This window comes from Balearica regulorum, chromosome 6, assembly GCF_011004875.1.
Source record: "Balearica regulorum gibbericeps isolate bBalReg1 chromosome 6, bBalReg1.pri, whole genome shotgun sequence".
NCBI lineage: Eukaryota > Metazoa > Chordata > Aves > Gruiformes > Gruidae > Balearica > Balearica regulorum.
The window spans coordinates 24,386,311-24,530,489 of record NC_046189.1 but is presented as its reverse complement, the minus strand read 5'-3'; the positions used below and the strand labels follow the sequence as shown (position 1 = coordinate 24,530,489).

General features: G+C 38.9%; 3 protein-coding genes across 8 annotated transcripts; all 3 read left to right on the top strand.

Annotated features, from left to right (window-relative positions):
• Positions 1-16,266: 16,266 nt before the first annotated feature.
• On the top strand, positions 16,267-43,923 carry TANK (TRAF family member associated NFKB activator). 5 transcript variants are annotated; one of them, XM_075756828.1, is made up of 12 exons: positions 16,267-16,410; positions 17,104-17,237; positions 21,079-21,225; positions 24,466-24,574; positions 25,428-25,540; positions 27,627-27,758; positions 32,070-32,249; positions 33,477-33,553; positions 35,700-35,818; positions 37,438-38,018; positions 38,976-39,056; positions 42,383-42,515. In XM_075756828.1, exons 3-11 carry the CDS (start codon positions 21,127-21,129, stop codon positions 39,033-39,035), a joined length of 1,470 nt encoding a protein of 489 aa, XP_075612943.1. In that variant the 5' UTR covers positions 16,267-16,410; positions 17,104-17,237; positions 21,079-21,126; the 3' UTR covers positions 39,036-39,056; positions 42,383-42,515. The 5 variants fall into 5 exon arrangements, with proteins under 5 accessions (XP_075612943.1, XP_075612942.1, XP_075612944.1 ...); XM_075756827.1 differs by lacking the exon at positions 38,976-39,056 and having other exon boundaries at positions 42,383-43,923; XM_075756829.1 differs by lacking the exons at positions 27,627-27,758; positions 38,976-39,056 and having other exon boundaries at positions 42,383-43,923.
• A 32,025-nt stretch (positions 43,924-75,948) lies between these two features.
• On the top strand, positions 75,949-124,543 carry PSMD14 (proteasome 26S subunit, non-ATPase 14). The gene is made up of 12 exons (XM_075756826.1): positions 75,949-76,065; positions 81,236-81,326; positions 84,279-84,330; positions 99,105-99,176; positions 99,494-99,613; positions 100,744-100,814; positions 101,776-101,926; positions 114,583-114,690; positions 118,076-118,150; positions 120,442-120,567; positions 121,869-121,931; positions 124,121-124,543. Exons 3-12 carry the CDS (start codon positions 84,283-84,285, stop codon positions 124,217-124,219), a joined length of 933 nt encoding a protein of 310 aa, XP_075612941.1. The 5' UTR covers positions 75,949-76,065; positions 81,236-81,326; positions 84,279-84,282; the 3' UTR covers positions 124,220-124,543.
• Positions 124,544-128,566: 4,023 nt separating this feature from the next.
• TBR1 (T-box brain transcription factor 1) lies at positions 128,567-136,411 on the top strand. Of its 2 annotated transcripts, XM_075756825.1 has the most exons (7): positions 128,567-129,538; positions 129,946-130,100; positions 130,413-130,534; positions 130,889-131,047; positions 131,905-131,966; positions 134,073-134,190; positions 134,296-136,411. In XM_075756825.1, the coding sequence occupies exons 1-7, from the start codon at positions 128,847-128,849 to the stop codon at positions 134,914-134,916; spliced, it is 1,929 nt and encodes a 642-aa protein (XP_075612940.1). In that variant the 5' UTR covers positions 128,567-128,846; the 3' UTR covers positions 134,917-136,411. The 2 variants fall into 2 exon arrangements, with proteins under 2 accessions (XP_075612940.1, XP_075612939.1); XM_075756824.1 differs by having other exon boundaries at positions 134,073-136,411.
• The last annotated feature ends 7,768 nt before the right edge of the window (positions 136,412-144,179 follow it).

Sequence of the window (144,179 nt, the reverse complement as noted above, 5' to 3'; positions counted from 1 at the left end):
AAATGTCAAAATATAAAATGATATGATGAGTTGCTGTATTGAGGAAAAATTGTAAATTGACATGTAGAATTCTCTCTACCGTATAATTCATATTTAACAGATGAATCTGAGGCTTAGTGAGTGTAAAGGAAATGTTTTCAAAAGCACCTTAATTAGTCAGCAAGAGATTGCACATAGCAGACAAACTTATTGTACAATAAATTTATAACATCATTATCACCTATCCTGTGAAGTCAATTGTTCTAGCTTGGACACTTATTTACAGCACTATTTTGATGAGGAGTCTTTTGAGTAGGCTTACTGGTACAGGGGAAAAAGACCTGAGCAAACCAGAAAGCCACCTGCCTGAAGGTTTCCCTGCCAGTACCAAAGGTGCAGGCCAGATGATAGTGATGATGGGGGAACTTGGTAAAAAATATCTATTTTTGAGAGGGCCAAAAAGTCAATGACAAATAGTGAACAGAACGTTCAGAATGTTTTAACTTCCTTGTGAATTGGACCTTTCTTTCAGCGTCCTCAGGAGAAGTTCTCATCATCAATATTGGTACACTGGGCATAGGCAAAGAAAGCAGAGAATGTAGCAAGCATCGAGACAGACTATGGTACAATGCAGGGATTATTCTCATCTACTGTTCCATATTAAATTACAAGAGTAGAACAGAAGAAGCAAAGAGAAATAGAGAACTTCCATGTTAGTTGTGGGGAAGTGAAATCTGTGCACATTTCTGTGTGCTAGAAATGTTTAGGATGTATTTATACTGGAAATCATAAAGCTGTCAAGCCTGTGTTAGATCGGCAAGCAAACAGACACCTAATTAGAGTCAGGTAATTCTTGGTTCTCCTAACTGGAAGAAGCATTTTAATGAGACAGTTAGAAACTATTATATAAACAAATGGCACTAGATTGTACACAGATATGATAAACAGTGATGCTATAAGCCAAGGCTCCTCTTTGGAGTGGCTGCAAATTTTAAAAAGGCCAAAACAAGGGCCAGCAAAGTGCAGGACAGACACGTGCTAGACCTTAGAAGGGAGTCAAGGCAGCTACTTTAGGAAGCAGGAGTAACTGAGAAGTCAGACACAGAAATTGTTAGCAAAGAACTGTCTGTTATTGTTTATTCGTAAAGTATTCACTGAAAAAAAGACTTCGTATTACCTGACCAGAAAACAAAACTAAGAACCCCAAAACATTTTCAACCACTGATTAACTCATTCATGTAACAACCAGTCATATAAGGTCTCAAATGCTTGCTCACTGCTTGGGCCAGGGAGCAATAGTAAAGCCTGTTGGTAAGAACTACATAGTTGTGAGAAGTCTAGAATACCAGTTCAAAGAATTTAAAAGAAAACATTCATTTAAGATGTCATGAAGCTCAATAATATGAAATTCACCATAAAGCACCTTAGCAAGCCCAAGGCTGTCTTAGCTCTGAAGAAAAACCACACAGACTATTGCCAAAAGAAAGGAAAGCTAAACTGCTCTACCTATCCATGGTTGATGAAAAAGAGGAATGCAGGAAAGGAGACAAAGTAAACCAGGGTCTACCACCTTTAAGTAGAAGGAAAAATAGAACTCTCTTTAAACCAAAAGAGAACCTGCTCTCTCTCGTTGCTAGCTCTGCTTTGTAAATATTAAGCCAAATTCCAAAATTAAATTGTATAATTTTGTTCTAGACCAGGCAAATTATTTACAAGGAGTTGAATCCATAGTTCCAAGGGCAAGTTATATCCAAGCTGGTGCCCAACTAGTAGTCCTCAATTTGTAGCCCCTGGCTATCAATATTCTGTGGAAGAGACTCAGTGTGGAAGTCAGATGCTGTGTGGAGACATTTTCACAGGAATTTTTGCAGGAAGAAGTATGATAGAAAGAAAATCAAGACCCCAAACCTATTTACTTAAATGCAATAATAAAGACTTGTGAAAACCTATGGTTTAGAACAAATCATCCTCTCTCTTTAGAAATTACAAGTTTATAAATACTTTGTTCCTATACTTTGGGTAGGAATATGGGTCTGTAATTCACCAGATCCTCCTCCTTTCCTTTTCAGAAGATGGGCACAATATTTGTCTTTTTGCTAGTCATCAGGAACTTTCCCTAATCATCAAAACTTTTCAAAAGATTTTTAGAGACGCCTTACACCGACAACAACCAACTCCTTTAGCACCACCAGATAAATCCCATCTGTCCCATGGACCTACATATGCCCAGTTTACTCGAGCTGATTCTGATCAATGATCCACTGTGGACTGTAACTTTCTCCCCCAAACTTTGCTGCTAGGAACAGAGACCTGAGAGCAGACCTTGCCAATAAAGACAGAAACAAAGAAAGCGCTGGTGTCAGCCTTCATCCTCGTTCTTAGATTTCTTGCCTTATTCATCAAGGGGCAATGTTTTCCCAGGTCTTCCTTCTGCTGCCAGTATACCCACACAAGTTTTTTCTGCTTCCTCTTTTTTTTTTTTTTTTTTTTTTTTTTTCACATCCCTTTCAATTTCAGCTCTAGCTCAGCTCTGGTCTTCCTAATTCCATCCTTGCAAACCCAAGCAACGCTTCAATATTCTTCCTTGATAGTCTGTCCATGCTCACATCTCCTATACACTTTCTTTTTGTGCTTGAGTTGCCAAAAGCAAGTTATGGGATTGTGAATGGGTAGGAATGATCTGTGAAATTACAAATGGACAAGAGAAAATCCAAGTTAGAAGACCATATTGATGCAAAATCTGATTAATTTGAGAATACCTTCTACAGAGAAAGCTTACAGGGCTCTATGTTATTCCTTACCATTAAATAACTCTGGGTTTCATGTGAAGTTCGCCACTGCTTCAGTGATCTGACACAGTCTTGAAATCCATTAGATAACTTAAGAAAGTTATTTGGAAAACTACAAACCTGAAATTTTGTGAGCAATCAAGGACCACCATCTGTAATGTTCTGTTCAAAGTATGTTATAAGAAAAAAAGCTGTTGAGGTCAAATCTCTATCATTTTGATATTCAAAAACATACAGTGAACCCCAATGCCAAACAAATAAATCATGCTGGTTTATTATATATACGTATTAAAAAAATTAAAATGAAGGTCATAAGAGGACAGTATTTTTAATAATTTCCCAAAACACCTTTTGTATTTGACAGCATTTCAAATCTTTTAGTGCTTTTGTATTCTACAGTAACCTATTTTTATTCTTTGTATTATTTATGTAGCTGCTAGCTGAGACATGTTTACTAGCAACGTATGCATGTTCATCTTCAAGCGTTAGCAAGAGAAAAGTTAAAAATAATAGGAAAATGGTACCTGCAGCACAGATGGGAAAAATCCCAAAAGAGCTGGATAAGCTTCAGGTAAATGCCATATTTTTTAATTAAAAAAAAAAAAGTTCAAGTCAGTTCTTGTTTTCTCAGAAGCAGTTCAATCGGTCTTAGCCAAGCTGTTTGTTGGGTTGGTTTTTTTAACATTACCCTAATGCCAAACACATTCAGATGTCAAAATGAAATAGGGGTGGAGATAAGGAAGATAAATAAATCTGATAAAATAAATAAATCTGGTAATATAATCATTGTATATTCATTACCCTTGCTGCCAGGCTGACATTTGCAGGGCCTTCAGACAGCCAAAGAATGTAGATAGATGTTTGCTTTCAAGTCAATTTGTTTTGAAAACTTAAAGGTTTAAACAACAAGAACAACAATTTGGTTAAAAATCCAATCTAGTATATTTTGAATGCTGAGTGGATTTAAAGATTCAGAACATCACGCGGAATGTTGTGGAGGGGGTGAGATCAGACAGTGAAAAATTTGCACGACAGTGAAAAGGTAAGGATGGCCGGAGAGGTAACTGGCACTATGCAGAATAGAACCCAAGTAGTCTTCTCTTTTACCTTCTGTCACTGCTAGAATTTGCTTCAAGACTCTTCTCTTTTAATTTTCCATAATCCAGTGTCCTTTGTTATTCTTACAGTCATGAGCGAGCCTGCATCTTCGCAAGTAGGATTTGTCTTTTTACAACTGCAGCTGCTCTTTAGAAAGACCTCAAAGCTGTCAACAGTCATGACTCCTTCCAGGTTGCTAGTTGAAAAATCAGATTCATCATCTAAGTACACATGATCTCGCCACATTTATCTCAGCCTGTACCTATGAATCCCTTGTTACAGCAATGTTTTCTTTGTCTCATCATTTTTGTTCCTCTTTCATCATCTCTTAAAAGGCAGGTGAATTCCTGCTTTCCATACTACTTTTTCTGCTACTTTTCCACTTCATTTATTTTTCTACTGAAGTATTAAGGCAGCAAAAGAAGAAAATTTTCTTGTTTCCTTATCTCAAGCACCTGGGAAGCTTCTTTATGCTGCCAGTTTATGGGGCTGCCATTTGTCATGCCAGAAAACATATGCTAGAAATATATGCAAGCCATTGAGAAAAGTCATGGTGGCCATAGAAGTCAAAGGCTGGGAGGTTTCTGAGGTATAAAAAGCAGAACTGGAAGGAGTGGCTGAGTTAGAGAGAGTTGGTGGAGTCTGGGCAAAGGCAGAGCAAAAACTGAGAAACTCTTACAAGCCATGCAGAAGCAGCAGAGGATGAAGATGGGAGGATCTAGAAGGAATGGAAACAATTAAGGGGAAGAAAGAACAAACAGAAAGATCAATGCATGCTGAAAGGCAGACAACGTCTGGCTGAACAAAAGGAAGCTTACCTAGCATTCCTCAGTTTTGTTGGCAAAAAATTCCCAATATACAGGACCATTCCTAAGATGCTTTGCATATTAACTGGCTGCTAAATGTAGGAATAGGAGTGAAAGCTGTATTTACAATGTAACAGAACACTACTATTATAGATGAAATAATTGGTGTCTGACATCTCTCCATAATTAACCTTTTTCATTATACCGTATACCCATCTTAGCCTCTTGTCAACTGTTTTTTTCCTGTAGTGTAAGACAGTACACTCTCGTTTCTTTTAATATAAAAGAGGCCAAGAGATTCATTATCGCTGTTTATTATCATTATTCCTAATGATATAATGAGGTATTACCCATGGCATTATACTGTATGTCTGCTCAAGTAGACTGGGATTTGCAACAAGGTCCTGTTTAGACATTGAATGAACCCAATAGTCATGTTTAATAAGTCTTATGTTCTGTCAGAAAAAGCAGCTTATTACTAATGAGATGTATTACACTATTCAATACTCAAGTAAAACTGTATTTCTCAAGTATGCATGCCTAGGGCACAAATCTGACAAACACTTAGGGAAGCAAAATGCTGTCCAAAGAGACAGTGATTAATAAAGAAAGACCAGTTGGGGGGAGGTTGTTTCCATGTTCTAAAATACTGGCTTTGCTATACTTATTTCTTGGAGAGAATCCAGTGTGAGAGAACAGTGTAAGTATGCTAGGAAGAGCTTCAGGGAACCGAGGAATACTCACAGGGTCTCTGCCTACTGGCTGAAACGCCGGCACCTTATATGGCTATGTTGCTGGAAGCAAGAAGAAAGATTTGCTCAGTTACTAAAGTGATGCCTGGGCATCTTCAGTTTCTTTAGTTGGGGCTGAAGCATGAATAAGAATTGTGGTGAGCTAGCATTACATTTTGCATTACATTTACATAAGATTGTAGCCTGGCTGCACACTGTGGACATGGCCTTTACATGGCCACAAAACACTTTTCACAAGCTACACTATGGGAAAAAAACCATAAATGTTTTCATCTTTTGCTGGGCTGCTAGTGGTAAAACCTAAAACCTGATACATCTATAATGAGCTTACTCAACTTTCTCACACCTTGGAACAGTCACATCTACAGAACCGATGGTACCCAGTGCTAAGTCACAATCACCTAGTCTTTCCTTGCTTACTTCCATGTAGGTAGACGTTTCTGTGCAAGAATGTCCTTATTGATTCAAAGACTCCAACAGCAACTAGGAGTGGATGCCTAGGGAAGCAATTTCTATGCGCAGAAGATTCTCTGAGTAGTTTACTTCACCCTTCCTACTTCTGTTCCATTTTATTTAAAGCTCACCTCAACACACCTGCCAGGTGGCCAGAAAACACAGAAAAGCCCACACCACAGAGGAGTCAGAATACAGCAGAAATGTTTGGGGAGAAATACCCAGTTGGTGTAATTATAGATAATATTTATTTTCAAATTACTTCCATGTAAAAGCAAAAATTCCTACAGAATTTAAGAGAAATGGATTTTTGTTATACATTCCATAGCAGTTACAAAAAAATTAACAAAGGTGGGAAAATGCTATAAACTCTATTAAATTATATGAACATACAGAATTCTTTCCTACTGAATACCTCTTCAGCAAATTCTACAAAAATTGTCCACAAAGGTTTGTAACTTCATATTTTTATCCTATGTTTAGGTTTCTCCTTGAGATTGTCCTTTTTTTTTTTTTTTTGTTATTTATGATCAGTATGATGGTATTCACCGATGATTGAAATATTTTTATTGATATGATAAGGATTTTAAAAATAAAATAATTAAACCATGCAGTAATCTTAAAATGGCTGGCATTCCATTTGGTACAATGGAAAAGAAACATAGTGATTATGTTTTTGCAATACAATTGATGTATTCAAATAGAAGGTTTATTATTTAGTAGACAATATATTGTCTTTAAGTGGCTTTATAGTGGAAAAATAGGCAAGAAAGGCAATACAGTGATACTTGATGCAGTCTGGTATTGCCCAGATATAAGGAGGAGCTGGCCTTTGGAATAATGAGTAGGGAAAGCAGCCTGGGCAGAGCATAAACTACCAGGGAAACAGTAAGGAACAGGTTGTGCCTATTTGTGCTGCTTTTTATTGTTCCCGAATAATGAATGTTAATTGAGAGGAAGTGCCATTACATATTTTATGACGCTCTGGGTACATGCTCTGAAATCCCATGAGGCCTGGTTTAAATTCAAATTAATCCTAAACTACGCTTAATTAGCATTTCTGTAGTTGATTTTGCTTCTTCTGTTGTAAGGAAGAATATGATATCTTACAGTTTTGCTGTTTTCAAATGTTAAAATATATGATGGAGGTGAAGAAGTGATTTGGTAGCTGAATGACTTCCTGGCAGGAGAGAATCTGACAGGATGGCATTTTACTAATTAAGAAGAGTGCTGGACTAGCCAGATGGGAAAAATACATACTGAAACTTTTTTCTTTCTTTCTTTCTTTTTTTTTTCCCCAAGACAATGTAGAAATAAACAAGAACAATGAAGGGCATGCAAAGAAGGACTGGTAAGTAAAGCAATTTGCTAGCATAAAATAAACCTACACAAATCAGATAGTTACCAAATAATCCTGCTTTAACTGGATCAAAGATTAGGCAGGAATAAGGAGCCACTGATGTGAGCAAGACATTTCTGTGCTTCGGACCCACCTCTAACAGAAATGTACAGTGTGACTTCTGGCAAATCGGTCAGGACTAGATCTATACAGACATTTTAAGTGCCTAAATCCAGCATGAAGAATCATTTTAATCCTCAAAAAAAAAAAAAAAAACCATCAAGGAGTTTAATAGATTTTCCATGTCCTTTAGAAAAAGAGGAGACACAAACCGCCCCGATGCTAGGAACAAAACAAGAAATGTGCTTTAAAAAATCCCAACATGCTAAATAACAGTGAGAAATTTTTTAACTACCTTAAGCTCAATAAAGTTTCTACTTTCTATGCTCTAAGTTAAATTACTGAGGAGTGTAAAAGAATAATGCATCAATGTAAAAAAGATGGCAAAATAAGAAATGTCAAGGCACAAAATGGAGTAAATGGCGAGGCAGTAAAAAGGTATATTCTGGTAATACATCTGTAGCAAGACAAAGCAAAAGGAAAGAGAAATCTGCTGCTCCGTGAGAGAAATGAGAATTAGAAATAGTATTGAAAAGGCTGATACTTTTTTATATTTCTTCACTAGAAGGGTCAACCTCAATCAGCTGGCTAAAATAATTTTTATCAGTGACAAGGGAAGAGAATACAGGCTAGAACAATAACTGAGATAAAATATTTTCAAACCAGCTGGGCTTGAAGAAATTCCTCTCAGAATACTTAGAGAACAGAATAAAGACATTTCGGAACCATTAGCAATTATATTTGAGAACTTGTGGAGAACAGATGAGCTTCTAAAAGAATGAAAAAGGACAGACGTCATGTTTATCTTTAAGAGGAGAGAAGAAACCAGGGATTTACTGTTCTGCTTTACTTTCATTCTGAGAAAAGTACTGGAGCAAATAATTGAACAAGTTTGTTTAAAAGCTTTTATCCTGTTTTAAGGATATAAAACAGTCAGCATGTATTTGTTGAAAACTACGGTGGAAAATCTCAGCTGGAGCATATTGTCCAGTTTGTTCATTGTACCTTGTGGAAAGTGTGGTTCAACTGAAGAATAATTAGAGATTTAGAAAAAAAATCTGTAAGAAAGAACAGAAGGTCCCTCGGGAGGCTGTGAAATCTTTATCACCAATATAGATCTTCAAAACAGGCAAACATATGTTAGAAATGGTTTAGGTAAAGCTGATGCTGCCTTTGGCAAGGATGGTATCTTCAGAGGGCTGGTTCTAGGCACCAGTAAAATAGAAAATCAGTCAGTAAAGCCGATTGTCAAAAGCAGCAAAGTGGGAATAACCTACTGCCTACCGTGCCATAAAACATGCAAACATTGTTAGAATGGAGGCTGCAACCCAAAGATTGCTGTAGCCATGAGACTGGAGAATTATATATATAATCTCTGTGATCTGCCCTAATTAGTCCATGCAAAAATGATTTTCTATCTCCAAGAGAGATGACTAGAAAGGATTCAGGACCACAGAGAATTACCCAGAGACAGCAGCTCTACTTAAAGCATTGCTTTTCAGCAAGCCCCATATTCTGTGTAGGAAAGAACTTATGTACTGGAGGCTGTAGCAGCCTCCATGAAGCCACCGGTACCATCACCCTAAATTCTTTTTGTGATTCTTGACTTTAGCTCCTCTACTATCTGTCAGGAAAGCAGGAGTAGATAGGTTGGAAGATACAAATGTATCAGGGGTTGGACTGATAGAACAATACTTTATCAGCCCATTGCCTCTGAAGAATTTGGAGAAGAAATTTAAGATCACTTCTTAGTGGTCCAGGCCATAATGTAGGTCAAATCTTCTAAAAGAGGGCTTTAGAGACGGCTGTCAATTTGGTTGTACTTCAGAGTACGGATGGAAAGGTAAAGCCGAGCACCAGGGAAGGAGGGCCTTTGGTACTTCATTTTCTTATTCCCAAATAACCCAACATCTATCACTTTTATCTTTCCTGGGTTTATTCCCCTTATCAAGAGTTGCCTTTCTTTAATGTTCTTTTTGCCTGATCTCCCTTTTGTCATCTAAAATGCAGTTGTTACTCACTGCTGCAGGGAATGATTTTTCAGTTCTGTGTAGAATTCTCCCATTTGATTTAATACACAATAAACTGGTTGCAGTGCAATTTAAGAGCACTGGCAGGTATGTGGTAACACAATAGCAATGGTCAAAACCCAGTCAGATAAGTGTGTTTCCAAATGGTACAGATAGATAGAAAATAATGTGAGCAAAATGCCACTTAGAACATTTAAGTCTAGACCCTCAATGTGTATCTACTGAAGGGAATTAGTAATTAATACAGACAAATTAATGTACAATAGCTTTATAATAGTGTAGCAGTTTTGAGTTATCCATACTTATTCAGATCTCTGATACAAGCCAAAATTCTCTTACATCTTTTGCTTCCAGGAAGCCAACAATAAATGGATACAATGCTAGAAGAGCAGGTGTGTTTTCACTTGGAGGAAGCAGCTATGGATATGAAAATGACTTAGCAGCTGGTGAATAAGAAGACTGAAGCTGTGCCAGACGAAGTAAGTGAGCGTGTGTGTGTGTGTGTGCGCGCGCGTTTTGCCACTAATTATGCAGAAAGGCCCAAACCCATTGATCATGTGTTTCTCTCCCTGCTTTACCAGGAATAAATCTTAAACTGTGACAACTCTTTCAGAAAGTCAGAGTTATTACCAGTGATGCATTTTCTGTATTAGAACTGAGAACACACAATGAATTATCCTTTTTTTTTCCTTTATCTTTTTGTACACATATCCTTGTTTACAGCATGGCAAGAACAAATATCATTTGCAAGAAGCTGGTCTGCATTTTTGTTTATCATTTAGTCCTCTTAGCTTCACAGACAATGAGGCTGTATTCAGCCAAGCACAGTGTCAATACACTGTAAGCCACTACCCAGCACATAGCTTCAAGCTTTCTCTTCTTGAATTTGGGAAAGATTTACCATAAAATTCAGCAGGCAGCGCTGCTGATTTATCTTTGGCGCATGTAGATATCAAGAAATTTTAGTTAAAACTTGAGCAGCCTGACTGCTCAATGACTGCTCAAATCTTTTTGATTTACTTGGTTATAGAACTTCACTGCAATGGTACATTGTAAGATTTACAGAAACACTCATCTGAGCATCTTATTTTGTCTTACACACTGTAATTAGTCAGGCTTAGACCCACCAAACTCTCATAGGATGACTATGAGTAAGAATCAAGCAAAGCACTCTGTTGAAGTCACAAAGCCATCTTTTCATTTATAAAACAATTTAAAAATTAACATGAGGAGCTCTAACAACCATATCAACAAGAAAAAGACTGCAGAGATGAATCATTCCAAATATTTTTTCACTGTGCAGAGAAACAGAGCTATTTATTTTCAAATTCCATGATAGTATACAATCAAATAATGTTGAAAGGAAGCATACCAATTCCATGTGTCAAGGAAGTTATATTTTCAGTTGTTCTATCATCTTTTAAAAATAATTAAGGGGCATTTGAGCTTTCCTTGAATTGAAACAGAATGAAAGCATTTGACTAGCTTTCCCTATAAATTTTACTTTAGGAGGAAACCTGGGAAGTTTATTCTATCGTACAGTTTTCAGCTACGACATTAACTGGTGTATATGAAGACCCAGTTCAAAACTCCCACACTAAATAAACTGCATTAAATGGTCAGATGCTGTCACCAGCTAAAGAATGGAAAAAATCTCTAATTACTATTTTTTTTGAGGCCTTTTTCTCAAGATCTGTTTACAATCCATCAATCAAGAAGGTTGCCTTGTTATGTATTTACATAGACATATCTTCTGTCAAGCTTTGCATGCAGTTAGAATGATTACTAACAATGAAAGCCATGATATTATGTTGGTCATCACAATTTAACTGTAAACACAGCCAAACTACACATAGCGTCTTTTCAGAAACCAGATAAAATTCACTGATTATCCTTAATAAACCTGCTCAAAGCTTTTATCTTTCAAATGGATATTCTAAAATAATAAGAAATCATTTGGAATGCATGTCCCAAGATCTTTTGGAGCTTCTGTTCCCTATCCTTCTACAGTATCCTGTCCTTTACAGGAGATTGTTTAATGCAGAGAAATTCCTATACATTTGTATCAGCATGAAGTCATTAGCATAAGAACATATGCCACATTGGTTCAGACCCATCTTCTCTTCAGCAGTGGCTCGAAATCAATGCCCTGGGAAGAATAAGAACAGGGCAAGCATATGTAATACTTCCTCAGAGTCTTCTCCCAGCTGCCAGCTATTTTCAGGTCAGAGAACTTCCTGAGATTGATGCTGCCTGTCTCTTTAGTTTCCCTCAGTGAATATTTCAAGTATTTACTTGTCCAAACTCCCCTTGAACACATCCAAAATTTTCACATCCTGAACAGTTTTGACAAGAAGTTCCATAGGTATACTAACACCAGTCCATTAACTCAATGACTTTGCATCAACACATTTCTCTTCCTTTCCCCCAAACTTTGGAATTTTATGAGACTACAGATACAAAAATAATACCACAGAATCTGTGATCTTGCTGCACTACATAGCTCCCCTTTTTGCAGAAGAGGAAAAGAGGTCATAAGATCCCAGAAATGGAATGTATTATTTCAAATACATCTCTTCTTTGACTTCTTCCACTCTAACTCCACACTGACAGCCTAAATAAAGGCTTGGGATCAAACAACATTCAACAAATAGTGCAAAGGCTCTTTATATCAATCATGTTTTCTTAAATTAGATACTGACTATAATGTAGCTCTATCTAAATCAGCCACCAAGATTTACTGAATTTTAACAAGGAACAGAGGGAGAAGGCCTATGTAATGTCATTGGTATCGAAATATCTCACTTCTTCACACTGACAGGTCTAAGGAATTAATGCTTATGTGTAAAATCTCCTGAATACTTGTCTCTATGGCAAAAAGGCACTGATGCTAGAGAAAACAGATTTTCCAAGGTAAGTATTTTCCCTCCGTAGTTATACAGAAACTCAGTTTCACTACACAGTGGTTTGGGGGGAAGGGAGAAAGACACAAGAAGGATAAAACTTAAACAGAGTTTAAGGGTCTGCATAATTAAGTCCGGTTGGAATTTAACGAAGAATCAGTGGATTGGCTATTCTCTAAGAAGTATTTCACCCTCCATCTTGTTGCACACCATCTATATGTAACACAGGATGCATTCTATATAGATGAACAGCATTAGTTTTCCAAAGCTGTTGCTATTTTCTATTGGTGTCATTATCATCACTGGCTTTTTCTTCACAACATGTTAAAAAGTATATATTATATTTGGTACAATAGTTGCTATGCACGTTAACTGTTCCCAAGCATGCAGGGTTGCCTGTTTGCGCACTGCTCCCTTTTCATGCAAGGTAATCTTTTCCCAGGGTAGTGAGCCTCCAGAAATCATTGACATCACTTACAGAAATAAGGAATGTCGCATTGGGTCCAAAGCCAGTTTGCAGGCTGTTTCTGCTAAAGTCTGCTTCAGAGAACGACTGTCTGCTTGCAGTCACATTTAAGGAAGTTCTTCAGTTGGGTATTTCTCAGTGGAAGTTCCCAGCTAATATTAGTCATAAGCAGTACTGAAGTACAGAACCGCATTTCATAATCCTGCTGACACTCCTCCCAGGCACCATAAAAATTGCCTATACTGTTACTAACGAGATGAGTAAAGAAACTCCAAACCTTTGGTTTCTACACTTTGTAAAGACAATGAGTAAATAATGCTTATCAACTTCAGCATTCAGATATATAGAAAAAGTACAAGCTTCATAATTGTACTAACACTACTTTTATGTTGCTTATAGTGCACCAAGTCTGTATGTCTTTAATTAAATATTCTTCAGTTAGGTTCTGGAACCCAGGTTTTGTCTGTTACAACCTATAGGCAAAATATGTACCTTATTGGCATTCAATATACAAAGATTTCCACAGGCTCATCAACAGCTCTTGCTGTTGGAAAAAATTAAAAAGTTTCAGTCTCACCTTCCTTCTTACTATGGAATGACAACATTCAGTCTAAATTAATCCACAATTCTCCTTTTCTGTCCAGGAAAGGCATTTCAAGACCAAAATACACTTTTTATTTTGTTAAAATAACAACAACAAGCTATTGAAAGAACGGAGAAACACCACAGAGTAGCACAGACTCTTTCAGCACCCAGCACCATGCCACATGTTCCTTTGGGACCACCGTTTAAAAGTTCTGGAAAAGGTTTAAACATCTGACGTGAGCCACCTAGTGTCTAAACGAATGGCTACATTAAGAAATTGAAAGAAACATTTTAACCTCTTTCTGACAGCTTGTACAAGCCAATTTGTATTTACAAGCTTAAAATTGTACAGAAGAATCAGATGTAAATCTTTACTGAATTACAGCCTTTTGGCAATTGCCGCACCACAAACCTGCCTTAAGAGCAATTTAAACCACGAGCACACTGTTAACACAGTAGTAAAGGCTAAGTAAAATTCCTGTTAAAATACCATTTCGGAAAGCAATGTCAAACAGTAAACTGTATACAGACGATGTGAGGTATGTAAATAGACTTGACTCACTCAGAGCAAACTTTCAAATTTTCACTCTGAAAAAGTATCAACTTGCTAATTCCTCCCCCCCCACAAAAAAAAAAAAAGTTTCTAAGTATAATTAGTCAAAATAAGACTCTGAGTCTGAAGACAAAGTGAAATAAAATAACAGACATGAACCTCTTCACCACCACTCCCAAACTCTAGATAAGTGGTTTGCAACTGCTTTTAAGATTAGTAAATTCCTAAACTGTTAAATAATTTTTAACTATACTGATATACATTTGTTCTTTCCAGTTATCTTGTGAAGACTACATATAGGAAAGCAATTCTGCCTTAACAATGACAGAAAAATGTGAAATATTGATGTAGAACAGAAATATGGAAAGTCATTACTGGAATAGCTGTAGAGAAGGAAATACAGACTGAAGAGGAGGAAGCAGAAAAACAGAAAGAGAAAAAGAAAGCAAGATGAGGAAGAAAAGGACAAAAAACAATTGACTGTAAAGCAGAAGCCACTCTAAAAGATCAAAGTTAGAGATCAAGTTAGCTACACAATATAGGTTTTATATTATTTTTACAGGTATTTTTCTTTTTCTTCTATTTAACAATTTATAGGTTGGAAATTTAACAATTTTAGAAGGCTGGAAGTCTCCCAGAATGTCAAGATGGGTTACTGTAAAGCTTGAAACATACATCTTATTGTATCTGGGGACAAAATGTAGTAAAGAAAAAAACCACTAAATAATGAAGATGGAGGAAAGACCAGCTTCTTTTGTGCTTTATTGTGAAAGAATATTACCGATAAAGTACTAAAAGAATAATGCATGTGATTTGAAAAGTCATGTTTGTAGATGGTTGTCAGTTTTGCTTTGTCAGATTTGAGACACTCACAGCAAATTTACATTAAGTACATTTCTCAAATTTAATAAACAAACTTTTGTTTGCTATAACAACTAACGTGCAATGATAGTGTTTCAGAGGTGGTATATATGTTATGGCTCTATTCCAATTCAGGTAGCCATAATCTTAGTTGATACATGTTTATCATCAGATAACACCTGCGTGTGCTTTTCTGCGTATTATCTCTTTTTAAATATAGCATCAGTTAAATTATATTTAGATACATTGATCTGAACTTAAGAATTGCAAGTTTTATTTCAGTTACTGAGATATCCATCACCATTTTAAGTGCAGAACTATTTGGCAAGACTGAATAAAAATAAAAAATGTAGAAATTAAAAAAGAAACAACAGCTTCTTTTGACCTTTTTTTTTAAGAAAAAAATCCAAACCCTGGTTGAATGAAACCTTAACTTGGATGTCTCAAACACTCTCTCTCTGAAAAAGGAAACTGAATTCCCCTTTCTTGGAAACGTGCTAACAGAGCAAACCCCCTCTGAACCTGAATAGTTCATTAGAACCTCACCTGAAGTTCTTAAAATTGGCTAACCAGAAGGCATAGTTATTGTCCTGTAAATCTCTTTAGTCTTAGTACAGGCCAAAACAGACCAAAGAGTGTTTAAGGACTTAGCAGGAAAGGTAAATTATAATAGAAATATCCTTCAAAAGAGTTACAGAGAACAAGGCCCAGCTACTCTCCCTGTGGCTGTGTTTGAGCTCAGTCCCGGGGCTGCACACACCCGGGGTAGGTAAGGTCATAGTTGAAATGCAAGTTCTGATCTGTGAGCGGGCAAAGGGAAAAGTTCTGCCCCAGCAGAAGCAGCACCACAGCCTGGCTGCGTGGATATGTTCACTGGGGTTCAGAGACAGCTGAGCCTAATTCAAAATCTGTAATGCTTCTCTGCCGCTAGCTCTATTACTGTACCCTGTGCATGTAAGAAATGCCCCATTTTGTCCCATCAACTCCCACCCTCCTACACACCTTCAGGAAAAAACTTGGACTCATACACATGACCTAAAGAGAGATGGGCTTGTAGCAGTACCAAAATTAAAAATGTGTATTTCCATTATATTCTTATTTATAAAATTCATTGCCTGCATGAATTAAATGCAGGGGAAAAAATGCCATCTTAGTAACCTACAAAAGTGAAAGACCCTTTAGACAGAAAGTACTCTGGGGATAATTATGTTACAAATACAAGTACTGTTATTTACAAATCACGCTGAATCCTGAAAAGACTCGAATAGGAAGGGACCTGTGGAAGTCAGGGGCAGCACAGACTCTGCTTGAGGGGGGTGCCTGGCTGCAGCCACACAGAAAAGGCCCCGTACGACAGATGGAGAAGAGCCGAAAGACGCTCATCCTTGCGTGGGGTCGGAGAGGGCAGCTTTGCGCTCCCATGGCGCCGAGCGGCGCCGGGGAAGGCTCCTAAGTGCCTAAGCGGCCAGCCCGGCGCTGCCCCCGCCTGGTAGCGGGGCCCGTCTGCTCCGGCGGCCGCTGCCCCGACCCGACCGGCGGAGCGGGCAACGGCACGGCACCCCGTCACAGGGCGGGGAGAGGCACAACAGGAAGTCAGTTCTGGTTCCTGGGTTAAGGTGCTCAGGCAAGAGCGAGCGCCCTGTGCCGGGAGCGGCCGTGGGCTCCGTGAGGCGCTCGTAAGTCTGAGTAGCTTTTAAAACCGCTCCTGTCCCTTCCGCGGGGAGCAGCGGCCGCCCGGCCCCAGGGGCCGGGGTGCGGGCCGTGGCGCCGGGCTCCCCGGCCGCCCCTTGCCCTCGGCCGCTCTGCACTTCCGCCCTCCGCTCCTCAGGACGCCGGTTCCCCCTTCGGCGCCGCTTTACCGGGCTGCGACAGCAGAGCAGGGGGCGTGTGGTTTGGGCGCAGAGGCGCTGTCGGTGTCTGGGGAAGGGCCGAGGCGGGTGCCACCGCCCCCCGCCGCTCGGGGTGGGGGGGGGGGGGGGGGGGGGGGGGGGGGGGGCGTGGGAGCGAGGGCGGCGGGCGGAGGAGCAGAAAGAGGTCTGTTATTCCAGGGACAGTAACAGCGGGGGGGGGGTGTGTGGGGGGGTGTACAACCCCAGCTCTCCAGTAATCGCTGTCTCTTTCCCTGAGCGCAGCGGGGCTGTCCGCGCTCCGGGTTGTAACGCTGGTGTGGCATGAGGGGCTCCTGCTGGGTTTCCCACTCTCGCTGCAGTCGGGCAAAGCAGGAATTTTGTCCGTTAGACACACACCACGCACCCCCCCCCCCCCCCCAAAAAAAAAAAGACACAACCTCACCAAAAACCACGACCAAAACAAACCCAAAACGAAAGTGCAGTGAGCGCTCAGCCTCTCACAAATTATTACCTCAACAGGTTTCCAGTTTCCAAGATGCTGGCAGTGTAACTTACAAAATATTTCCATTGAAGAAGCTGTTTTGAAAGCAGAAATATGTAGAGAAGTACTTGCTTCTGGATGGCATCTATGTTCTCATATGAAGCTATGAGAGGTAGGCATGTATATTATGAATGAATGTGTATATGCACATGATTAGCTAAAACCTTGTCTTTTCAGAATTGAAGGTCTTTTCTGAGGCACTGTGAAAACTCAAAATGTGCCTCTTCAGTGATCTGTGGAGCTGGGATTTCAGGATGTATGCAGCAGTATGGTGCTAATCTTTGTGTTGGGGTTTTTTTGGCATTTGACTCATAGAAAAATCATATTACTGCTTTTTTCCCCACATATATCAGCAAAATGTTTCTCATTTAAAGCAAGTATTTTAAGAGCATTTGCAGGTTTCATTGGGTTTGTTTACTTAAAAGTTTGTCTTACAACATTTGCTGTACTCAGTTGTTTTCCAGTGTTCAAGTCTTTACTCAAAGATTAAATTCTAGTTCTCATTGCCATAGCTCCAGCAAGACAACACTCAGGTACTCATATTTGCAGGACCCCCTCATCAGACAAACTCTAGAGCTAATCTCTTTCTCTAATTCTGTCTCTGTTAGAATGCACCATTTTGTATTGCTGCTTCTGTTCTGAGTACATATTGCTGTTAGTAATTGTGGAAGTCTTAAGGATCTAATGAATATCTAGAATGTCAGTTGCTAAAGGTCAGGGTTGTCCACTTTGGGCTGAATATGTGCCAGTTGCTGTATGGATACAGCATACCTAAGCCTGATTAAAATAGTGGGGATATTTGTTTTGGAGGTTGGTTGGGTTTTTTATTATTATTATTTTAGGGTTGTTGGGGTTGTTTTTTTCCTCCTAACTGGATGTAGGGAGAAGAGTAAATGACAAGGAACAGTTGGCAAATTCCCTGATAAATATTGATGCCTGTGGAGGAGAAGCAGAAAAAGGAGCCAGTTTTTCTAACTGCAAGGAGTTCTGGATATGAGATAGATAACATAAGAAGCAGTTATTTATTCCAGCAGCAGGCAATTCAGGGTGTGACTATAGAGTAGTTTAATCCAATCTAAATCTAGACTGCTGCAGTCCTGCCCACGACTAGTCTCATGTTCCCACTGCCTCCTTGTCTTGGTAGTAATGCTCCAGCAGCCTCGCAGTGAGCTAGCTCCAGTTTTAATTTTGGGGTTGTTTTTTCAGGGGGTTTGTTGTCTTTTTGAGGAAGCAGGGAGCTACTTTGGCATGCTCAACTGTGTAGCATAAAAATTTTAATACCATTAAAAGTGGCAAAAATACATGGCCAGAGATGGGGGAAGGCAGGAGTATCCTTCATGTGGCAGTGCAGACTTACATCACTGTTACATAACCATGACTTCAAGTTACACGTTTGAAGCCGATGTTGCCATTGAACACAGGAGTTCTGTCTGCCTTTTGCTCATGTTTTCTGCTCCTGTGCTGGCTTCCTTGCATTAGCATGCCATTTGAAGTGGTCTGCGGAGCTGATCTGCGTTAAAACTAACACAGTAAAAACACCTTTAGTGTTTAGTTTTGAGCAGGATTGGTTTACTGATATGGTTTGCCGTAAGGCTGCTTGTGCTAGAAGAAGGGGAAGGGTGAGGTGGAAGCAGAAATGAGTGTCTAGGGTATGGGGGAATAAAGGGCCAATTCTTCTACTTACAGTTCCATCTTAAAGTGTCACTAGTAATGACTTTTATTGCCCCTTTCTTGCTGCATGGAGTCTGGATTTTAGGGAGCTACCAGTAAATTAGCTACCGTTCTCCTTATTTTTCCCTACCAAGTAGAAAATCAGGAGCAGTGCTACAATTCTGCATGTTGGATCAATTACTTTTGGTACCAGCAGTCCAGGTAAGAGCAGAACTCTTTGTTAAAACTCCCAGTCTTGGTCAATCAGTGAGTAAAACGCTGGAAGTTAGGTATAAATTTTAAATACTGTTTTTCAAAATGAGATTTGAATTTGTATGAATGAAATTAATGCCTTTGTTTTCTATGAACTGTGAGTCATATGGAGCTGAACCCCATTCCCTCTATTGGAAGCTGAACATAGTCTTAAATCCCATTGCACTCATTTTTTTAAGTTACCTTTTATATGTACAGGACATTGCCATTTACTAGGTAAATTGTTACAAGTGTCTCTGGAGAATTCCAGAAAAGTACAAAATCAACATTGGTGCAAACTCTGGAAGTTTTTAAAGAGTGTGAGAGCACACTTTCAATCACTTTCAGCCATAACAATACCCTTCTGCAGTTTAGTACCCGCCCTGCAGTCAGCTGTAATATCTGATTTTCTGCATTGAACTACATAAAACAGTCCTTCATTTGAAACTGAAAAAAGCCTACCCATTTATTTAAAGATTTGCCCCAGGAATTAGAATGAATATTCCAGTTAGTGGAGGGATACTCTTTGGGGAGGAAGGGGGTGGATGAAGTAGCCTGTGTCACTAACAGTGCTTTGAGAGTGTGCGTGGACCTGAAATGATAAACTACTGAACTGGTGTTGAGGAAAAAAGGGGGGGGTAACAAACACATCTTTCATATGAAACAATGTAAGCATTTTACACAAAAATTATAAACTTGGATTTCAGTAATACTTGTTATATCAAAGGATCCCTAAACGATTCCAAGCTGTTAAAGAATTCACTTTGCCACTGTTAAAGTACAGCAGTGCCGGAGTTGAGGTACAGTTGCTTTTGCAATACACACACATCATTAAAATAAAGTTTGCAGGACAAAAAGGTGCGACATCCATACAGTAGTCTGTAGCACCTTCTAGGAAATTCAAAACACATTTCTGTATTCAGGCTCTATGATATGGAAAATACTCAAGAGCAAGAAAACATGATCAAAAGCTTCAAGCTGCAATCCTTAGAATTTTGACCAGGGTCCAAGACAAGTTATCCTCATACTCTTCTTAGATGGCTTATCCTCTTCTGACTGCAACACTTTGCTTCATAGTATCTGTGGTTTATGCATAATCACAGAAGATAGTGGTTGCCCATACTGTGTGCTGTGAGGTAACCATGCTTTAACTATCAGGAGAGATGTGAATTACTGATTTTTTTTTTTTTTTTCTTCTTATAGCTGGTACTTTGGGATTGGGGTTTTCTTGAGACTTTATTAACCTGTCTTCTACTGTACTTACATTATGATAAATTGTGATCTTAACATTCATGTCATATATTACTATAGAAGCAAAGGACCTGTGTTTGCAAAGTTCACTCTGTTTTGAAACTGAAGTCTGTGACATTTTAATAGAGTTGTAGTCTTACGTGTCAAGGCTTATGAGGTATAGTTTCAGGAATTGTTACTGAAATAGTTTACAAAGTGTAAAAAGTTGATAGTGTGGTGTGAAAAGGTGAGTCTTGCTAATTCTTACTGGTTGGTATTACTGATTTTTAGGTAACAGATGTTTTAATTCACCTCATAACGTTGCTTGTGTTGCCATTTTCAAATATGTCATAGAATAGGATAGGTCCATGTGACCTAATGTTATTGAGCTTTTGTCTTTTTATTGCTGAATGCCAAAAGCTGAGTTTGGTTTGGTTTTTAATGCTATTTGTTATTTCACAATTGAGAAAACATTAAACTGTTGGAACTGTCGTAAAATCAGGTAACTGGTGATCTGTACCAATTTTAAGTCTTAGTCCTCAAACACTGTAACTACACGTAAATTTACACATCCTGTACATCCAGAATTTGATTCAGAGTTAACCTGCTTTTATTTGGCTTTTGTTTAAACCTACCTGTAGGCATAAGATTAAATGTTGAGGTGAGCAGAGCTATAATTCAAAGTATTATGTGACTTAATGCTCAAACATACTGCACATATTACTTGAATTTGATATTCATACAAGTCATGTTATATATGTTTTTAATTACATACTCCTGTTTCTTAGCATTCTCTCTTTTTCCTTCTGATTACTTTTCAGGTCTGTTAACTTGACCATCTTTTCAGTGATGAAACAACGTTGGGAATTATGGACAAAAACATTGGGGAGCAGCTTAACAAAGCTTATGAAGCCTATCGACAAGCATGCATGGATAGGGACCATGCTGTGAAAGAACTACAGCAAAAAGTATGTGTTGGGTTCTGAATTGCATCTTTAAAGCCATCCTTCCCATGGAGGACTGTGGTGCATGTACATTTCAGTTTCGCTTTAGCTGTGCGCACTTTAGTGTATCTGTTGAAGTTGGAAATTGCTGTTATGAAACCAGGTTAGTACACTGCAGCATAACTCATTAGGCTGTGAACATAGTAGGTGGGTTTCAGATTTTTGACCTTTAATTTTTTTGTAGTTTTAAAGGCGAGGAAAGTGTTGTCTGTTTCGGAGGATTAATGAAGTCTTTTAATGTAAACAGCAAAAATGTATATAAAATTTACCTAGCTTTAATGAAGTACTTTTTGAAATTTAATTTGCTTTATTAAAAATTATGTTTTAAATTACTAATGTAAATAGCTTAAATTAAATAATTTTTCTGTTAGTAGGAAGATACACTATATGAATTGCTAGTTTACTTGATGTAAAGGTCAAAGACTTAACAGCTTGCACAGTGCTTAATATATTAGGACAACAAAGTTTGTGTGTTGAAACATTTACAGCAAACAACCTGAAAATTATTAGAATTAGTATTGTGGGTTTTTTTAAAAAGAATAATCTGTACAATTATTCTTTGATTATGAACAGAAAGATTCTGGAGGCATTCCGACCAGGAAGGAGCACCTTTGAATTTTTACTTAGTCTGTTGTAGAATACATTCCTTCAGACAAAACTCTTCTAGGACTTCTCGTCATGTATGCCAGCATATTGCAAAGCTAGCAGTTTGGGGCTTTGTCATACTAATTTTATCGTGCATATTCCGCCCAGCAATGGAACCTCCGTTACAGGAAGACTTGAATGTTTTTGATGCTACAGGACTTTCTGATACTTCCATAGAACTGGTAGGCTGGGACTTTGTTCAGGGGAAGGTGAACCATGCTCGGTGTCAAGTTATGGAAGCAGTAGTAGAACTCAGAGGAGGGAAAGGTCTACCAGAGAATATTCTGATATCTGGGCACAATCTTGCCATCCCTTTGCATGGCAAAATAAACTAGCCGAGGCACTGCAGAACAGGCATCAAGTCAGTCATGTGTGCAATCATCCACTGTGCAGTCTATCTCCATTCATAATCTGTTGCAGCAGTGCTGGTGCAAGTCTGTAGTGTTTTCTGTTCTTAACAAGCCAAGCACAAGTAGTGTGTCAATACATTTTGCACTGAAATTGCAACTAACTTAACAAAAGGCAACATATTTTAGAATGATTGGGTATCTTTTAAATTCTGTCTTTTATGATGAACAATTAATTATTTGAAGGAAAACCAGTCACATTAATACTCCTGGGTCATCAACAGTACACGAAAGAAACTTCTGCCTAAGAAACAAGACGTCAAGTACAAGGTCAGATAGCCCTTATAAAGTCTATGGAAGAAAACCAGAGAAGTGTGTGAGGTCATCAGCATTAAGGAAGCTAAATGCTTGCAAGATTTGTCTCTGCATTTTCTCTGGTTCAGAAATTAAAAATTAAAGTCTTTCATAAAGGATTACTACCAGTTCAAATCTTTGTCCTAATCAAACTCAGTAGTTGGATTTCATGACTTCAAAAGAGAACAAAAGTATTTTTTCAAGAAGAGTTGACACAATAATTAGTTGAGAGGGTTTTTTGTTTGTGTTGTTTTTCAGGGTTTTTAAGCAAACTCCTGGTTTTTGAATGACCTTTGTACAGTGCTTTACTCTAGTAACTTCCTCTGTTCATTGTGTGGCCTTCACACATTGTTGGATTGTCCACCATTCTGTTGTTAACAGTTTACTACTTAAGTTACCGATAGGCCACTTGTTTTGCCAGTCTCTAGAGCTGGGAGCCATGTCAAGCACACAGAAGCCAGAGTCATCTCGGCCAGATGGTGTTTGATACAGATGGATGGTTGGTTGTCATGCAGATCTTCTAGTTGGTAACTTGTTGCTGCCATCTGACTCAAGGAATAATTTGTGCACACTGGCTGTCAAAAGCATCTTCTCTTCTGTCTGTTTTAGCTGTCATGTCTGTGCTCTGTACAGAAGTGTTGACAAGACATTGCTGTTGTACATTTTCAATTTGGTTCTCAGTGATTTTTCTGCTTCATGAGGTCTCTTAGAGCTGCTGGAGTGTACTGCTCTTTGATCACTTTTTTGTTGTTGTTGTTGTTTTTTTTTTTAATAAACTCTCATAGTACAGCTACTACCTGGTCTTTTAAAATAAATTTTGCTTGTAGATTTTTTCCTGCTTGCTCTACAGACGAACACATTGGGCAGTAAGGGGGTGTGGAATTTAACTGTCATTGACGTTTGAGAATTAGATAGCAGTATGGATAAACTATGAATAGACGTGAAAACACTGCCTAGTCTTGTTCCAGGTCATGACATGTTCAGTAATAGACATATTCTTAATTTCAGAAAAATTTAGTGCATTCCTATAAGTTTCCTTGCTGGGACTTAACAAGTTTTCTTGCTTGTTTTTAGCACTACTGTAACTGCAACATTAGGCATGTGCTAATGAAAGAATAGTTTTTGAATATCAGCATCTTCCTGCCACCTGACCATTTGTTCAATTAACTGGCTGTCTAACAATATTTATACACTTTGGTGAAATGTGAGTAGTCTTACTAGGCTCTGTATAGCCTGTTTATAGCATGAGATGGAGCACGGCTAGATGAAAAATGGGGCTGTTTCCTTGCCTCCACCCTCACCCCATTTTCTAGGTTAGAAAAACAAGTCTGCTACACTCAAAGGAACAGACAAAACTCTGTTCACAGGCAATTAAAGTTATTGAAGAAATATCTGTTGTATCTGAATAAGCAATGTTGTTGTTTTCCATTTAAAAGCTATATTTTTGAAAGCCTGTATTTATATCATTTATTTGTTAGAAAACATAGGGGAAGAAAACTGCATCTTTCTATGGATAAACTAACTGACCAGCATTCTGAAGAATACTAAAATTCTAATTTTAAACCTGATCTGTTCTATTGCTGTGAATGAAGAATCCTATACTTAAAAGTTATTCTGTTCTTTACAACTGCCACAGTTGAAACAGTTACTGAAAATCAGGATTTATTTCCTATAATACCTTTTCTAATCAGGGCAGTCTCAAAAAAATGGACTTGCCAAAGGTGACTGTAGTTGGGTTTTCACACAGAGGTCCACAACTACAATTATCTTTAAAAATCAGAGCTGCTTTTTATATGCCAAATAGGACACCCCTAGTCAAAACAGAATAAGATTAATGCTAATTAAATTATATTTGCAGACAGAAAGCTACATGCAGCAAATACGTGAACAGCAGGAAAAGATAGAGCTTCAAAACAGCATTATTGCAAAACTGAAATCGCAGTTAGCTGCTCTGAATGCTAATAGAGGTATGTACTCCAGTTTGCACATTTTTTTCTTTTTATGCCGTGTTGCATTGATGAATAGTTCTGACTTTGTTGCTTCAGTTTTTACAATACACATCTCTCAAAGCAGTATCATACTTTTCTGTGAACGTGAGAGTTAACACGAATGTGCAGTTTCAAAATCTATTTATAAAATGCAACACTTCTGAGGTCTCTCTTTATCCTCTTCAAGAAATGGTGAGATTTTCTTTAGATGTAGAACCTGCTAACACTGAAGCCAATAAAAGTTATGAAAATATGGGTTCAAATCATTCACTAGAATTAAAACCAAAATTGTTACATATTAATTTTACAATTATCTGTTAATAAGTTTAACTCAGGTTGTTTGTTCTAGATGTGAGTGCTATTGTTACATGTCTTTTATATTAGGTGAGTCTTATGATGCTAATCTTATTGGATAACCAAAGCTTTATAAGCAGGTAATTCTCTTTCAAATCAAATAGTCATTGATGGATAATTTTCCACTGTTTTTTGACTGTATTACACAAATAAGAGAAAAGAGTCAAAGTAACCATGTGTTAATCTGCCATGCTCATTAAATATTTATTCACACTAGCCTAACACTCCTGGTTTTCATAAATACTAGCAAAGTGGTTCGCTTTTATTTTTAAGAGTACATGTATATTTTTTTTATTGCTGGTTTAGTCTTGCATTATCTCTAAGCACAGAATTGGGCTTCTCTTGCTTGTTTAATATGAAGGCTTGCTCAAAGAAAATAAAGAAGTTAATATAAGCCTGGCTTCTTTTAATTTTGATTGTACTTAGAAGGTGGCTGGGGAAAAATTGCAGTGACAATCAGCTGCTTGTTTTTTTTAAGGTAATGTACATCCCTACATTCTGATGCATGAAGATATTGAAACCTCCAACTTATGTTTCAGCCAGCTCTCTGAAAAACTGAACGTAGCAAAGCGAAGAGAAAAAGTCTTAAAGGTATGGTCGCCTGCAGTATGTCTAACATAAGATCACATTTGTGCTGTGATTATACTATAAGAACCTAAAGAGATAAGTGAGACTCTTACTGGTGCCTTTGAACTGCACTTCTTATACAAGACCCTCACCTGAAGTGCATGAGTGTTGTGCTGCTGCGGTCTACCTAGGTGAACTAAGCATCTGTCTTGGATCCTTCCCAGTGCAATCACTGGCCATCAAGCTCCCTAGAATAGTTTTGATCACAAAGTAGGAATTTGCTTATTTATTTCTTAACCTGCCAAAAACAGTGGTCAGGAAGGCACTTTCTCTTTCTCTCACAAGAGCTTTTCACATTACAACCAGTCTGTGTATTTTTGCAAGAAATGGAGAATCTCTACTCAAAAAGCAGAGTGGAAAGTGAACTATCCATTGCTCTGGAGACACTGATGATTTGTTTGAATTTTTTCAAATAGCCAGTTTTAATATGATATCTCTTCTGCCCCTCTTCACTGAAGTAACACTGAGATTTTCTCTACAGCCTGTTGAGAGTAACAGGAATAAGAGTAAAGCAATAGTGCAGAACAGATGGGAAATGCCTTGAATGGATTTTGCATTGAGCAAAGACGGTGACAGAGATGTACAAAGTTGCATTGTTCTTATCCTAAGTCATTCTACTGTATTTTTGAGAACTGTCTTGTAACATAAAAACTCTTATTTTTTAATATGAATCTCCATAGCAGGGACCATGTAAGGGTCATAAAAAGACCTTTATATGAAATCAGGCATTGGATTTAAAAAGAATTAATTTCAGGATTTGTTTCCTAAACCTGAGCTATGAACTAATTAATTATGCTAAATTCACAGAAATGCATTTTTAAAATCAGAAATACTAATATCAGAATAATTTCATTGAATTACTGATGCTTGCTTAATTGTCTTGAAGGAATCTCATTTGAGACTAAGCTTTTGCCAACAGTTTAAACGTACTGGTACCAAACTTTTATATACACTGCTTTTTTATTTAAAAAAAGTCTTTATATAATTTTCTACACTAGAATCTGTAATCACAAGATGTCATTTCTTTCCTGATCTTTGCATTTATTTGGAGTACAACACAGCTGAAGGGTTAATTCTTTGATGGAACATCTTTGCATGTTTTTGCATTTCTGTTATGGTTGCACATGGAGACCTGATCAAGTCTAATATTTTATAGTCTTATTTCTGAATGCTTGCTGAATGACAGTAGTTTTAAGTAACATGGTCATATAATGAGTAGTAGAAAGAAAGTTGTTTTATCTGCTCTTCTCATGGGGAGACACTGAGAAATTATGTGATCTATACAGATTACAGGCAACGCATGAGACACTGAAATCATTATTTCAGGGGCTATTTTCTTAATGGAGTGTAAGTTATTTGGCTTTATCTGCATTTTTTTGTGTGGTCAATTATTGCAGTTACCTCTCAGCAATAGGTAGCTCATCTGGATTTTGCTTCATCTGTGCCATGAACAGAAATACTTCTAATGTAACTCCATGCAGAATGAACTACAGTCTGTCTGCGTTTAAACCCAGGCGCAGTGCTATACAAATAAGGTCTTTTCAGAGGGGATCAGTAGAGACCTAAACCCATGCAAAGTTGGGTTGACCCAGCCTACTCTATGGTCCTGTTGTTGGGAATGTGGTAGCTCTTTTACTCGAAGCATTGAGGGCATGGAGATTGAGGAAAACATGTTTGACTGGAAGAAAGCTGGCTTCTGCAGAGGCACATCAATATCTTTGCACCATCCTTCCGATATAAGGAGGACTCTAATATTTGGTGTTGTGCGTAGTAAGCTTCCACTAACCTGGCAAGAGTGATACAAAGGTGTCCAGACAGCACAGCAGAGGTACACATGCTTCTGTGAGCTCTGGCTGTGTCTTGGGCTGACTATGAGTGGAGATACATAGCAGTCTCTGTACACAAGTCCTCATTTTATTGAATAAACTCAGGGGAGGAGAAGCATATAACCCCAACTTCCTGTTGAAGATAATGGAAAATTAATTCTATTGTGATAAATGCTTTCTAGGCTTTTATGGCAGCTGCCAATTTTTGCATTTTTTAAATGTAGGCAAAGGAGCTGATTCTTCACAGGATAGGTAGTCAACCAGTGGGACTTCCTGCTTCAAGGGAAAATTGGACAGCTTCGTGGAAGAGAAATCTCTTGAGAGTTAATAAATACATAGAAACTCTTACTAAGAAGGTCTGTGAATTTATTAAAGGATGTGTCATGAATGCCTCCTGTTTTCTTGTACTATTCCCTAGACATCATATTTTGACATCTGTTAGACCAAAAATCCATCATCCTGACACTGACCCAGTATAGTTGTGTTGTATCTAATTCAATAAAGTATTGGCTTTTTCAGCTATTGAAATTTGGAAACACAAATATTCTATTTGAAAGCCTATATTTTTCTAATAATATTCAATCTGCATTCTGCTCTAAACCAAATAAATTATGTCTACAGCCATTGTCCTCTACTGCATTAACTGCTTTATTCTACTTCTAGACCAAAAATTCCAGACTTGCAAAATGTGCAGTTCCAGATAATAAATTATGATTATGGTCTTTAAGTTAAAATGTTGCTGTTTCTTCCTGTCTGTCTTGAAACTCCCATCAATACCTGTGAAACTGGTTTTTCCTAAGTCAAATGGGATTTCCCTGTGGACTATATACTGTCCTCCAGTAAAGTTAATAGAAGTCCTGGATTGATTGTAATAGGTGCATGGTTAGAGCTTAAATTTCAGAGGTTTAACATGAGGGAGGGGTTAGCTTTTCTGTGTTTTCTAGTAGATGGCCATATTTGTGTATTTTACCTGCTGTTGTCAAATTCTGTTGCCAGTGTATCATAAAATGTTGTGAGTGCTGCAGCAGTCTTCTAGAGTTGCGTGTTCTGGTCAATACCAGCTTCTCTAGTATCGCTTTGTTTCCTATCTTTGACACAAAGAAAGCTGTACTGCATGATTTCATGCTAACTGACAATTTTACGCATTTAGCTGTTCTTTGCTGCTGGTATGATGTATGCAGTAGGATTAGTTAGGCCCTGCTACCTGATATAAGAAATTCTGGTATCAATAGCCTTTTTTCTTATTGCTTCATCTGTTTAAGCTATCTCAACTGTAACTTTTAACTCTTTATTATTGGGTAAATATTCCCTGAAACCATTATAGTAGTTCATCGCTTGAATAGTATTTTTCCTTGAAACCACCTGACAGTTTGTTTATTCTAGGAAGCCACTGAAACAGGCCATTATAGCACACTTCAGGGAAAAATATAAGGACCTGCCTTTGCAGCAGTACAGTCTGGGGACTGACTGGCTGTACAGCAGGTCTGCTGGAAAGGAGCTGGGGTCTTGTTAGACAGCAAGCTGAACAAGAGCCAGCAGTGTGTCTTGGCAGAAAAGAAGGGCAACAGCTTCCTGAGCTGTATTAACAGGGGCACAGCTAACACTCGCTTCCCTGAGTTTATCTCCCTCTATTCAGCATTCATTGGACTGTATCTAAAATACTACATCCAATTTGGGGACTTTCAGTACAGGAAAGACATTGATAAACTAGAGTAAGTTCAGCAGAGGCCCCACTGAAATTGGGGGCTTGAGTGCATACCCCCGTGAGAAGAAGCTGCAGAAACTGGACTTCTCCAGCCCAGAGAAGAGATGGCTTCAGGGGAAGCTAATAGCTTTTTCAATACTTGCTTTGAGGTTATCAGGCAGATGGAGCCAGGCTTTTAATGGTGACGCATGGCAAGAGAATGAGACGCAATGGGCAGTTTAAACCTGAAAGGTTCAGACTGGACATAGGGGAAAACTTTTCACCATGAGGACAGCCAGGCATTGGAAAAGGTTGCCCGGAGAGGTTGTGCAGTCTCCATCCTTGGGGTATTCAAGACCAAACTGAGTAATCTGATCAGACATTGTAACTGACCCTGCTTTGATTAGGAGCTAGAGAACCCCTGAAGTCCCTTCCAATTTGAATTATCCTCTGATCCTATAAAGCCTCTCAAAAGAAAAGTTATTGATCTGTTCATAATACAGATGTAACCTCTTTGCTGGCTGCTAATACCAGGTCCGTTGTGTGGCCAAGTACTTAACTGAGCCAGTATGATCTGTGTGACATACTTACTTGTCATGGCATTAGCTTTATAAAGTTCAGCCAGTTTATAAATGTTACCTCGTTGTTGCAAACACCCAAACTCAGTCAGTATTAGAAACTGTAAGATCATCAAGCTGTGAAGGGCTGTACTATTGAAAGATTCCAAAAGGATTCTTTTGCTGGGTTGTTGGGGTTTTTTGGTTGATTGTTTGGTTTTCCCATCTGCTTCCCTGGATTCTTATCTACTATGATGTGTACAGATTCCACAGTAGAAGAGTATAGAAAGTGTTTCATGGTCTCTCCTAGGACTATACATATATTCCCCACACCACCTGCCAGAAGTGCAAAGCATGGAGGAAGGATTAGCATTAAGGAAGTCAGCAACACCTAAAGCAGAAATACCTTGTCAATTTAAAAGTTGAAAGAATGGGATAGAAACATCCCATCTTTAGACAATGTTTTGGATGCACTGAGCAGAAGAGGCTTAATCTGGATCCCTGAGATACCACCCAAGCCCAGAGTTGCATTGAAGCTCTTACCATAGATTTATTATTCAAAGTCACAATTGAAACGAAAGAAAAACAACAGTGTCTTCAAAGCTGGTTTTCTGTGTTTTTTTATCCAGCTAGTGTAACTTTTTGAGGCTAAACTGTTATGTCAGCTGCATATACACACATCCATGCTTAACCACCGGGTGTCTCTGTAGACCTGCTCTGGACCCATTCCTACATGGCTGTCATTTTCTACTACAGTAGCACCTACCTACCTAATCTCTAAATGTACAACCTCACCCTATTTAGGTCCCATTTGTAAATAAAACAAATGTTCTTGAAAAAGCACTTCTTTCTTTCTTTCCTCTTCACGTTGCCCCACCTGTCTACAGATGATCTCATTGCATTTCACATACATTACATCTTGCAGAATTAACCCTTTGGGCTTACTTCTCTTGCAGAGACAGACATGAGGCTTCAGGCCACTTTTTCTGACACTTGATACAGTTCAAGATCAGTGTTTCTATAGATTTCATAAACTGACAACTATAAAGTTTTTATAGTCAAAGTTTTTAACCATAGGTTGTTTCTTGAAAATTATCCAAGGACTATCTTTGTGCATATTAAAGAAAATGTTCATTATAGTCTTCTTCATTCTGCCAAAAAGCCCACATACATAAAAATTCTATTAATTACTAGATGGATAGTTAAAGTGGGGCCAGCTACTGCTTTTTATTTCACAGATCTTTATAGCATTGCAATATTTGCAGTGTAATCCCAGTTATACATACAAACTGGGGGACAAGAGGCTGGCAAGCAGCCTCACAGAAAGTGATCTGGGGGGCTGGGTTGACAGCAAGTTGAATGCGAGCCAACAGCATGCCCTGGCAGCTAAAACCGCCAACCGTGTCCTGAGGTGCATCAAGCACAGCACAGCTAGCCAGCTGAGGGAGGTGATTGTCCCACTCTACACTGCACTGGTGCGGCCCCACCTCAAGTACTGTGTGCAGCTTTGGATGCCTCAGTAGAAGGACATCAAACTATTAGAGTGTGTCCAGAGGAGGGTGACCAAGATGGTGAAAGGCTTTGAGGGCAAGAATTATGAGCAGCAGCTGAAGTCACTTGGTCTGTTCGGCTTAGAGAAGAGAAGGCTGAGGTGTGACCTCATTGCAGTCTACACCTTCCTCAAGGGGGGCAGCAGAGTGGGAGGTGCTGATCTCCTCTCTCTGGTGACCAGTGATAGGACATGAGGAAATTGAATGAAGCTGCGTCAGGGGAAGTTCAGATTGGACATTAGGAAAAGGTTCTTCATGGAGAGGGTGGTTGGTCACTGGAACAGGCTCCCCAGGGAAGTGGTCACAGCACCAAGCCCTTCAGAGTTCAGGGAGCATCTGGACAATGCTCTTAGTCATATGGTTTAGTTTTAGGTAGTCCTGCAAGGAGCAGGGAGTTGGACTTGATGATCCTTATGGGTCCCTTTCAACTTTAGATATTCTGTGATCCTATGATTCTGTGATTCTACTCTTGGGTTTGCTACATTAAGGTAGCTGCAGAATATCACCTTCTTCAGATTTATTTAAGATTGATTGAAATTAATGAAATATTATTTTTATATATATTATTTTAAAATGTTCATGTAAATGATACAGTAAGTGAACCAAGAGAGTGTCTTTATTTTTTATGAACACTAATATGACTTTCATAAATTCAAAACATACAGTTGTTTTGAGTAACCATCTATGATGAGTTACATCTATGTGTAGTGGTAGAAGGCCTTTACTAGGAGTTTAAAATTAATACTGTAATAAATAAGACTGACCGTAACTTACATTGCAAAAGCTTAATTTAGCTGATTCCAGACTGCTGAATAGTGATATTCCACAAGCCTCAATTCTATTAATTGTACTGGTGTTTCTAAAATTATTTTTTAGGAACAGTTAGAAAGTGAGAGCATGAAGGTGAAGCAACTTGAGGACAAAAACAATCAAAAGGAAAGAAAGTTTATATCTATTATTTCCAACAAAGACAACAAAATAAGAACTCTGGAAAGCAAATTGAAAGAATTAAATGAAGCACAGAAGGGTATGCAGATGCCAGCATACAAAAGGGAGGTAAGATAAGCAACCAAGTAGAGAGAAAATAAAAACCCAACCATTTGTAAATTATTACTTCTTTCAAACATGTTTATACTAATTATTCTAGGAAACTATTTCAGCATTACATAATTATTAGGAAATTGTTAAAGTATATAAAGCACATTGGGAACACCAGTTGGTTCGGTTTTGTGTTACTTATGTCGTTAAAATTTTAATATTTGTGAAAACTCCAGATTAGCATTTCTGTTTTATAATTTTCAGCTGGAACTTTTCACCAAGATTGACTTTATTTCGTCACTTCTGTGCCACCCTATTTTTGTTATAGAATAGCATCCAGAGTGCTATTCTGTCCTTGTGGGATAGCTAGATTGCAGTCATCGATGTGAATCTAACCATGTAAACCTATTTTAGCTAGCTAATTTAAAGTGAATGTAGGTAAGGGTAGGAGCACATAAGTTGTTGCTATTAGACTTCCCAAGCATTGCGTAACTTAAACAGCAAGCATTTGTTGCTAGGTATGAGGCAGCTCAAATGCGTCTAGAGGAGCTGCAGTTGCACTTCAGTGCAAGGTAAGACAAACCTGTAGGCTATGGGTCTGTGATTATAAACAGTCTATCATTGAAGTCAGCTGATTTGGCAGACATATGATCAAGTTCTGTGTCTGATTTGGAGCACGTATAAACCACCCAGGCCATCTGGTAATGTAGATCTAGTGAAACTGCAGCTTAATGACTGGTTATTATAAAAACTTTCCTTAATGCCTGGCAGATTTAAAACTATGTAATACTAGAGTGAACCACAAGGTGGTAGTCAAAGTTAATAACTTCTTAAAAACCTGCTAGAACTCTTGACATACTAGCTTGTGATATGTTCATTGAAAAATTCAGTGAATAAATTGATTTTTAAGAGCTAAAATAGCTGGATACTTCACTAACAAGCTTATACACAATACATGATCTTACCTTATACATGACTGAAACAGAATCACAGTCAAGCCATATTCTTAGAACCAGTTTCCTTTCAAGGTACTATGAGCAGAGGAATGCCACACTGAGTTGCTAAGTTAAACTAAAAATAGGAATTCATATAAACAGTAAAAAATTGGTTTTGTCATTTTGTGAATGTTTTGAGAGCTTCCAGAAGGGCTAGGTGAAGGATCCCGTGACATATTTATTCTTATCAGAGTGAAGATCAAAATTAATATGCTAACCTGTGATCAATATTTTTGTATTTTACTTCAAGGTGAAAAGTAAGAAAGTTGTTCCAGATAAGCCTGAATCATCTCTAGAGATCTCTGGTATTTCTCCTATGCCTGAAAGGTAAATAGTTTTGCAGCATTATTAAAATTGCTTTTAATTGTCTTTTCTGCTATTAAATAAGACTATCTATTTTCCACTTTTCTACACAGTACCTTAAAAAATGGATGGGGGACAGGGAGCAACAGAGGTCAAAGAGCTGGTGTGGGAAGGTAATAAAGCCAGCAACTATGTGGAATCATAGCTGGGGCTTTACAAGTATGTAGGGATAAGTTAGGAGGAATAAAAATAGCCACTTGGTTCAGCAGGAGGTTAAACTCTGTGGGAAACTGCAGTGGATGTTACTGCTGGGTTTTGGGTAAGCATTCACTCCCTTGCATTAACTCTCTTCAGAACAGGAATGTACAACCATAATGGATTAACTGATGGCAGCACAGCAGAGAAGCCTGCTGCGCTGCCAGGAGGAGGTCTGATAGTCAGCATGAAGAAATAATTCTTGGCCTGATCCATCCTAAATGAGAGAGTTTGAAACCAGGTTTATGTGTAAGCTGAAGCTATGACCGAGGGACTAAAAGCACTATATTTCCTAAGCAAGTATTCCCTCTTCTGCCAGTGTTTTGGGAAAAACATTGACCAAAGCTTTAGGTTTGCATTTTTCACGGGACAGACAATAATACTACTTTTAACAATTTTGCTGAGGTCAAGTAGAAGATTCTCTAGGGTGAGGCTAGCATGGTATTAGGGAAAAGTATCATAAATTCCTGCTGTCTTATCTCTTGCCTAGGCATCTGCTTTTGGCCACTCTCAGACATGGGCTAGGTGAACTACGTGGGTCTTTAGTCTGACTCACTACTGCTTTATGACAAGAAAGAGAGGAAATAAGACTGTGATGTGATAAAGACTTTTTTGTCTTTACTGGTTTATATCTAACAAATGAAAAACCTTTACCTGTCTTCTGTCTCCCTCCTCTCAAATAGCTCCCTTACTTTACTGTTTTCTTGGAAAGAGGTATGTGACTGGTAAGATTATTGGTAATCTTACACTAGTAAGATTATAGTATCACAAATGTCTAGCAAATTAAGATTAATTCATCTAGTCATATGTGTATTTTCAAGCTCCAATTAGAAACTTGTGTTAAGAGTCTTTTTTAATTTCTTATTTATCAAACCACCTAAAAAATGGTCAGGATGTAAGTGTTAACAGTAGCAACTTCAACTCCTTCTGTATTTTTTTTTCAAATGAGATACAAATAGACATTTGTGTCTTCAAAAAGAGAAGCACAGCAGAAGTAGGAACATAGCTCGTGACACTCCTGATTGCTATATGAATAAGCAATAAAAAGGAAAACAATTCACTAAAGAAAAATCCCCTTTTGAGCTCTTTTGATACAAAGATGCAAAAAAGAACACAAATCCAGTTTGTCACCAAGTTCATTTTTTCATCCGTGAAATTCATTTTATAAAATCCATGATACTGTGCTTAGAAATAGAAATTACTCAGTAAGTTCATCAAAATTTCACAATGGAATTTTATGGATGCATCACTAACTGAAGAACGTAGTGCCTTTGGGCAAATAAAACTCACACCAACACGAAGAACTGTTCTCACCATTCTCAGTGCAGATAACTAAATATCTGATGTCCATATGATACTCTGGAAAAAATATAATTTTAAAAATGCAAGTGATGTGGTATTGTATAAAGCAGGAGGAGTGAGTTCACGAACCCCTCTCCAAAATGTCAGGTAGAGAAAGAAGGAGCGGTAACAAATGCTTGTGTGTTTCTTCTCCTGCAAAGTCTGAAGCACACAGAAAACAATGGACAACAAATGTTCACAGCAGCAGCATCTTATTCTCCCGAGAATGAGATGGAAACAGTACCCTTGTGAAAGATAAGCTGTTCCACAAAATACCTGAGGGAACTCAAAGAAATGTAAAGGCTGGATTTTTGGGGGGGGCGTCTTTGCAGGGTCAGGCCCTAAGCTCAAATGTATGTGATAGGACTAAACAGCTCTTTGACAACATTTTCTTTTCCCTTTCTGCTTGCTTTTACTGAAGAGAACAAAAATATGTATACATATGTTGAGGAACAAAGTATCCAAGAAAAGTAGCTTACACTATTGTTTTTTTCTGGTTTGTGGGTGTGACTAGATGAAAGGTCACAACAAGCTGAATTGGTTGACTCTTTAATTTACCATTTTGATCTTCCAGGGAGAATCTGGAGACTATTTTCCAGGACATGAAAGAAGAGTGTCACCGAATATGTATGCTAGCCAGAGAACAAACAGACCAACTGAGTAAATTTAAGATAAAGCCAGAACCTGAAACTGGTAATATCATACTTAAGCTCTTATTGTGATTCAACTGTTTGAAAGCTTTGCTTTATATTTGAAAATACTGTAAATTACACATATATAGAAGTACTTCCACTGTTTACCATCTGCCTTTTTCAAGTCTGTTCACATGGTGCTCAGTATTTCACCAAGAAAACGCACCGCCAGTTTTGGCATTCTATGATGAATGCTCCAAATCACATGCTATAAAAGACAGTCATCACATCAATGGCTCTTGTAATTGTTTTGTCCCTTGGAGTGAGAGGCAGGCACTTACTACATGTGATATCCCATCATACTGTGTGAATGACAGCACTTGCTTGCTTTTAATTTAGCTGTCAGTTGAAAAGATGTCTGTTATGAATGTCTCTAGCCCCATATCTGTTAGAGGAAAACTGCTGGACTGAGGAGAGTCAGAGGACTTATTTTCTAGACTTCCTTGTGCAGACTTTTGAATACTGTTTTGTTATATGGGACAAGAGCTTAATCTTCCTGAAAACAAAAAAAGCCTTGATTTATGTTGCAACTGTAAGAGATCCTGAATGTCCAGTTCTGCTAATGCTTACATTTAATACAATATGAGCTACTATGGGTATTCCCTACTAACTTTTCTTAATAGTAGGATCAGACTCTTAAGTGATTTCAAAAAACACCTGCCAAACCTACATGGTTGAAGCAAAAGATGCTGAGTTTAGCACTTGCTTCTGATTTAGGTTATACCATTATTGAAGTTTTGTTACATGAAGTGCTAATGTTTAGCTTGTGGCTTCAAATTGCTATGTCTGAACTGTATTGTTATATTCTGATTATACACTACTAAACTATTATTTGGGGGTGGGAATTTTGGGGGATGAGTGCTTGGCTTATTTCAGAATGGAATGAGTTTGAGTGCCTAACTCAACTGTGCGAAAAGCTATACATGATACAGATTTAATCTGCTTGATTTCTGTTACTCCTGTGGCCCACATTGCTACAATATCTGAGTGATGTCAGAAGGCTGCTGTACAATAAATGTATACTGAAGTTATTCTCTCATCTGAGTAGGAGTAACCATGTATATTATTACCATTTTTGTTAATAAAGTGCCAAGAATGAAGGGGGGATTCTTAAAACAAAGGGAAAATATGGTCTCACTTCTGAATAGTTATTCAGTTTAAATATTTACCTAATTTGGAAACCAATGGGACTTTGGTACCTGAATACCTTCTAAAATCGTGCTCATGGCGCTTAGTGTGTTCTTGGCACCATGTGAAATGGTTTTGGTTCCAGCTTCTATTTCTGCCAGAACACTTCAGTAAATATATGCAAGTATGTGTTAAGAGTATGGGACAACATAATTTTCAATAAAATGAAAATGTTTATAGCCATAAATCAAAAAGAAATAGAGTTATTGGAACAGAATTATTTCATTTTATTTCTTTTCTGATAGTTTTTGTGTCAGAGCTGATGTTTGTGAAAGAGAACTACGCCTCAAACTGATTTCAAAGAGAAAAAATAAAGGTTAAAAAGCCAAAAAGGAAGATCAAAAACCTCTCAGGAAAAATACCCCAACACCACACCTTTAATAACTATACTTCAGTGGACTATTTAATGTTTTCTTCATTCTTTCTTCACAGAAATTCAGTTTTCCATGCCGATACAGTGTACTGATAAAACTGATGAACAAGCAGAAGAGCTTTTTAAGCCTCGGGTTATAAAGGATATAAATAGAGGTGCATCATGCATCACATCTATCACACCAAGAGGAGTGGGCCAAGATGAGGACAACAACTCTGTAGAATCACTTTCTAAATTTAATGTCAAGTTTCCACCTACAGACAATGACTCTGCTTTCTTGCAGAGCACTCAGGAAAAACCAACAGTTCCTTGTACTGGTATAGCTGAAAACATGCTTCAAGATCATAATTTTAACCTGGAGCACAGAGACCGTGCTGTTAACCCCAGTAAATTGGAACCTAACTCATTTGAAGCTCATGGAGTCGATCTTATGACCTCAGCTTTACAAAGCTTAACTCCTGTTGACAAAACAAACCCCCCAAATCATGCAAACATGCCCATAGAAAATATCCATGACAAAACATGTTTAAAAACAACAGACACTGGTTTCACGTTTGTACCTAAGCACACAAACCAGGGTGTACCTGAAGTAATGTTTTCTTCAGAAGTTGCGGGGACAACCGTCAGAGGTCCTCATCAGGTATCTTTCTATAAATACTGTATATTTCAAAAAATGGTAATGGTTTGGGCAATCACTTTGCAAAGATCTTTGAGACAGGATTAATATATTCTATGAAATATCTCATCAGTCTTTTTTTAAGACAATATCTCTTGTCAGTTCTTTCTGATACTGAAGTATGCGTGCAAGGCACTTTTCCAGTGAAAGGGCAGGAATTTAAGCAGATGTAAGCACTGCATATGCTTGCACAAATTTCAGTTCATTTAGATATTAATTGCCTCTATATCTATTTCAAAGCTGTCATTAATCGTAAGTTGCCCCCTAGATTGCTTTCTTTCTACCCTTGATCTCAGTTGAATAGGGCACATAATTGTTTTAATTGTTTTTAATGTACAGCAGAGAATTTGACAAATAGACTAATTAAAAAGCTGAACAGATAAGTACTTCACTGTAGAAAAATGATCTGCTTTTTATCTTGATCTGAGGTATAAACAGCACCCTATTCCTCCCCTCTAAGAGAACTTAAATTTTTTTCCTCATAGTTTAAGCAGTCAAGGAGGAAAGCTTTTTTTTTTTTTTTCCAAATGAAGGGAAGTTCACTAAAATACTTTATTTTAGGTTTATGTAGATACTTTGGCCTTGAATTTCAGTTATAGTTACTTGAAGTCAATGGGAGCTTCTGAAAGCAAGACCCAGTTGCTGTAATGCAAAAAATATATCAGCAGGTTCTGACAATCACATCTCTGAATACTTTGCTGCTTTTGTGTAACATCCTGTCTCAACTGAAATTGCTGGCAAAATTATTATGAACCTTTACAGACTGATTTTTGTATATTTCTGTGGCTTTTCTCACACCTTGTGAGAGAACAGCTTTTCAAAAATAAGCAGATAGTGATATTTAGGAATTCTGTGAGGGTGTCTTTGGCATATTTTTACTATTTACATTGATGTGGTTTTGTGTTCTTTGCTAATGACAAGGTACGTGCAGCAGAAGAGCTTTACCTCTCAATTTGGCCACTGCATGACATGCAAAACTAGCATTTGGAAAGTGTTTGAAAGGTTTGATGTTTTCTTCTCCTAAAATGTACCCAGTCTGGTTTAATTTTCTATTGCAAACCAGTTTGGGATAAAAAGTTTAAACATGGAAAGTTTGCTGTTCTTCATCATTGTATTTGAAACTATAAGCCTGACTTTTCAAAATGTATTTTAAATATCTATTTGTACTGTAGGAGATCTCAATTCTATACCAACTTACTAGTCACAGTTTTTATTGTGCTTTATTATTCATTGGATCCTCAGTTAAAGTTGTGACTGAGTTAAACAAATTAAACCATTTATTTTATCACTGGGAGAATTCCTGTGGAGCTGTGAAGCATTCACTCCATTGCTTGTTACTATCCTTTTTTTCTGTATTCCCTCTCCAGCTTGTTCTTTTACTAGTTAGTCTGTGTATTCATTTTTCAATAGATGGCACCCTGCATTGTATATTACAGCAAGTGAAACAGCTGGTATGTGATTATAAATTGGTAGGGCAGTATGCAGCTTAAAAAGTAGAGAAGAATTGCGGTTGAATAGCAATATGCCTTTGGTTTGATCATTGGAATTTCTGCAAAATAAGGAGATTAATTTGGAGCCATTTAAAATGTAAATTATCTACTTTGTGGAGAAAATGTAATAATGCTAACACTTGAGAAAAAGAAAGGCAATGGTGAATTGTTTCAGTATTTGTAAGTCGTATCGACAATAGCACTGTAGAATATACAGGACATGGATTAAAATGTTCTGTCTTATCCTGAAGATTGTTTGAAACAACCCAATATTATTTTAGTAACCATTAAATATACATCTGTGTATATCAATATATTTAAACATCCTTTATTCAGCTGCCTTCAAAAGAGGTTTTTAAGTATTTTTCCCAGTGAATTGGACTCAGCTTTAGAGTTTTTTCTGACTCTTAACCGTGCTAGAGATTTGATTCACAGATAACATACATATGTAGATTAAAACACTAATGTTTTTTAAAAGTTACTTGCATACATGCCCTTTTGACTGTATTAACCTTAGCAAAATTTATGCATAAACTTGTTCTCAGTATTTTTACCACCTTTCTAAGGGGTAGCTACACTGCTTACAGCTTCCATCATCCCTGCCACTGGTGAAGCTCCAATAGGGAGGAATTATATACCTGATTTTTTTTTTTCCTAGTGTAGATAAAACTTTCAAGTATTTACTACATATGTTAACTTATAAAATGGAAAACCCCATAAATGCAATAGATTTGGCAACAGTAAGTTCTTGGAACTGCTCTCAGTTGCTGTAATAAATTTAGCTCTTTCCTTCTATGTGGATACTAAATGTGAAAACTCAGTACTGTTTTCTTAGGATGTAACTTTTTAAAAAAAAACTATGTGACTGAAAAGAGCAGCAGATTAAAATAAACATGGATATTAGTGGACCTAGGATTTTACAGACTACATTTAAGTGAGACTTGCATATAGATGCATGTGTTTATCGGTATTCACAGTTTGAGGGGGTTGTTTCCACAAAAAATATTTCAAAGAATGTTCGTTATTTTAAAAGCAAATCAATAGCTTATTGATCTCAATCTAAATATTCATGTTTTTGAAATGGCACATCTGCTTAAATATATCCCAATTCTGAAAAGCATATTAAGCACATGCTTAACACTCAAAGAAAGAAATGTTAAGTGCCTGCTTCAGTGGGTTGCTGGATGAGTACCTCCCCTTGTTGTGCTTCCAGGATTAGAATTCTATGTCCTTTGTGTGGTTTTTACAATACTATTTTATCTTTCTTTTTAAATGGTGCTTTACGTCATAAGATATTAGAAACAAGTGATTCTAAACACATTTCTGTAAGGATGTTTAAGTGTGTCAGTGTCTAGATAGATTTAATATGCAATTTACACCAGCAACATACAATAAGTAGACTCTTTGAGCTGAAAAAAGTGGTGTGATTGCACTTAATTACTAATTAGTCAATTTAATTATATGGATTGCTGACCATAATGAAAGACAGTAAATCTGCTATTGCTATTTGATAAGCTAAACACTGTTTAAGTGGGGAATGGACAGGAAATTGACTCCGAGAAGTTTAGCTGGTTTAAAAACAAGAATTAACCACTATGAAAGCTAGGTTAGTTGTACAGTGGGTTACCATGGGAGGAACAAAAAATAGATTCTAACTATTTGCCATGATGAAATCTGAATAAGAGATGAAAATTAATGATAGCAAGACGTTTAAAACTTCTAAAGAAACTACTTTCTAAAGTATTCTTGCTTGCCTTTCCATGTGTGAGCGAAGCAAGAGAGAAGAAAACGGAGCCAAAAAAACTGTAGGGTGCTCTCCTCTTCTAGGTTCCATCCCCACACAGAGCTCATACCAGCTTGCTGCCATTCTGTCTACTTTGCAGTCACAGCAATATGCATTCACTTTTCAATTTACTCAAAACCTTATCGTCCAGGTCATATAACACAAACATATGTATTTTATCTTGTGTTGCTAATACTAAGGTAATACAACTTAATTTTTAACTTTACTTTGAAAACTGATAGAAGATGTTTTGATTGCAAGTTGACATGATGCTAAATAATTAGTGTACACTCTGACTTAAAGTGTGTATCAGGCTGAAGTCCCTTGAACTCCAATGTCAGGTAAACGGACTTGCTGGCTTTAAACTAACTAGCTCAGGGACCAAGAGCAGTACAGCTGCTGAACCAAATTTAGCATAGTTTACAGAATTGCCTGAACGCATGGATAGCTATTCAAATGGTCCCGTTGAGTTTGATCCTGTCATGGCATAAGGAATCCCGAACCAGATTATTGGAGACACATTTACACTAAAAGGCAGTCGGAGCAAATAAGTAATTTAAGCAATATGACATTGCTCTAGTCATTTTGTAAGTAAACTGAAAACTAGTTATGTGTCAATAAGAATAGAAATAAAATATGATTCATACGAACTCTGTACGAGAAACACTTTATTCTAAGGTAAAAATGTGTTTTCTCATTTCTGTTAAATGGCTATTATGTACTATGACTTCTACAGTAAAATACTGAAATGCAAAGTTACAGAAAAGCTTTAATATTTATCAGACTGATATTACAGTCTTTTGCTCATAGCAGTATCTATCATTAATAGATAGCAAGGCATTCTACCTGTTTGCAAGGATAGTATGTTTATAGAACTTTTAAAAAAAACGAAGTCCTATCTTGCTTTTCTTAAATGCGAACTCTAGTTAATGTCTCTGGCCAGGCAGGTGTAAAGGACACCTAGTTTAAAGAGGCAGGTATTTTTTAATATAAATCACAGCATAATGTAAACTACATTGTAAACCACAGCAATAATCATTTTCTGTTTCTTTTAGCTCATTTGGCAGCCTCGAGACAATGAGTTGCTGGCACAAGCTTATACAGCCTCTGAACTGAATCAGTGTGGAATATGTGAATTCTGTCAAGAAGTTTTCCCACCATCTATAACATCTAAGGAAGATTTTCTTCGGCATCTGAATTCCCACTTTAAAGTACAGTCTTAATGTATGAGAATTCAATGGATCACTGTTTTTGCATACATTTGTGGGGTTTTTATTCAATAGATATGCTAAGAATTTAAGAATTAAGACTTTTTGTAACAAGAACTCATGACTGAAATTATGTGTCAGATAAGCACATTTTAATTGTCCTTTGACGAGGCAAAATGAAACTGTAAGTCACTAGTACTGTAATTGCATTATTGCTTGTTATGCTTCAATATTACCTTTGAGAGTGATGTTAAACAGCTTTTTTTTTTTTTTTCCAATTAATCATTGCCTGAATAGGCCCAAAGTCATGATTATATTTATGAGTGTAGACTTGCAGGATTAATGCTTTAATCTGGCTGGGGAAATTGGAGTAATGCTAGGATTTTTTTTTCTCAATATCCAGTGATGTGATTATGTTCACCTTGAAGTAAACAGGAAGAGAAGCAGGGTCTCATTTTTCACTTCTGTTATAAAATTCCCAGATTTAATTTACAATAGTGAACATCTTAATTCAAATTCTAGTAAAATCATCACAGTAACTGAATGCCAGGTGTGCCAAAATTAGGATAGGCTTGCTCACTGGTAACATAAATGAATGGTTGACTTTCCTAGATGAATTGTTTACTAGAGAGAATAAGCAAACACACCACATAAATGACCCTTTTGCCAAAATGTAACAGTAGCAATTTTATGGATATCTGTTACATGTTATGAAAAATAACTATTTTGTGCATGTACCTTTCTAGCATTAATAATTAATAAAAATACTTTCATGGAACAAGGTTATATTAGTATGAAGGATAGAGTAAGAAAAGGTCAAACTTTCCCTAAAACTAAGAATACCAAAGATTATTTACCTTTTCGTCTGGTCTGCTATGAAGGATTACTCAAGTCTGTTACAGCTTAGAAAGGAAAGGGGAAAACCTAATTACCCAAATCTCAGTGACTTCATTTTTAACCTGAATATGCTTAGTGGCTTTCTCAATGGCATTTAAATTTGTGTTTAGTTGAAACATTGCATTCTGATAAACTTTGCACATTTTCTGGATTTATTGGGATCAAATTAAAAAGTGAGGGTTTTTTACGAAGTAATTTAAATTAAATGATAAAGGGTGACTTGCAGCTTTTTGCATCTGAACCGAATATAGGTTTTAGTCCTGATATTTGATAATTAGCATTAATGTTTTCATAGCAGCAAAGCACAACAGTTTCTCTTTTTAAAGATTTGTTCGCAGGTGACCAATTTCTGGAAGAATTAACACCTGCTTAATTTTTAGAAATTTATTTTTCTGCAATTATTTTCTCTATTTTAAACATCTCATGTTTGTGACTGGCTGTCAACAGAGTGTACTGTAATAAACAGCAGTGTACAGTGCATGTATGCTACATGACCTGGAGAAAAAGTTTGTTACTATTACCAGCTCTAAACCCCGCCGGTACCCAGCGCTGAGAAGGAGACGTTCATCCCTGGACTCGCCGTACGGCGTGTGAAGTACCTCCCCGGGGAGCACGGCTGGGGGTGGTTCCTGGGAGAGGCAGAAGTTCCAGGATTGGGAGGAAGGAAGGGGATTCGCTTATCTCCAGCCAGCCCGATGCAAAACCGACTTGTCCTCTCAACCGTGAAATTCGAGCTCAGGAGCTCACGTTATTAAGAGCTGAACAAACTGCGAATCACCTTTAAAGAAAATAAAGTCATCTGTCCCCCGTTCCCCCCCTCCCCTACATGCACGGAGTCGTTTTCCCCCTGAGCTCTTCTGCTGGCAGGGAAGGGAGCCCTGCGCCGAGCCCCAGTCCCCGCGCTGGGCCGCGCTGCTTTGTTGCTGGAGGCAGCCTGGCACCCCCGCTCCGCCTGCGGAGCTGCGGCCTCCCCTGCAGCCGGGGCAGAGCGGGCAAGGCGGGGGCGGAGAAAATGGGGGGCGCACGGTTGTCCAAAGCTTCGTCCACCAGCAGAACCCATCCATCTCCCGCTATGAGAGCTCCTGCCCAGTGCGGCGTCTTAGCAAGCTGTTTAATTTTGTGTGCTTATAACTATTGGTGCCTAAGGGCGTCCAGATAGGCTCACCGATCAGACCACTGCGAGGGGCAGCAGTCTGGTTTTAAAATAAATAAATAAATCTCACGCTAAGCTGTTGTGAGTGACTTGAAGTGGGAGGCGAGTGCGGTCCCCGAGTGGGCCCCACTCATACAGCTTTCCTGGAGGAGGCTGCTGCTGCCAGCAGGGACATCTGCTTTATTACACTCACCAGAGGAGGCTCAGTATTCCTCCCCTCCGCTCCCCCTTCCACACGAGCTCAGCTCAGCAGAGGAGGTTGAATCCAAATAGGAAGTGGGATTTCAATACTAATACTAATACTAATAATTCTGGAAGAAGGAAGTGGAACTTGAGAGGAAAGCAAGCAGCAGGCTCGTGCCAAGGTGTACTACCAAATTCCTCCCCTACCAGGGGGAGCCCCGGGGCTGAAGCTGCTTTCCAGGCTCCCGCCGGGATTCGCTTGTCCTGCTGCCCCGCGCTGACGGTACGTGGCGTGAACCCCCATGCTTACAGCCAGTTATTCGCGGGAATTCTAGTTCTGACTTGAAAGCGAGGGAGCAAACAGCTCCCCTTTCGATTTGGGAGGTTTCTGAGGGGCATGCTGTGGTGTTACGGCTGCCTCAGCCTGGTGCAAGGGTTCAGTGCCGGCGGCCGGGTAGAACACATGTAGCTCCTCTGTCTCTCCGGCTAACTCGACAGCTGCTCGTAGCTCCAGTAATTAGACTGTCAGTGCTTGTTAGAGGAGAGAGAAACGCTCCTATGACAGATTCCACGAGTCCTCTGTTTTTTAAGATCTCACAGAAATCACCAGAGCATTAACTGAGATCTCTTATTTCTCTGGAATCAGAAGGGAAGAAGTTCCCTCTGCCATCTCGCACTCCAATCAGAGCTCTCTTCCGACTCCCATGAAACACAGTGAATTCACTCTAAAAGGCTCCGGAGAAGTTACCTTCCTTCCCTGCCTACCCGGGAGGAAGAGAGAGCTTCCTGGCCATGTGAACTTACTTTTAAAATCCCTTCCTCATATTGCTGAATTTAACTAAACGGATAACTCAATAGAAATGCAGTCTTTTCTCCATTAACTGAGCGGAGGAGTAACTCCACACACGATCCTTCCCCATCCGAGATAATGGTAATTCAGAGGACGCTCAGGAGAGGCTGTTCCCCCGTTACGAACAAAAGCACTGGAGGATCAAGCCGAAATGCTTCTACCCCCACCCATGGTTCACTCAGCAGATGAGACTCAGAGGAGGCGATTTCTTTTCCTCCCTACCGTACATTCCCCTTTCCCCCGCAATCATACAAGGTTAACTCAACAGAGGAGTCTCAATCCAAATGGCAACTGGGATTGCATTTAAAAAAAAAAAAAAAAACCACCACTGAAGGAAGGGGGAGAAAAAAAATCAGAAATAGGGAAAGAAAAGAGAAAAAGCAGCAGGCTGATTACGAGGTGTCAAAACTGCCAGGAGCAAGAAGGTGATAGCAATCAGGGGTGAGAAGAGTGCGCCATTCGTGCGGGGCAGCTAATTATCCGTCTCATTTGAGAAGAGCAGCATTCGAGGCAGCAGCGTTCGCCTGCTGAACGGTGACAGATTGGCGCGGAGGAGAGGGGAGGTGTTAAAACAATGGAGCCGGGCTTGCGAGCGCTGCTGCATGCTAATCAGCCCGGCCTCCTTCCTTCCTTCCTTCCTTCCTTCCCTCCCTCCCTCCCTCCGCCTGCCTGCCGCGATCCCTCCTTCTCGCTGGCCGCATGGCAAGCTCAACACAATCAGGCCCCTCCGCAGCAGACAGCACCACACCTGCCATAGGTGGTAACCCAGAGAGAGTCCCGGTGGGACCGCGCGGCGGGGCGGGCAGCACCCCAGGGATCTGGCAGGCTGGCGGCTATCAGTGGTAGATTTTAGAACTCGCCCTTGGTGCCCAGGCTTCCAGGAGCCCGTCAGTATGCGTCCCCGCAAGGGGCAGAGGCGAGGAGCTCTTTGTACAAGTCCTGTGGGTTCTTTACGCTGACATTCTGGCTCCCCCTTCCCCGCAAGAGGACAGACGATAGCCGGCAGCGCGGCAGTGTTCCCTAATAAGAGACAACCTACCGCCGAAGACCCAGACCAGGCCCGCAAAGGTGAGGGAAATGCAGGGCTGTGCCAACTACTCATGGACGCCAGGGGTTCCGTTGCCCCCTTATCTCTGCAGAGTCACTAGACTCCGGAATGCTAAACATGTTGTAACCAAGTTGTACAGCCTCTCTTCCGCCGCTGCCTTTTGCCTCTCGGATTGCTTGGCCTCGCAAGCCTGAATGACCGCACGTACCCAGTTTGCACCCTGTGAGGAGGTACAAAAAGGGCTGGCCTTCCCTCGGACCAAGAACAACCGTTCCCATTTACAAACAGTGCAACAGGGTCTGCAGCGAGCGAGAAATGCTTTGCGTGGGATCACTCTGGCCCTAGCTTTCCCAGAAAGCCCACACTCCAGGGCACTCGCAGGGCAAAGCCTAGCACAGGAGCGTTAGCAGCCCAGCTACAGCAAGTGCTCCACTCTGCCAGGGAGAAGCAGAGGAATGAGCGTTGGAATGTTTACTCTCCAATATTTCTCAGTTTCCATTCCATCCTGCCCTGAAAGATTTCTGATTACTATACACTTCAAAATAGTATTTATTACAGATTTACATAATCTGTATGTTTTATGTTAAGAGAATAACACATTGATGCTGTACTACTGAAAGGAGTTAATCTAAACTATGTAGTGTCTGCTATAACAGAGTTCCAACTAAAACATATCCTTGTTTCCTGGCACTGACGAGTAACACATATCCAGAAGGACACTGCCCAGCACGTTAGGTAAGCTGCCAGGTGAAGCCATTGCTCAGCTCCTGAACCTTCACTAGGATCAGCACTCGGCAAAATTAAATGATATGCATCTCTGTGTAACCTCCCATTTAATTTAACACGTATTATTTCAAATAGCATGTGCCTGTTTTACGACAGGATTCATGTGGGTAAGCAAACACTGGAAGGGATTAAACTGTTTTAGGCCTGAGGTAAGCAGCATGATAACTCAGGTTGAATGCTATTTAAAATAGATTTGAGTGCATGTATGGCTAGGCGGTAGTAATAGCGTTTAAATTTTGTTATTCTAAGTCTGTCATTGAGTGTACTTGATGAGATTGTCCATGAGCATACAGATGGTGAGATTTTCATGCTTCTGTGGCATGCTGACATCTCAGGCTGTAAAAATAAATTCCCAGATCGCTGCAATACCTAAGAAGTAGAAAAAATGCAGTCCACCTTAATGCTCAACATTCGAGTGCTTTATGTTTTAAGAGATTTTATAACACTAGATATACAAGCTTGTGCAAATCGGGAATATTGATTTAATGGATTTACAATATAAAGCAAAATTCAAGATAACCTCCGTGCCCCCTTTTTTAAGGAGATTATTTTTTCTGTCTGCTGAATTTAGAGATATGGGGGATGGAGACAAAAACTTGCCTTTCCTTCTTATTAGCTGTAATTTTTTTTTTTTTTTTTAACTGTGTAAAGGATGAAAGGAGGAACTGGCTTTCCATTAGGTCAAGTTTACTTTACATTAAAAGATTCTTGGATTGTTTATTCATTTCACATCATTTTGCAAACTAGTAACAAATTATTATGTCTATTTTGATGATTTATGCTACACTGAAAAGGTATTTGTGTGAAAGACGAATGCTGAGATACCTTCTCGACTATAATAATCACTTTTTTCCCTGCCTAAGAAGCCATAGTGTGGACTGATCCATGCATCAGCCTGTTCAGCCTGGAAACCAGCACTGATATTGCTCATAAATAGCTGGGGTAGGGCACCCCTATTGGTTAATGTCTGGCCGCAGACAAGGTGCTGTGCTTATCAAGGTCCCTGAGCTGACCGAATTAAGAATTTTTAATAGATACACGTAGCAGGGTGATATGGTGAAAATGAGCTAAAAGAAAAACATTTTGCAGCGACAAATACATACTTTAAAAAGGGTTAAAATATTCAATTGGTGACAAAATAACTACTTGTAAAAACGTGTGTATTTTCATTATCCTTAATTTGCCATTCAAAACAAGTTTTTCTTAATAAGCTCTATTGTTTCTATCTGTTTTGTGAAATGTAATACGTGTGAGACAGAAAGCAGACTCGGAATGTGAATGAGTTGTTTTTCTTTCTTTCTTTCTTTCTTTCTTTCTTTCTTTCTTTCTTTCTTTCTTTCTTTCTATCCTTTTTAAAAATACGACTTTATTCATATTCACAGGCATCTTTAAGTTGAGAAAAGGATTAATGGAAGTGGCATGGCATTCCTGAGGTCATGATCTGAAAAGATGAAACACGAAATCTTATCATCTGCTAGTCTTTTCCTATATCTTATTTCTGTGCAATATAAAAGTCTCCCATAAGCAAAACACTCTGTGGTTAATAGTTATGTTTTCGCTCTCAGCAATGACACAAGCTTTGTCAGGTTTTCGCTGTTTGCATAGTTCATTAAAATACTTTAATAAATGACTCGTTGTTTTTAAAAATCACCACACTATCACCCTAGTAAAAACATCTATATCCTCCAAATCCTGCAGTGTCAAAAAGTATAGTCTCTCAGGGCAAAAGGTTGCACAGCCTTCATAAAGGTTTCCCATCTGTCATCAAGCGCGACATCAAGCCCTCTAGGTACTGTGAAAAACGATTTTCTCCGGAATTCTCCAGCCCAAAGATGCCATCCTCTTAATTACAAGCATTTGAGATCAGGAACGCCACTGAATTCTCTGGAGATTCACAGAAGATATGCAAAAATAATCTTTTCTCTTGCTTGCCTGCCAGGGCTTCTGTACCTGCCCACAAGCTAGTCGGCTCATTTGCTAGGTAATGATGGATGAACCAAGGCAGCCCGCACAGCTGCACTGCCACCCCTCCTGGCATTACTGATATGCTGCCATTGAAGTTGCTTCTTTATAATTGACCGTCAGCAAAGGAGTGACAAATAATGGTCTATTTATTTTTTTATTGATTATCTGCCCTTCTCGCCATCACAAGGCTCCCGTACACGGGTTACTCACGTACATGGGATAACGGAATGAAACAAGTCGTTGAGATCGCGGACTGTGAGACTGTCAGAACATCTGCTTACAACAGGTGCCCTGAAAAACCACATAGACTATTCCTGGGGTCAGTGTGCGTGCAAAAGAGTGCACGTACTGACGGGGTGTGGAGTCGAGTCTTTGCGTGACAAGACCGTGCCTGCACAGCAGAAACTGAGCCTCCGGTCGGGCGAGAATCCTATCTACAAATGTCCATTAGCACTTTTTCCAGGGGTGACAACCAGGTGAAAGGCCATCCGACCCATCAATTTATCAACAGTCGGGAGTTCGGGGTTTCTGTTGGGTTAAAGGGATTACGGTAGCTGTAGGAGGAGGTACAGAATGTGAAGTAAGCAGGAGAAAAATATCATTGTAGTCTTACGCAAGTTCTCTTCCAGTACGGAACCATACCAACGGAACTATCTGGCTTGAGTGATACCGTTCAAAGCGCACATAGACCTGGTGATGGATACGTCTGGAGAGCCTCTGAGAGTGTTGTCAATTCGAGCAGTGTGGACTACGTTTTTAATATGTGGAGACATGTACATAACTCTGGCCATAAGGGTGGGGGCGTAAAAAAGCCACGTCCAAGCTCAATAGGAGCACGGGAGAGAAACCTCGGGCTTCATGCCATCCGAGATGTGAAAGCCCACGGACACTCAGCAGCCAAAATCGCATACACTCATTTTTTTTAATAGAGTTCTCATCCATGTGTCCATTTAACTGCAGTTGATACAGATCAAATAAGCTTGTTTCTTACAGATTCCCAGTTGCCCCGAGTGATACAAGACAGTAGCAACAGGAGTATCCCTAATTAGAACGGATTCATCTGATTTCTTTATTCAGGGAGTTTAGTGTCCCTAAGTATTCAAAGAGTGATAAAAGCCTTCCAGAATAAAGTCGCCAGGTTTAGTCCTCCTTCTGCCTAGGGAACACGAACAACAGGTTTCCTTCTACCATTAAAACTTTGTATCATTTCTGAAATCTCCTTCAGCATACAATTCCTTGCATTTCTCCGAAGTTTTTATTTCATCTAATTTTGTGTATATACACATACACATGCATTTCAGGCAAGACAAATCTGAGAAGAATACGTATCTGAAAAGTAATACGAAATAGTCTATCAGTTGGTCATGAAAAGCTTTCTACACCTTAGCAAGGTTTTAAGAATCGTCATTTTAAAATTTACTTTGTGTAATGATAACTTAGCATTATATGCCATGATTGCAATTCCAACTATTTGAAGACACGTGTAGTAATCCGTGAATGCCTCTTCTAAGAGAACAAAGTACCGTAAGCTTTACAAATTCTTTTAAAGTTAGTTTAGTTTTACATGTGGTGTGGTTTTGGGGTTTTTGGGGGGTTTTGTTGTTTTTGTTGTTGGCTTTTTTTTTTTTTCCCCAATTATTTAAACGCGTGCGTGTTGCTTTTTCATATAAGTCTTACCGACCTAGGCACAAAAGAGGCAATATAAGCCATACCCGTATAGAGAACCCGATGCTATATACCTTGTGCGCTCGAAGTTTTACTCAAAGCTCTGTCGTGGCGGGCGTGTACGGGGATCGACAGTCAAGTGTGAAAAAAGACCAATATAGATGTTATTACCAGAGAGCCTGTAGTCATGCATTCCAGATCACAAGCCCATTCAAATGTAATGGGCGTAACTGCAGTAAGCGTTTATAACCTAGCCTTGCTTTTTATTTCATCAGGAATGCCAAGAAATGCCCGCCCGGCCCGAAGACGCTGCAAACACCTGAAGAAAAGACAGTCCCTTCAGCCTTTTTCGACCCCACCGTCGATGGATGCAAGACCTGGAACGTGATGCGATTCTCAGAACTGTCAAACCGCTTATGGACTTCAAGGGAATCGCATGGCCAACAAATCCAGCTTCACTTTGATTTTAGTCAGTCTATCAAAGAGAAGAGATTACCGGAATGGCAGAACAGCAATTACCTAGCCCTTTGCGTGAGGGTAACAAGATTATAAGGATGATAAGACTCCCACAGCATTTCGGAAGGTCCATATTTCCCACTGGGCCTAAGTGACTTTTCCATTAAAGGGTGAAGAAAATGGCTATTATAAGAAAATGCCGGTGAAGAAAATGTTACTATATAACAGGCTGGTTGCATCTTTTGATAAAGAGTTTTTCGGAAATGACACCGAGAGTGGACTTACTGGCTTGCTGTCCTCAAAAACAGTCCCTTTCCTTTTGTGATGTTTCCAACAAGAAGCTAAGAGGGCATTAACTTTCTTTTAAAGAAAAAGTTCGTGGCGTGGGTGGGTGTGTTTATGTTGGGAGGGGAAGTTTCTTTCTTTAAAAATAAAATTGTTCCTTGGACTTTTTTTTTTTTCCCCCTTTTACACCAAGGCTAAAGGGACACGTCCCTTCCTTTGTCTTCGGAAGAAATGGCAGAAAGTTCGAATCTTCTCGCTTTCTCTTCCCAAAATAAACGCCTTGTTACGATTAGATGTGTGGTGCCCTAAAAAAAAAAAAAAAAAAAAAAAAAAAGAGCAACAGCTTCCAGGTCCAAGCATGCACAAAAACCCCGTTCAAAATCTTTTTGAAGAAACAGACTAATCTCAACCTTTCTATTTAGAGTAGCAAAGCTGCAGTAAAATACCGTTAAACTGGGATCTTAACGTTTTATTCGGTGGCATTTTCTCAGGTTAAGTGTTTCGCGATGATGAAATGCTGTGAGCAATAACGCAACTCCCATAGGGACCCGTGCCTGAGAGCGCTGGTGATTAGTTGAGCTGCCATGTCTAGTGTACCAGGGGCTGGGATGTACACTGGACTGACTTTACCGTCTTATTTAAATGTGATGATTTTCTCATTTGTTGCATTGTTTGTATTAATACGAATATCTTGTTATGTTTGTTTTGTCTCCTGGGAGCCAATAAAGCTGTGAAGTTTTTCTTTACACCAAATGCAGCTCTACGGGCGATCAATCAATGGGTAGTTTTTGGATAATCTGCGAGAGTGAGAAATCTAATAAAGCAAGCAACTAAAAAAGGAAAACAAAGTCTATTTTCTGTTAGGTTAGCTACGTCAGAAGTCAGGCTTTCCACCATGCCTTTATAAGACATTTAAACAGCTACATTTAACTACCAGGGCAGCACCTCGCTAAATTAACTCGCTGGCCTATAAAGGAAAAAGTTTAGACATCGTGACCTCGGCAGCAATGTGGGTGACTTTTACAATTAAATTTACTTTGACACTTGCATTTCTCCCCACCTCCTTCTCCGCAGTGATATATGAAAACACACTAAGGCGAAATAGAACCAATCATGAAGTGAGAGAACAAATAAGTGAAATTTTTAAATTACTATTGCTTTGCTATACCAGGTATAATGTTAAGAAATAGGTAGACAAAGACGATATAGTTAGCTTCTAGGTCGCAACAAGGTCCATAGGAAATCGCGCCATTTAATTTCAAGGCAGCAGTTCTCTTATCACAACAAAATGAGTTATAAACAGATCAAAATAACAATCTGAATTATCTAGCATTAGTGGCTGAACTGAACAGCCCCAGATTACGTGATGAATTGTTAAATTGCAGTAGCATTGTTTTGGAATTGCTAATTAAAAAATAAGTAAACCCCCATGACTCTGGATATGACAACTGAAAATACCCACAAATTATTTAATAAATGAAGCGTCTAACAACTCTAACACTTCCTGCTCGCCTTGTTAATAAATGTAATTTGAGGTAGATTTAAAAAATCTCCCATCTAAACAGTGAATTCATTACGCGACGTTCAGATCTCCAGATGCCTATGGACTCCTCGGAATTAGGTGTTAAATAGACAAAAGTGAACCAAACTGCCTTTAAAAGCACAGCATGACCATGTAATTCTTTTTCCAGTTTGTGGTAAAAAATGATGAAACTTCTTTCCAAGTAGCTATCACCCAGATTTAGTGTGAAAAGTAGTGTAATTGTAATTCACGCCATCAGGGTCTATCACTGATAGACTATCAGCTGTTCTGTAGTTAGGAAGGCTTTCTTTTCAAATAGGAAAGCTGCCAAGTGCTCTGTGATACCTCCAGCAAGCTTATCGGATGGGAGATCGGAGCCAAAACAGCAGCTGCACACATATGCAAATTGGCAATTAATAGTATAACATTCTGGGGAGGATTTTTTTTTAATATAGGAAAGTATATCGGAGCTACCTTAATATTAACCTTAACAGTGACAGGGAACTTCCTGCCTGAGCGGCCAAAGAATAATTACCCTCTGGAGAGACTTTCACTCTATTACTTTCTTCCTTCACACAAAGATCAAAGCTTTGTTGTCCTGCCGAGTTTGTCTCCATCATGAAAGTTAACTTCAGGCGATAAAAAAAAGGGGATACCTTGTAGCTTCAGCTCTCGAAAGTAGGGAATCGTGGCAATTCGCGCTTCCCTCCGCCTCCTCTCCCCCCAAAATGAGAAAAAAAAAATTGTTTTATAATTTTGTTTTAGTTTAGGATGCTTATCCCGTTCCCTGAAAAGACGTTGTGTGCTACGTGGAACTCTTAGGACTGTGCATTTGTTATGGATACTCTAATCAGCGACAAAGTAATTGAAAGGATTAGTTTTATGTATTTTCCCCAGCCTGCTGCAGCAAACCAGCTTGCTTTATTTAGCCCAGCATGTATGAATACAAGACTCCCAATTAATGCAGTTGCTTGCTTTACTCAGAACATTGCCTTTCAAAGGATCCTCACATGATCTTTTTCTTGTAATAGCAGGCTGGAGCTGGAAAGGCTTTACAAGGCTGCTGCATTTCACACCAGCCCGTCCCCAGCGCTTTCCCCAATGTCTGTCTGTCTCTTCTAGGACAGGCGTGGGGTGATTAGCTAATGTTTTCTATAATCTGTGAATCCTTAATAGTCTTATTTTCACGAATAAAGATCTCAGCGTGTTTAGGATTAGGAAGAAAAAGCGGATTCACTACGAAGGCAGGGCAGGAAGTTTGCTCCTCTCCGGGGGCAGGTGCCTCAGGAAGGCATTTGCGTGGCACTGCTTGTGCTGTAGCCCGCCGTGCGGCGGGAGCTTCCCTGGGACCACCGCCGCTTCTGCCGGCTTTTCCCGCTGTCACTTACACTCTCATACTAATCCTTTCCCATTTTATTACTCAGTAATTGCATTTTTATTTGAAACACCTTTGTGTTCCTATACTCGAGTCATATTTCGGTTCCAAACAGAGGCTGTTTCGGGACGTGATGCAGACGAGTAGCGAGGTGTCACCCTCCGACGCCGCTCGAATCCGCCGGCAGCGCGCAGCAGCGCAGCGCAGAGCGGTGCAGCCCGCACCAGCCTACCGCCGCACCGGCGGGCAGCCCCGGCGGGCGAACCAGCCCTGCGTTTCCGAACAGCATCTGCTACCACGCAAGCCAAGGATTTTTCTGCATTACTCCATCCTCATTCACGCAATAGCCTTAAATCTGACTGCCCCTCTCCTCTACCTTCAAACAAGGCTTTCTCTACCCAGGTCTAACGGCGGCTTTCTAAGTAGCAACCGATAATTCAAAGAAAATATATTTTAGATTTGGAACATAATTCTTCACCGTCATCAAACCAATATCGCACACAAGTTACAGAAAAGTGGGGATATAAACAGATCCATACGTTCTGCTTTTCAGCTGGAACTAGAATATATATACATTTATCTTCACAGTTCCTTAAAAAGCCAGATCTTTGAGAGGGGCAATTTATCTTGAAATACCAGGGTCCCAAAGGCAGAATGATATGAATCCTCACCTAAAGTCGACTACAACTAAAGGAAGACTAGCTTGACCAAAATATTAATTCGACACAGGAAAATCTGTTTGTAGGATATACCACAAGTAGTATTTACATTCAGAGGAGTTCCCCATCTCCATGTTTGTCTGGATTATTATTTGCGATGCCTTTTTTCAGATTGCAAACACTTTTTCAACACCTTTGTTGATCCACTCTTCTATTTTTTCCAGTGTTTCATAAACACGTAGAACGTAACCGTTCTTTAAAAATGTTGTAATTTAAGTGTTGTAAAGTTTCATATTATTTACCCAAGTCAGTATCACAGTGTTTATATAAAATATCATAGGATCTGATAATTTCTCCCATTAAAGAATTTGTTTTTCGAGTTTTAATTTGGATAAAGAATGGCCTTCAAGCCTCCTCATGAATATATCTACATGTGTATATATAAATAAAATATTTTGCCTCCACACAACTCCTTTGCTTCTTCTGTTCTAATGATGACATAAGTCTCCTTAATAACCTAAGTTTAAAGAACAGGCTTAGATAATATTGAACATATAATCTCAAACAATGTAAGGCACAATCTAACAAAAATAATTCTGATGTTTACAGTTTTATGCAAATCAACTGTATCCAGGAAATTCAGAACAAAAATAGTAGGATTATTTTCATGATTAAGGAGAATAGGGTTTGGGCCTTAATCCTCAGTTCCCTTAATTAAAACTACATACCAGAAAACATGCGGTGCTATATAACTGCACACACTGCTTGGAGAGTTCTGTGACATCTGGAGATGTAGAACATAATCTCTCTCAATTTTGGGTATGGTTTCCATATAATTGTTACATAGAAACCTTTGCATCAGGTATAGGTATATATACAACTGTGCAAATAGTATATTCTTCTTTTTTCTTTTTTTTTTTCCTATTATGCTACTTAGACATTTTAATGTGTTCACTCATCCCGCTTTAGAAGATAACGTGGTGTTGTTTTTTTAAATTCTCTTCAGAGAAAATAAGGAAAAAAGGGGGTTTAGGTGTTTCTGGCCTATCTCCTAACAATTTTTAAATCTGTTGGTAAAGTTCAACCAAGTGTGACTGAGAAAAATATATTAAGATATTGATTTTTAAAAAAAAAATTGTTATGAATAAGAATAAACCTGTTAATACTAGGGAAAAAAGCACAAAGAAGCCAATCATTGTTTCCTCTATTTGGCAGCAGTTGGTTGACCAAAAAAAAAAAATCTACATGAGCCTCTGGACCAGTTTCACCATATGATATCTGTTACCTAGCTGGCAGGCCAGAACTCCAAACTGGGGGTTATGAGAAAAGCCAGAAATATTTGGGGATGTCCCATTAAAGGAACAGAGGATGTCTTGGCGGTTTTAAGATATAGAGGCAATCTAAGCATTTCTTGGGATACTGAGGGGATGGGAGTAGAGTCAAGTAAACGATATAGGGGGATATAGGAAACAGAACTATAATACATCAATTCTAATGTGAAGTGAACAGCTTTACACTTTGAGTAGTCTATTTCCTTATTGGACTCTTCTCCATCGTCCTGAGACAACAGATCAGAATGATAAATCACTCACAGTGAATTTCAGAACATTGTCAGTCAATCCAGTACCAATTTTTGTGTCGTAGAAAGCAATCCTTCAACTTTTACAGCAATACATTGGGGCAGAAGATAATTGGATGTAGTTTTACAAATACATTCTCCTGACATTACTAAAGAGAAGCTGTGAACAGCGAAGGTTGAAGAAAACAAGTCAGTTAAATGTGATGGTAATAGAAGAGTCATAGTGCCAGTAGGCTACCTATGTTGGTTATTACCATTTGATTAATGAAAACAATTAAAGGCTTTGTTTCCATCCTTTTGTTTTCCTTACAGTATTTAAGCATTTTAGTGATATGGAGTCTTCCAATGTTAAAAGGTGATGCTATATTGTTGGATTTGAAGGATGTGATTCAAACATTGTAGATCAAATTGCTTATGAAAGTTCAAAATAAAAAGAAGGGAGAATTCCAGAAGAGAAGAGCCACAAGAATGTCTAGAATATTGCCTCCTTGGAAGACTGAGTTGCTCCTCAGTGAGAGAGAGTCAACTTCAGAATTGGATTTTTCTTGAGAAAGAAAGGAAGAACTATACAGGAAAGTAGTATAAGCTGGGACTGAATCAATATTCCTAGGTAATATCTGCAAAACCTTAACAACCCTGGCTAATCCGTGGCTATTCCAGCAACTGTAGCCATTCCACTGGAGATGTTTTTGAAAAAGTGAAGAGATCACAGCGGAGGTTGATAACTTCCATATCCACGAGCTGGAGAAAGCAACGTGCCTATGGATATAAACTACTACAGAAAAAAAAGTCTTGTTCTGAATAGTACATAAATTAGATTACATTAAAAAAAATTAATTCACTTGGTTTAAAGAAGCAATTTACAATATTATTCACTTATACAGAACATTTTCAGCAATAATTCTGAGAAAATTTTGAATATATAATTCAATATATAAACCCACATCATCCATACATAACTGACAATGAATCATCTCTTGAAGAGTAGAATATGGAAAATGAGGTAAAGGCATAATAAACATACAATATTTAGTAACTGAAAGGCAGAGACAATATTGTATTAGTTTTAGGACTGCTACTGTATGTCTCTGTCAGATTTAAAGGGACAGTTCCCTAGACAGTACGAATAAAAAGGCCTATAAACATTTAATCTCAAGGAGACTTGAACTGATGGGGAAAGGTCACAATAGGAAAAAACCCCACTTTTGTATGATCTGCAATGATCTGCTGGTGAGATGTTCACAATATATTGCTCACCAAGAAACTGAGCCCAAGAATTATTAAGTTTTTTGGTGAATAACTTTGAATAATTAATCCTTCTGAGAAAATCACAATCTGTTCACCAAGAGTTCATGAAAAAAACAAGGTGAATAATTCATTATGAATTATTTGACCAGTTTTAGCAATGAGATTCTAAATCTGTCTTCTTATGGATATTAACCTCATTAGTACTATTTAGATACAACGCTTCAAGATAATTATAATGATGCAATACTGCACATCTAATATGACACAATTTAAGCTACTGAGTTTCTTTTTATAAATACTTTGGAAATAAGTCTTTATTTACTATATTTTTAAAAGGCTCTGTGTATCACTTTAGAAATACTGGTAGTCTTGGAATAATTAATGCAATAAGAGGACATTCTTACATAAGAAGAAAGCCTTGACGGCAGACAGATCTAAATGTTTAAAATCTGCTGGGCTCTACTGCTATAACACATAGCTGAGTGACCAATTTTGTAGTAAGATGTTGTCGCTCATGAATTTTAGGGAATTTGAGAGTTATGGCTAATCCTGCACTAAGAAACAGAGCTTCCATGGATGTGAAAGAAATCAAGTTCAGATTCCCATTCTTAAATATTTACAAAACATTCATTATAATAATTACAAAACAATTATTATAAACCAATTATTACGCAATAATTTAATAACTGAATGTTACAAGATTAATTTCAAACTGTTTCAACATGCCACATTTAAACTGCATTTAACTCATTACTACACTATTTCTGTTTAAATATAAACATGACATTGTTTTAAATCAAAAGCTAACATATTCTGTCAATCCCTAAGCAACAATAGCCAATTATCCAATTTCATTAGTTAAAGTTGCAGTTTCATGACACTTTGAACTGCTCTACATCAGAGCTGCTAGTATGCTTTCTGCCAAGTGTTTCTGCCTACTCCCTTGCATCAGCAGTAGTGTTTGGATGACGCTGTCCCCCCGGCTGCCTTCCCACAGAGGTGAGTTGTTTCATGGCAGAATACTATTCAGGGTGCAGCTTGACAATACAACTAGGCTGGTCTAAAAACAAGTCCTTATCAAAAGATTATCTTGCTTCTCTTTTGTCCCTGAACCTGGCTGCATGTCTCCCTGGCATAGGTATTGATCTGACCCCATAGGGAAGCCAAAGAGACAGAAAACCAATCGTATAAAATATACTTCTCTGGGTTAGTAGCAGGCCATTGAGCTACAAGAGATTCGGTTTAAAGTCAGATGAATGAAGGTACCAGTGAAAATGCTGGAGAAGAGCACAGCAAAGAGAGCTCAAGGGAAAGCAGTGGTAACATATGGACAAAAGTAGGGTTTGCAGCAATCAACATTTAGATTGGCTTCAGCTTCAGTGGAACCACAGCCTTGGATTTACTGTAAATAAGATCTAATTCTGAAGGAACTTCCTCAAAACAAACATAAGGCAAGTCATTCCATACTCCTCCCCCAACAAAAAAAAAAACAACTAGCACATCAATTACATTGATAGTAATAGTAATTCACTTAATCTAATGTATTATCAGCCACTTGGCATACCACATGTGAGTGTACCAGTTGATTACACTTGATGTTGAACTGAGTTTTACCTATGCAAACTTAATCTGATCCTTCAAAGAATATTTAAAAAACATTTAATTGTAAATGTAATGCCATGCATTTTAAAGTGGTTTACTGTTCACTATTTGCAAATATACATCACATTACTTTGAAATGTCATTAAAAGCCTTTTAAAAGAATAGCTCTTGCAGAAGAAGTTTTCCAGCTAAATAATTCTGAAAGTAATCCTCTATCAGGTGCTATGCTGTTAAAATCAGTTTATACATTATGAAACTACTTACTATATACTATTCATGCATTTGTGAATATTTTCAGTATTACTTCTAAATTTGAATATAAAATCTGAAATTATGTAAAGAGATATAACTTCAAACCAGTTTTCTTCTATGTACTGCTTTAAAACATATACAATATATACACAGTAAATATGAAAGACAATCCACAGTTTCAAATTATACTAATAATTATTTCTATGAATACATAAAGCTAAACTGTCATAGTAGCATGTTGGCAGAAGGCAAAAGTGTGTACAGGTGGGTTTTGGCTACATGGATCCTATTCACACCAATCGTTCAATTTCATACCAGCTCTAGGAATTTTCTTCTTATTAGTAGTTCAGTATTAGGTTTTTTATTTTTTGTGCATTTGAAACTGAAATTAAAGAGTGACTGATCTCTGCCAACTCCCTCAGCTGTGGCATTCAGAAATACAATCTTCCAAATTTTATTTTTTTCTGCTCTGTATTAAAGAACTGGTATTAAAAAATATAAAGCTGTAGCTTTATATCACTAATAGCTATACAGCTATAGTTACTACTGCAGCTTACTATTTTTACTGGTTAGTCTAATGTTCATTCGTATGACACCATAATAGTTCTGTAAGAATTCTATAAGAAAAAAGTTATGAAGCCACAAATCAGAAGATTATGGATTGGATGGACAAGATTTCATAGAAACACAACATTTTAGAGTAAAATGTAGTAAAAAAGCTACTAGTAGAAAAGATGCATATGGGAGAAACATTAGCAAGATTCACATTCATCACTTCTTATTAACTAGTTTTCTCTAAACAAATCTCTTACAACTACACTTCTTTGCAGAACTGATGGGTTGCTTGGTGGATGTCTGTTGCTCTGCCCTACCAGAGAAGAACCTTTTTATCTTAAGGCTAGGTAAGTCTTTGAAAAGTTAGTTCTTTCTTGCTGTTGGATGGGTTCCTTGGCCATGAATAGAGATCAAAGTGAGATGAAAGGTCCACAGAAATAAGGAGCAAGCCTAGATGGATGCAAGTCACCCCTAAAATGGGGCACATCTTGTTGCCTATCAGTGCGAAAGAAAGGGGATATAAATTTCAAAAATATGACAGACAAGAACCTTGCTAAAACCATTTATTTAGATGAGAGTGTGAGATGGGACTTCCCACCAACTACCAACTCATTCTACTACAGCTTTAGTTTGCTAAGCTTTCAGCAGTTTGCTCTCATGATTTTACTGAAAATCTGTGTGATGGATTACACTGAGAATCTCAGCTTCCATTAAATCAAATCAAAACATGATTTTTCACACAAATAACTTAAAGCTTACTTGTAAAAAATATCCGTGATTTAATAGCACAAATATGACAGCAGTAAGAAGGAAAATGTATCCCTTTGTGGCACTTTCTCTAATCTCTCTCTGATATTCTATGAACTACGTAAAGGTGCAGATGAAAATATCTTGGTTTCAGACTTACTTAATTGCATTAAGCAGCCTGATCTTGATTTTTAGTAAAGCTTTGTGGTATCTTTTCAGATCTTGTGGCTGAATTACAGTATTCTGAATATTATTGTTCCAAAAGGATCACAATAATTATAAGGATAAGCAATTATTATATTTAGCCTCTTCTAGTTAATGATTCCAAATGCTCAAAATATATACATATCAAATTTCCTTTAAGTCCTTTAAGTGCAGGCAAACAGCCTTCTTCACTCTATTTAACCAGACATGTACTAAGAACTAAGATGTTATGTAATTTCCGTAAAGTGTAGACAGTTCACAACAATGCCTATGGGTTGGGGTTTTTTTGAGTCCTGTGCTCCCTCTAACATATAGAATTTTTTAAAAAAGGATCAGATAAATATGGGCAATACGTGCTAAGTAATCAAACTTGTAACTAATAAAATGCACTTACAATTTTTAAGGAAAAAATATTATGTCTGCATTTTATTATTTTAAAGGTTATTTATTTTTAATTAATTTATAAAGCAGCTATTTTAGTATCTATAATCTGATTTATTTTGCAGTGCTTTAAAATGTCTGCTATGGAACTAAGAACAACATATAGCATTTAAAGGAGTAAGCTAAGAAATGCTGTTAACACAACATGCTAATATGATAGCAGGACTGAAAATTAGGACATGCTGCTCTCACCCTAGGAGAAGCTATCAGACTAGTTAGATTTTAGAGGGAAGCTATTTTCCTTCTGAAGACAGCAGCCTCCTTTTGTTCATGCCTCTGTTCTGTTCCTTAAAGCCATGGCTTGATCATGCATTCCAGTGTTCTGTTCTCTCAAAATAGCAATGTATCTCTTCTTTCAGCAATAGTCCTCTTTCTTCTTCCTCTTCTTGGAAAAGGTAAGATAAAATGGCTACAAATGGTCAGTAAGGAACTTAATCAACTTCAGATAGCTACAAATATGAGATTTCCATAAAGATTAATGGCAACAGCTGATCTGAGCAGCAAAACCAAGTCTTCTCCAGATAAAAGCTTTGTTCAGGCACTCCAGCTTTAGTTAAATAATACTATTTAATTGATAAAAAAAGAATAGAGACTTGAAGGCATATTTAAATTAAGCAACAGATAACATGAGGTTCTTAGAGATATCTAATTAAATACATTTAATTTCTTCAGTCTACCCATCAAGTGCTCTTTATACCGTAAGAGTTTATATTCAAATATGTATCTTAGATTCTCCAAATTTAAAGATATTCACTTCTCTCTCAACGTATTATTTTTAACAACTTTGTTAGTATTTAGTTTAATATCACACAAGATGATTTGCTAGATAGTTCAGCAAAGAATTCCATAGAAGGTAAAAACTGTGAGATCATTCTTGCTCGCCCTGAACTCGTGCAAGCAGAACTGCCTGCAATATAGTTTATAATTGTCTAGTTTAAGTATGTCAAGTATTAGTGCTTTCATCCATCTTCTTTCAAGACCGAATACATAGTTTAACGAAACTAGGCCCTACTCTTTCAAAACAACTAAACATTTCAGTTTGAAAAGCAGCTACTGTGCAAGCAGATGACTTAAAAATACAAGGAAATTCTGGATCCATAATTCACCCTCCACCTTCCGACCCCACCAACCGCCATATTAGTGTGCCCCCACCAAAATACCAGCTTGTGTTTACAGTTTCGTTTCTCCTGATGGTGGATGGGCGCGTGTACACGCACTCGCTCTATGTGCACTCAATAGGATCATGATCTGGAGAGCTGAAAATGTAAACACAAGCTGGTATTGTGGTGTGACTAGCGGTTTGTGGTTTCTTTGTTTGAATATTTCAGAAATGGCACACTGGCCAGAACTAAAGAGGAGAAAAGCAGAGCTGCTATTTATATGAAAATTTGATGGTTCCAATATTCACGTTTCAGGTAGATAAAAAGGGCTACACAACTGGAATCTATCGTTCAATACTTTATTTTTTACATAGTCGACTACACTTCAGTGCAGGTATTCTGTTTTCAGGTATAAATAAAATATACTTTGCCCTTGATTTCACATAATGAGGAGTACCTTGCTTGTTTAGATGCCCATTGAGCAATTTTTTACAGATTAGGATTGCTCTATTCATCCAAAGGTGTCCATAACCATGTGACTAAAGTAGGGAATATGGTTAAGCATTCACAGAATTAGCTCATTTTAGGTGACTATAGCTCATTCTGGATCATGAAGCTGGCCATTTTCCGTATTCAAGTTTAAACATGGATTCATATGTGGACCAAACATCCCAGGCAGAGCTACAAAATGGCATATCCATATAGTTATAAGAGCACAAGCTTAAATTGGTGTCATTTGAGAAATATTTTTTTCTTTTTGCTTCACTGCCAGTAAATGAAGCAGAATGACTCTACGAAAAGACCATGAGTCCAAAACCTTATCCTTTTTTTCCTAAGTATATCAGCCAGTCTTAATAAAAACTCTTAATATAAGCATTGTTTTGCTACTATTCTGAACACGGGAGGAAGGAGAGGGGAGGACTGAAATTCAGTTTATAAAATACTGGGTTATATCCTGTTATATTATCATATTATACTTTGAAACTTTTTTTCTTAATAAGCTCATCAAAAGTAGATAGTTGAAGTAAGGTATTTAATTTTTTTTCAATCATTTATTTTAATCAGAGTTGCAGACTGGTTCTAACACCACATACTATACATGCTCATCACTGCAAATTTAAACAACAGCTGAAAGTACGATTTAAGAAAATATTGAAAAAAGCAGAGTAGTCTTCTCAAAACAGTGAAAAAAGTCCAGAAATTCTATTGATATTAACGCAACAACTCTTTATTCAAGAAAGAGGGACAGTTCTGCAACAAATACCAGTGTTCCATAACAGCAGTATTATTCTTATAGTAACTCACAGCTCATGAAAAGAGCATCTAGTTTATAAATACTTACCAGTTCCATTTGATTGAAACATATCTGTCACATAAAACGCAGGAAATTCTTTCTTAAAGTATGGAGCATTACCTTACACACAAAATCATACAATAATACCACTCATTTTTCTCTTCAAACACTTTTCATATGTATTTTAGAAACATTTGATCACTTTACACAAACTGCACAACTGCAATGCCATCATAAGGTAGAACATCTTGCTCCTTTTTAATGCATTACTCTATATAAGCACCCTCACAAAGACAGCTTGTGAGCATTTCACAAATTATAATAATGGAACCACCTACATGTATATCAGTGCTGACAGATCTGGATCATCTTATTTTCACCTGCAGTAAGTTCAGACTCAGCTGAAAACTAAATTATACAATGAACAGCTTTGTTGTAGGAATATGCATGGCCTTATTTTCCACCAAAATTTGCAGAACAAACACATGCAGCTAGTATGGATATTTAATATCAATTGTAATAAATACTAATGATCTTGCGAACTAACTTTTCTTTTATCCAAATAAAAGATAAAGTTCATTACTTCATTTTTTTACATACTGCACTATAGAGAAATGGTTTTGTCTATACTGAGGTACACCTGTTCAATAGCCATTATCTGCAGTAATTTAACGTACAAAAAGGAAAACGTATCCAAAAAGACCTTAGTGCTGTTAGCTGATACTACTAATAACATTTCCATTGACTGCAGTATCATGAATTAGATGAACAATTAACTAAAGGAGAATTTAGCATTCAGCTATTACAAAAAATACCATAGAATTCTGATGACTATTTGTAGTCAGGACCTTTACTATACGCTGTTCTTAAAGGTAGTGGCAGTTCTGGTCTAAAATAAGAGGACTGCCAACTGAGCTGATAATGCCACTCTGAATTTCTGAGCTTTAAAGACCAATATAGACCAATAAGACCAAATACTGGCCTTATACCTTGGGCATTGTAGAACAGTTTATGCCAGGATGGCTTGAGTCATATAGAACATATTTGTAACTCTTAAAAGGAAAAGAACACATTATTCACAGTATTTCCTTGTGTTCGAAGACCTATATTAACCATTTTTTCTAAAGAAATATAAACATATACTCCATGCAAACATGAAATAAATGTGTGCTATACCACATAATAATACGTGCCTTCCCCTCCTACTGGAATCAGTCAATGTAAAATAAAATAAACCCACCATTCTTTAGTAAGCTTTATGAAACAGCTTATTTAGCACTCTTAGCTTCTTCTACAAAAAAAGCACCCTGCTTATTCAACTGGCAAAATGACAAAGACCTCAAAAGGCAATAGATCTCTATGCCCAAATTTAGGCAGAGTGGATTTTTCCTCCTTAAAAATACCACTTCATTCAAAATATATAAGGTATAGCCGCTTTCTCTGTCATAAGAAAGACTTCATATTATTTAAGGTTTTTTTCTATTTGTATAATAAAAAGTAATGCTAGAAGCAAGATGGAACAAAACCTATCTACATTATAACAGCACATAATTATAATAACACTTGAGTAAGAAAAACCTTACTCCATTCTTGACATGAATGTAATCCACATCAGTCATGTATATCTGAAGCTAGTTTTAAATTACAAGGGAAGTATCAAAACTAGCTAGAATTTTACTGATAAGCAGTGTAGAAAATTGAACAAATTTTCAGGAAATGAAGAGCCAAAAGAAGTACCATAAAATTAAAAGGTCATGTTAATATCATAAATAGCTCACCAACTTTAAGGTTGTTCAAAAACTAACTGCAATATCAAAAGTGTTTTCAAATAATTAGAAGCATGATTACTTTTCATACAATGGGCAGCCTATTCTTACGCTTCAAAACAGTAAGGGTGGTTTGCATTTACAAATGTCTTTGTTACTTAAGTATTTGTGTGTGTAACAGTACCAGTCACACAAAAGTACAGATCTAGATTGGACAACATCCACACTATCAACATGATAAAAAGTTACAGTAGCTTCAAATTGTTTTCCCAAAAACTAAAACTAGAAAACATTTCTTTTAAAATTGTGTCCTGTGCAGAGGGTCAGAAGACATGGTTTCAAAGACCTGGGGTCTATACCCAATTATGATGCTTACCTGAACAGATTATATGGTAGTCTACATGTGATGACCGCTACCGGGGATTATTTTTCTGTTACTAACTTGAGAAACAAAACCATGAAAGATTGTATAGAGAAAATCTGAATGAACTGATTTTGAAAGTTTTTCCATGGAATGGAGATCCTTAAGGTTACTGTTTATGTATACCATTAAGAATACATTTTGCTATCTTCCATTACAAAAGAACTAAGCTAGTTTACCTACCACTCATATAAAGAATATTAACTATTCGTGTATTACTACTATTACAAAATCCTAGATCTATTACCAAGAACAAAGTCAATGGGTAAAGTACAGCACAAAATTTGACCTTTAAAAATATTTGTAAAGTTTCTTATTTTCAAGAGAGAGAGACATATTTTGCTGAGTGGTTAATGAATTCAGACAGTGACCATTTGACCTGGGTTTTTGAAAGTAATTAGCAGCTCTGGTTACCTGAAAGATGGAGCTAAGATGAGCAGGCAGTTTTAAATCAGCATGTTTCTAATTAAAAATGATGTTATTTACAGTCACTCAATAGAAGTTGTAAGCATCTGTGCTCATAAAGAAATATGCAACAAAGGATTGATGATTTTTTTAGAGGCTATCCACAGTTGTTGAAAACAGCAAGTGAAGGATGTTGAATATAAAAGGTAATTGTCAGCTAGATGAGATTATCGCTCTCGCTTAAACTCATTTTTCAAGTAACCTGGAAATATGTCATTTACTTAATTTCTATATCCAAGTTTTGTGGAGAAGGGAAACTTCTTCCCAATACTGAGCATAAAACTAAGCTGGAAGGAGCAAATAATTATATTATCCTGTTGGACAAATACTGAGAAGGATACTATGGAAAGGCCAATGAGAGGGAGTTTTAAGTATACCAACATCAGTCAAAAATCCGAAGGTCCTAAAATACACAAAAATATAACTGTAAGGGTCTGATGCCATGAGGTAGTTTCTAGGGACTATAATTACTGTAAGAAAAAGATTCTTGAGACTAACAATTGCATTTATTCCACCCAAAATTCCCTATTGCACACATGCCATATGAATCATCATACTATATTTCAGATATTTTGAACATTGTAATTTCACGACCTATATATGAAAACTACTCAAAGACTCCAAAGCATTTTTAAAGCACTGATGTTAACTTTGTGATCTGCAGACTATGGAAAAATAGTGTCTGTGGACTAACTCTCAGTTCTTAAACTCTGCTTCTAAAGCAATCTGTGAAAGGCAATTCAGAACAACAAGTTTACATATGTCAGTATAATCAACATGTATGACATATCTAAAGTCCACTGAAATTTTTTATGACTTCACAAGTCAAAAGAGATTGAAAACTACTGCCATATACTGATAGAAATAGTTTGTTGAAATAAAACAAGAGCCAAAGCGAACTTTAAGGTTTGGGCTAGTATCAACAAAGTTTGAATATTAACAAAACTAGGTAGCAGATACTGAAGTCTTTTCTCGGGCTTCAGCAACTGGCCATTTACATCTGCGCATGAAGTTCTCTGGGCTATTAAACCAGTTACAGTGGCTTAATCGGGTAGATAGAAAAATCCGTGGCCTCAACACAAGTTAAGATGTTTCTCCAGTATATTAATTCAAATCCATTATCTTAAAAAAGGCTCCAAAGCACAATTATATATTGTGTATTGTATCACACTTTAACAACCCAGCAACTCAGATACCAGCAATAGAATAATTTTTAAAACTTAATGAATATCCATTTTTCATTATCTGTTTTCAATATTTTTATTTAATTACAACAAGCTTTTGTATTTACTTTTGCTTCAAACATTCTGCTTATCTGTGTGATACTTTGCTTATCTGGATTTAGACTCATTTTTATCAGTAAAACAAAATAGAATCATTTAGACAATGCTGTGACAACTATCACTTTAATAGCAAGAATTAACAAGGGAGTCCTATTTACTCTTTTTTAGCAGAGTAACTAAATCTGAAATAATATAATAAGATAAAGTTTACATTTAATTAGACTATTCACAGAACAGATCAATTATGCCTTAAGTACCTGATACCGAGAGTTGCCTCATCAGTTCTCAGGAACTCAAAAGACAAATCTGCAAATATTTTTATAAAAAATAGTATGTGCACGTGTAATATTTGCATTTACCTTCTCTTCAAGTCTTACTGTTTGATTATCTTAGCAAACAATTATCTGAAATGTATCACATTTTTCACATCCTACCTTTGCAGACAAAAGTCTTAGGTTCAATTTGTGCTTGGACTGAACTCTGGACCTGGCACAAGATAGGAAAAAAAAAAAAAGTGCCTAGTAGTTCAAGCTAAAAGAAGCAGGACTCCCTAAATTAAGAAAAAAATCTGGAGGCATATGAAGGAAAAAAAAAAAAAGAAAAAAAAGCTGAAATTAGAAATCTGGGCAGTATTAAGAGTTTCTTCAGATAATTTCTACAATGGAGATTCAAACTGCCACCACATGGTCCCAAATATTTAGGTTTCCAAATACCAACTGTTACAACATATAATTAAAGACAGGTTATAGCCTTTAATCAACTGAATCAAGATAGTGAGATGAGATAAATTGCTACTGTATTCATTTATGGCACACAGCCAGTAACTAAAATAAGGATCTTGCCTTACCTGAATAGTTTATTGCCAATTGCAAGTACTCTGCCTATCCAAATTACATTTCTATCAATGTTTGTAAGGAGCTTGCCTAGTTAGTAGAACAAAATCCTGAAAAATTGTATTTCTGACAATTTGGGTACTACAAGAATGAAACAAACCTTTTCTATGTACTTCCAGTGTCTTCACTGTGATCAACACAGAGAACAAGACATGATCACAATTGTAGAAATTGTGCGTAGTCAAGAAACAATTATGCTATATTTTATTTTCCTTTTCCTTCTACCAGTGCCTCCTATTACAAAAAGCTGAACTGACTGAAGTATGATGTATACGTTTAATCAATAAAATAGCTATTTTCTAAACCAATCGAGAAGCAAAAATATCCAAGTTTAGCTAGCTAGCTGTTTATAATTTGTATTATCTCAGAAAATTTCCAAACACAGTAAGAATCCATCACACTTTAATGTTTATAAGCATAGTAGAGAATTCTGCTAAGGAGGACATGGAAGAAGGAGTCAGGGCAATGAAGGGGAAAAATGCCATGGGGTGTATCTTGGTGGACTGCAAGACCTGAAACCATCCTAAAGAGAAGAGTCAACATGATCCGTTCAGTAGCTTGCATAACTCTGAAAAGGAAGACAATGTGGAAGTCACAATTTTGATGTGTAAATTAGATACATTATTTTGTATTTAGCTCTAGTTTCTATTTAAATAGAAAGTACAGGTTCTTTCACTTCCTAAGTAACAGTGTCAATCACAAATGATGAAAAGAACCTTGATCGGTAGACACAACAAGACTGCAAATACCTTATTGTCTGCTATATCACTGTGATTATAAATGTCATCTCTACAGATTTAATTCATTCAGAGAGAGTACTGTGGAATGCAGCTATGTTGCAATCCTTTGTTACTTTTGTGTCATCAGAGAATTTCCAAACTCTACAAATTGCATCCCTGTTTGTGAGGCAATTTCAAAGGAAAAAGTTCTGGCTGAGCAGAAAATCTGTTTTTATAGAATAGTATCATCCCTACCATCCCTTTAATAATAATTATAATTACTTTCACTGTTGTCACCATCATTATGTCCTCCAGCAGTATAGTCGTGGATAGCTTTTCTTTAGCATATCTTTACAAGTTGAGTTGAAAACAATCTATTTTCTGCAAAATGGCTGCTTTCATTGTATACAGGACACTGAACCTCTTGTGCGAGACCTTTTCACCATGTTGTGATTGATTTTACATCTATTGAAAACAAGTCTGGTCTCTGCCATTTGTTTACCCTTGTATTCTCTCTTTATGCTTTGGTATGCATTTTTAATTAGATACACTCCAGTTCCTTCACCACTAGCTAACACTTTTATTTGGGAAGCAGTCTTTACTAGCCCTGCAAATATCCGCTGTTCTTTGCAATGTCAAGTCCTTTTCTCACCTTGCTTTGACTTGGTTATCACTTATATCACAAGTAATTCATCCATCTGTTAACTGCTCCAATTCACATTACTTGGCTTTATTTTAAAGATCTTAACAATGGTCAATGGTCTCATCTGGCAGCTGGTTTCTTGTAAAAAATGTGCCTTTCCCAAGTGACATTCTTGTGAGGATCAAAATATTCACTGAATGGGTTTTATCTAGCAGTTTACAGGTCCCTCAGGCTCTCCATAGAACATATTGTATATACCCAGTGCTTTGGGCATGCCATGTGTAGCAATGTGGAGGACTTAACCTTCTTCAATTTTATTTCACTCTTCTCCAGTTCTCTGCTATGTTTTCTTTCCATACTGTGGGTTAATTCTTGCCACAAAAAAAATTATGACACATATTATGTATCTACATGAATGTTTAAGTTTGGATCTAGAGTATGCCTTTAAAGCAAAACTCTCTGTTCTGGTGCACTTTGGTGCTGCGGTTTGCCCTGTGAAGCTATCTGGGAGTGCAGGAAGTGGATTCGTTCATATGAAAAACTGTTGACCAGGAAAATGCTTAATACGCTTTGATTGCAAATGGGCATTCACCCTATGGGACTCAAGTAGAGCTATCCAAAGTGAAAAATGCTGAAAGAAATATAGTGTGGTTGCCTGTTTGGTCCTACAGATTTGTTCCTACTAGCCTGTACTACTTCCCAACACAGACATAGCCACAGAAGTGATTGAAATAATTTCTTGGCTCTCACTACCTGACATTGGCAAAAAGCATTATACCAGTTACACAGCACTTTTGTAAAGGAATGTTTCAGTCAAACAGCAGTAAAGGAAGTGTAAAATTTATTTTTATTGTGTCACAAATAAGGGGGGAAATTCTGACTGAATAAATAAAAAAAATAAGAATTAGGTGGAACATCGTTCCATCCCACAGTAACCCAGAAAAAAACCACAGTATGTCCACTTTACGTACCAACTTTTTCTTAATTTACAGTCTTCAATTTACAGTCTTCTACAGAGTTATTTAAATAATCTGTCTCTCACGGAGTAGCACCTTTGCAATTGCCAGGGACACAAACCCACTTCTCTGTTTCCTCATAAAAATTTTCCATAGACACCCCCAACACAAGCATTTCCAGCAAGACTGATTTTTTCTTGGCCTTATCATCTCCAGATGGTTTGTAGATAGTTCTCACACTCAGCCATCACTTTAAATAGACATAAAAAGACAAAAGTCCAGTTCCCTTTAGGACTGTATATGAAACTTGTATTGGCTGGCGAATCCTGAAACTTTCAATAGAAACAAGATCTTTTGGCTCCAGTTGGGGAGGGGGGAGTATTACCGCTCACTGCAGGGAATGTTTGCTTTCTTAATATTCTCTCCCTTCTAAACTGAGATGGATTATATCCAAATACATTGTTACCATTCTCACCCAAATTCATCTGGGTTTATACTTGTCATACTTTAATGGGCAGGTCTATGTTCTAGAAGAGATGAAAATAGTTTTGTTTGCAGGTTTTCAATAATCATATGCTTCATGATTAATGAAGTCTCTTTCAAACCTCTAACAGCCTTCTGCAGCTGATTGTAGAATTGTTGAGAAGACTAAAAAAAGTAATCTCGCTCTTACATACTATCTTTAACTAATCTTTTAAAATTTTATTCATTGTCTGTGACAAGACCTGTTATTAGCCTGTATGTAGCAAAGAGTTGATCAGGCAGTTTACAAGCTGTTAGGGCTGTCACAGAGGTCATCGTAAGCACTTCTAACTGTTTTGAATGCTTGCCAAGTATGACAGAAGAAATTATTTTCCCATATACAGGTTTGCCAAGACAAAGCTCCAGTCCATTCCCAGGGTAAAAGGCTGAAGTTTAAGAAACTACTATTCCTCTGTTACTTTTTCAGTGTTTGACTACCAAATGTAGTTCTAAGGAAAAAAAAAACAAACACAAACAACAAACAAAAACCAAAAACCCAATAGTGTGCTGCTTCTTACTCTACTATCCCCTCACAAGGATGAAGTCAGCTCTTGTACTCTCCAATGTCTATTCATTCCCTAAGCTCTGTTCTACATGCTTAAACACAGAAAATACAACTGTCCACAACCCTAATGTTTTGTCCAATCCAGTGCACCGTGTATTCTAATCCCAGGCTTTCTAAAATTATATCTTCTGTTGTTTTTTTTGTTTTTTGTTTAATATTATAACAAACTCCTGGAGACTTCCTTCTGTCCTAGCACAAAAAACATTCTGTTTGTCTATATATATGATTTCCAAGAAAATTGTGGTGAATGTCTCAGTGTATTCCTTGTGTTCTACATACAACTCTTCAATTTCATCACTCAGCTCTGTAAAATTAAACTCATTAATTACAGAGCTGCAGCAATATTGCTGCTTTAACCCAATCACAAACAGACATGGGGGAAAATCATATACCAGATAAGCCAGGAGATAGGAAAAAATGGTGTGATCTCTTAGCAAGTCTGATCCCGGTTGACTGCTTTGCTATAAGCAAGGATGGGTTAGTGTAGGGAAAACTGGAAGAATGTAAGGGTCCAGTCAATAGAAGTTTTTATCACTCATGACAACCACCCAAGTAATACAAAAAGGGGACAAATCTTCAATCACTACAGCAAAACAATAAATAGAAATCTTCTATGGGTTAGCGCTGGTTAGACCAAAACAATGAGGGATTCAGTAGCATGCAAGAGAGTGCCCTTCAGATTAAATGACAATTTGGAAGTGTTTAACAACATATGGTCTCTTTTCTTTGACATATACGATTAAGAATATATCTTTTTTATATCAAAATATAAAATACCATCTGTCATAAGTACCAACTATGATACTGCCTCTATATATCCACTTAATTCACTATACTTTCTAATGTAAATATTTCTCTTATTTTCTTTTTTTCTTCTTCTGTAACTATATTTATTTATAAAATTTCAATAAATGTATATATTTAAAAAGTCAATACTATGACTTGAAATGTAATTAGAAATAACAATGAAAGTCTGTTTCACTTTGTATTTGAAAGGAGAAGGGCCAAATCTTCACATGGTTTGAAATTACATAGCTTATTTAAGTCACTGGGTATAGGTAAATTACAAAGATTTAACTATGTTGCTTTGCCTTATTATACACATTAACCCAGAGGAATAGTCACTTTTCATAAAGATTTTTGTTTCTTTCTTTTTTCAGAAGTGCAGAGCTCCTTAAAGACACATGACTGCAGAATGAGAATCAAAACACAATGAGTATTTCTCATTACGATAAGAACTCCAGTGAACATGATGGAATAAAAGGATTGGTCTCAAACCCACTGTACAATAGTAGGAAAATACATAATGCATTTCAGTTAATGAAATTAATACTTCATGTCATTAATGTGATCTCAAAAAAAAAAAAAAAGACAAAAGAACCTTTGACCACATAATTATTGTAATGACTTTTGAGAACATTAAATATGCAAAAGTCTCAAAATACAGTCTCAAGAGGAGACTAAGTTTTGCCAGGTTAAAACAAGAAAGAATGTAACAGCCTGTTGGAAGCAGGGTGCAAGTTTTCTTTTGTATGAGACAAATATACATAGATAAACATACACACACAGACAGACACATATACATCTTGGCTCTTTTCTGAATAATTTGGCTGTGGGTGCAGCAATAAACTGCACTAATAGGTTTTGCATTAGTAACATGAAAAAGAAATGACTGACCCACAATAGAAACTACATTTTAAGCCTTTAGCTTTTTAAGAATCTTTTGGAAATTTTAACTCTTGCGATTCCCTCAGCCTAGTAAAGATTTGAAAAGGGATGGAAGAGACAAGTATAGGAATATTGTTTTTCAAAAGGTTTGTCCCCCTTAAAAAGCAGAATAGCAGTTATCATCGTAATTCTCTTTCTCTTGCTTTTGATTAATTTTACATTTCATCACAGTATAAAAACCTAAGACTTCCAAGTCTGCTGCAGTGTCATGGAAGGGGTGACTGCATGTGTCTGAGGTTATTTCAGTAAAATTTATAACATAGTACCTTTTCATCTGCTTCCATACAGTTGTCTGTAAGCAGAAAATGCTGACTGACCATCTTCTAATATTACATTCTCAATCCTTAAAGGAGCTTTCAAAAACCACCACCATAATGCTCTTCTTAGTCATTCATGGTGGAAACTTTATACACAGTCCTAACGAAGTGCATTTATAGGTTCTTAAGTTGTTTGATACTTTCTAAAATATTTGTAAGATTTCAGCGACTAGATATTAATGAACTTCTAAACAATTGTATTGGTTTAGCCATAGTAAGTTCCCGAGGCACTGAGTTCCACATGTTCACATATTGTCTGAAAAAGTATTTCCTCAGCCTTGTATTTTCCTCTAATTTACAAAAGTTTTTGCTCTTATGTTAACATAAGGATAGCAGAAATTCCACTTTGCTTCTCTGCATCATTCATCAGCATTTATGCTTTTATCTGATTACCTATTTGTTCTTCGTATGGCAAAAATTCTCACTTTCCCACTTCTGCTTATGCAGGTTTTATACATATGACCATTCTTGTTACTGTTCTTTAAATCCTCTTATTTCCTGTAGCACTGTTTTTGAGAGGAGTACATGTGGTATAGTTCCTATTACAGTAATCATTCTTGTATTGATTTGATGACACATTTGTTGACTCTTCTGCCATCCTATTGTCTAGTTATTTGAGTGCAGGTGCCATTCGGCTGCAGTTTGATTCTGAGCAATGGACAAAGTTTGAGGTTTTTCTTTTTTTTTTTTTTAGAGCAAAGCAGTTTAAGCCCTTCAGTTCAGCATATGCCACTTTCCACTCAGTGTCACTTAGAGACCGCATCCCTCTGAAGGTCTCTGCTCCCGAAAGCTCCGAGTAGCTATGCCAGCTATGGATTTGTTAGTGCACAATATAGCAAGCACAATGGACAAGGTGGATGCGACCACAGCATCCCGCTGCCTCGGGCTTCTCAGGCCCCTTCTCAGGGGCGGCCAGGCCCTCAGTGGCCTCAGGCCGAGGCCGGCCACAACTCGCCCTCTAGTCTCGGCGTCCCTGGGCCTGGCGTGCACGGTAGTGCCGGGGACCACCGCGGATGGCTGCGGCCTACGCGCCCTGACAACATCCGAGCGAGGCCTCCTTTCCCCCTCCGCCCATCAGAGGAAGGCCAACGCCTGCAGCTACCGCTCGCGCCGGGGCACAGGACGGTTTCACGGCCACAGCTGCTCCCGGGCGCGAGCGCCAAGCGCGGGCCCGCCGGCGGCACGCGCCGTTGCCAGGCGGGCCGCGTTGCTATGGCTCCCAGCCCCCCCCCCCTCCCCGGGCCGCGGGACCGGAAGCCCCCGCCGCGTGCCCTTTGAACCGGGAAGTCCTTGCGGAGGCCTGGGCGGACTCGGTTTGAATGAAATCCGGCTGATTCACGGCGGCTCGGGCCGAGGCGGCGCGGCCGGGGAGGGCTCCGCGTGGAGGTGAGGGCCTGGCGGGACGGGCACCCTCGTCATAGGGATCTTCGGGGGCCCGGCGCGGCCCGTGGGGGCCTCGCTGCGGCGTGGGGCGGCCTCTGTGTGGCGGCGGCGGCGGGGCCCACAGGGACTGGGCCCGAGCGCCGGGCAGGGAGGCGGGCGGTGGGGACGGGACCGGAGCCGTCCCCTCCCCGGGGGTGGTGGACGGGACAGGTCCGGTAGCCACGAAAGGGCAGTTTTCTGCCCGGGGTGCCCGGGTGGGGAACACGCTGGGCCCCGTGGGGTGGACGGTGCCTGCCCGCGTTTGTGCCGCTTGCGCCCGGAGAAAGTTTGGGCACTTTCGGGCAGCGGTGGTGCCGGGGCGGCGCGGCTGTAAGCAGGCGGAGCGAGGCGGCCGGGCCCTGGGGAAGGGAGCGGAGCGGCGGAGGGGGGGGCCCGTCGCTGGAGCGGGCCGCCTGGGCGTCGGCGCCTCACGGGCCCGGGGCGGTCCTGCCTCCGTCCCGGCCGAGAGCAGCTGTCGTGTTTCTCTTCGGCAGCGCCCGCGTTGCCGCCGCTGGCCGGTGTCTCGGGGCGCCGAGCGTCTTAGGCGGAGCCTCCGAGCGCGAGTTTCTTCTGCGGGCAGCAGCGGGCTGCTTCCCATCGGAGAGGCTTCGCGGAGGGAAACGCTGCCGCTTCTGCGGGGAAGCACTGCGAGGATCCCAGCGGTGCGCGGCTCCCGTGGGAGGGGGAGGCGAAGGCAAAGCACTGCCCGGGGTACGTGAAGGAGAAGAAATTTTTAGTCCGTGTCAGGAAAGATGAAGCAGGATTAAGTAGAAAAGGAGCGATAATAAAAAATGATAGTGCTGTTTCTAGTATGCAGCACACTTAAATATCGTTTGCAGAACAAATATATGTGATATAGTTGGATACTTGTAAACAGTTGACAAATCTGAATGTGTGCTGATGTCATCTCTTAAAGTTGTACTTGCTTCCGGTACACTGTAGAAAACCAGAGAAACAATAAGGATTGAGATTGACTTTTAAAAAAAAAGTTTTATGCAAATGTATTTGAAAGCTATGTGTAGCTGAAAAGGTACTAAGCAAGTTGAAAAGTCTGTCAGGTTGGTATTAACGTTAAAGCTTGCACCCCCTGTGAGTCCAAGGCATAGTGTATGCCCCGGGTACAGGGAGTACACTAGGAAGAAGATTCTGCTGAGAAGAGCACTGTTTGTGAGCTTGTGTTATCAAAACAAGGAGAAGATCTGTGTTTGTGAAGAAATCCAGAAATTGGCTTGCAAATGATTTGCTTCTGAATCACTTAGTGTGACTTTGAGCAACAAGGTTTTGTCCGTAGCTAAAAGGGAAATTTGTGTGCTATCAGCTGTTATAACATGCTATATCAGGGATATTCATTTGACATCTATGGTTAGGAAAATGAGAAGTTAGGCCATACTTCAAAATTAACATTAAATAGTACCAAAATATAAATTAGTTTGTAAACTTTCTTGGAAATGAGTCAGTCTTGACAGGTGTTATGGAGTGTATACTAACAGTAGCTACAACTATCTCCTAACATCTAGGATGATGGGAAAGGACAGGTAGTTAGGATGCCTTGAATAGTAGAAAACCTGTGTGATGAGTACTTGCTGGGGTTGGTGGCGGGGAATGGTTCCACAACAGTTGTGCGTCTACCCGGCTTTCTGCATGTTTCATAGAAGCTCATTCCTTTATATGTAGCATAAAATGAAAATTAATTTTGTGGGTTTCTCTGATGGTGTGATTTGTTAATGAATTTTTCCTTACCTGTAAGTTTGTTGTGGATGTACTTAAGTATCTTTAGAGTAGTCTGCTTGGGTCTGGGTTACTTCAGTAACTCCAGCTGACCAATGAATGTAATAGAATTAGGTTTGCTGTGCTTCTGTAAGTCAGAAAGCAGAGTCCGAGAAGCTAACCTGCATGCTTTCTAGTCCAGCGCGGGTCTATTGAGATTCAGGTCTTGTACAGTCCAGAAACATTGAGTTTACGGAGCTGAGCACATTACGGAAGCTAAGTAGTCATGTAGCTCTGGACTTGCGCTTCTGAGACCATATTCCTTCATGGTGTGGTTAATATTTAGCTTTAATGAACAGATTACTGAGAAGTAATGTAATTTTTCCCCCCTCTTTTCATACAAAATGTATAGGAAAATAGACTTCCTCCCGCCCTGTTGTCACATGTGAATTCTCTGTTCTGGTTCAAGTTTCTTTCACTCAGTGTTTGGTGACTACCTGCAGTGAGTTTTTGTTCTCTTCTTGGTGAAATGATGTTTCTCTGCAAGATGCAGTTCCTCCCTTTGCAGCCATTTATCATCCCTAGTGAAGTTGAAATTGTTATAGTTGCAGCAAAAAACTTAAACCACTCTTAGTTGCTGTTAATAAAATTGTTAATCCATCTGTTATGTGGAACTTCTCAACAGGAGATCTGGAAGTGCTCATGCAAAGCTTAGTATGTAGTCTCAGGTGGAGAAACTGACTTACCAAAGATGAAATGATTTGCATGAAGTCACTTGGTGTACAAATTGTACAAAGTGTGGAGTATATTGCTGTCACCTGAGTCTAGCCTGATACCCTCCCCACTAATAGAGCAGTTTAGTAGTCAGTGTTTTCTCTTCCATGTATGTTGAAGCTAATTTTGATTTTTTTGATTTATTTTTTTTTTTTTACTAACTCAAAAGTTGTCAACCCAGGAGAACCCTCTTTCTTTGAGGGATCACATCACGGACTGTTAATGCTAGATAAAAATAGTGCATCATAGTGTGAAACTCATGTGTCTCATGTAAAGAGATACAGTAATTTAAGACTGTGTTTCAAGACTGTCCATTTCAAAATACTTGGTTAAACATGCCAAGTATAAGCACAGTACATATTGGTTTATACCTATACGAATATATACATTTGTCCATAATGCATTTGTATAATTTCATCTCTGTTACCTAAGGAAGAGTATTTTCATTATTAAAAGTCAGCATTTAAGTCAACATTTAAGTGACTTGAAAGTGATAACCAACAACTGAATGGTGAACCAGAGCTCTCTAAATGAACCACTATTACCAGTTATTACAGTTACCTAACAGTTGTATTATGAACAAATATTAGACATGGGTTTTTAAAGAATTTCTGTTTTCAAACCAGTTTTGAGATGTTCTGTGTATAGTCCTACTGTGTTACTAATAACCACAGGCTTTTCCCTTTTGAGACCAGGATAGTTAAAAGAAAATCGCAGTAATGGAGGTTTGGGTGTTTTAAATACTATCCTATGACCAAGATTTTTTTAGCTGAGGTATTTCAATTATGGGCACACACAAGCAGAGAAGCTACTTAACTTTTTTTAAAGCCATCAGTGACTGCATTGATCTCAATGATGAGTGCATGTCATCCAAATCCTGCAGTGCACTGAAATGCAAGTTTATTATGATGATAACTGGCTTTCTGCAATTTTCTGATATAGAACTATTTGATAGGTGTACTTGCTTCTGTAAAGTTTCACTTTAAACAGAGACTTAGCTCTTCCTTGCAGACAGAAGGAAATATTATCAAAAGACCTTTTGCTGACTTTGGAATGAAAGGAGATGAGATTTACTGTGAACTGTTTGTTTACTTGTCTGTTTTGTATAAATCTGTAAGAATATGTGTATGTGTGTATATAGGGAAAAAACAGCAGGTAAGTGTGTAATCAAAAATAGCCTTTTCACTTTGCAGCAGAGAGGGGAAGAATTCTCAACTATAGGTTACCGTGTTGTGTGCCTCCCCCAGGGAACTGACTAAGCCCACAGAGATCTATTTCTTCAGTATCCTTGTAGGAACTGGGGAGGGGAATGCAAGATTCCTGGGTGGCCAGCTGGCCAAAAGTCAATTGGGTTGTAACTCTGAAGCCCGCTTGTGAGCTGGTTGCAGTTCTGTTGCAGCATGTGCTAATGTAACTGCTGGCTGTTGTGCTCCTGTCTCATCTGATCTCTCCTGGATCGTTTCCTTCTGCAAAGCTGGCAGGGATGTAGCAACTTTTCTTATGACTTGTTAGTGGAATTCCACCCCAGCCTGTCAGCACTGAGAAACTCTGACTTGTTCGTTCTTCTCTAACTTTCCAGGAAGATTAACACATCTTCCTTTGCTTTTGTACTTCTTTGAGATAAGGTTCAGAATGGTCTTGGTTAAATTACCTCAGTTACTAAAAAACCCCAACAAAACAACCAACCACCCCCAAACCCAAAGACATTCTTTGGGCAGCTTTAGCTTAAAGAATGATTTGACATAAATGTCTTCTGGAGTCTGAATTAGCATTAGATGCAATCAGCTCTTCCAAGACCTCTTTTTCTGTTATGCCAAGACAACTGTTTCTGGGATGCAGTGTGAATCCTCTCCGAGAAGTGAACGGGGTTAAACCCAACATTTTTGTTAGCCTATCAGTTTACTGCAAGGCTGCACAAATGGCTGTCCTGGCAGTACTGAGAAAGCAGCATCAAGTTGGTAAGCAGCAGCAGCAGCTTCCCCACTGCTCCTTATGTTAACGTTGACATTGAAAAAAACGTCTATCAAAGCATGGCCACAGATCATTTCACAGATCTGTTTTAAAACACTGCACTACAAATGATTGAGTGGATGCAATTAGTGGGCAGTGTTTTCTGGGAGGAGGATACCGTGACTTTTAACTCCTTTACTGAATGTGAAGCAGCCTTTCTCAACCTGAATTCAGGCAAACCTAAAGACCTCTGACTTTCCCAGTCACACCAGCTGCTCTTGCAGAAATAAACAAAACTGTCTGTACCTGCAGATTGCTCTTTACCTTTGAGCTTAGGTCATCCTAGCTATGGCAAAATCTTCTAAAATAGTAATAAAGAACCTTACCTTCAGTTTCTAACAGCATTTTAAATTATTGATTGGTTTAAATTGCCTAAATGGGTTATTAAAATACTCTTCCGTGTAATTTTGAGAAACTTGGAAATTTATTTCAGTGTTATGGATACTTGGGCAAGACATGGCATGTATTGCTTTCAAGGATTATGTGGTACAAGAAGAAGAAAATTAAACATTCTCTGGGTTATTCTTCAATGATGCTTTGTCCTTTTGTAGGTCATCAGCGTAACATCTGTTTTTACATATGCTACTGTTTCTAAATTTTACTGGTTTTCTGTCCTACCCCTCCTTTCTATTTCCTGCTGTAGGAAAGAGACCTACTGGCATCATCTTCATAGTCAAAAAGTGGGAGCTGCTGCTGCTGAGTTTGTTCTGCAATCACCTCTTGCTCAGCACCAGGTTAGAAATGCATATTTGCTTTATTTGTAAATGGTAAAGTTATCTTAATTAAGATCTAAAAATTTTGCTTGAGCTGTTTTAAGGTTTACAAAAGCATTATTTCATAAACAGAATTTATGGCTGAAATAATATCTGGGCAAAGTGGAATAACAAAAATTAAAATTTGTTTTAATTTGGATCACTAACCTAAATTCTTCAGGTGTTTATACAGAGTAAACAAATATGTTTAGGTCTAAATACACTATAACCTACTAAAACACCTTCAGTTACAAATAAGAAAGTAAACAATTAGTTGCCAAAACTCTAACCAGTGTCAAGCCACAGAGCTAGTGAAATAATTTGCAGTGCATGTAGAACTGATTTGTGGAGACTTTCTCTCTGAGTTATTGCCTTGGGAATCTGAACATCTTCAGTTCAGTGGCTGATCTGTGATAGTTAGATGGGAAATGTTTCATTGTCTTACAGAACTGGAGGGATGTGATTTTGGTGTTCCAAAACCTGGGAAGTTATGCTGATAAATAATTGGTTTGTGTAATTGGTCTAATCTGACTTTAATCCAACAAAATAAGCTTCTGTAAATGATGTACTATGCTGAGTTAGAAGAATAAATTATGTAAATAAAATATTAATGAGCTAGAAATAACTATTGTTTTCCACTTGCTAAAGTGAAATGTAAATAGGTGTAAGATTTGTTATTCAATATTATTTCTTAAATGTACTTAGGTAATACACCTCATCAGCTTATGGAAATTGCTGTAGTTACAGGAAAGATAAGTTTTATGGTTACCAGTTGTAGAGACTAAGAGTTTCTTAAAATAAACGTACAACAATGATTGATTAAAATAATAATTTTAGTAGCTTAGATCTACTTCTCAGCTATTCTTCAGCCCTCATTAGTGTCATGAAAGATGAATCATTGTGGATTTCAATGGAGGAGTATCTACCACAGAGGGGTAAAATGAAGTGTAGTTGGCGTTAATTTGTACTCGTGACTGTTTTATTGAAGCCATTTACCGTGTGCTTACATAATAGCTTTAAACAGCAACTTAACCTTTCCATGGAAATCCTACAACTTGATGAGGAATTTATTGTAGTTCAGGAGGGTAGAACACACTTTGTGTGCAGCTTTTGCCTGTAATAAAGAAGCTTGCTTTCAGTGACTGAAAGGAAAAGCATAACCATTGACCCTTTAATAAACTCCTTTTTAATTCATATAGTGCCAAGGTAGCTTTAAGAAAGTATTTATTGTTAGCTGAGGCTGCAGTTGTTGAGTTTGCATGTTCCACAAAATCAAGGGAGTGAATCAAATGAAGCTAATAGCTTGCTAGTGCATTAAACTAGGAAAGAGAAATTAGCAAATAGAGCAAATGTTATTGATCCATGCATCTTAGATATTGTTATTTGAAATGGGTGAAATTCCATACGTGATTAAAGTAGGAGTTAGATAATCTTGTCTAGTGGCAGGTTCAAATGCTGCTGCTTTGTGTGTTAACAAGAAGCTTAAGATATTTGTTTTAAACTTAACTGAAGTAAAGGCTGTTAGTGTCTAGCCAGTAAAAATATTAGCAAATTTCAGAAGGAATGAGTTGACATTCACCTTCAACGTAAAGACTTTTTATTTTTAATGTATAAAGGAAACCTATTTTCCAGAAGTTCAAAGTTCTTTTGCATAATTAATTTTAAAGGAAGGCTCTCAGATTAGTATTGTTAATGCAGTCTGTTGGAATTATGTATATAATTCTCTTGTGTGGTGTAACATCGATTTGGAGGATGAATGTATTTTGGATATATCATTACTTGCTGTACTGAATTGCTCTTATATCACCTGAACAGGGTTTGTTGTGTTGTATTAAAACTTGTGCAATTAAGGTCATAGTTTCTGATGCTTTACTTTGTATCTTCTATGTCACAAATTAAATAAGCCAGTAAAAATTAGTGATTTCTATAAGCCTTGGAAGTGACCTGAGTTGCTGAAAGCAGCTGTTTAAAAAGTAATGTTCAGTAGATTTGTTTATTTTATCATTGAGTTTTGTATAAAGCTAAGAAGTTGGAAAAGCAAGTAAGCAAGATAAAGGTCTATTACAGCTGGGATAGAACCCTTAATTAGATATCCACAATTAAATAGTAGGTTGCTTTTCAACAATAAAAAGTGAATAAAATGCAGAGAAAGAAACATCAGTGTAATTTTTTTTTTAGTTGGGCACCTTAACAATTCTTGGAGATCACTCCTTTCAAAGCTGCAAGATAAAAAAGCTTTTTTTTTTTTTTTTAAAGTAACAAGTAAGTTGCATTGGTTGGAATAATCTTGCACTAAAGCAGTGGCACATGCAGCACTGGAAATGTATGAAATGACTGTACTGTCACTAGTGTTCCAACTATATACACATTAAATGTTTACTTTACAGTATTTCTTTTAGTATAATGAGTTCATTAAAAAAAAGCTTTTGATGCTAATTCAGAGATCCGTAATCTGCTCAGTGTCTTTCACGTGTAGTTTTGATGATAACTGACAAGCTGTAAGTTAATTAGTGCAGAACTTACTAATGAGGATGCTAAAATCCTTACTTTCACATTTTTATTGATGCTTTCTGAACAAATTGGAGTAAACTTGATTGTATATCTAAAGTTTTAGGCACTTCCTGGATGTAGGTGCAACAAAAATCTCTCAATTAGTTGAATAATAGGAAAGTTTTGAAAAGTTTGACAAGAGTGCTCATCTTCAGAAATGGGGATAACCCAAAACCAAAGCAATAAAACAAGGTCTGTTAATTAGCATGGAAGACAGCTTCTTGAATTAATATGTGGTGTTAATTAACAGGAAGTCTGATGTTGTGTTGTAATTACCACCAATATTTTTGACATACTGAGTGACTGAAGGTGAATTATATAGATAGCAATTTAGTAAACACTTCAGAGCTTGGGACCATTTTTCCTTTGTTTCTGTTTTTCTAGAAATATGGATAGACTTCTGCGACTTGGAGGAGGTATGCCTGGGCTGGGACAGGTTAGTACATAGCTTGTCAATATCTTCTCTTTAACATTAATCAAGTCTGGAATATTCCTTTTATTATATTTAAAAACAGCATTGAAAAAAACCAGTTCATAGTAATAACCTCTGACTCTAGAGATGCTGTGTAAGTGTATGCAAATCATTGTTATAGCCTGACTGGGGTTCTTTGTCAGTATGAACTCTCGTGTTGGCACTGAGTTTACAGAATGTTTATAAACCTTTCATTTTGTGTCTGAACACTTTAAAGTTTGGATTGAGAAGCATTGGAAATACAGAATAAAACCTTAAAAAATCAATTTCCAATAATACGGATTTTCAGAACATGAAGATTGTTCTAAATGGCTGAGCATACCCACTTGCTCCTTCAGAAATGATATATTTCAGTCCTTGGACAACATTGTGATGGGCATTATAAGATACTGAAGTATATAAATTTCAGGGGGTAATTTTAGTTGAATTTATTAGTTGCAGGTAGTTGTAGCCGCTTATATGTGTGTTTTATTGTGTCTTCTCTTGTTCACTGTTGTCCTCACTTCTGTAACTCTACTCTCAGCAAAAAGGCCTCCCTGGCAGCCGTCCTGTTCCAGTGGGAGACCTGCACGCATTATATGGCTTCTCCTACCACTACAGCAAGTCCTAGTGCTTTTTACTTTGGTCAACTGGTATGACCAGCAGTCTACAAAAATAAAACCAAGCTGATCTTATTACATTGTTCTGATCTACTGTGGATACAGGAAAAAAAAAATTAGAAACTTCTTTGTGTGAGGCTTGTAGCAAGAATTATTTCCTTAAGGAAAGGGCTCCAATGTAATTTCCTTTTTAGTCTTGGCTGGCTGCAGTAGCTGGCCTTTCTCTGCTTTCATCATCTGCCTCCAGGGCTCTGTTCTAAATTGAGAATCCAAATCTTGTTCTTCTGGAGGAATCAGTTCTGTTTGTCTTAGGTTTCATGATGTGTGTGTGAGTTTGCTTCTGGGATGATTGGAATTGCTAAACCCGCAGCTTCTTTTGGTTGTGTGTAGCATGTTTGTGTCCAGTGTAACTAGGAAAGGAGTGGTTTAGTGCTGAAGCATTTGGTTAAATATTCTAAGCTGATTTACAGCCTCTAGGTGTTTTGCCAAATAAGCTGTAACTTTTGGTGCATAATTTTTTTCCTTTTTATAGCTAAAATTCTATTCACGCTCTCTTAGTGAATCTTCAAGCAGCCCTCAGTTATTTTTAGTTTCACTTTCTTAAACAGTTATTTCTCTTGTTCCTCTGAGCTGCCAGTCTGCTTCATGACTCTTCATTTTTTTTAACATCTGCGCAGTCTAATCACTCAAGCTTTCACTTCTTAGTCCTCTCTGAACTTGACGCATATCAAAGCTGTTTTTCAAATTTACAGTTAACTCTCTGCTGCTTTCTGAATTTCTCAGCTTTAACTTAAAGCGTGCTAGAAAATTGTGGCAGACAATAGGACATAACATTCAGAAGCAGCTCGCTCAACTCCTCTGACAGCTTTGGCCTGCAAAGCTGCTCTGTGTTTGTTTAAATATGGAATTGTCTCTTAAATGAATTGATGAGTATGTATTGGATAAAAAAAACCCAAACTGAATTGCTGTTTATGCAAGTTGCTGCTTGCACTGGTTATCTTGACTACTTTTGTAGTCTTTTGGTTTATTGAATCAGCAGGAAGGCTTTTCAAAAAGAATAATTTTATGTCCTTAAAATACAGTGTTTCAGTGGACTTTGAAAGATCACTTCTGAATATTGATTGATAATTGAAATTGAGACATAATCCAGAGTGAATCAGATGACTTTGAGGTGGAAGAGAGAAGTCAGGTCTTGGACACGCTTTGTCCTGCTAGAAAGCAAAATTATTACCATTTGTTTGCACTGGAGGGTTTTAAATAACTGTACAATGCTCTTTGGTTTTCTTATTGCTGTGTTACAGTTGCTCAGTCTTTAGAGGTTTTGCTTCTAAGGTTGAACATAGTAAAAATATCTGTTGAGCAGGCCATTCTTGCTAACATAAGAATCATGTGTGTGTATAGTCTCATCAAGAGAGAAGCATTTTCAAAGTAATTTTATAACAGAATTTGGGGATTTTTTTGTTCTTGTAGCTAGGAGTTTGCTTAGGAAGAGGACTGCATCACATAAGGTCTGCCGATAGTTAGTTTGATTTGCTTTGTAACTGATGTTCAAGTAACAGCAAATGCTTGGTCAGCACAGTTCCTATTTGATCTCTGCCAAGGAATTCTTTGTCACTGACTTGCCTTAGCTTCTTCAACAGCAGTTACTTGGCTCTATCCCCTTGGTAAAACCACCTCTTCTGATTATTTTCTTGTTTGTTTGTTTTTCTTAATTTCCAAACTCCAGTTGTTGTCCCAGGTGGTCTTTGTATTCAAGTTTTTAAAACTTTTCAAGTCTTTTGAAGTCTTGCATTCCATTTGAAAACTGCTTTCAGTGAATTCATGGTTCTTCTCTTTTCTTACTAGCTCCTTCAGCATGCTATTGAGTGGCTGATTGGCCTTCAATGTTGAACTGTCCAGAGGTGGTGGGTGCTAAATTCCATTGACCCTAAGCCTGTCTTCATATGGTTAGTTAAGATCACTTCCTTAAAGATTTGTTTAAGAGATATTTCAGCAATAAACTTTCCCTCCAGTGACTTGTGGTTTAGAAAGCAATTTCCTCTCTTTTCGTCTTACATGGACAAAGGACTGTCTTCATGGGGCAGGAGGTGGACAAAAGAGGAGGCAAGAGAATCCAATAGCTTTGGCATCACATAAGCCATCCGCAGTATTTTCTGGCAGTGAACTTGGTCATTAACTTTGTTCTTTGTATGGGAAGGTACTGGTGTTTAGTTTTGAACTTGATACTATAAATAAGACCACCTTTGCTACACTGCTTCTTGCAGAAGTAGGTTTGTGTACGATACCATGCCTGGTGTTGTAGGCATTTGAATTAGTGCTCTCATGATATATGCCTAAGAAGAATGAGTGATTGAAGCTTTTTAAAAAATATGTGGCATAACAGTTAAAGTTTGAAAATGTTATGATTTCCTAAACAAAATACTTATTACTTTAATTTCCCTTCTGTAGTTCATGGGAGTTCAGATTTTGGCAGTGTCCTTGTTTTCCTTCTCTTGTGTCATCTCCTCTCTTCTTCATACTGCTCCTTGTTGAGTTGGTTTGGGTTTTTTTTAGTTATCTTCCCTTTCCTGGTTCATTCTTTTCCATCTCTCCTTGTTTATCCCCCGGAATACTACCTACCACATAATTTCACTAGTGATTTAATACTTCACTTTGCATTGTACATTTGCTGCAGACAAATTAACAGGCTTTGTGAGGTACACAAAAAGCATTCTACTTATGTAGCAGGCAGGAATTTGGAGCAACACTCCTCTTCATTTTGTACGCTGAATTATTGTTTGCTAGTGAAATCAGTTCCACATATGCCTCTATTAGGCAGTCCTACTGGATACTATTTAAAGAGTGTGAGCAAATTAAGTGCATTTTTAGCAGAGCTCTCTCCCCAGTGCTTTGAGAACAATAATCAAGCTATACAAGTTCTTGTGCATGCTAACACATCCTGTCTATTTTTCTGAATCCAGATGTGATAGGAAGCAGTGACATAATTAATGACACTTTTTAAAAATGCTGTTGAAATAATTTTTCATTACTTGATGGGTTTTTGAAAATATTAATTTACATTGCTCTGTTGGTGCAGACAACTGTTCTAGTGCAATAAATAGAAAATTAAACTGATTCTGTATTTCTGAATTAGCATATTTGATGGCAGAGGGGAAGGGAAAAATCCAAATGAGAAGGGAGGGAGAGACAGTGACCTGTGTCTTATAAGGAGTGTTTACACCTTGATGTGGAATATAGAAAATAGAAGTGCAGATAGCTATTTTATTTGAATAATGGACTTGCCAATTAGCCATCAAGTGCTTCCATCTGTGAAATAGTTGATCAGATGGGTTAGCTGGGATGTTTCCAGATTAGGGCATTGTAAATGGCACTTGAAAACTGTCACTTTGATTATGAGGTTTCAAGCATTGCAGTGCTTGATGCTGTGGAACCTTTTTCCCTCATATTATCATGGTTTTTTAGAACATGCTGATCCCATTTAGTAAATTTATGGCACCGTGGGAACTTGGGAGACCTGCCACTGATCTAAAGTTCTGTTTCATTTGCTGATCTAGCCAGGATGGTTATTAGAGAAGAGCACTACTGGCTCAGTGTTCTGTGGGGCTTCAGAATTAAGAGTTGGTGATCTAGCAGGCAAAGGAGGGTCAGGGTCAGTGTAGATCATTCCCAATTAACAATTAAATTCAAGTTTCCTTGAGTTACTTCATTAAGCTGGTCTGTCTCTTGAAGTAAATGATGTGTTCTAGCTGGCTAATCTGCATCCTAAGATTCCCTATGGAAAAAAAAACCCAACCAAAAAACCACAACAACCACAACAAAATCTCAAAACCAAAACAAACCCAAACAAACACCCCCATCCCTCCCCTGCAAAAAACCCCCTGAAGTCTGAAAAACCCATCCAGAAAAAACCCAACACCTTAACATCATATTGAAAACTGTTTTGGTTAATTGATTCTTGAAACAGGTTGGGTTTTAGTTTGAAGGGTGCAAATCTCTTGTCTTGAATGTAACGAAGTACTTTTTCTTTTGGAAAGCTGTAGAGTCCTTTGGCGTCTCTGTATCTGTTTCACCTGCATGACTTTTTCCTTCCTGTGTCTCCTGGGTGTATATGCTTTATGTGGTTTGAATTGTGGTGATACATGTGAGAAGCAGACTATAGTGTATTTGAAGCTTCAGATACTCCTTTTGAGAATACTCTGCCAGGGGAATAAATCTGAATTACAGCTCTTAAAATTGTGCATCATTTTTGTGCCATTGCTTCTGAGACATTTTCCAGCAAAGTTCTCAAGTGCTAAGAATGTTAGTATTTCTAGAATTCCAATATACCTCCCAGCAGATAAGACCCATTTAAAGAGTAGAAAAATTTTCTCAGTGACAAACACTTTTCATCCATTAAAAACATACAATGTCAACTCCCATAATAAGTTCAAAAGACTTAATTGATTGCCTATGTTATCGCCTGTAGAAAGTCTCAGTGTCAGTTTATATATCCAAAATATAGGATTTTGTTTTAAGGAGGAAAAAACCCCTTACATATAGGAAACTGTGCTGTTTACTTTCACTGGCTGGGATGAGTGTTTTATTGCATTGGTTAGTGATTTAATACAGGGCTGTTGAAAGCTTCACATCGAATTTAGGGTACCAGTGTGACCTGGGTCTGCTTACACTGGAGATGATAGCTCCATGAGTAGTGTAGGCTTATTTGAAAGTTCTTGGGGATTGCTACAGGCTGGGTATAGCCTGTTTCCTACATTTGAAACACAGTTGAGTGATTGTAATGTGATATATAACCAAAAGTGCTAATGGGAGAGGGAGAGAGAAAAGTGTTAGAATTGGTTCAGGAGCAGCCATATGATTGTACTTAGAACACAGTGCGTACTTTGTGTTATAAAAACTGCCTTAAAGTACGATGGGCTGCACTTCAGTCTTACCTTACATACAAATCACAAACAGACACAAAACTAAAAATAACAAAGCTAGTGGGTTGTGCCTGAGCATTATCAGTTTCCTCTGATCTACTCTTTTCTTATAAACTCTGGAGACCATTTTTAGCTGCCTCCTCTTGGCCTCAGATCTTAAACTTCCTTATTTCTAATAATTAGGCAATTAGCTTCTCCCTTCTTAATTTAATTGCCAATGTAGTCCAGCTGACTTTCCCCAGAAGAGACAAAAGAGCTTAGACAAGGAAATGAGTGTAGCCATAATGAGAAAGAATGGAGGGAAAAGACTAAACAAGAGCAGACATCTTTGTGCCTTTTGCATTACACCTGCTCACTTGTAATATTCCTTTCTGTAAGCAGGAAACAGCCCCCTTGCAGTGATTGATTTAATTTCTCTTAGAAATTTTCTTCTTTCTGAAATCCCATGCTATTGAACATTAAGTTGCAATGCTACTGTGCAGCACCTTTGAATAAGAGCTTCTGTTTTCTTCTCAAGGTGTAGAAGAGTCCTCTTCAGTTTTTCCTGGAAGTTTGAAGTGTCGTTCTTGTATTAATAGTGGTGTGATGGGTTTTTTTGTTTTGTTTTTAAAAGGTGTTTCAAACAACTAACCTTCCTACATATTGCCACTGAGTCTCCCAGTTCACCTGCTTGTGACCAGAGGACCAACAGACCAGCTCTTCACAACAGAGAGCCTGTAGGCATATAGAACTCAGTGCATTCTATTATTTATTGGGTAAATCCTGTTTAACTGCTCTGCTGCACAAGGCATACTTTAGGGCAACCTCAGACAGCACCTGCTGAGAGCTACCTTGCCTTCTTGGCAGAACTGTTTCTAGAATAAGGTAATTAAAAATCTGCATTAGAGCAAGACTTCTGGAGCAGACAAAAATCTACAAATGCTGACTTTTATCTGCCTTGAGGCTCTCGCTTCTCAATCCCAATACCCTCTGTTAATGGCAATAGGAATAGATTATGGTTTTGTCCTGGGTTTATTCTGGAGTGAAACTGACCTTTGTATTTTCTGGATTTTCTATTTTTTTTTCCCCCCAGTAGCTTGAGGTTGTGAAAAATAGTTCTTCAAAAATGTATACAGTGTTACTGAGAATTTGTTTTGTGTCCCTGATCTTGCAGCTTTTTGCTGACCATAATGCCATAAAATCATAGAGTGGTTTGGATTGGAAGGGACCTTTAAAGGTCATCTAGTCCAAATTGTCCTTATGCTCGATAATAAGGAATATTAACTGCTGTGATGCAGCATACCTTCCCTTGCTTTTTTGTGTGACTTATTGAATTTGGAGATTGTATGGGGTAAAGAGAGAGGAAATGCTAGAACCAGGAAAGCTTACACTTAAGCGGCCATTTTATGTAACGGTTGTGTTGGGAACAATGCAGAAAGTCTGACTATTGCAAATTGCGTCAAGGTGATATATGTAAATAACTTTATATCATGAACACATGTTAATATTAGGTAATAATATTTATTTCTAATAAAAATTAGACTAATTTAGAATTACTTTCTGTAAAGTACATTGTAGTAAAATTAAACTTATCTGACCTCAAAATAAATTCAACTAGCATAATTTGATGCTGAATTCTGGTAATTTATTTTTTTTCTTTAGTAAGCTTTAAGCCTCAGTCTTCAAGAATATTTTCAATGGTACTATTGGAAAACAGGAGTGCTGGGTTTTGTAAAAGACCTTTTAAAATATTGTCAGTTTGGGGCAATGAGATGAGCAAACCACATTACATTCTACAGGTATATGGGAAATCCTGCATGTGCAGTTGGTGGATTACTATAGCTACTCCATGAAACTGTTATAGTGCAAGAGAGATTACTGATAGATGGATAGGATAGAAATATCAGCTAAACTTTGCTGGCTTCCTTTCTTTGTTAAACTAAAATTCTGACCAGGTTCTCTGTGGAGTGTCCTAGTCAATGAGAGATTATGTTGGTTTGAAGTTCTGCTTAATTTAAAAAAAAAAAAAAGCCACAGCAACAAAAAACCCAAACAAACAAAAAAGCTAAGTAGTAAAGTTTTGGCTTTGCATTGAAGAGGTGTTTGCAAACTGATGATCTCAAACCATTTAACCAACTGCTCAAAGCTATACAAAGTTCTGTGTTCTGTAATTTTCTTTTTTGAAGAGGAAGGGACATGGAAAATGTAGAACATTTCAAGTCCATCTATATTGCTGTTGATGGAGGTCTGTTGTAAAAGTGAACCTGGATAAACTTTTTTTAGGAGACAGGATTTTGTAAAACATACTGAGGCAGGTTTTTTTAATCTAGCCTGTTAAGGGTTTTTTTTGCAGATATTTTTAATTTGAAGTAGCAATTGATGCCATAATATTTCCCTAGTATCCCTACTCCATTTTAGAGTCTATGAAACTAAACATATTACTACAATTTCTATTTCATCTGACATATGGTGTAACAAGACAATGTGATCCTTTCAGAAATCTAGGCTGTTTGTTGAGACTTATGGTATTTTGTGGTCTGTTATGTATGCTTGATTATAATTGGTATAAAAATGGGACTAAACATACAAACTGTTTAGACATAATGCTAGCTTCAAAATATAATCCTGTTGATGTGGAACTAACTAAAATTGTGTACTAGCTTGAAAACTGCAATAAAATTTCAAATTGCTACTAATTAGTGTGTGATTCACAGTGCAAAGTAATATATTTTTCCCTTTTTATGAACTCAAGATTTTTTCAATTTTTTTAATGGACTGGATCATTTTCTCTGTCATGACTGATCATGTTAACTTCCCATACTGTGGAAATGCAATACATGGCTTCTGGGGCTTGTCATGACAATGTTGCTAAAACCATTGAGATCCGGGAATATGGCTTCCTCCCTTCACCACTTCCACTGATGGAATACGAGTTGGTATTTTCTGTAAGTGCATTGTCTCAGTACAGGAAAAATTGCTCCACAATCACAATTTTGTTTAGATTTTTCAGCTTAGCAATGTGTAAAAAGCACTACGCTGATCTAAGAGATCTTATATTCTTTATGTCAATATAGCATCAGGTTACACCACTTACTGACAAAGGGTAAGTAGAGAAGAGCAGTGGTACCCTGGTGAACTTCTGAGGTGTTTATATTATCACTAATACCTCTGCTGCCTCTGCATGCTTGCTCCAGTTTTTGTCCTCTCTGCAGGTAGCATTCTGTAATTTTTTTTTCCCTGTACCAAGCTATACACCCACTGTTGGATTTACCTCCACAAAACGGTAGTTTTAAGCTCCCTTTAGGTGCCTCATCTTTCCACGCATCCTTTAATATGATAAATCATTATTTTACAATGATTGTCATTGCGTTATTACCCCAGTTGCCCTTCTCCCTACCTACCTGCATAATGAATGTCATGATTTTCTGAAACACTTGCTTTGAAGGACGTAGAGCAGGGAAGTGAAGACAAAGTAGGGGGTGTGTGAATACTTTTTTAAATTCTGAAGTAATGCAAGTTTTTTCAGTCTTGGGGGGTTTTTTTTAGTTAATCTTTCTCAATTGTCTTTAGATATAACAGCTGAAAATATGTACATGAAAGGGTTAAGCCAGCATGAAAGAATTCATTTCCACTTTAATGACCTAGCCTTGCTGGGTTAGGACGATGGGGAACATGCTTCTGACTTGTACTCCTATTGCCAATTAACACCTCCTATAACAGGTTGCCTCAGCTAGTCATTGAAGCAGAGGCAGTAGAAATAGTTTACATGCAGCTTGTTTTTCACACTAGTTGTTTAATACTCACAAAATTAAACTATTAAAAGGTTCTTTCTTACCTTACTGGGAAAGAAATAAACACTACAGCGGACAGTGTTCGCTTATGTGTCCTGTGTTCATGTTTAAATTGTTCCAATTGTAAAAATAAAAAAAAGTAATGATGATTGTAGCAGTTCTTATATTTTACGTAGAAATACATTGTTTGGTGCAATAAAGCTAAGATTTGCTCTACAGCACTTTAGTTCACTGCCTTTTCTATTACAGTTGCCCCTGCAAATCTGAATTTCTTTGTTGAAACAGCTATGATGTATTTCAAAATCGTCTTTTGTGCTATTAGTGTGACATCATAGCAGTGTTTAAGATCCATTGAAACAATAGAAAGCATCTTCATTTGTGGAATAGTTCTCAGATGCTCATGTAATTAATCAAGTCCACTTTCTATACCTATTTGAATAAATGTAAAATAGTACAAATAAAGAGCAGTGCTCTAAAATGACACTTTAGTTCACATTTAATCAGCAGGTATTTTAATAACGTAATAAAATTGGCTAAATAATTGATACCAGTTCACACTAAGAGAAAGGTGGAATAATATACCTAAAAGTGTTAACAAATTTGCTAAAAGGCCGGAGTAGATAACACTTCAAGGTGTTAGTTTTTATCCTGTTAGAATGGCAAATGCCTTTAACACTTCGTCAACAAGGGCTGCCCAAGTAAAGGGCTGCTTTTTATATTGGATCATCTCTTTAACTGTTTGAAACAAAAAATAGTATTATGCATAATTTAATATTACAATGTAATCTTCTGTTCATAACTTGAACATAATAGTTTTTTCAGTAGATTTGTAATGGAAAAAGAAAAAAAATTAGTAGTGGTAGCTTAATTTTATCAATTACTATTGAAATTGGGATTCTGCCATTCCAAACAAAAACAAAACCAGAGTTTGGTTGGGTTTTGAGATGGCTGACCGTCAGGCAGCTCATTGTACTGACTGACAGCATACATAGCTGATTCAGACGAAACCTTCATTTTCAGTAAGTAGCACAATAACAATATTTTTAGAACAGATTTTGAATTTTAATTACTGTATCCAGCTTATAAAGGAATGATTGGGAAAAAGAATGTTCAATATTCCTTGCAGTTTTCAAATCCCATTTTTCTGCAGTTCCCCAAGAAATTATCCAGTAGAGCTGTGGGCAGGCAGAATGAAGGCAGTATTTGTGTTTTGCGGTGAGATGGACAGTCTTACAAAACTCTATGCAGTGGGAGAACTGTCTGACCTTCTTTGAACACCATAATGTAACCAAAAATGCCAGCAGATCTTTTGCATTGCAGATACAATTGCTTTCTTGTTTGGGTTTCTGACACCAGTTAATTTAATTTGGTACTCTGCTTCATAAGGATGGTGCTCCTTTGTTAAAGTTGGCAGGCAGTGAAGTTTATCAACAGTGATAATAGCACATGCTGTGGAGGGTCAGCGTAAAATACTTTGCCTCCGTGTAGAGATTAGCTAATAAAGTCTTTCTTCCTCTTTGCTTCATGAAAGAAGTGCGTAAACTTGTGTGGAAGACTAGCAGAAACAGGCCAAAGAAATCTCAAAACGTGTAACCCGTAGCTAGCTCCCACATACTGTGTAACTAGCACACAGACGCTGCCGCTGTTGCTCCAAGGCTGTGTTGGATTATCAGCCGTTTGTGGAAAAGGAGGTGGTTAGAGTAAATTGGTTCCAGTTTTCAAATGGCATCTTCTAAAGCCAAGTAAACTACTTGGAAGACCAAAGATCTATTCTCTTAGTTTTATCTGTAAAATCTTTAAAAGTTTTTGGTTAAGAATTTGATGAGCTTTGGGGTTTATAATTTTCTGTAGAAAGATAAGTGTGTGCTTGTAGTATTTTATGTGCCAGTGTATCTTTGGTAGGAAAATAGTGTGAAACTAAATCTGTTGCGAAGGTAGATTCTGGACAGGTTTTGACCTATGGATCCTTTCTTCCTCAAAACTTCTGCATTGGTACATCAGAATAACGCTTGAGTAGTTCGTTCTATATTCAAAACAAAGGAAGGAATATTAACATGAAAATTAATATACACAATTGGTACAGGGCAATGAATTGTTTCCTTTTCCTCATAATTAGTAATTATAATCTATAAGGAGACCAGAGCAGACTGAAAGGAGATAGTGAGGCCTTCACAAAAGAAGCATCTATGACCAAGGAAATACTTGGCCTGTGCTGTATTTTAGGAGACTGAAAATTACTAAACCTACATTGTATTTGCATTGTATACTACCATTAGCTAATTTTTAAGAGTTCAGGTAAATTGATTGAACTGCATGATAACATTGGAGGCAAATCTTTTAATATTTTTACTATCTCAGGCATGTCCTTGAAGTGAAACAGTAATGTTTGCAGTTAATATCTCCTAATGCTGTGGCTTTAAAAAAAAAAAGATGCTAAGCAAGTTGATTTACACCAATGAAGCATTCCTTTGTGAATTAGCAATATTTTCTCCGCTGAAAATGAATTGTTGGCTATGGGTTGCTGGCAAGAGAATTTTAACGTAAGTTTTGAAAACTGAAGCTACTTTCTCATAGACTGCCTAAAGGATTGATAAAGTATAATATTAAATATCCTCTCTTCTGGACCTTCACCAAGGTAAACAAGCATCTGAAAGCTCCAAGGAGTATAGAAATAATAAAAGAAGGAAAGATTAGGAATGAGTACAGTAGGGTAACACCCTGCTTTTAGTTCCTACTAAAAGTAATTTAGTTGCCTTGTTACAGAAACAAAATGTAATAATATTTGTCTCCTCCCTATAGGTGTTGAATCTACTGACTGATTTTAGATTTTAAAATGGAAAAAGTTATGAAGAATAATTAACTCTTACAAGTTGTGAACACAGGTGTCTACATAGGGGACAGAGATGTGATTAATGCCTCGGCTGCAGGAAGGGGGTCAGTGTGATCTGCCGTCTTAACAGACATTAGAGATTCCATCTAGGAGAGCCATAGTCTGTGGAATAAACTTCAGTTCAAGCTCCTGATTTTTGAGAACAATCAATCAAACATCAACATTAGCCTTCCAGAAATCACAAAACTATTTATGCTAGTTTGGGGGAGATTTTTTAAAATATTATTCTTTATTTTAAAAAATACTGCATGGTGTAATAGGATGCTTGCTTACAGTGGAACGTTAAACGCAATCTGGGACAAATGTAGAATATATATATGGTGATCACAGCATGGATGTTATGGTTTTTCCTAAAGCAGAAGGTTACTGTGTTTGTACTTTTACTCTCAGTTCAGACCCTCTCTGGTCTAGAACTAGTAGAAAATTGGAAGAGAGCTTTATGTGTGAAGGAAGAGGTTGTTATCAAACTGCTAAGTTTTGGGGTTTTTTTAATTGAAACCCAACTCATCTGTGCTTTATTCTTAGAGGTAGTTAAGTGGTGGAAATTAGTCTTCGCTTTCCAAAGTATTAAGATTTCTAAGTGAAAAGGTGATTTAGAATAGACAACACAGGGGAGGTACAGTTAAGAAAGTAAACTTACATGTTTACAGAGAAAAAAACATAGTGACAGTATCAGAAAATGGTTGGGCATTTGAAGCTTCATCAGTCAAACAATATAGTTGTGGTAAGTTTAGAATAAGTGATTGAGGTGCCCTGTGCTTCTGGTCGTGTGAAATACTCTGAAGAACCGCTCGTAGAGTTTTTCGTCATAAGCGTCACAGGGACACTTCTCCACTGAAGCATCTCACTGTTGGGCTAGGACTAGCCAGGGAAATACTTGATGAAGAAGTGGAATTGATTAAAAATGGACCTTTGGTGAGAATATTATAGAATGTGAAAAGTTAAATCTGCTGGAAGATTGCTGATGGAAAGGCCAAACTGACAGAAGAATTAGCAATGAGTAGTAAGAAATGAGGGAGAGCAAGTATCAAGAGGTCATGGTCAGCAGTATCAAAGGTGGAAATACAGGTTTGAAGGTGTTAGGAAGCAGTTGTGGTTGACAGATCTGTGCGTGTATGAGTTTCAAAATATAAAGATTGGATTCAAAATATAAAGAGTGGATCTGGAACTAATGGAGAAAGAATTCATTGATAGTGGGGGGGGACACGACCCAACTGAATTTTCTTACTCTTGAAAGCATTCTGAAGACTAGATGATGTTTTGCTGTGTGTGTAAAAGTGAAAGTATGCAGAAAGGCTGATTACTATACCAATTTAATATACTGATTACTTAAGTTCCTGGTTTTATCCTCAGGAGGTGATGGCTTGTGTCGATCAGTGTGTCTTCTCTTTGATGTCATGTGGACACATGTTGTACTGAAATTTTCCACTTTAAGTGAAAAGTCAAGAATTTACTAAAAAAATTTTTTTTGCCCAATTTTGCCTATAACTGTGGAATCAAAGTTCTAAATCTACAAAATGTTTCTGTAAAGGCACCATTTTTTTTCCTCCTTTAACTTAATGTGGAGTATCTTTTTTTCCACCCTACTCCAGAGCTGCTTTGTTGCCCTTCTAAGTTTACATCACTTAGTTCAGAAGTAACCTTTTGTCTTCTCAGTGGAAATTTGTTGTACACAATTTGGTAATAAAGTAATGAATGTACTGTTAATTGGCTGTAATGAGATACGCTGATACGGAATTCTGAATATAAGCTCAATATGTCTCTTGCTCCTCGAGAAAGGGACATTTAGACTGCTGCCTCCTGTGTTTTTCATTTTCAACAGTACACAGAACCTGTTTCAACCAATCATTCACACCTGGGACAGTTGTGCTAATTTTTGAATAACTACTCATAAGGCAAAGAGCAAAGTATTTTGTTCACAGCTTTTCCACCTAGGGATCGGAGGTCCGTTTTTTCTCACTGTACCAGTGTATCTGCAAAGTACTCCCATAGCCTTTATCTGCAAGTCCTCTTTAGCTGAAAGCTGATGAAGCAAAGGGAAATTGCTGTTTGTGTTGGTGCCAGTTAATCATGCTAGCCCAGCAGCATTTACATTCACACCACTGTAAGAAACACATAGTTAATTGGAGAACTGGCCGTATTTTACAGCTGACGAAGGTTAGCATTGCGGCAAGGCTGACAAATGGAAACTTATCTGACTCTTAGCCTGTATGTCTTGTAACAGGTTTGTACCCAGTGTAATGCTTGCCAGTTTTTTATTTGACTGATTCTGATAAGATTGCTCTTTAGATTGGTAGTGTTTTGGGGTGGGGAGAGACAGGGGATGATGGCTGGGTGACTTGTATTACAAAATAGGTTAGGGAAGGAAGGTGCTGTAAACAAGTGTTCGGGGCTTGGATGTGCTTTTTTTGTTTTGTTAATAAGAACTGCATCTAACACACAAAGTCACAATTATATTATGCATTTTTCTGTAAGTTCTGTAATACGGAAAACAAAAGAAAATGTTTAGAAACTGCAGAATAACAATGGTGGAGAAAATAATTATTTATTCTTTCCATAGGGGCCACCAACAGATGCTCCTGCGGTCGACACAGCGGAACAGGTTTATATCTCTTCCCTTGCACTGCTGAAAGTAAGTGTTCTGTGTGTGCTGCATCTGTGTGTAGTGCTGGAGATAGAGCACCTGGCACCTATCCAAGTTTTACGGACTTGTGCTCCTTAGGTGCTGGTCAAACTAATTTTTAAAAGAAATTAATACTGTTTGGAACACTCAGGGCAAGAAATTGCTTCTCTCATTGGCTCTATTTTTACTATTTTATAGTTCCTTACAGTTTCCAAAAGTGCTACAAGTTGGAAATTATCTGTAGATGAACAAAGGCTGAAAGAACTATCCCAAGTCAAACTTGAACCTGCTGTTAAACATACAGTGTCATTTGGTCTTAATTCCAGATGTTGAAGCATGGTCGTGCTGGTGTCCCTATGGAAGTTATGGGTCTGATGCTCGGGGAATTTGTTGATGATTACACTGTGAGAGTGATTGATGTTTTTGCAATGCCACAGTCGGGAACGGTGAGTTCTTTGCAGCTAGACCTTGATAATTTTGTTTGCTTGGGTTTTTTTCCTTATGGTAAATATTTTTAAAAGCTTTTCCTACTTTATATTTTTTTATGCTATCTTAAGGTGTAACCTACTAGGTATAATTCAAACATGTCTAATGGATTTCAGGGTTTCATTAAAATATATTAGTTAAAACAGATTTATTTGTTTATTTTTTAGCAAAGACTAGTACTAGTGTGTATATGTATATATAGAGATAGGTCTTTACGTATGTATAAATATATTGGTATAACATCATTTAGAAGATTTACTAATTGATAACTTTAAGAACTCATATTATGAGCTAGAGGAAGGATTAAAAAATGTGAAAGGTTTGATTAGAAGTATATCAAGCTCTTAATTGTGATGGTGCTAGATATATTTCAAACATGCTCTCTTTGACAGATCTTACAGGGGCATGTCTCTTAAATGATATTTTTGTGATGTGAAAAAAATTATGTATTTTAATTTTGAGTACAAATATTCATGTTATGAAGATATATTTTAAAGAGATGATGAGCCAATGGATATAATTGGAATTTATGATGGTTTTTTGTGTAATTCGAATGAAATACTCTTCTTTTAAAAGACGGATCCCTTTGTAACTCAGAGCTGCACATCAATGAAATTTTCAAATTCTTTTGTCCTGAGCTTGTTCTATGCATGTGCATAGTATAAGTAGAATCTGCAAAAAGCCGTTATGTGATATTTATCTCGAATAAAACCTGTAGAGCTGAACTTGTGAGAAACAACAGGCCATAGTTTGCAGAACAAAAAGAGGAGAAAAACATGAATTCCTATGCCTATTTAATTATGTTTACTCGTAGTAGAGATTACTTAAATAGCAATTCAAAATCTTCTTTCAGCATTTAAAAAATCACATTGAAATACATTTATGAAAATTCTATTTTAAATTTAAGGATGTTCTATCAAGTAGTTCTCATGTAGTCAGGTTACCCTTTTAAACAGATGCTTATGAATGGTGTTTACATTTTTGTTTGTAACAAGTATTTTAATTTAAATTTTAACTTGTTTGTAACAAGTTAAAAGATAATACTGCTTTATGTACAACTATTACAATTTTTGCCTGTCTTCTACATCAGGGTGTCAGTGTGGAAGCAGTTGATCCTGTGTTTCAAGCAAAAATGTTGGATATGCTGAAACAGACGGGAAGGTAAGTCACCCTAAAGAGAGCTGACAGTAACAAGTACTCCCTGCATGTTGTTTAGAAGAAACAGCTGGCTTTCTGCAAAACTAGTAGTCTAAGGGCTATTAATAATGATTAAAAGAAATAATTGTCCCAGGAATTGGGTGAGTAGCATAGGATGTAATTCAGTCCACCTCATGGGTTTCAATTGCCAGGAGATTGTCAGTCATGTTAAACCTCCAGCTTTGATTATTGCACAGGAAGATTAAATGCTGCTCAATTTAGTATAGGCAGTTACTAGGCAGTACCTGCTTAAAAGATTGATTTTTTTTAAATTTCTTTTAATTAAGATAAAAAATTACAAAGTTCTAGCTTATTTATGAGCAATTTTGATGATAGGGAAAATAATTTTGTAAAAGAACCTAGTATTTAAACAAATTTTTATTTCACTCCTACCTCTCAACAGTTGTCGTCTGCTTGCTCAAATTCTTTTACTGTGGGAAAAACTTCAAAATTAATGTTAGCAAAAGGCTCAGCAGCTGAACAGAACAGTGCAAATTGCTTTTTGACTGAGTTCCTAGTTCTACTGCTGGTTTAATTGATATTTAATCCTTTCCCACCGTTGGTTCCCGTTGTCCATGTCTGAAATGGACTTTCTGCCGTGAAAATTCAACCCTTGACGCCAAGGAGTTAAAGAGTAGATATTTACTCAAGTGCTGAAAGGGTAAAAACTGGTTCAGGGAAGGTGTGGTAACAGGATGAAAAACTGAAAGCATGATATACTCTGCTAATGCGCATCCCTTAATGATAGCCCTCTTTTATTGCATTTATTCATGTCCATGTTTTCACCGTACTATGATGAGTAATTCAAATATTTCTAATCGTGTTTTTTTCACAGCTCATCATAATTTATGCCCTGACACTTTACTATTTCTTCTTGTGTTACGTGTTTTTATTTTTAAGAATCTTGATGTCCTCTTTGTTTCAGACCCGAGATGGTAGTTGGTTGGTATCATAGTCACCCTGGCTTTGGCTGTTGGTTGTCTGGTGTAGATATCAATACTCAGCAGAGCTTTGAAGCCTTATCAGAACGAGCTGTTGCTGTGGTGGTGGATCCCATTCAAAGTGTAAAAGGAAAGGTATAGTAGGCTTGCCTTTTTTTTTTTTTTTTTTAAAAGATACTTTGGTAAAATTTAATATAGAAGCACTGTAAATGTGTAAGGTTTTGAATTTTTGGAGGCCCATTCTGTGTTAAAAAATAAAAATGAAAAAAAAATTCTCACTGGAAATGAAAAGATAATTTTTAGTGTGTTCTTCATCTTACATCGGTAGTCCTTAAACAGGCTGGAGTCTTTGATATTATCAGTATACATAACCAATCATAATCCTCCCTTAATATCTTGCTATTCAGGTGTCACTCCACATGTTTGCAACTAATAATCCAAGTATACATTGTTTCAGATACTACATTTTAGTCACAAAATCTAAGATCAATTACTAACAGATTGGAATAGGTTCAGCCCCTTAACGTGGGCACTAACCAAGGCGGCATTGATTTATAGGCATTGCATATGATGGCTTCTGGTATCATTTCTATTCCAAATGTTTTGGGCAATCAAACTCTACAGAAGACTTAGTATCAAGCATTTGAGTTTTTGAGAAGTGTGCGGATAAATGATTAAGTATGTTAAATGATTATGAAAAGAGATTAACTTGCAAAGCATATTGGGTTATACTTGTCCTTTGTTGAAATCTCTTTTGTTCTTGTTTAGTTCTCTTTTTATTTCTTTCTAGCCCCATATGCCATTTTCCTATTTCCTGCCTCATGACAGCAGGGAGCAGCTCTATTATCACCTTCACAGAGCTGTCTGCAAATGTGAGAGGCAATTCGATTTTGCTCAACCACAGGGAGAGTGGATTAGAAAAACTACAGAACATACAGAAATTGGCTAGGTGGTTTACTGCTTTAAAATACTGCTGAGGTGTTTTGTTTGAGCATGCACTCCCATTGTATTGTAGAATAATTATTGAAATGCGTCATGGTATATATATGATGATATTAATGTAAATTTATAAATATTTAAAAAGTAAGTGTTCATCTTCTGTAAAGCTGTTGTATTATATTTCCTGTGAGACAGATCATATTAAAGCTACCAAACAATTCCACTAAGGGTTCCCTTAATTTCATAATAGAATATTCTGAAGCTATAGTTGTTTTTTCAGTTGGGTCTTTTTAAATCTGATTTTCATAGCAAATTTATTTATAAAACAGGCAATTGAAAAATTAATAGCTTCTGGTTATCTGGAAATTATTAGACATCTGAATCAATTTTGCTCCCTTTTGAATTGCATAAAGAGTAGAAGAAAATAGATGTACTTTTTGTAGAAAAATAAAAGAAGTAGTAGAATATTTAAATAACCCTGACTTACTTTTTCTAGAACTTTTTCCTTTTGCTTTTTCTTATTTTCCCACTCCAATAGAAATATTAAAACAGGATTCTTTTTATTTTGTCAAAATATAATTTTTGGGACTATGCTAGTAATTAATTTAGACCTCACTAGCTATTAAATCCATTAAAAAGAAAAGCCTCCCAGTAAGTCACACTACTGTTGTACCGCACTTGCTCACTAACTGCCTTTTTTAAAATAATTTTTTGCCACTGTTGTTTGACTCAGATGTCATCTTTGAGGGTCTTTGTTCTCTTCAAAAAAATAATCTTTGGCATATTTATATTGAATGTGAATAAATTTTTGTCCATCTAAACATTTCAGGAATTTTTGTCCATCTAAACATTTCTCAAGTACTGCTCTTGTGGCATTCTTGCCAGTACTTGAGATCAGTGGAAGTCTTGTAATGTTTGTTTCATACATGTCTAGCTGCGACAGTCAGATTAAATTACATTCTCAAGTTTCACATTTTAAAAAAAGTTTACATCTGTCATGTTTCTGGCAAGTGCATCCTTAAAAGCTTAGAAATAGAAAGAATCCCCCAAATTATGAGTACCACTTCTAATTAATTTCTTGATGTTGGGGGTGAGATTGAGATACAGAATGTGTATGATCCTGGTTGGCAAGATCACTTATATTAAAATGTATTTCAATTTTAAACGAACTGAGAGAAGAACAGATATATTAGAGCTCAAGGGGATTTCTTAAGTCAGGTTTAACTGCTTCACATGCATGGCTGCCTTAGTATAGTGGCCAGTGCCTCTTTGTATGTTAGACCACTTGAGCTAAGCCTATTTCAGGGAAGTACCTACTTTTTTCCTCAGCACCAGCAAAAGAACAACTGCTTGCAGAGGTCATTTTACTGGTGTAATAGCCACTACTTTTGGGCTTGTGCTCATGTATGTAGTTCTGTGAGTCTGAGATCATTACTCATTACACCTTTTAGTAGCATAACTGTGGCAAAAAATTAAAGTGATCATGTGGCATAGAAGATTTTAATATGGTGTGTTTTGACTGAGATTAGATATATTTAAAAGCAGAGTCCAAAATAACACATTAGCTAATTTTAAACCCACCTCAGGGCAGGTCCATGCCCATATAAATTGCTATGGCTTATAGTCAGCGAAGCGGTCGTGGTTGTGCTAGTGAAGAATAACCAGGGCAGAGGTTATTTTCATGTGTCAGGAAGTTGAAATGAATTCTGATGAGGAGCCTCAGGTTCACCTTGACTAGCTAAAGCATTAAAAAGCAGTTTGCCCTGTCACTGGTAGAAAGCGAAAACTTGTTAACTTCTTTGTTGGCTGTCCTCGTCTGGATACATGTGTTCCAAACACCTAGTAGGACAGGGGTATATGATTGCAATGTTAAAATAAGAATACATATAATTCTTATCAGTTAAAAAAATAAAGTAATTTTATGTCTTCTTAAGGCCAGTGAGCAAAAAATAAGAAGCCATAAAAAATCCTTATATAAAAATAAACCTCTGTGGATTAAATGCCCGCTGCTTTAATGACCATTTTGGGGCTGGGGTATTATTATGTAAGTATAGTAGGACACAAGAATCATAGAATATCCTGAGTTGGAAGGGACCCGTAAGGATCATTGAGTCCAACTCCTGGCTCCACACAGGACCAGACGAATCAGAGCATATGACTCAGAGCATTATCCAGATGCTTCTTGAACTCAGTCAAGCTCGGTGCTGTGACCACTTCCCTGGGGACCCTGGGAGAAGGACAAGTAATTCTAAATACTGATCTTATTACTTCTTACTACTTCACATACATATTCTTGAACGTGCAGTATGCTTTTTCATGACTGTGTACCATATATTGTGATTTTTAGGCTAACAGTGTTCTAGCTGTCTGTAAAATAAACTCACAGCAGATCAGTGAATTTTAACGGAAGGTCAATGTTAGCAGAACCCAGAGAGAAAAAGCTTTATGTTTTGGCTTTTTTTTTTTTTTAATTGATTACTGTGAATGAAGTCAAAGTAATCATGCTGAAATATGGCCAGTGGGGCAACCTGGCTAGCTGTTGCTTCATCTTGAACTTACTAATAAACCTTTCTTTTACCCCCTCCAGTTTTCCAGTCTGTGCAATGGAAGTTGTAATACATATTTCGACTATTCCACAGAAGCAGTAATTTCATTAAAGATCTGGAATAAAGCTAAATATTGATATTACATATTTATTTCCAACATACATTTTGAAACGTCTGTACAGAGAACTATATACCTTTGCCAAATGTTAAAATTAAATTTTTTTTTGGACCTTAACTTAGCAGCTGTTCCTCACCTCTTAGGCAAAATATAACTACACTAAACCCACTGTAACATAGTGTGTTTAATTCCACAAGCATTATCTTAATGTACTGGTCATGTGTGTTAAATTAAGAAAAAAGTAGTGTTTTCTTTTTTATTATAAAAAAGTCACTGTTTAAAATGGATTGTTTTTCCGAGGCAGTTCATCGGTTTCCCTTGATTAATAATTGCTGGCCTAAGGATTGGTAAAATATCCAAAATTGTCAGAAGTCCATGTTGTACATTTGAGAAGTTTGTTGGTGTTTGTGGTGTATTAGTAGGATATGTAGCAAAATCTCTTATTCATACAGCAAAATTTCGTATCAGTTGTATTGTAATTTTTCCTAGCAAGGCACTGCCAGAATTATTTGTAGGAAGATTTGTTGGTTTATGGCAAAAATCTTTTTCTTAATTGTTTGCTGAGGAAAAGACTTGTCTTTGCAATAACTTTTTATAAGTTCTACTTTGCCCGTTAATCACCTCCTGACAGATATGCTATGCATATCTTGCGCTTACACCATATCCTGCTACTTTCATAAAAGAGGATTTTGCTATGGTATTTTATCCTTATCTTAATCTCATTCAGAGGATACAAGGAGAAAAACAAAAAACAACAAAAGTACATTTGGGTAGCCAGCTAAATAAAAAAAAAATATTCCAGTTGTAAATGATTTCAGGAGATAATCTAGTCCAACTTTGTGCAAAACACTGTCAATGTTGAGTTCAGACCAGCTCGCTTAAGGTTTTGTCCACTTGAGTCTTGAGATGCAATAGCCTCATGGGAATACCTGTTCAAATACTTTTATTATTCTGGCAGTTATTTTTTTTCCCTTGTGTACAGACAACAGCTCCCCATTTCAGTTTATTACTACTGTCTCGTGCTACATATATCATTGAAGAACCTTGTTTTGTGGTCTGAGTAACCTCTTCTGGAATTGGAAGGTTTGATACCTCAAAGTGTAGCCAGAATATGGGCTGTAGTCTAAAACCATTTTGTTCAAGCAGTTTCTTTTCAGTGGAAGTCATAAATTGCTTTCTTTTGTTGAATTTCTGAGATCTTTAGAATGTTATTCTAGAAAGAGTAACAAATGTGATGAACTTTATCTTTTTTTAGAGAGTGCAAAAAATTTTCTTATCACGCTCCTTGAAGTCCCAAAGAGGGACAATTACAGTGTATGTTTAAAAAAAAAAAAAAGTCCTAAAATAGCTATTATCTGAAGAAAGATGCTGGGTTTATCCTCCTTGTACAAATGAACAGCTGAAAAGAGTTTAGCTGAGTTGCTGCTGGAGGTCCATAGCACAGTTGTTGTTGTCCAAAGTCAGGGTCATCTTGAGCAAGGTGAAGGTCTCAAAGTCCTTTTGAGCTGTTAACAAAGAAAAATAAGATCTTTAAATATTCAAATTTCCATTTAGGATTATAAAACATTCTAGGCCTTTTGTAAAAGTGTGGTAGCTCAAATACTGTACTTTGAAATTTTGTAGTATTCCAGCATGGTTTTAATTCTTACTGGGCTAATGAGATTTTGTCCATTTTTCAAAATGAACAAAATTTTTGTAGGACAGGATAAAATGCCACCATGAAACCAACAGATCATGTGGTTAAACAGAGGTTTATTTTTCATTTGTTGGATGACCTGTTCTGGCAACCTCTTCCATAAAACACTCCTCTTTCTTGTTTTTTTTTTTTTGCCCATTGGTACTTCTAAATCTAGGTGACAACCTGTGTGTAATTAGTCATGTATATGAGCAATATGGTTTTGTTAATACCTGATTTCAGTTTTTAACTCTTCAGGGTAATAGATGTTTACTTTGAGTGCTGACCATAAGAATAGCGCTTTGCAAATAGTTTTGATCTCTTCTGCTACTTTTACGTTACAGTTTAGATTAAATTTTCTATACACTGCACTGTCTCAACTTGGTGACATATGTGAAGAAAGGCAAGTGAACTCCTTTTCTGAGACAGTTTGTGTTGCAAATCCGCCAAACTTATCAAGACAAATATGTATGTTGAATGGGTTTATGACTTGGTAATTACTTGGTAGTCTAAAAGAGTGAAACCAAATGCAGACTGATACTCTTCTGAATGTTGGAATTACCATCTAGCCTCAAGATTTTCTCTGGCTGTACGTGAGTCCTCCACTAGTTTTCTGAAAGATTGCATGTTATCAGTCCTCCACTCTTTGATAAAAGAGTGCTATTATTTTGTCTTTGAACCTGTCCTTTCCCTTTGTTTCGTTGAATTAACGACAGGATTGGAGGAAATGGTGACTGTTTTTTAAGAAGGCAGAAAAAAAAGCAATCCTTGAAATGAGATGTGTGGAGAGACTAGTATAATGCCTGAAATTTGAAATGTAAAATAGTGCATTAAGAATTAAGTTTGTGAGAACTTTAAGTAGATTAGAGCCACTTAACAAGATTTTTTTTATATACCCAACTCCCCCTCCCCACTTCATGCATTTGTTTTTACAACCTTTACCTTAATAAGTCTTCCCTAGACACAAGTGAATTTTAACAATCATTAGGTACAGCTTGAAAGTATTAAATAAAAACAACTAAACAAAACAGTAAATTGGCTGTATTGTCACTACTGCTTTCGAGGCATGTCTGTTTATTGTGAATTATTAGAGGATAACATTTTGCAAGAAAAAATATTTTTAAAATGTGATACCTACAATTTTATGTCAGAATCTTTTATACCTAGAATGACTTTCATTATTAGAACTGGACTTGCTAACAATTCTCAATTATAAGGGGAAAATTCTAAAATAGAGAAGATAACTTTACAGTGTGTAATTCTGATTGAAATTTCAAGGGTACATTTCTGTACATTTTGTACAACTTCTAGTACATGTAGATACTCATACAGTACTGTGGTTCAGTACGTTGAACAGAGCATTTGGTGCAGTAACCTGCATATCAGAGATGGAAACATCCTAATTTGATCTAGGCAAGAACTGAATTTCGATAGGAGCCTGATTTGGAGAGTAATGAAGTAGATACATTTGTGCTGGGTTCGATTACTGTTGATTCAATAAAGATTGATGCTCTTTTTCCTGAAGAAGCACATTTGTAAGAGATGAATTGCATCTGCACTGCAGCGTAGGCCTCTCGGTGTTTTCAGTTCAGAATGTGTTTTTCTGAACCTAGGCGTAAACTACAAAGTATCGTACTGTTTTATTACTGCCAGTGTACTGCTGTTTTGTTACTGTTTTGTTTGAAAACCAGCATTTTTTTACAGTAGTTGCACATATTCAGAATAACATATTTTGCATATTTTAATTCCTAATTTTTTTAGTGGGATGCCAAACCTGTTAATATCAATGCTGGTGTTCTAAAATTGTTATGCAACATCCTTTGGACTTGCTGTGATTTAAGTGATGTATATTTACCTACTAAACCATTTACATAGGTTACTTCAGTTCATGCCCTTCCTTAAAACAAAAAAAAGTTCCAAGAAGACTTTTTGCTGAAAAGTATTAAATGTTTAATTTCCTTTTGCTGTGGTGGATATAGAATAGTCCATTTATCTTCATTAAGGCATATAGCTTTAAAACTTGTGGCTTTGCTATTTGGGAGTTACGGATGCATGCCCTCACTTGTCAAGATAAATGTATTATACTGTAGTTCTCTCCCCTCCCAGTATGGATATTCAAGTTGTACTGCGGGTTTGACCACAAGTAAGCAATTCTCTAAGGATAGAGAAGGAAAATGTACATACTCCTAGGAATATGTTTTCCAGAGCTAAAATTGACATTTTATAAATAATTTCCATGTTGCAAACTTCAAACTCACAATCACAGCAATTCAGTGATATGCATTTGGCATGAGTCAGTTTCAGTTCTTAGTGCTTTTCATTGGAAATGGCATAAAAAGTAAGATTTCTTTGAATTTTTTATGTTGTGGGCTTACAGGGGACAGAAGATGTTCTTCACTTGTAGTTGTCTAACAGTGCATGGCAGCATAAATAACGAAATGGTCATAAACCTGAGCTGCACTTCTCAGGTCACATGTTCCACTTCATTTTTAAAGAATCTAGAAACAAACTAAGCAGTTGATAACAAGTCAGTTGCAGGTGATAAAAGAGAGTTTAGATGGGACATTACTTCTTTTTCCACACCTGGCATAACCACATTATATCATTCGCAGAGTTGTCTTTAAGCACTGACTGGTATGTTTGTTCATAAACATATGGCATAAACAATACATCACTATTTGAATTCCAAGGACACAATACATTTTTAAAGATAGTCACCATATGTTGTAGATTCTTCACTGGAAAAAATATTGATGTTAGATTTATTTTTTTTATTTAAACAAAAAAAGGCTGACTTATTTCTAACTAAAGTTAGAGAAGTAAAATATAATGGGTTTTGCAAAACAGGACTGTTTCTTTCAGTATTGTTTGTAGATTTGATATTGGAGGCATTTAATAGAATCAGGCGTGTAAAGTGAAATTCTCTTAATTTTTTTTTTTAAATACTCCATGAAGTTATGAAGACTATTTTAGAAAAAGTCGTAATATATATAAATGGTATTCACACTCTCAGAAGCAGCTAAAATAAGTCTGGCCACTAAGCATCCTAAATTTTATTCAAGCCATTATTTTTAATAACTATGTGCCGAATAGAAAAGGCCAGATTTTTATCTAGTTAGCAATTGAGGAATCCAGTGCTTGTCCTAGATTGTGAATAACTATGAATCATATTAATTATAGCTATCCTCAAATTTATTAAGTACACTGAAGATAATTGTAAATTTTGTTTCTAAAAATATGTTATGCAGGCTCGACTATGGGTTGTTGACCCCAGGGAAATGCTTAAAAAATGCCATATAGTTATTGTTTTTTTAGATTATTATGCTTTTTGAAGCTAAGACAGATGTACAAAAAGATGCAGTTTTTATTTTGTATTGGCAGCTTCCAAATATTTAGTATCTATTTCCAAGAGCTGCAATTAGTAAAGCATCCATGGTACTGAAATCCACACATCCCACAAGCTAATTATATTTGCAAGGTCAGATTGAATACATATTTTCAGAAAAATAAAGGGTTATATAAATGTGTCTTCTACTTGGCTGTTATATCACAGTTTGTTGATCTGGAGTATAATGTGTACAATTCACAAATTTGTCTGATAACAGAAAGTGGTGTGTGATTGTGTTTATTTTACTAACCAGTATATTCACAGCAATCACTTCCAAATATCTCTCCAGTAAAGATGTGTTAATTACAAAACAGACAAGGTCTTCTATTATATTAAAGCTACTAACAAGAAGACAGCAGGAATCACACATGTAAATAGCATCATCAACCCCTATTTTAGTCCTCTGTTTTGATCTGTGAGTTGCGCATAGACCAAAGGTGCTATTAAAGACTCAGTATATGAAATAGGCAGCATTATATGAACAAAATTTATTCAACAAGAAAACAGACCTTTAACATGAATTTAACAAGCCTGAGAAATTATAAACTCTCATATGCTGCAGATTCATGCAGTGATAATAAACAAAAAAGGAAAGTAAGAGGTTTCCTTAAGCTAGCCAAACTGCTAATGGTTTTGTTATAAGCTGTCTGCTGTTGAAATGACCTCTGAAAAGTCTGAAGACACTTGTACTAGGAAAAAATTAAATGGTCAGAGTGCTGAAAGAGTTGCACTATGGAAATGCATTAAAAAAAAAATAAATCTACCTTCATATTTCTGGTAAAGATCCCAGTGGCATAGACTTTTGTTTAACTTTTTATGTCTTTACAGAAAGGGGATTTATCATGAAACTTGGAAACTGTAGTTTTTACTAAAGCAGTGCATGTTGCAGTAGGTAATTTAAGTACAATGAAAGCTTAATATTTTGCATGAGAAATACTGACTTCTTACAACAAAAATCTAAGTAACTGAGTGGGGGTTTGTGCTGCTTTTAATTAATCCTTAGAGGTTCTTTGTTCAAAATACTGTGTCTAAAGTTTCCATCATACAATACGGTGTGACCATGTTGCTGTCATCTGATTGCATCATGCTGTACTTCAAAATACACAAACGTAGAGAGGAGACTTCAGCTTGTGCACACCTCCAAGTGCTCACCGGGGCTTTTATCTTGAATCTTACTGTGGCATAATTAACACCTACTTCACCCATTGCTCATTAGTACACTGGACATTAATGAGTCTATTTTGCTGTAATCCTCGAAAGGAGGTACTGATTTGTGCTCACTGTGAAAAAAGCAATTGCATTTCATAGAAATGAATATGTAGGATTTATTGTTGTATTTATGTTTTTATTGCGTATTAGGTCTAAATTTAGCCTCCAGGTTGTTGAGCATGTTAGTTTCCTTAAGATGGTTGCTATAGTGATAGCAGCAAATTCCTTTAATCTTAGTGTAGTTAAAGTATTTAGTTACCATTGGTCGTCACAGTGCAGCTGAGACAAGAAATATCATTCACACACGTACTTTTTGTACCCCTCTGAGATTGTAGAAATTGGAACTTTATCCCATTTGGAAGCTTAATATTTCTGGTTTGTGATTTTAATATTTCATCCCGCTTTCTGTTAGATTGATATTTGTTCTAATTAGGAACGAAATGCAAGTATTTCCTTCAGGAGGACAGATAGAGCAGGCAGTCCTTTCCCGTGCAGGTAGTACCTGAAACATAACGAAAATTACTGCTGGTCAGAATTAAGATGCTAGAGTAATATTCAGTATCACTCAGAAATATTAACAGCTAGTTCTCATATTTTAATGTAAAATTTATCCAACCATAACCTTGAGAACACCAACTGAAATATGGAATTTATTACAAAACCAAGTTTAATCAATGTTTTTTTGGAGGGGGGCTTTCTTTTTATTTTACATGACTCGAGTCCCAAAACAAATCCATGCCGGAGAATGCCATTCGTTCTTGGATAAGGTCAACATTGTCTGGTGAAGTTCTTGGTTAAATTCAGATCTAGAAGCATGGCTGTTAGTAAGTTATAAAGCAGCTTCTTGTGATTATAGTATACAGCCAAGTTCATGTTTCTTCCTCCTCAGAGTATATTTTTACTTGCTTGGGGTTTTTTCCTGTTATCTAGCCAGTCTCTGGAGAACCTGTGGTGTGGAACTTTTTTGCTTTGCTTGAGTTTTTAATTTATACTGCCTGCTTGTTATGGTTGGGCATTTCCAGGTGTTCATAAATTAGAGCATCTGGTTAAAATGGAACACAGATATATACAAAAGCTTGACGCAAGTGTTCTGAGATACAGAAAATCTGATAGTGATAAAAAGGGAAAAAATAAAATTATTTTGTATGTTGCCACAAAAAATGTATAGATATATAGAAACTGTTTCATATCTTTATGAGAATTAAGCGTTTTTATAATTACTTTTTCGTAGCATTAGTATCAGATTACATGCTTCTGCTGCATATTAAATCTGATTTGTGTTTTGGTTTTATTATTGTTCAGAAAAAAAATCACTGTTAACTCACTTTAATTGGGTCACAACCTAACATTTTTAATAAAGAAGATTTTTTGGGGGGATGTTTTCTGCATGCAGTTTAAAACATGACACGTGCAGATGGATCTGACCAGTCAGCTGAGAGTCCAGGCAATAGCCCTTAGTGGCACTGAGTCACTCAATACGACGGAAATAGTTGGGTCTCTAAAGTAAATACAACAGGTGATAAGTTACTTGGCTTTTTCAGTTTACACTTTGATAATTTTTTTTTCCTATGAATACTTGCCAATTAATTTTATTTCCAGGTGAATGACCTCAATATTTATATTGTACTTCTAATAAATTGCATATGTGTTTACTTACATTTATTTGTGTAAATGGAGAGGAAAATGCTAGAACAAGGTGGGAGACTCTATGCAGCTTTCTCTGCAGACTTTCAGTGACAGTGGTTGATTTCTTGTTTGTTCACCATAAAAGATTTGGTTGAGGTCTAATTCCTTAGAATATCAAATCAGCCGTATAAATGCATCTGTTGTTGTCTAACCCATAGTATGGAGGAGAAGACAATAAAAATGGTTGTAGAAAAGCTGTTAAAATGAGATTTAAACTATTTAGTTTAATGAACTAGAATAACACTTCAAGCATATGCAGACACGATGCCTGCAAAGTATGCCTGGTACTATTCCTGCAGCTGTACGAGGCTGTACATGCACTGGTCCAGTTAAAAGACTGGGGCCTAAACAAGAAATCTTACTTTGCAATTACGCATCTGTAATGGTGATTACCCAGTAAGAGTGGGTTTGTGTGTATTGTTGGTATGTTCTCAGTTCTGTTTCACCTCACAGAGGTGGTGGATGGGGTGTGGGGTTTATTGCACGGGGCCATGAACTCCTATTTCCAAAGATTTTCATAGACAAATTCAGCACAGGACAGAATAAAAATCAGTGATGGATTTACTTTATTTGCAATGAAATAGCACTGAGTACTACCTACCATGTACCTTTAAATCATAAATGACCTTGGTTTTCTTTTACTCTATTTTTTACTCCTGAGCATGACACTGACAAGGACTTTTTAATCTATCAGACAGTTTATAGACCCTTTCATAGTCACAAGAAGCAAAAAGCATCTGACTAGAAGGGAATACATGGGGCAAGTTCCTTGCTGGCTATAATTTTGTTGTCATTTCAAGTATCGTGGTAGTATAATTGATGTGACAGGACTGGGCTTTAGACTTGGTCCCTTAGCTTGTGCTCACTTTCAGTTTTAGTCTCTCTCTGTCACTCATTTTGATTGGATAGGATTTAGGTGACAAACATATGCATACCTTTGAAGCTTAGAGTAAGCGTACATAAAAATTCAATGTTATATGATGATATCATGTATATAAAACTTACAGCTCCATGGAAAAGGTAATAATTGGTGTCACCTTACAATACAAGGTAGTGTAGTGTGCTGATAGCATAGCCAGCAGGAGGCTCTTTTTTATTAATATTATAATTAAATGATTTTCTGGATAAAGGCCAAAAACAGATGAGAGTTGATTGTGTCTTGTCCACTGTTGCTTGGCACTATTAGCTGCATTTTCTAAAAAGAATTGACTTGACATCTTGTTTTTACAGGTTGTTATTGATGCCTTCAGATTGATCAATGCTAATATGATGGTCTTGGGACATGAACCAAGACAAACAACTTCAAATCTGGGTCACTTAAACAAGCCGTCTATCCAGGTAAACCCAGTGTTGATAGTAATGTAAATTGCAAGATTTATTCAGCAGTTTTGGGGAAAGGTACCTAAAACCAGTAAGCTACAAATTGTTTATTGTTCTCTCTGTAGCATTTTTCTGCATGCATTTATAATTGATGTGATTCATCAATGGAGTTACATATGTGAAGGGTTTAAAATTGAGCCCTAAATTAGCTACCTATGTGTGAATACATGTGTAAGTATATACCGCAAAGGTTAAGTTACAGATTTATGGAAATGCAAACTTTTAAAAATGACAATTTATGTCATATCATGTGATGCAAGATAGGTACTGTTTTCAGTACTGCAATTTAGAAACTGCTGCTTATTAACATCTTGGTTTTCCTAAAGATAAATTATTCTGAAGCAAATATGAAAAAAGTTCCTTCTTCATTAATAATCTTGTCTTTCTACTGTATGCTTATATAGGTTCTTGCTTAAAATGTAATCTGGAATTAACCTTGTCTTGTGTCTTGAATAATAAATCTCTGATTTTTATAATGCAGTAATTTGCTGAAAAAATAGTGGAGTAGGAGGTTCAATGGATAAATAAGATGTTTGATCAGCTTCAACTGTAATGTTTCTTTTGCGTATGTTGTCTTATATTTCTTTGCAAGTATTTGTGAAACTTAAATATTCAAAATCTGATTTCTAAAGTTGACTTTTGCTAGTAAGACAAAAATGTTGGTCTTCAATGAAGCAAACTTTATTTTCAGAAATAGCTTCTGTCCTGAAACAGAGATCCTCTGGAGTGATTAATGTTTTTATCTGTGTCATTTCTTCTGCCTCAATGTTTGTTTTTTTTTTCATTTTTTCTCTCCAGAAAACCTTTTTCCCTTACTGTGCATTCTAAAAGGCATGTGTGTTTGCAACCATGAAGCTTAATTCCTGCTCTTTTAATCCATTACTTGAACAATAAAAGTAATATTTGCTAGATAAACATCCAAGAGAAAGACGGTACACTAGTCATAGTAGAACTGAAATGAGGGCTAAACTTCTGCTGTGAGAGCGCCGTCCTTTGGGGGTTACTAGATCACCGTACCCCTATCTTTCAAAAGATTGATTGTTTTTTATTACTAATGCATTGAAACCCTTTGCTATTTATAAAAATGCTAGCCAAAAAAAATCAGTCAATTAAAGAGTGTCTCCTTCCAGAGGGTGTTGTATTTTACTTTTGATTTTTAAATCAGTAAAACCTGTGAATTATAATGAGTATGAAATAAGCAGCTAATACTCTTGATTGGATATAGGCAAGCCCATGCTTGCACGTTTCAGGGTTTTTCTAACTGGGCTTTTCTGGACCGTGTGTAATGACCTCCCTTGTAAACCCCTGTAGTATTGCTCAACTTCATTATTTGAAGATCACTTTTGCCACAGCATGGCATATTTGGGCCATGGGAGTTTGGGGTTTCTGTTGTTAGAGTGGGTATTTTTTGTTGGTTTTTTTGCAAGTTGGCAGTGAGCTGTTGCAAAGGTCACTGTTCAACTAAAAATCATAGTTTCAAATGATACTCTGTTCTTAAAACTGCAAGGGTACTTGCAGTGTTGCTTTGCTTTTATTCTAAGGGTGTAAATAAAATTCTGATCTAGTTGAGGTCAACAGCAAACTTAATGTTGATTTCAGCTGGGCTAGAAACAGACATTCCTTAAAATCTCAGCAATAAGAATAGTATGTGGCTTGATTTCATTCCTTTTTTTTTTTGTTTTTTTCTTGTTCCCTTACCAACAGCATTTTTAATTGCTCTTTGTGCATCTAATTTGTAAGGAATTAGATTTAAGATGTAAGGAATTGTTGGAATGGTGGTTTCCATTTGAAACAAAACACACAAGGAACACGCTTTGCTTTAATGCGTTTTCTGGGTTTTACTTTAACCTGTTGCAGTGGCTAAACTACAACTGCTGTTCAGGTTTGAAGCAGAATAGTTGTTCACCTTTTACATTTGTCCACTCTTTTATGGAGTGATTTCAGAAGGGGGGAAGAAAGAAGAGAGGATGGGAGGGGAAGGCAAAAATGTTTGTCAAATTTTAGGAGCTTTAGAAAACTCCCTGAATATCTATAATTGATTTTAAACACAAACCCCAAACCCTCATATGCAATCATTTTGAGTGGGTTAAGAAAATGGCGGTAGAAACTACTTATTGCTAATAGTTTCAACCATAAATTACTTTATGATAAAACCTGTATCTTACAATTTTAATTATAATAAGTGGCACAAGTAATGGTTACCTGTAACTGCTGGTTTTCGTAAATATGACTATTCATTTAGTTTTGTATCTTTGTATATGTGTTTGCAAAAGAAATCTTTTTAAAATGTATATATGAGAACATTTTCAGCTTTCATACAGATAATTTTGGAGTGCTGAAATATTAAGTTGCAGAAGATGCAAATACACATTCATTCTGTATAGCTCTAAAGAATATATTTAAACCTAAATAAGTAGAATGATTGAAACATAAATATTTACCACTAATTCTGCATATTTTATGTATGATTTATCATATCTCATTTCTAAATGTGTACTTTATATGTAAAATTTTATTTGAAAAATAGACAATTTTAGTTGTGATGAGTATTTATCATAGAATTTTTTAACCCTCACACCCCCAAATATTAATCCATATCACCCTTAAGTCATAAATGTCAAAAAAATTGTATGTAACGCATATGAGCAGAACGGCCAATACATGCGCATAGCTGTCACTTAACCTAATCTCCGTCAATCAGATTGTGACGTACAAGTTTAAGGACAATTTTGCAAAGGGCATGATTATAATGAGAAAGGCACTCCCCCCCCCCCCCATTCAAAGTTAAAAAAGAAAATTAGGTTTTAGTATCCAAGGTTAGTTTGATGCACATAGTCTCACCGATACCTGATGTGTTTAATCAGTGCTTCAGCTACTCTCTTTTTGTATTGTACCTTAGAGAATGAACTTGGGAATGTTGGCAGGGATTATAAGTAAATAGATAGCCACCATTCTTCTGTTTGTAACAGAAAGAGCCTTATATTTTATTAGAAGTGATGACCGAAATCATTGAGTGTGGAAGGATTTGCGAGAACTATGTTTGTGCATATGTATCGGTCAAATGTTTGCAGGCAGTTACCACTTCTTCCTATGTTAGTTGTTACTGTGTGAAAAGATCCGTGGTTTAGAAATAGAAAGTATAACTGTTTGTTAACAAATGCTGAAAGAGAAATAGGAACAGATATGTTTACTTGATACCTACCTGTAGTCTCTGTGTACTTTGTGGTTTTTCTTTTAAGTGATGTTTGAAGATGGCTGTATTTAAATGAACTCTTCCCTTCTAATATTTCTTCATTTCAATGCTGGGTAATTTTTTATGCAAACTCTTCCCTGAATTTTACAGGCACTAATTCATGGACTAAACAGACATTACTATTCCATCACCATCAACTACAGGAAGAATGAACTAGAACAGAAGGTAATTGGTTTAGCTTTTATTCAGAGGATAGAGAACACGGAGCAAACTGTTTAAGATTTGTGGCAATATTCTGATTTCAACTGCTGATACTTTCAATAGTTGTTTTAATTCTCCTGGATTAGATGGCTTCTCTTCCAGGAAGCACTTAGATGTGTAGTGATGATGATGAAACCTTCCAAAACCACATTCTCATATTCATATAAATAGTTTGACAACATTTTTGTCCACATGTTTTATGGAAAGTCCTCATGCTGTACTCTGTACCTAACAGGTTTGTGCAAATTTTCAAGTTTTCAGTGATGAAGCTGAAAGACATATAAACTACCTTAGGTTTGCACAGGCTGGAATTCCTGGAGCTAGAAGACTGTCTTTTCTAAAATGGAATTTTATAACCAAGCGATCTCAGGTTTTTATTGGCTATAATCACTTTGACAGAAGGTGCTTCCAGTTGTTACTTCCAGAATGGAGCTCCACAAAACTTCACTGAATATCAGGAAGCAGTGATGTCCTGCATTTACAGAACAAATATTGTCAGTTACTTTCATATCAAACTTCCTCAGTTACAAGTAAAATCTAGCCTGACAGTCTCAGCCAGGAAAACAAACAGACAAAAAGAAAAAAGCTTTATCATCTATAGAATTTAATTCTTGAAAAGCCAGATTCTGTCCTCAGTTATGCCTATTCATGGCTTTGTTAGGGTTATAAATTGATCTCAGAGTTGGAGTTTATGATGAAACGGTCAGAATAGTTTTTTCACTTAATTTTGACTTTTAGAGGGCTAGAAGTAATAAAAAAGCCTGCAATTTCGAATAATAGAAGAATATCCATGCAAATCAGGGAGTTGAAAAGAATTTGTGAACTGCATAACCCTTTTTAGGACGTTACCAGTCTTTCAAGACCTCACTGTTGCTGAGAAGAGCAACGGACTCAACAAAGCCAGCTCCCAGGAAATGTCTGTGAAGCTTCCAAGGGTTATTGTTTCCATTCAAATATAATAGTGTGGCTGATCCAGTCTTTTCTGAAGTTCCAAGCGTCTATTTTCTTTAATGGCTTTACATATGTAAGCTACTACCTTGTAAGTAGGAGAATAGTCTTGACCAAGTTAGGGAAACTTTAATTGGTGAGGCAGCAGCTATCTCCACGGATCTTTCATAAGGCAGGTTCGTACGTATCTCAACCCCCCCTCATGCGGTGGTGGTGATCTGTTATCTCCATCTGTAGTAAGAAGAGTACATGCTTCATGTCTTAGATGAGGAGCCCATCACACCAAACCGTAATTTTAAAACCCAGATAGCCTAGCTAAACTGTCCATATGCAGATTGCCTACAACTCCTTCTGTCAGTAACTAAGATCTTGCTAATACAAATTGTGAAACAAACTTTCAACTCAGTTCATACATTCCAAAGCCAGGTTTCTTTGGAAGCTGTACATAGGATGAAACAGGCACTTTTATTCAGGTGATAGCAATTACAGAGCTTACGGGTTCTCAAAGATGTCTGTAGTAAATCTTTGCAAATTGAAGGCAAGCTGAAGCTGCTGAAAGGGTCCTCCCTACAGTCCTTAAGTGTGCAGAAGACCCACAAAATATGCTTGCTTTATTTGTGAAAAACAGGAAATTGCCTTTCTAGCTATTCCTGCACTCTTTCAAGAATGACATCAGTGTCCAGTAAAACATTTCAGATATTTCTAATAGTGCCCACATTTATCACCGTCAAAACCCTGCATCACTTTATCATGTTGTTTTTAGAGACGGTTGCTTTGTAGGAGGACAAATGCACACAGGTCATGCTTTGGTTGCTTTTGAAGTTCACTTCATCATAACTGTGGCAGCTGCTTGCATACAGTTCAGGATAATCAGTGAAGCCTAAATAACTACTTCTTACGTTTAATCCAAGCATTAAAATATCTTTCAACTTCGTCAGAGGCCAGAAGCTTCAACCATTCCTAATTTTGCAGCTCAAATATTCACCTGTTAGCTGTCCTACAGTGCAATTGTGCATTCTCAACCTACAGCTAAACCTAAAAATTACAAAAGAAAAACATCAATGTGACCCTAGTTTCCATACCTCATTTCTGTATTTAGGGTTCCAGAAGTTTAATCTTTAAAAACTTATGCAAAATCTATCTGCTCTAGCAGAGTAGTTGATTATTGTATTTCCTGTATTTAAACATTGTATGATCAATAATTTTTTATTACATTCTTACATTATAAATTGTTTTTCTTTCAGAGATCTTCATAGTATTATGAATGTATTTTCTGGTGAATGCTCTAAAAAGGTTTTGTTTTGCAGATGTTGCTAAATTTGCATAAGAAGAGTTGGATGGAAGGTTTGACACTTCAGGACTACAGTGAACATTGCAAACTCAATGAAACAGTAGTGAAGGAGATGTTAGAATTAGCTAAGAATTATAACAAGGTATTCATGTCCCATAATGATAGTATAACTGTAGCTGTGTTTATGAAGTAAAGAAATTTATTACTTCATTTAGAAGAAAGAAGTTGATTATCATAAGCTTTATTCAGAATGACTTGTAAAGGACTAGATTATAAGAACAAAGTAATTGTTGCAGGAACTCTTTTGGTCTCCGGTGGTTATTTGATTTATATAATCTGTTTTTAGCAAAGAGTTTCTTGGGATTTGGTTAAATGAGGCAGAAGTGTAGCTTTATGGCCTTGTGGAGACTGTGTTTCTTATTAATCAAGTATGTATCATTTCTATGTGAAGTTGCCTATTAGCTCTTCAGGCTTTGCCACCTGACTTTTTGCTCTAAACTCGCAAAGCATTTAATTACATGCTTTGCTTTGAAATGTGAGTAATTGCATCAATTTTGTATTTTTACGTAGTGAAGAGAATATAAGATTCCTTTAGATCAAAATTAGCAGCTGATTGTATTCTTCATCCCTTCAAGGACTGCTTGACCAGTATAGCAGAATAAAGGTTATTTATCTGTATCATTCCAGTAGGTAGATAGTAAGTATTTAGAACACATTCCAAAGCCCAATTCAACATTCTTTATCTAAATAAAGAATTTATTATTGGTGTTGTAAGAAAGAGGAATCACAGTTATTTGTACTGTTTTAATACTAGCAGTTAGACTTAGAAATATTTTTTATAAATACTAGATCTCAACAACCACTCTATGAGTAGTAAGCATATCAGTCATTTTTTGATGAGTGTTATTTTTTTAACTACTTAGAAGTCCTTAAAAACAAAATTCAACATTACCGTCACTAGTTAAGTTAGTGGATTTACTTCATAAAGACACTGTGTTTGAAGGCAACAGAGCATTATAAAAACTTATTAAAATAAGTGGCTTTAAACAGTATAAAAAAAATCTACTGAGATCAAACCTCCAGTTGTTGAAACAATGTAGGTAATATTATTTTTGGTTCTGCTTTACTAGTTTAACTCTTTTTAATTATCTTTAACTATTGATACTGCTCACTTAAGATTTTTGCTTAAAAACAGATTTATGAATATCTGACAATAAAACCATTCATGAGTATTTGCCTTGATCTTTTGCACTAACACTTAGTAATTAAAACCACGTCTGCTGAAAAGCTGAAGTACCTTTCCTTTTGACTTTCTGAAATGTGTTGCTGTTTGATTTTTTTTTTTTTTTTTTGAGAAAGAGAATTATATTTTGAGAGTCTTGTGGCTTGGGGAAAAAGTAAATGAAATCTGAAACACTGACCTTTTCTGTGTTTCTTTCACAGGCTGTTGAAGAAGAAGATAAGATGACACCTGAACAGCTGGCAATAAAAAATGTTGGCAAGCAGGTGAGGTGTGATGAATTAGAGTGAGGTGGAATGATATGCTTCGTTCATTCTAAATATTAAGTTTTTTACATGTGCGTAGGTGATTTTAGTTCTACGTGCAAGATATTCTCAACACTCCAAAAAATGAATTTATTTTTGTTGAAGATTGTTGTGTAAGGAACAAGGTTTTTGACTATAGATAATCAGGAGAATATCGTGTTTTACATGTGTTTTTAATACATGCTGAGGAGCAGTGTTGAGATCTGGTAGTTTTGTGGGTTTTTTCCTTTTTTTTTTTTTTAAACTTCTTTTCAAGAGGCATAAAGATATCCAAGTCTGAGTCAGAGAGGCCAAAACTGTGAAGACTTAAAAACATAGAAATAATTGAAAAAAATTGGGAGTGTTGTTTATACATTATCATGGCTAAAGAGCCAGCTCACCCCTATCCTTGGTTCACGAACACACTGTCTGTGCTTAGCTCCAATACACACATATGCAAGTCAGCTGCGTTGTTTTGCGTTGCTGTTGAAGGAAAACAGTTCAGGCCCATAGCTGAAACTGAAAACACCCACACAATTCATTCTGTCCTTCTGCAATGTCAGGATATAATGTCTTTATAGAAGACTCGACAGAAAACTATTTCTACATTTGATTTCAGTATAAAGGTTGAGGAAATGTGCTTTGATGAGGGAGAGAACAGCAAAACAAGTTTGTAAGAGGCTGTATTCAAATTCAGGAAGGGCAATGGAAACAAGATATAGCTTTAAAAATATCCATTGTGTCCTTAAAGAACCAGTATTTATTGTATTGCTAGTAGCAGTAGAAGAATTGAAAGGATTCTGGACTGCTCTTACGTGTCAGCTTCTAGCAGCAATGTCATAACACATCTGCACTATTGTTCAGTCACTTGTGTATTTCTGTAGCATTCAGAACAATGGAGTTTATGCACACCTACACATACATAAATATATACATGAAATAAAACATGTAAGAAGGGTTGTATTTTAAAGGGTTATGATGCCATCTCAAACAGAACTTGAGCTTCACTAGTTGTTTAAATCATTATGCATACATGGAAAAAAAATCTATTTTGATACAGTTCTTTAAAAAGAAAGTATTTTTTTCTTGATAGAATTACTGAGTTTTCTTTAAATTACAAAATGGTTCAGTTAAGTAATTTCCGTGTGGTTTTTTTATGCAACTTATATAAAAAGCTTTGGAAACAAACAATTGCTTGCAATAGGGATGTTATTAGGTTGCATAATTTGCTAGGAACAGAGATAATATTGTAGAGCTATATGATCTTTGAAAATGAGTTATTTAAGAAGGATGGCTTATACAGATTTTCTAGTACACTTCTATGTAAACTTAGATAGGTTCATTAGAATTTCGACAATAGTTTTATTTTTAAAGTTAAAATTCCCACACGATTGTCTTCTGTATTTTAATTTATTTACACACCAGAATGCTACAGTAATACTATAGTAAAGTTTAGAGATGTTTTTTAAATGTGCCTGATAATTTTTCAGTATTTGGACATTAATTGCTTAATCTCAATTCTGAAACTGAAGAAGCGCATGAGTGTGTGTTTCAACCAGAAATAATCTTATTGTTCTATGCAGATGCCCACAAATGCCCACATCAATTGAGTAATAATGTGTGTGGATGTGTATTTTCAGAACACTGCTCAGGCTTAACATTCAATTTTTCAGAACATTTGAACATACCATTGTGCTTTTTTTTTTTATGGGTATAAATATGCTAATTTTCTTGCAGTCAACACAACTATTCAAAGACGTTAGATCATGCTTGAGTCTTTACAGGATTAGAACACACATTTGTACAAAATTCTGAAAACAAATTGCAATGTACCAGAACTAAGATTAAAATATTGGTCTTAGTGAGATGCATAGTAAATTCCACATATTGTGTGTTGTCCTTAAAACTCACAGCTGTCATGGTTACTCTTCAGATGCTAGATAGAAATTACTTCCTAAACCTATCGTCAACTTATCTGAGTGATAGTACGGACTAATAAAATCATACTGATGGAAATTCAGTCATTTGCTACGTCTTGTTAGAATGGAAAATTTAGGATCGTTACTGGCCTGTGTTCCTTAAGTTGTGATATCTAAAATAGACCTGAAGTAAATGAAATCCTTCAGAGATGTGTTTCAGTCATTTCTCTCATGGCATCCTTTGTATTTCAGGACCCCAAACGTCATTTAGAAGAGCATGTGGATGTGCTGATGACCTCGAACATTGTCCAGTGTTTAGCTGCTATGTTGGATACAGTTGTATTTAAATAACCAATTTACTGTTTGTGATGCTTTCTGTGTATATTTGTTTATTGTTTCTAATACTCACAAAACAGAGACTGTTGAGGCTATATTTGATTAAACAGAGACATCTGACTTCATTTGCAATGTAAGTGCAGCACTATAACACCTTTCAGTCTCTAATTGTGCAGTTGCTTCAGTTTCTTTATGTCAGGGTCTTTACAGATTCCAAAGCATTCAAGAACACAATGTGGGTAAAACTGTATTACATTTTCATTTAATATTTGGGGGGAAAATCAGTAGTACATATATATTTTGATTGCTGCAACATAATAAAAATACACTTACAAACCTGTCTTAAGTTCTGGAAGGCCTTTTTTGAGAAAGGATGGCAGGAATTAATAGCATAGGAAAAGTGTTGGTAAAGGTTTATTTCTACCCACTGTAAAACTACTGAGATGCTAATTGCTAGGACAGCAAAAATCCACTAATGAAATTTGGCTCCCATTGATTACCAGATACTCTTATTGAGATTAAATAAAATAATAAGAAAAAAAAATTGTAGTAGGGCTGACTTCTGAGGATGTACAAAAACCAAAATGCTGAAAATTCCCCTGCCAGCTCCCTTTCAGTATTATTCAAACCCTAATATCCACAGAAGACAATTGACCTTAAGAAAATGAATTCAGTTATGCTGATAACTGAATCACACAACTCTCACAAGTGGTGTCATAAATAGCAGTGTTCTGAGAATAAACATTAAAGTGATAGAGACTGTTCTAGGTTATATGAACCCTCCCTCCTGCAAAAGAGAACGTACACGAGATGTCCATATATATAAATATATGGAAAGAGTCCCAACTGGAATATGACATTTAAAACTGTTTCCAGTGACTAGAGAGGGAAACACTCGCAGGAAGGCAGGTGGGTCAGCTGCTTGGTTTTAAGCAGGCAGACCCAAATAACTGGGTTTGGGGAGTAACTTTAGGTTTTGGGCAGGGGGCTGGTTGGGGGTTTTTGTTTGTTTTTTAAATATTGAATGGTATTTAGGCTGATTTGATTCTTTTGTCTGAGCAGAAGTGTTCTCTTTGTGTCACTCGCAATATTTTTGTTTACTGCTTTTTTTTAAATATACAGCAACAATTGTGGCAGACAAATATTTTAAAACTAGATACATCTTTCTGTGTTGAAGATGAATTTTTAAATTTATTTGATTTTTTAGTTGCATAGTAAAGAAATAGCCCATAAATTATCTTATTTTCCACTTTGTGATCAGTAATTTTCTATTTACTTATTCATTACCATTCAAAGGTTTTTCTTTTGTTTAGAATTTCTTATTTAGGCTTCTTAATTTAATTTACTATTTTAGAATAACTCTCTCTCTCAAAGTATATTTAGCATGCACTTACTTCAGAGGGAAACATGCAGATTTTTGCAGCTGCCCTCCTTATGGCCTTCCCTCTGCCCCCACAGTAGGCAGCAGAATATCAGACTAGGGAAACGGAGACATACGAAACCACATTTGCCTGCATGTAGTTAAATTGAAGTGCTTTCTGGTGATGCGCACGAAAAACCTGCGTATCGCTAAGGAGGGCTGAATTTGGGCCTTGCCGTTGTCTGATGTGTGTGTACTGCTGCAGCCCAGGGTGAGATGGGGCAGGAGCTGTTGGGGGACCTGCCCCGTCTGCTGGCGGGGCTCTGCATCCTTGCCGCTATCTACTCCCACGCGCACGTGTAACACCACGAGGGAGGGAGACATAGTTTGGCAGGTCGTGGGTAACATGGCACTGCAGAACAGGAGAGAACCTCTTGCAGTGCTGCAGTGTATACGTGTGTGAAAGGCCAGTGGAAGCAGGGAGCTAAACCAGTGAGTCTTGCATATTCTAAATTAATTTTGACAAATGTACATCTTGCAGAGGGTGGCTGAAGGGAGTCTGTTGGATCTGCGGCTCTCCTGTAGTGTGAGCTTGTGCTGTGGTACCCTGCTTTGTATCCACTCCTCAGTTTGACGTGGAGGCACAATTTTGCATTTACGAAGATGTTTCATGAATAATCAAAAGGGTATTTTTCGGGGCCTATTTCCTGATTTTTGTCCAGTGCTCTAGGAGCTACATGGAGGATTTGGAAGAACGTGTGCATGCCGTAACCTGAAACGCAGCAGCCTATATACCATCTTGGATGAAGAAAGAGGTTTTCAAGCAGCCACCTTCTGAGCCTCCAGCCACAATGGAGCAGACCTTCATTAGCAGCTTGACCCCTCGTCACCTGTCACCACGAAGGACGGGCATATTGTATTAACAAATCTCTCTCCTTCTTTCTATGACGATTCTATAACACCACCTGCCATTGCATATCCCCCTATTATACCAGTTTAGGAGTTGTGCACTGAAGATTTTTGGCATATATTAGCACTTCCATGTGATTGGCAGCGTACCACTGAATTCATTGCTGCTCTGCATCTATATGGGTGTAGCTTTGTAATTCAGGGCAGCATTTCCCAGGGTTCTGTCTGCGTTTCGACCCATCTCCTACCTATCTCAGTCCATTATATTTCCCTTGGTTTGAAGCAGGGTAAGAGAAGGGTGAGCATACTGGTGAAACGAGTGTCAGAAACGGTGGTTGGAACTGCTACTAATAAAACTATTTTCTTAGCGCTGAAAGGAGAAGGTGTAGTGTGGAAAGTTGCATGTACCGTGCTACCCGCCTGTGAGTAAAACACTGAACTGCTTGCTTTTTGTTCCATAAATTATTTTATTAGAATAATTTCCTTGCAGAGAGTGTGTGTATACTGGCTTCTATGAAACTAAACTAGCTCACAGTTCGGCAACAGAAAAATAAATGGCCATGGGATTTGAGAGTGTTGAAATATGCATTCTGACAAGTCATCCTGGTTCTAGTCTTCTCTGGATTTGAGTTTGCAAAGTTTCAGCCTGGCTTCAGATGATTATACACTGGTCTTGGTTCTATTATACGATAGTCCAGCCTGCGTTAACTGTCAGTGGAATTTGAAGCCGGCTGCTGATGTCACCTGGAAAGAGACACGGTCTGTAAAATACCTAAAGTCCAAAGCGCTAAGGGGAAAATACTGAGAAAAATGGAAGGGGAGCTCCTCCCCGGGCAAACAAACGGTGCTTTTAAAAACTCCCAAGCTGGCCTAGGAAGGGGAATCGTGACTGGTGCTCGGTAGGGACGGGGTGGCGAGCGAGACTGATGCTCGGTAGGGACGGCGCGGCGAGCGAGTCCCCTGAACTCCTCGGGCGCATCTTCACGCCTTGGACGGTCCCGCTTTCAGCGAGCCCGAGGCTCGCAGGGACACGCTGTGGGACCCGCCGGCCGGTGCCTCCCGCAAACGGGGGTTCCCCAGGGGCGGGCGGGTGGCCGCAGCCCCCGCCCGCCGCGCCGCGCTCAGCCCCCGCGGCTGCGCACCCCGGGGCCGGGGCTCGGGGCCGGCGCTCGGCCGGGCCCGCGGCTCTTGCGAAGAGGCCCCCGGGCAGAGGGTGCCGGCGGCTCCTGCTGCGCCACCGCCGTGGTTTGGGCTTCTCCGCTCCCGTCCGAAGCGTGCCGGCCCAGCCGGGCCGCGGCAGCGCGCTGCCGTCAGGCGAGGCAGCGGCTCATGACAAACGTATTACAAAAGATCTCTCCCCTCCTAGCGCTGCCTGTGGGACTGAGTCACTGAGGGAAAGCAGGCACCGAGTAGAAAGAAATCCGGAGCCGGATGGGTAGATGGATGCCTTCCACGCTGTTTTGCTGATAATCTCCGGCATTACGGCTCCCGGATAAAATATTTATTTACTAAAGAACCCGTAAACATCGCGGCAAATACATTAGGGCACTTCGGCTGCGCGGCTTATGATTATTTCAGAACTTAAAAGAGATGATACGGGGCCGCTGGCAGCGGGGACGGAGGGTGTATTTTCCCCCCGCGAAGCGCGCACGGGTGGGAAGGGGTGGAGGCGTCGCGCCGGGCGGGGGGTCGCACACGGGAGCTGGGGGAGAGGGGCTGCGCGCTCCCCAAGGGGGGGCAAATCGCGGGGGTGAGCTGAGGGCAGCGGCCGCCCGGCCCGGCGCTGCTCCTCGCAGCCGGTCCCCGAAGCCCCCAGCACCCGGGTTCCTCCCCGACACACAAAGGCGGGGGACACGCGCGCAATATTTGGGGAAACGCAGGGGTTTTGATTTATTTTCCAGCCGTAGTAAAAAAAAAAAAAAAAAAAAATGCTGGAAAGGTCACATAATAATGAGCTCTTACAGCAAACACACTCTTCCCTTCCCCCTTCTTTCTATCTCACAATAAAATCATCTCCTTCAATTTGCCATGATCGTCGCGACCAGGAGCCAGGTGATTATCCTAATTAATGTCTATCTAATTAAATTACTGTCAGCGGTTAACCAATGGCAGAAGCCGTTTCATCCTCTCCACAAGCAGCAAGATCAAAAGTGAGTCTTTCCTGATTGCTGCATAGTGTCAATTGGCCAATCTCTTCTCCCAGGGAAGGGAGGAAAAAAAAAAAAAAAAAAAAAAAGTAAATCAAACGTTTGGGAAGCATTTGGTGGATGAAGTGCTTTCTGTCTAGTGAGGGTCCCAGGATGTCTAGCTTCTGATACTAAGGAGCCCTTTCAGATCCAGGGACTGAAGGGTTATTACTGTGGTGCTAGAGCTATGCAGCTGGAGCATTGTCTTTCTCCCTCTATCATGCTCTCCAAGAAATTTCTCAATGTGAGCAGCAGTTACCCACATGCAGGCGGATCTGAGCTTGCCTTGCATGATCATCCCATTATCTCGACCACTGACAACCTGGAGAGAAGTTCACCTTTGAAAAAAATTACCAGGGGGATGACGAATCAGTCAGATACAGACAATTTTCCTGACTCCAAGGACACACCAGGGGACGTCCAGAGAAATAAACTCTCTCCCGTCTTGGACGGGGTCTCTGAGCTTCGTCACAGTTTCGATGGATCTGCTGCAGATCGCTATCTGCTCTCTCAGTCCAGCCAGCCCCAGTCTGCTGCCTCTGCTCCTAGTACCATGTTCCCTTACCCCAGCCAGCATGGACCTGCTCACCCAGCCTTCTCCATCGCCAGCCCCAGCCGCTACATGGCTCACCATCCTGTGATCACCAACGGAGCTTATAACAGCCTCCTGTCCAACTCTTCTCCACAAGGCTACCCCACGGCGGGCTATCCTTACCCCCAGCAGTATGGCCATTCCTACCAAGGGGCACCTTTCTACCAGTTCTCCTCCACCCAGCCGGGGCTAGTTCCCGGCAAAGCTCAGGTCTACCTGTGCAACAGGCCACTCTGGCTGAAATTTCACCGGCACCAGACGGAGATGATCATCACGAAGCAGGGGAGGTAAGCTACCGCGCGGACCCTCGCCGGTTGTCGGGGTTGAGCCGCCGGGCTGCGCCGGGGGAGCCGCCCGGAGCCTTCGCCGCCCCGGGGGAGCCGCCCGCCCGCCGCCGGGGCCGCTGTGCCGGGAGCGCCGGTACCTGCTTGCGCCTGCCTGCGCGGTGCCGGTCCCCGCCGGGGCAGCCCTGCCGGCCTCCCCGCAGGTCCCCACGCCCGCTGTCCTCATCCTTTCCCCGCGGACAGCTCGACGTTTCGGGGAGGGAGTTTCTTCTGATTTTTTTATTTCCCGGTCGCTACCGGGAGCCGTGAGGATAAAGCACAACGGGCTGGTTCCTCCGCGTGTGCCTGTCGCTGCCGGTGGCTTGCTTTCCTTCTTCCCCCCCCTTTTTTTTTCCTTTCCTTTTTTATAGGCGCATGTTCCCTTTCCTAAGTTTTAATATTTCTGGTCTCGACCCCACGGCTCACTACAATATTTTTGTGGATGTAATTTTGGCGGATCCCAACCACTGGAGATTTCAGGGAGGCAAATGGGTTCCTTGCGGCAAGGCGGACACCAATGTACAAGGCAAGTTCCTCCAATTAACACTTTTCCCCACACATATGTAGGTGAGAATGATTAATTAAAGCCTTTGTGGACTGGCTGTGTTAAACGAGAATGGGCCAGTGATGCTTTTTTTAAAAAAGAAGGGTGGAGGAGAAAGTAAAAGGTGTTCGGAAAAGGCTGGTTTAATCTTTCTCGGTTAAAACGAAGGCAGTTTCGGCAGTAAAATACTGCTAAGTTTAACGGGGTCCTTCGACCTCGTGTGCTGCTGCAGTGGCGGAACCGGTGTATACGCGAGAACTGTGATGTGGTTGTGTTTTTTGATGTTTTGCTTAGGAAACCGGGTGTACATGCACCCCGACTCCCCCAACACGGGAGCCCACTGGATGCGCCAGGAAATCTCCTTTGGGAAACTAAAACTTACAAACAATAAAGGAGCATCAAACAACAACGGGCAGGTCAGTGCGGGAAACGCAGACGCTCCGCCAGACTTATTTTTATTGCTTTCGGCAGAATCCTGCAGTTTCCGAAAAGATGTGTGTCTTTTGTAGACCGTGTCGTTAGATGAAAATAAAAGGCGGGTGGTGGGAAAAACCTCCCGTTTGTTTCGCCACGGGCCTGTCGGTCCGGGCCGTGTTGCCCATGCTGACACCGCTGCCCGGTGTGGCCGCAGCCGTCCCGGGGAGGCGGCGGGGGGGTCCCGGGGAGGTGCACCGCGCCTCGCCGCCCGCGGGCATCGCTCTCCGCGTCCTCCCCGCTCTAATTTCCTCCTCTTCCCGCGGCCCCCTCCCTCCTTTTCCTCTGCCTGACAGATGGTGGTTTTGCAGTCCCTCCACAAGTACCAGCCCCGTTTGCATGTGGTGGAGGTGAACGAAGACGGGACGGAGGATACCAACCAGCCGGGCAGAGTGCAGACCTTCACCTTCCCCGAGACCCAGTTCATAGCAGTCACCGCCTACCAAAACACCGATGTAAAGAGCTCCCCGGTTTATCGCGCTCCCGGTCGCCCGCTCTCCCCGCGGGGCACCCCGCCGAGGCCGGCCTGGCCGCTGCGCTCCCTCCCCCGGGTCTCCGGCGCCGGGGCTCCCTCTCTCCCCCTTTGTGCCGGTCGAGGCTGGCGAGCCCCGAGCGCGGCCGGAGCCCCCCGCGCCGCTCCGCGTTTGCCCCGGGAGCCCGCAGCGGCGCTGCCCTCCCCGCCAGGCCGGGCAGAAATCCTGCCGGCGGCAGTGCCGCTCCGCCGGGAGCTGGGCGTTTATCCGCGGCGTTTATCTTCCAGTCGGAAACGGCTCAGTTAGCTGTTAAGCTGTTAGCTTTAAGCTTTAAGTCTGCAAAGATCAATTAACCACCTCATTGATTGCGCCGGGGGTGACGGAGCAACTTCCTCAAATTAAAAGCTCGTTAATGCCTGGCTACGTTTCGGAGCGGTCTGGCTTTGCTACAGACTGGTGCCCCCTTTTCCAAATGACATATGTTCAGTCCACATTCTTGCTTTAATTATTTAGCTCGATGCAAATGTAAACTCTTAGCTACCGTTCTGCGGTACGTTTTGCCTAATTTCTGGATTTAAATATATTCATACCCATGCAGCAGGAATACTGACACGTCTCAATCCACGGGGTTAAATATTAAATTTTATTGTACTTTTTACAATAAAGTACATCTTAAAATTAGACTGTGATATCTATGAGCAGGCCAAAGCTTTATTTTTCACGTTTTAAAGGCAATTTGATCGACTAGAGTAAAGCTTGATCCTTTTAAAAATGTGTTGGCTGCAATAGGGTATATTTTTCAGGCTTTCACAACGTGCGCTCTGATCCTCTTTCCCTAGATCACACAGCTGAAAATAGACCACAACCCTTTCGCAAAAGGCTTCCGAGACAATTACGACACGTAAGTAAACCGAATTTTTATTCCCCTTCTGCCGGCTGCACACACATGTCAAAGGAAGCTTTAGGATGCGGGCTGGCTTCATTTCACACCGAAATGTGTAACGTCAGGCTTTTCCAGAGCCCTCCGGGAGGGAGGCACCCGCAAGCTCCCCCGGCGGGGCCGCGGAGGGGCTGTCCCCGCGGCTGGGCTCCGCGCAGCCCTGCGCAGCTTGCGGCCACTTCCGCGCCCGGGGGCCGCGCTGCCCGCACCTGGGCCCGCATCTCGCTTTGGCACTTGCGGCGGTTTTGTTGTTGGATTTTCCTGGCACGTATCTTTGCGCCCCTTTCCAAGTTTCCCTTTCATTTGCGCGCAAGGGCTCCGAAAGCAGCACCCGACTGACCCGTTGGATTTGCGTAATCCCGGGGTCCGCAGAGCCGGTGTCCGGAGGAAAATTTCTGCGTCTCGTGTTGTTCTTCTCTGGGGTTGGATTTCCCCCCCCCCCCGCTCTTCCTTCTGGGTGGAGCTAAAGCCTCCGAAGTTTTAATCGCGGTTTGTCCCCCTGCTGCCTCTGCTCGTCCGCCTCGGGTCCGCCCGTTCCCAGGCACAGCCGTTTGACCTGCCCCGCCGCGGGACCTGCGGCTGGTGCCGTCCCGAGTGCGGCTCCGGGGGGGGCATCAGTTCCCTTCCCGCCCCCGCCGCCTTCCCCGGCCCTCGGAACGGAATGGGGATATCGCCCGGCAGGCGCTGACGGCCGCGGCTTCCCCCGGCCCGGGGCACGGCCCACCCGGCGTCCCCCTGCCCAGCCCGGGCCAGCGGGAGGTGGCGGGCAGAAGGGCGACCTGCACGCCCCGGGGTGGCGGGCGGCTTCGGAACTCGCCTGCCCCGCTGCAAGCTCCGGGTCCGCGGGACGGGACTGCGGCTTTGAGACGGGAAACCCCCTTTGCCCTCTCTAAACTGCGGAGGGGAGCGGCCTCCCTTGGAGCGCTTAAGCCCGCGCGTATCTTCCACGCCTGCTTAAGCCTCTCTCAGCGGTTCAGCATCCCCCAGCAGCGGGATTTCAGTCCAAGGGTGGAAACGACGGCGAGGCCTGAACTAGTGCGAGAGCGGCCCGGGGCCGAGCACCGGCTCCTCTCGGGCAGCGGCTTGTGGTGCGGCCGCTCTCCCCCACGGGCGGGGGCCGCGGCGGCTGTGGCGGGGAAGCCGGGCCGCCGCCGGGAGGGGAGCGGCGGTCCCTGATGCCACCGAGGGCGGCAGCCGCGCCTGCCCGCTCTGCGAGGAAGATGCGCGGCCTTCAGAAAGGCTGCGTGGCCTTCGCCCCCAGCCACAAGTGCTTTTCTCTTTCTAATAGGAAAAAAAACTTTATAGGGCGTCGCTTGAAAGGAGACGGGGGGAGGGGGAAGCTTCAATGTTGTCTAGCACGTTGAATTTGTTTAAGGGCCAAGTTTATTTTGGATAAGAAATTCCAGGAGGCGTGGAGGGTTAATTAAAGCACAGTTTTAGCCTGAATTAAATACAGATAGTAGTTATTCATCCATTAAAGTTTTTATAATCGCAAATTGCAGCCCAGCATGGGAGAATTATATATAGGCCACGCAGGGAACACTGGATGCGTCTGGTTTTACATTTCCTACAGTAGGTGTTTAAAGATTAGCTTAATTTAAACTCCGTAAAATGTTGATGGTTCGTCTGTGACTCCCAATAATAAGTGTTAAACAGCCGATATAATTCCGTAGTCTGCCATTCATGCCGTTCGCGGCAAATGCCCGGGTTGCCTGTTGCGCATATGGCGGGACCGGTCAATGTGTCACTGCGCAGGATTTCACGCCGTTGGGATGCCGGGCTCGGATCGGAGCAAGAGATCTCAATGAACAGCCAACCGGTTCCGAAAGATTTGCTCCTCGTGCTTCCCCCCATCCTCCCCCTGCCCCCGTTAAGGCCCTCGGCGCGTCTGGCTCCGGAGGCCGAGCCCGGGGAGGGAGCGCAGGCCCCCGGGCAGGGTAGGAGCGCGCTGCGGCGGCCGCCGTCCCGTCCCGTCCTTCCCCCGAGGGCTCCGGCCGGCCGGGTGCCGCACCGAGGAGGGCGCCGGGCTACGGCGGACACCCAGCTCTCTCCCCTTCTCTTGGGCAGGATCTACACGGGCTGCGACATGGACCGGCTGACGCCTTCCCCCAACGACTCGCCCCGCTCGCAGATCGTGCCCGGGGCCCGCTACGCCATGGCCGGCTCCTTCCTCCAGGACCAGTTCGTGAGTAACTACGCCAAGTCCCGCTTCCACCCCGGGGCAGGAGCCGGCCCGGGGCCCGGCGCCGACCGCAGCGTGCCCCACACCAACGGGCTGCTCTCCCCACAGCAAGCCGAGGACCCGGGGGCCCCCTCGCCGCAGCGCTGGTTCGTCGCCCCCGCCAACAACCGCCTCGACTTCGCCGCCTCCGCCTACGACACGGCCACCGACTTCGCCGGCAACGCGGCCACGCTGCTTTCCTACGCGGCCGCCGGCGTCAAGGCGCTGCCGCTGCAGGCGGCCGGCTGCGCCGGGCGGCCGCTGGGCTACTACGCCGACCCCTCGGGCTGGGGGGCCCGCAGCCCCCCGCAGTACTGCAGCAAGTCGGGCTCCGTGCTCTCCTGCTGGCCCAACAGCGCGGCGGCGGCGCGCATGGCCGCCGGCAACCCCTACCTGGGGGAGGAGGCGGAGAGCCTGGCCCCCGAGCGGTCCCCCTTGCCGGGCGCCGAGGACTCCAAGCCCAAAGATTTGTCCGACTCCAGCTGGATCGAGACGCCGTCGTCCATTAAGTCCATCGACTCCACCGATTCTGGGATTTACGAGCAGGCCAAAAGGAGGCGGATCTCCCCCTCGGACACCCCGGTGTCCGAGAGTTCCTCGCCCCTCAAGAGCGAGGTGCTCACCCAGCGGGACTGCGAAAAGACCTGCGCCAAGGACATCGGCTACTACGGCTTCTACTCGCACAGCTAGGCGCGGCCCGCCCGGCCCTGCCGTCGTTTTGCACAATAACTCCTCCGCGTTAGCGCACTGACCCCCGCCCCTAGCTGCCCCATCCGTACCCCCGGCCCCGGCCCGGTAGGCAGGCAGGGAGGCAGAGCCGCGGCTGCCGCCGCACCCCCGCCCCGCTCCCCGCCCGGCCCGGCGGCGCCCCGGGGGCGCGGGGCGCCCCGCCGCTCCGAAACCCACTGATAAGTAGGATGCTTAGACTCTCTCAAACCGTACAGCGCTTCCTTCCTTTTACCACGGATGGATACTAGGGGATAATAGTAATAGTGGGGGAAAAGAGCCTGTGAAATGCCTGTACATAGTATTTAATTTATTGTAACCAACTACTTTTCTTTGGTTCTGTTTCTTATTTGTTTGGAATTTTTTTTGTTTTCATTGTTAAGATCCTGTTTAAATTTCTTTACCCACCCGCCTTTGCTCCCTCTTTCCCTGTCCCTCCCCAGGTAAACACTCTGTGTAAACGCCTCTGGAAATGTAGAGGGGTCCATAGCTGTAGCAGCGAGTAATGGGTTTCTCACTTTCTCTGCAATTCCTCGCATGAAATAATTACGCTGTGCCCTGGGCTAACACAGCTAAGGAATAGCTGAGCTTTCCCTTCAAAAGAACAGAAATAACGTCTCGTAGGAAAGTCGATTAAAGTAGCATGACGCCTTCCAAAAGCAAAATTAACTGCCTCTGTATTTTTCTTTAAAAGGAGTAGCTCGACATCAGCAATATTATTATTTTTGTGGTATTCCCCCCCCCCCCCGCCCCCAAGTGCCAAATCCATTACTGGTCCCTGCAGGTGCCAAATACGCTGACAAACTCTTTTCAAATTTCTTTGCAGTTTCCCCCTCTTTCTTTATATTGCTGTAAATCTTTGTAATGAATAATCTTAAAAAAAAAAAAAAAGAAAAAAAGATATAGACGACTGAATTGTTGGTAACCATAGTGTAGTCCAGTGAAGATGAATTGTGAGTTGTATATTTTACTGCATTTAGTTTTGGAATTGACTTTTTCATAAAGTAGCTATCCGAGATCTGACTTCCTGGGGAATAAAATGCACATCGAAAGTAAGAGCGATCTTTCCTGTGAACCTCTTATTATATTAATTAAGGAGAAGTAATAGCCCTCCAGGTCTCCCCCCCCGGCGAAGCAGAATAGTAAGTCTTCGAATTTTGAGTAGCAAATCTATACAATTAACGCATTTTTATATGGAAAAGAAAAACAATTACAAACTGAAATATGCATCAGGCTAAATATTCAGTCTAGATTACACTCGACGGGGAAATTTCCTAATAGAAATTCAGGGTCATAAACGTGTGTATATTTTTGACTCTTCTGTAAATCGAATGTTGTGATTTTTATATTTGTTCTGTTACGTCTGTGGAACTGAATAATTTATACCAGTACATGCTCCATTGAGAAATGTTTCGGTTTTTGCCCGTTTGTATCGTCTGTGTATAACAAGTAAAATAAACCTGGCAAAACGTTAACGTCGTGTCCGAAAGCACTTTGCCGTTTTTGCAAGTCGGTGAGGCCAAGGGGAAGGCTCTCGGGGCGGGAGTCCCGCCGCTTCCCCTCCCTGCCCGAGGTGCCCTCTCGCCCGGCGTTTCTCTTTTTTATTTGGGAGGGGGGGGGGGGTGAGCGTAGGGGAGAGTGCGGTAGCCAAGCATGGAGGTTTGCAACAGGAGAAAGAGATGAAACCACCGTCGGGTTTGAGAGGTTTATAATTATTCCCCCCCCCCCGTCTTTGACGCTTAAAAACCCCGAAAGCATTTTGCAGGCGGGAGAGGTGCTTGGCGGTGGTGGCGGGGCCGCCTTTGCTGGAGGAGCAAAGGCGAGAAGCGCAGCGCAGCCCCCGCCCCGGGGAGGCGAGGGGAGGCTGCGGGCGGGATACCCGCCCGCAGCCTCCCCTCGCCTCCCCGGGGCGGGGGCTGCGCTGTCGGAGCCCCCGCGGTGTTCAGCAGGTTGTCCGGCCTGGCCTCCCAGGGCGGGCGACCTTTCGGAGGAGTAGCCTTCCCCGCTGCGCGGGCTGCCGCGGAAGTGGAGGGCTCCTCCGCCGCTTTTCCGCTCCCGCGGTACCACCTCTCCCTCTGCCGACCTTCTAGGGATGCCGCCACCCCCCCCCCCCAAAAAAAAAAACAAACCCCAAAAACCGCCTGCCTGTAGGCTTTAGGAAAGGCACCATCTCCTCGCACCTGCCTGGGTCGGGGTGTGTAGATGCTTGGGGTAAAAGGCCAGTTTTATTCTTGGTTCCTCGGCGGGGGAAGCGCGGGTGCGGAGCCGCCACGGGGATTTTGGCCTGTCACGGTATTGACGGGGGGCGACCCGAGCAGCCCAGGTGTATCAGCCCTCGCCTTCCCCCGCCCCAAGGTACGGGGCTCTACCTAAGCCGGGCTCCTGCGCCCCTAACGTCTCCAACGGCTGCAGCGACTCGCGCTGGGCCGCGCGCCGGGGGCGCGGAGGTGAGCGCGGGCTGCGCGGCCGCGAGCCTGTGGTGGCGGCCTCAGAGGGCAGCGGGAAACGGCGCCCGCCCCACGGCTGCCGTCGGGCTCACGGTACTGCCCCCGGGGCGGTGGTGGGGCAACACCCCGCCCGGAGAGGGGCCGTGGGGGGCTGTGCCCCTCCGGGAGAGTCGGGCGGCGCGGGGCGCCAGGCGGGAGAGGGTCCCTCGGGGAAGCGCGGGCAGCCGGGGCGGCAGGGGGTGGGCGCAACTCCCCGGTCGCCTCGCACCGGGCGGCGGACGCCGCGGAGCCTCACGCGGCCCCTCGCGCATCGCCCGCGCCTCTCCGCCCTCCGCGGGCCTCCGGCTGCCCCCTCAGCGGCGCGGCGAGGGGCTGTCCAGCCGTCCGTCCCGGGGCTTCCCGGACCCGGGGGAGCAAGGCTCCAAAAAATTACATGTTCTCGGTCCTCCCTCCCCCTCTCGGCCAGCAAAAACGGCCCTTCCCGCCCCTCTGCCGCTGCCTGTCCGCTGCGTTGTCCCTCGAGAGGGCAAAGCGACTGGACCGAGGAGACGCAGCGGCGTTCCCAGGCGGGGAGCCTGGCAGGCAGCGCCGAGGGGAGCCCGCTGCCGCCCGCCTCCCCGCTGCAGCGGCGGAGTGCAGGGGGCTCCTGCGGGAGCACCAGACACCGCAGGCAGCCCGCTTGTCAAAAATCATTTTGCTAGCGTTTATTTAGTGGGGTTTATCCAGTGGGTCTGGAATAAATACGTAACGTGTGACAGATCTGAACAAAATCCTTTCCCGTGCGTGAGTGGTTAATGTTATTCCATAACTATTTCGACAGGATAATTCCATAACTATTTCTACGAGAGATTGGAAGAGATAAGGGCTGCAGAAGTAAAAAAGGCTATTTCCTGTCGGTAGGTCACTTTATTACTATTACAATTTTTAAGATTATTATTATTAGAGGTGCACCTCTGTATCTGCTAAACATATGTTTACTGACACATTAAAATGTTTGCGTTCACCTCGGATCGAACATGCAGGTTTTGACCCGGTTTATGTAAATTATAACGTACTTGCACTACTCTCAGTTTAGTCGAAGCAAAATCCCGTGTATGAATTTGTTAGACCAGCAACTAATTGCATGAATTTTACGTGAAGTATAATTTGTATTATTATTTTAGGCATGCTGAACGGGCTTTTAATTTAATTATTCTGTAAAGTAATCTATTAAATTGCCCTTTCTTTGCTTTATTTTATATAACACAAAATCAAGCTCCGAAAGAGACGATCTATAGAAACTAATTCAAAGTTCTATTGGTAATACTTTCTACGATGTTTCACATTAATACTATATCAAATGTAATACAGCGTTTTACGCTCTGCAGATTTTGCACGAGTACGCTATGCATATTTGATGACACATTGCATATTTTAACAAGGTTTTTAATGACTGATTGAAATGTTTGCTAAGATATTTTTTAAGAGCTGGAGGAGAAATGGTTGTGGGAAATGTGTGTAATAGAATAGTGATAAGGATGGGAGGATTTTGATTGACAGTATGAGGAAGCAGATGGATGACTAGGTAGGTCAGAGGTAAAGATGCCTTTGACAGCTTTTTAAGTTCCTTTGGCCATTTTGGTCCAATGAATCATGCAAAACATGTGTACATTACCAAACTGATGTCTCTGCATCGTTTACTGTTGGAATCCTCATCTTTTCAAACCCACCCTAACCTTCTTTCATCACCACTTGACGTGCTATGTCTAAACTAGATTGCAAGATCCTAAGAAGGCAAGAATCTGTCTTGTATTACTTGTCAGAAAAAAAAAAAAAAATCATGTAAACCTATGGAGCTAGAAGAACAACCGCGACAGATTGGCAGAATAGGCGTAAGGTGGGACACGTTCTTCTTAATTTTCGCTGTCTGGTCATCACTCCCCTCCCCTAGGTAGTGCTCAAGGGAGATGTGGTGAACAATTATTCCCCCCCCCCCCCCCAACTGGCATAAATCTGAATTTTCATAAGTCTGATAAGAGACCTAATTGCATAATTTTTCTTATAACATTATGCAGTGAGTGCTGTTGCTATAGTTAAAATGGTTTTCTTCGCAGTCTCTGTTTTCAGGTGCTCTGTATGTCCCTTGCAAATTACTTTGTCAGCTGGAAATGCTCTGATTTATCCCTGTAAAAGGTTACTGTTTTTGGAAATCTTACTTAAATTACATAGGACAATTTTAAAACCGCTGTGATACAAAAAAAGAATGTATGTGTATGGGGAAAAGCAGAAAAAAGGATTTTGCATGAAAGTATGCTTTCCAGGTACTGTTTCTGTGCATAATGGACACAAGTTTTCATTTTAAGTATTAAAACTTGTCATGAATGTGGTCTCCAGTGGGGAATGTGTCACTTGCTAAGATACGGGGGCAAAGTCCAAGAAAAAAAATTGAAATAGCGGAATGATAAGTAGACGGAAGGCAGCAGACCATTTGCGTTCAGTACCCTGTTCTTTCCAGCTAAATAGATGCAATATATTTGTGGTAGGTCTAGAGAGCCGCACAGCTTAGTGATAACATTTCATGCATTTATCAGAATGCATATTAATCTGGGAATGCACAAACAAAAGCACTGCTTATTTCAGAATGTGATCACTTGAACACTGTCCATTTGTTTAAGTATGTATCTCTGAAAAAAAAAAATTGGTTGAAATGTATGTATATATAAGTCTCTTGAATTTTTGAGCATACGTAATATTTTCCTTCTTACAGATGTAGAATAATCATTAATTCATAAAGATCCAAGGCTGCCGTTACTGATTAGATGTAACTTTTGGCCTTATAAAATATATTACACAATAAAATCTGTGATGTTTTATTCATCCTATCACTGCAATTTGTCATAGTTGCAGTGTTTCTAACACTAAGGGGCTGATATGAGCATGAATGATCTTGTTGGTCTTAAGTTGACTTTTTAGGTCAATTTGATTTTATTTTTTTTTAAACTGAAGGCAGAATGGAAGAAAACTTCAGGTACATTACTTCTGTGTAAAACTATCTATACTATTACATTGATTTTAACAAGCATTTATTTCTTAAGCTTTAAATAAGAAACAGCTGGTAATGACTTTGAATCTGTTTTAAGAGACATTTTAGGTAAAATGTTGATAGCTTGTAAATGTGTATTCCTGCCTTAGTCTCTGATCGTGCATGCAAGTTCATATGTGTGAACAACGTAAAGTAAGAGGTCAGTCCTACAAAGACTATTCACTTGTCTAAAAATTCACAGACATAAATGTTTTCAGGATCAAGGCCTTTTTCAATAATTGTGATAGTCGTGTACCTTGAAGTGACTGACTGATTTAGAATACACTTAATAATTTGATTTTTTAATACAGTGGAAACACTGCATTGATGAGTTACCAAAGCACATCATACAAGCTCCCACTTCAATCATTTATAATTTTTTTTTTGGCCTGTTTTGGTAATTTTGTGTGGGTTTTTTTTTTTTTAAGTGATGGCACTGACACGTAATTTAAAATTTCTAAAAGTCACATCTTAATTTCTATGGGCTGTGCTATGGAACTCATTTTTGTAAGTAGGCTTCTTCCTTGAATTATATTTAGTTACACATTGAGTGCTTTTGTTTATCCAAGAAACAGATAATATTGGCCTGAGACTGAAGGGTGAGAGAGCAACACCAATATTTTGAGCTAAGAGAAATTTCAGGTTGCTGAAAGGTGTCCTAGTTTAGACAGAGACACCCACCCACCGAGAATTAAACTGAAATCATAAATGTAAGCTAACAAATGCTTTTGGTGATTGATCAACATCCTGGTTACAGCTTATTTACCTTTGTGGAAATGTTTGCTGAAGGGGAGGTGTTATGTATCGGGAGTTGACTGCAACTAGACTGTCACATCTCCATCTTCCACAGGCCGCCTGCCGGAGACACTGAGGAAATATGGTGGTTGCTTTCTGGCCCTGGGGAAAGTCGGGGCTCACCCCATTTCATCTGGGAATCCCACCTGAGGACCTGGCAGCAGGACCTCCTGTCTTGCCTGTTGCTCTGTGATCGGTGCTTACATTTGACTAAATTAGATCTGTGGTGCAATAACACGGAGAAATAACTGCTCCCCACGCTATATTCCCTTTCAGTAAACCCTTAAAGCATCTCCCCCCTCCCCGTGTTGCTGCTGCCTTACCGCTATACTTCTAGAGCACGATGGTTTTGTACATAGGTATTTAAGCTTGGTATAAGCTCTCTTCTGACAGCTCAGTTTACTTTGCATTAGGAGAAGGGAGCATTTCACTTGAATTAGGTGCAAGGTATTGAATATGAGGTAGAGGGTTTTGCTTTCTGTTGACAGTTGCTGAATTTCCTATGGAAACCACCATGCAAAAGCGATGAGACGTAGGGACATTTTTCAAAAGTCTCCAAGTGGTTTAGTAGCCCATGTTTAGAAACGATGAAGATCTCACTGAAAAATCTCCAGTGCTTGCGGTTCTAAATGATTTCCACACTTTTTCCAGTTTTGTTCTTGAGCATATTATTGAGCAGTTATTTCAGATATTCATTGAGGATGGGTATTTGTTGCAGAGTTGGGGTCAGAATAGTGTGGATTAAATCCTCAACTGATGTACAATTATGTCATTTCATTGACTTCAGTGGTTCAATACTGATTTGTATCATGATTGTTTCTTCTCGTAGTTTAGACACTATCCAAAGCAGGTGCTGTTTGATGGAATGAATAGGGCCAAGTATTAATTTGATCTATGTATTTGTTTCTCCTGTGTTAAAATAATTACAAAAACATCAACAGATATCTTAGTGTACTTACATTTTTATTTCTCTCTGTTTAGATTATAAGAATAATTGAAGCTTCATTTTTGCTTATTGTCAAGGTTAATTTTGATGCTTTCATTGTCTTCATAATTGAATCAAAACCAGCTTGCTTGGTGTGTGTTATACAAAAATTTGTCCCTTTTTAGGGGCAATATTTAGGCCAACTGTATTCTTTCAATATAAAAGAAATGTTCAAAATTTGAATGGAAGGAAATTAATCATATTTTCAATCCTTCTTATATGTGTCTGAGATTTTGTAATGCCCAAATCTTTTTCATGTTCTTTGCAGTCTTATCTAGTGTAGCTCTTTTTTTTTTTTCCCTTCCTTTGTGTTAAATACTATAAAACCCCTCTGATGTTAACATTCGGTAGTGTATTTTTAAGGATTTCAGTGTTTCATTTGTTTTGTTTCCATATGTTGTTCACCTATAACTTCTCTCTGATCATTGATATAAATGAAAATTATTTTTAAAATTTTTTTTTAATAGCAAACTGATTCATTTGTCTAAGTAGGTGTAAAGTAATGTGAAGTATAATGACAGAAATGAAAAACAGGCCTTTAAAAATTAACATAAAAAATTACTGTAACAACATGTGGATGTAGGTTTGCTTCAGGAATGTATTTCCCTGTTCACCATTTAGACAGATGTAACCTAAAAGGCCACACTCCACGGTACTCCATTAGCAGTATATGCTTATTTTCCAAATATGTTATAACTGGAGACAAATAATTGTCCTGTGACAGTGTAAAGTTTAGCATATACATGCACATACGTCTTTGCAGGATCAGGGCCTCAGTCTGTTTTGCTTTAACAGCATTATCTGTTGTGGGGTTCAGGGTGTTTTTTTCCCCTTGGTAATTAAAATGCAGTTCTGTCAGTGTGGTCACATTTCCCAGCTGTAGAGCGACAAGGGTAATGCCTGTGCTAAATACACACTGTGCTAAACAGTAATTATATTTAATTTTGACTTTATTTTGATATCTACTGCTGCCTCAGGATAAGGATCTAGGAGATTTTAAGCGTAGTTCTGTGTACCCAGCCCTTTTCACGAGGCTTGGTTTGCTGTCGTTCAGCTCTCTGAAGTCACTTGGATGGTGATGGTGCTATTGCATGGGAAAGGCTGCCAGGCTGGTGGGTGCAAGAGCAGGACAGCAGGAAGCTGGTGATCCCTTTCACAGGCAGGTAGGTATGAGATGGGCTTATCTATAACCTGAAACCTGCCCTCAGAGAGTTGTTTAGGATAATGCATGCATCGCCGTATATCTGGGTGATGAAGTGGCAGAGCTCCAAGCTGATGCAAATCCACCAGTAGTCCCCAAGTAGCCTCCAGTCTTTTCCCCTGGTAGATCTCCAAAGCGTCCCCTGAGCTCCAGCCTCTGCCTTGCTCTCCTCCATCCTTTTCCATACTGGGGGGAGCACTTCACTGGCTCCTGGCTTGTTCTGTTTAGAGCTTCAGCGTGTAGACGAGTGTTCTGTCCTTTAACTCCTTCTGTGGAGGATCCTTGAACAAGGAAAGCCTTGCTCAGGTTCGTGAGAGCATGAGATCCATGGAAGGCTCTCTTTTGTACCCAGACTTTTAAATTTACATTTACATACAGTTTCTTGTGATTGTAAAGGGTTTAACTCATCTAAAACATTTAACATGACACATTTTATAAGAATTTACAGTGTAAATATTCTTAGCATTTATAGTTGCATAACCAGGGTGTCTGTTTCTGAGGTTTTTCTTAAGTAGCATGTAACAGGTGAACTCCTAGTTTTATGGGTGTTGTGTTATAATTTATCGGGCCTCTGCTGATCTAAGCTTGATTCTTTATAGCTTTTAATTTTTTTTTTTTTTAACAATTTAACACCATTTTCTGAAAGACTCCTGGCCAGAGGGTATCTTAAAATAACCTGCTTAAAATTTATTCTTTATAAAAATACTTAAACTTGTAACAAATTCTAGTCCATTCTGT

Excerpts from the sequence above, each read along its gene's own strand:
- PSMD14 (XM_075756826.1), top strand. The coding sequence starts at position 84,283 with ATGGATAGACTTCTGCGACTTGGAGGAGGTATGCCTGGGCTGGGACAG. Across the intron at positions 84,331-99,104 it reads GTATGCCTGGGCTGGGACAG|GGGCCACCAACAGATGCTCC; the intron begins GTTAGTACATAG and ends TTCTTTCCATAG. Across the intron at positions 101,927-114,582 it reads TTCAAAGTGTAAAAGGAAAG|GTTGTTATTGATGCCTTCAG; the intron begins GTATAGTAGGCT and ends TTGTTTTTACAG.
- TANK (XM_075756827.1), top strand. The coding sequence starts at position 21,127 with ATGGACAAAAACATTGGGGAGCAGCTTAACAAAGCTTATGAAGCCTAT. Across the intron at positions 27,759-32,069 it reads TAGAAACTCTTACTAAGAAG|GAACAGTTAGAAAGTGAGAG; the intron begins GTCTGTGAATTT and ends ATTATTTTTTAG. Across the intron at positions 32,250-33,476 it reads TGCCAGCATACAAAAGGGAG|GTGAAAAGTAAGAAAGTTGT; the intron begins GTAAGATAAGCA and ends TTTTACTTCAAG.
- TBR1 (XM_075756824.1), top strand. The coding sequence starts at position 128,847 with ATGCAGCTGGAGCATTGTCTTTCTCCCTCTATCATGCTCTCCAAGAAA. Across the intron at positions 129,539-129,945 it reads ATCATCACGAAGCAGGGGAG|GCGCATGTTCCCTTTCCTAA; the intron begins GTAAGCTACCGC and ends CCTTTTTTATAG. Across the intron at positions 130,101-130,412 it reads GGCGGACACCAATGTACAAG|GAAACCGGGTGTACATGCAC; the intron begins GCAAGTTCCTCC and ends TGTTTTGCTTAG.